At 41.4% G+C, this 139,370-nt stretch overlaps 9 protein-coding genes across 22 annotated transcripts; 5 read left to right on the plus strand and 4 right to left on the minus strand.

Annotated features, from left to right (window-relative positions):
* Nucleotides 1-2,346: 2,346 nt before the first annotated feature.
* Nucleotides 2,347-8,281, minus strand: LOC139298080 (exocyst complex component 3). Its single transcript, XM_070920916.1, has 11 exons — nt 8,116-8,281; nt 6,150-6,603; nt 5,589-5,706; nt 5,185-5,289; nt 4,988-5,088; nt 4,694-4,795; nt 4,361-4,487; nt 4,120-4,224; nt 3,748-3,903; nt 3,518-3,639; nt 2,347-3,313 (listed from the first exon to the last, which is right to left on the minus strand). Exons 1-11 carry the CDS (start codon nt 8,213-8,215, stop codon nt 3,172-3,174), a joined length of 1,632 nt encoding a protein of 543 aa, XP_070777017.1. The 5' UTR covers nt 8,216-8,281; the 3' UTR covers nt 2,347-3,171.
* A 3,148-nt stretch (nt 8,282-11,429) lies between these two features.
* LOC139298195 (protein FAM216A) lies at nt 11,430-14,485 on the plus strand. Its single transcript, XM_070921106.1, has 7 exons — nt 11,430-11,500; nt 11,634-11,662; nt 12,907-13,043; nt 13,184-13,310; nt 13,574-13,745; nt 13,913-13,992; nt 14,207-14,485. Exons 1-7 carry the CDS (start codon nt 11,430-11,432, stop codon nt 14,314-14,316), a joined length of 726 nt encoding a protein of 241 aa, XP_070777207.1. The 3' UTR covers nt 14,317-14,485.
* A 687-nt stretch (nt 14,486-15,172) lies between these two features.
* On the minus strand, nt 15,173-19,766 carry vps29 (VPS29 retromer complex component). The gene is made up of 4 exons (XM_070920292.1): nt 19,723-19,766; nt 17,101-17,292; nt 16,296-16,531; nt 15,173-15,676 (listed from the first exon to the last, which is right to left on the minus strand). Exons 1-4 carry the CDS (start codon nt 19,723-19,725, stop codon nt 15,559-15,561), a joined length of 549 nt encoding a protein of 182 aa, XP_070776393.1. The 5' UTR covers nt 19,726-19,766; the 3' UTR covers nt 15,173-15,558.
* A 315-nt stretch (nt 19,767-20,081) lies between these two features.
* Nucleotides 20,082-28,038, plus strand: eif5 (eukaryotic translation initiation factor 5). Its single transcript, XM_070920119.1, has 12 exons — nt 20,082-20,120; nt 20,770-20,994; nt 22,377-22,656; nt 22,911-22,992; nt 23,337-23,509; nt 23,712-23,823; nt 23,960-24,090; nt 24,824-24,985; nt 25,200-25,361; nt 25,524-25,688; nt 26,457-26,597; nt 27,607-28,038. Exons 3-12 carry the CDS (start codon nt 22,585-22,587, stop codon nt 27,703-27,705), a joined length of 1,299 nt encoding a protein of 432 aa, XP_070776220.1. The 5' UTR covers nt 20,082-20,120; nt 20,770-20,994; nt 22,377-22,584; the 3' UTR covers nt 27,706-28,038.
* A 2,579-nt stretch (nt 28,039-30,617) lies between these two features.
* On the plus strand, nt 30,618-76,247 carry mark3a (MAP/microtubule affinity-regulating kinase 3a). 12 transcript variants are annotated; one of them, XR_011598475.1, is made up of 19 exons: nt 30,618-31,243; nt 35,728-35,910; nt 37,855-37,908; nt 45,838-45,886; nt 47,732-47,797; nt 50,559-50,629; nt 51,482-51,538; nt 53,974-54,210; nt 54,892-55,032; nt 56,983-57,082; nt 60,007-60,119; nt 60,517-60,664; nt 61,693-61,910; nt 62,207-62,310; nt 65,442-65,714; nt 66,881-66,907; nt 71,432-71,479; nt 73,906-73,950; nt 75,325-75,374. XR_011598475.1 is itself a non-coding variant. In XM_070919727.1 (18 exons), the coding sequence occupies exons 1-18, from the start codon at nt 31,193-31,195 to the stop codon at nt 75,668-75,670; spliced, it is 2,283 nt and encodes a 760-aa protein (XP_070775828.1). In that variant the 5' UTR covers nt 30,618-31,192; the 3' UTR covers nt 75,671-76,247. The 12 variants fall into 12 exon arrangements, 10 of the variants coding, with proteins under 10 accessions (XP_070775828.1, XP_070775829.1, XP_070775830.1 ...); XR_011598476.1 differs by lacking the exon at nt 66,881-66,907; XM_070919727.1 differs by lacking the exon at nt 71,432-71,479 and having other exon boundaries at nt 75,325-76,247.
* A 730-nt stretch (nt 76,248-76,977) lies between these two features.
* On the minus strand, nt 76,978-82,252 carry ckba (creatine kinase, brain a). Of its 2 annotated transcripts, none has more exons than XM_070920994.1 (8): nt 82,230-82,252; nt 79,070-79,257; nt 78,796-78,950; nt 78,583-78,715; nt 78,039-78,210; nt 77,822-77,945; nt 77,553-77,742; nt 76,978-77,342 (listed from the first exon to the last, which is right to left on the minus strand). In XM_070920994.1, exons 1-8 carry the CDS (start codon nt 82,250-82,252, stop codon nt 77,164-77,166), a joined length of 1,164 nt encoding a protein of 387 aa, XP_070777095.1. In that variant the 3' UTR covers nt 76,978-77,163. The 2 variants fall into 2 exon arrangements, with proteins under 2 accessions (XP_070777095.1, XP_070777094.1); XM_070920993.1 differs by lacking the exons at nt 79,070-79,257; nt 82,230-82,252 and adding exons at nt 79,725-79,926; nt 80,341-80,454.
* trmt61a (tRNA methyltransferase 61A) lies at nt 81,522-97,597 on the plus strand. The gene is made up of 4 exons (XM_070920995.1): nt 81,522-81,655; nt 82,768-83,108; nt 90,758-91,024; nt 96,844-97,597. Exons 2-4 carry the CDS (start codon nt 82,778-82,780, stop codon nt 97,143-97,145), a joined length of 900 nt encoding a protein of 299 aa, XP_070777096.1. The 5' UTR covers nt 81,522-81,655; nt 82,768-82,777; the 3' UTR covers nt 97,146-97,597.
* Nucleotides 97,598-123,538: 25,941 nt separating this feature from the next.
* Nucleotides 123,539-130,683, minus strand: bag5 (BCL2 associated athanogene 5). 2 transcript variants are annotated; one of them, XM_070920985.1, is made up of 3 exons: nt 130,661-130,683; nt 125,153-126,049; nt 123,539-124,079 (listed from the first exon to the last, which is right to left on the minus strand). In XM_070920985.1, exons 1-3 carry the CDS (start codon nt 130,681-130,683, stop codon nt 123,539-123,541), a joined length of 1,461 nt encoding a protein of 486 aa, XP_070777086.1. The 2 variants fall into 2 exon arrangements, with proteins under 2 accessions (XP_070777086.1, XP_070777085.1); XM_070920984.1 differs by lacking the exon at nt 130,661-130,683 and adding an exon at nt 130,161-130,204.
* A 1,069-nt stretch (nt 130,684-131,752) lies between these two features.
* On the plus strand, nt 131,753-138,097 carry coa8 (cytochrome c oxidase assembly factor 8). The gene is made up of 5 exons (XM_070920716.1): nt 131,753-132,038; nt 134,549-134,746; nt 136,537-136,600; nt 136,827-136,917; nt 137,947-138,097. The coding sequence occupies exons 1-5, from the start codon at nt 131,874-131,876 to the stop codon at nt 138,065-138,067; spliced, it is 639 nt and encodes a 212-aa protein (XP_070776817.1). The 5' UTR covers nt 131,753-131,873; the 3' UTR covers nt 138,068-138,097.
* The last annotated feature ends 1,273 nt before the right edge of the window (nt 138,098-139,370 follow it).

Here is a 139,370-nt window from a genome sequence, read left to right on the forward strand (position 1 = left end):
CACATGGAGGTCAGAGATCAGGGATTGTAATGAATCCGATTCTGCGTTGACACTTTCCCATCAGGGGAGTATTAAAACCACTGATCCTCCTATTCAAAGACTCAACAACATCACAAGCAGCCAAATCCTGAACAATCCCAGGAAATCATTGACCCTCTCATGTGGAAATAGAGGCCGTACTCGCTGAGCCGAGGCGTTTTCCAGTTTATTATTCCTGAGTTATTGCTGTTCCTCAAAGCAGGGGAAGGATATGAGTCTGCACAGGGTGCCGCTGCACGTTACTGTCAGCGTGTAGTGTTTTGTTTATAGTCTGTCTGTGTTTACTGGTGTAAGAGGAAGGATGTGCTCAGGAAGACGAGGATCACAGCTACAAGTTTTCTTTGGAAAGTGGAACGGAGTGAAGGAAGATACGCTCATTAAAGCCTTTGGCGGGAAACTGTACTGGGAATATTCAGGCTGACCAGTAACTGGAAGCTGCTTAAGAGGAAATCCACAGTGCTTTCCTGCCGTGAGCTACTGGTTCAAAGATGGCAGCCAAGGTGTCTCTGAGCAAACCCCTGAATCACCGGGTTTATCAGCCTGTGATTCAGCGGTTTGCTAGTATTATTATCAGTGTTGAGTCTTTACTAGATTGTGAAAAGCTGAAATTAAATAAAAGCGTTTTTTTTTTCTCAACAATTATTTGCCATGTTAGTGGTACGGCTCTACGGTTGTCAGTCTGTCTGTCAGTCGGTCCACCACTTTGGTCCAGACTGAAATATCTCAACAGCTACTGGTTTTTCTGTTGTACAGACATTCATGTTCCCAAGACGATGAATCCTACTGACTTTGGTGATCCCCTGACTTTTAAGCTCCACCATGTGGTTGACATTCGTGGTTTAGAGTGAAACATCTCAAAAAACTATTGGATTAATAGCCATGAAATGTGATTCACACACATATGTCGCCCTTCAGAGGTAATTTGAATAGTTTCGGTGTTCCCTTGACTTTGACTCACACGCCAAATTTTTAATTTGTCCAAATCTCTGGTTTATGACCAGAAGAAGACTAATAACATTCTCATCGGCCTGTGCTAATTAGCCATGTTAGCATAACATAATACCTGCTTAAAAAATCAGCATGTTAGTGTTGTTATTGTTAGCATGCTGACATTAGCATTTAGCTGAAGGAACTACTGTACAACTACAGCCTCACAGAGCTGCTAGCATGGCTGTAGACTCTTGTTCACTATAACTTCTAATGATTTCCCAAATATTGTTTGTACTGCTTAATATCTGGTTCCGTTACGTTCCGTTGTCTTTTACAGCACTGCATGTTTATGTATTTTGCTCATGAACTCATGATTTTGGCTTGTGACCCCTAAAAACAAAGCCAAGTGTACTTGTGGGTCCTCTTTGCAGGTTATATGGCCTTTGTGTGGTCATGAGTTGTGAGCAGTTTATTATTATTTTTAGGCCAGAAGGAGTAAAAGTATCCAGTATTTCATCAGACAAAAACACAAATTTGAGAAAAAAAATAATTTCGTGTAACATAATTCCTATTCCTATTCCTTTAATCATCTTGTGGCCCCTCACATTTATCTTGGGACCCATCGAGAGGCCTCATCCCCCAGATTGAGAACCACTGTTCTGGGATCTGTTTTGTGTCGAGGGAGCCAGTCAGTGGGGTCAGTGTTGCGGAGCATTTCTCATCAAGTCCCATTTTGGTAAAGTGACATTAGTCTCCATCTAGTGGTGGTACAATGAAGCCAAAATCAGATGTTTGAATCATGCTGAAGTTTATTTATTACATTGCTAGAAGAAAAAGAAAAGTGCTTTTTGTGTCCCTGCAACCCAATCTATAATATATATGCATAATGACATAATCACCATAGAAGAATACAGTATATAACATTAAGAAAATACAAAAACATTGAGGCAGAAAAATCGACGATCTACTGGGATTAAAGAGGGAATTAAAACCAGTGAACCAACACAGTACACAAACAGTACCCTCTGTAGTTTCAGTGGAATGCATCATTGAAAAATTTAGCATGTAGAATGATTTTTCACCCCGATCGCATTTATCGATCTCAGATGAGAAGACATATAAATCATAAAGTTCACAGCACAACTCCTGAAGAAGCTAAAAAGTTTCAAGTTTGAACAGAATCTGTAGTTCAAGTATAATTCAGACGTGTTTAAGTAAGTAAAACAGAAGAAACTTTTGCTGCTTTTGACAGTAAAGTTTGATATTATATGTTTGTTTGTAGGCCAGTGAATACTGGTATGTATTAATATAAAAAATTAAATTAATAAACTTAATAAATAATACAAAATAATCATAATCAATACAGACAGTGCGTCATTATGAGTGCAGTTATGAGTGTATTTTTTTTACTTTTTTTGTACCTACAGTACACAAAGCAAAAGAAGGTACGTACTCTAAAAGTAAACAAAAAACTGAGGATTTGAAACAAAAGAAAAGAGAAGTTTTGTAACTGTATAACAGAACAAAGAAGAGGACCTTTCCCTTTAATTCAACCCCTTAACATAGTTTGTTCTTGTCTTTTGATTGTCAGAGCTTAACAAAAAACATCTTGCCTTTTATGAAGTTCAGCTAAAATATCACATACAGGTCTTTTGCACTAAACCAAATATTACCGTTAACGGTGTGCAATCACCCTGACACATCATCTAATATTCTCTAAACTATAATCTGCCTAAATATTTAAAAACGTACATACGTAAAAAACTTTAACAACCTATAAAACCAAAGTATATTTTGTTTTTTTTTTACATACATTTTTCTGGTTTTAAAGCTGAAGAGACAAAAAAAGAACCCTACCGATGCATAGATTAGCATATTAGCAATCCCGCCGCTTTGTGAAGCGTGTTGATCTTTGTCATTTTACAAAGTTTCTGTTTGCTTAAAAATTAGAAATTTTGGCAAACAATATGAAACAAAATCCAGTTAACCTTTTCTGAAATGAGAACAACACTAACTTATAAACCCCTCTGTAACGTGTCTCTTTAGCTACATCTCTGCCTTTAGATCAGACTGAAGAAGCGACATCAGTAACGGAGTTTTAACAGGATTCAGATGATCTGAACAGTGTCTCAAACGTTTTGGACAATCAGCTCTGTCCTCTTTGCTTGTTGCCGTTGATCCTTCGTAGATCAGCTCCAGGCTTCAACAGCAGGGAAGACAGGAGTACCAGGAAACAGGTCTGGGTCTGGGTTGGTCCCCCGGGAGGGCGTCCAGGACCTCCCTGACCTGCCATCCAGAAAGACCCTTCCATTGCAGAAGGGCAGGCAGGAGCTCCAGGTCCACACTGCAGTTAAGGACAAGACACCAGGAAGAGTTAGTAAGAAGCAGTTCCTCTAATTCCTCTGGTTTAAAAGAACAGATTTTAAGTCTTTGGGTGTTTCTGATTACAGGGCAGTCCTTCTAAACATACACAGACAGCCAAAACAAAACAGCTGGAAAACTGGACTACTGGACACAGATGTGCCTAAGAAACATCAGAATGATTTACCTCCATGTGAGACTTTCCTTCTGCATGCCTGCAACTACGACCTTCACCGCCTCTGTGTCTCTGCACTCCAGCAGCTCTGTGGTTTTCAGCAGCATGTGGTTCCACTTTTGGACATCAGGGGCCTGATACAACACGACACATACAGGTCAGGAATTACGTTGAGGACAGATTTTGAAGACATAAGACAAGCGGTCTGTTTCCAACGAGTAACACCAGAATGTGGATCTCACCAGGTCTGAGATGGCGTACTGAAGTATGTCAGCATCTTCGGCGACTGTTTGCCCGACGTCAGCACTCCAGCGCTTCCTCAGACTGCTCTGGCTGCTTCGGACAAGATGTTTGAGGTAAATGTGAACGATGAGCTCGTATGCTTCATCCATCACTCTCTGAGAGACACAAAGACACAAAGACACAGACACCGTTTGGTTTTTGTCCAGAAGAACAACAACAGCACCCAAAGCAACACAAAAATATCTAGACACAAACATCTGGAAGAAAAGGCTGCGATGAGTACTTAAATATAGATACATCAAAAAGAAATCGTGGAAAAGGACTTTCCCCCTTTACTGTAGGAAATGTTAAAGCTCAGACTTCTAACGTACCTTTTGTATATCCTGACACCACCGCAGCTTTGGGAAATGCTCCTTTACTGTGTTGATCAGGGAGAATTGCTTGTTCCCCCTTTTGAAGTAACTCTTGAGGCAGCTCTGTGAGACAGAGATTATGATTTAACAAAACATTAAAACTTGTTATTTTGAAATGTGTAACTTTCGTGCTCAATAGAAATATATGCATAAACGTCAGAAAGAAAACAGTATATTTGTTATTAAGTTGAACAGCTACCTCTGCAATGTCAGCGACAATCTCCTTCAGAAGTTTCAAAGTAAAAGCCTCCATGTTTACAAGCGTCTCCACAGTTTGCTGGTGAAGGGATCTTGTGATGTCGTTACCTTTGGTCTGGATATACTGCCTGAGAGGAAACATCATCGTATTTATTTTCTCACAGTACTTTGCCTTTTAGCTATGTACTGTACATCCTGTGGTGATTCGTATGTTTTAACTGCATTCATACATACATTGGCTGTTTGTTTTTATTAATATGGCTTAAGGAATAGTAACAGGTTTTAGTTCATATTTGATTAGTTCTATAAGAGAGAAAAGTGCTCAAATACTCACTTGAGTTCTTTACAAGTTTTCAAAGTCTTGAAGAAGTGTATCGTTTCTGGTTTGTCCATTTTGGCTTTTTTTCCAAGAACCTCAGTCTGCTCAGCGGCGTACCTACAAACCAAAGACAAAGCAACATACTGAGTTTAATTGGTGATCTTCATGTTCATTTCATTACAAGGGCAAAATCAAGGTCTCAGATCTTCATGATGAAATTTCGAAATAATCGTTGTGTTTTTATGTAGAGTCTGGTTGGAAATCTGTGTAGATAGATAATTCATCCCTGAGGTGGACGCGGACACTCACCTCTGCAGAAACCTCAGCAGCTCTTGGAAACAAACCTCCCGGACGAGATCAGACAGTTTTGAGCTTATTTTCTGTGCTTCTTTCGGCATGGCCTCAATGCACTTAAAGAGAAACAAAAAAAATAAACAATATTATTATAAATTATTATACAACAAGTATAAGATAAAGACAAATAAATTAAGAAAAGTACTAAGTACCTGAATAATGTCCACATAAAGTCTCATGCAAGCTTCCTCATGATCACAACTTTCTTGGCTTCTCTCGATCTGCAGGATTTTCTCCAAGAACCCTCTGACTTCTTTCTGTGGACAAAAAGAGACACAGAAATACCTCAGAAGCATATATGGTTTTCCTCAGAGCAGTAACCTGGACTCAGCTGACAGGTGTTTCTATTATATTGTCCACCCCATTTATGTCAGTGGCTATTTAGGCTTGGTTTTTAGGTCTGTTTTGTAGTTACTGCAATTTTTTTTTTCAGGCAAATAGTTATCAATAATCCCTTCTGGTAAACCCGGACTAATTCTGACTAATTCTCTCTTGCATGAAATACTGATTCCTGAAGCATAAACAGCCCTAACAATGTAAGATTTAATATTCTTACCTGCACACTTTGAAGCAGTTTGTCCTTTGCTTTTCTTGTCCATTCTGTCAACAGCAGGAGGTCGGCATTTTTTATGGGATCTGTTTCTTGAAGTTCAGGGTGACCAAGCAGCTCCTGACTGGGAAAGTACCACAAATACCAACATCAGAAGCGAGCAGCAGCATGTTTCACTCCTGTGTCTAATGGCTGACTATTCAAAAATAATAACAGTTATTCAGAATACAAAAGGACGATTGTAAAAATGTAAGAATGTTTACATGCATATGTTTAGATGTAGATAAATATGAAGCTACAGCCAGCAGGTGATTAGCTTAGCTTAGCACAAAGACTGGAAACAGGGGGAAACAGCTAGCCTGGCTCTGTCCAATAATAACAAAATACCTCACATCTACCAGCACCTCTAAAGCTCTCTAATTAAAACGTTATATCTTGTTTGTTTAATCCAAAAGTCCAAAACAACAATTGACAACACTTCCTTAACTTCCTGGAGTCAGCCAAGACATAGTAAACACAATCCAACATAATAGGATGTTATGTTATTACAAACGCAGAGATAGATACCTCAGATATGTATGTAGGACCCAATTCATCAGCACAAAGGAATTCTGGGAGGAGCTGATGTTCTGGAGTAGATCGTCGAGGTGATCAAATGTCTGACGATGGTAGCAATCAATCAGATCTCCCATCAACCCTCGAGCTGTCAACAGGGGATCCAGCTTCACAAGCTCTTTGTGCACAGTTTCCTGCACGTTTGACAGGTGCTCCTGAAGGTTCTGGTCCAGATCTGCCGGTGGCTTTGGGAAGTGCTGGGCCACAGATCTTTGTATCAGGTTCTGTGACTTGAACTCAGGCCGCATTGAGCAACAAGATCCATCCTCAGAGGTGTTGGCATCGGGGAGAAGACCTAGAAGTTCAGCTAGTTCCTGTGTGATCTCTTCTTCAGTCTGTTCCTTGTGGGTGTTGTAGCGGTTCTGAGCCGAGGGGTTGTTGTACCCGGTATATGCCTGGTCGTAACCTACGAAAAAAAGTTATATTTTAAGTTTAGTTTTCAGTTCACTCAATCCTTATGAGTGTTAAATAGCAATAGCAATAATGTTTTATTTTCTAATTGGTCTTGTCCACATCACCAAGCAGTTTTTATGACAGAATTTCTAGCCATGCTAACGGGATGCCTCTGTGGATGGTAAATAAATAAATAAAGCATCACAGTAATCATGTTGTTACTGTTTTAGTTGTTCAGGTTTTTTTGACTTTGTTTTCTCTCTTTCCTCTTGTGTTTTGACCATTTTAGCATGCTAACTTTAGCTTTTAGCTCAAAGTACCACTGTGCCTAAGTACAGCCTCACAGAGCTGCTAGCATGGCTCGACTCTTATTATAGTCTTTCTCTTCTAATTCTTATAATAAAGCATCACAGTAATCATGTTGTTACTGTTTTAGTTGTTCAGGTTTTTTTGACTTTGTTTTCTCTCTTTCCTCTTGTGTTTTAACCATTTTAGCATGCTAACTTTAGCTTTTAGCTCAAAGTACCACTGTGCCTAAGTACAGCCTCACAGAGCTGCTAGCATGGCTCGACTCTTATTATAGTCTTTCTCTTCTAATTCTTATAATAAAGCATCACAGTAATCATGTTGTTACTGTTTTAGTTGTTCAGGTTTTTTTGACTTTGTTTTCTCTCTTTCCTCTTGTGTTTTGACCATTTTAGCATGCTAACTTTAGCTTTTAGCTCAAAGTACTGCTGTGCCTAATAGGAGCTCTATGTTGCCCAAAACAAGCAAAGGGTTAGCACACACAGCATAAATAGGCATTTCTATTTCATATTTACCACTCTTGACTTTTACCGTACTTGTTCTCTTTTCTCTGACTTTGCACCACAACACCAAGGCAAGTTGCTTGTATGTGAAAACCTACTCTGGTTCATCGGGTTCTTGGCTGTCAAGCGTGGTTTTACGCTCAGTTGTTGTGTCAAAGCAGACTAACAGGTTTGTTTTATGGAAGGACGAGGGAATCAAATCAAATCAAATGACACGAACAAGCTACACGACTGGCACACGCTGGAAGAAAAGTGACGACCTGCGTCAGCCTGCTGTCACACATTCACATTCCTCAGGTTGTTTGTTTAGGAACACAGGACTCTCCATCATGCATGATATTAACACCAGAGGCCGTGCCACTGTTTGATCTAGTCTGAACTGGTCTGAACTGGACTGCAGTATCACAGTTTTCCTAATATTACTCCAATAGTTTGAACAATCCAGTGTTGTTTTTATGGCTTTTGTTATTAACTCAGTTTTCAAAGGTCCTGCACTGAACATTTCACACACACATGAGAAAATAGGTTTTACAATTATATCTAACCAACTTGGATTGATTGTGTTAAAATAAAGATTTAAACTAACAAGACAGACGATAGTAGGTGAGGATAACACTGATAGTCCAAATAAAAAATAGCTCACTAGTACATATAAACCACGCAAATAAAGCCCACTGATAATAACAATAATAATAATAATAACAGCAGGCACTCACCATCTTGTATGTCGTTGTTGTTGCTCTCTATTAAACATCTCTTGCTGCCGTTCCTCTGAGGTTTACCTCTTCCTCCAAAAGGCCACTTTTTGTTCATCATTCTTAGTTTGAATGGGTTCACACAGATTGTGGTTTCACTCTGAAGTAGTGCACGCTCCTACTGAGGGCTATTTATGTGAGAGTCAGCAGCTCTGTGATCCCTTATGAATAGCAGGCAAAGGGTTTTCCCATAACATCATCAACAGCACTGTACTTTCGTTTTCCTTTAGAAGTCCGGCTGGTAAAGTGAAAGCTGTTGCATCATGTTGAGAAGAGCCACAGTAACAACACAATTATTAAAACTACAACTGCTACCACTACTATGGCTTATAATAATAATAATAATAATATAATGAATGATGGCTGCCGCAGTGTCAGAGTGCTGGTATTGTGCATGCTGGCTCACTGTTACTGGCCGTTCTCTGACACCAGTGGATGCAGCTGGTTGTTCCTTGATCCTGCCTTGTGACAGGCTACATCATTAGCATCTTTTAAATCTCTTCTTAAAACCTTCCTTTGTAGGAAAGCGTTTGTGAATATTAAATACATGATTCTGTGTTCCTACTCTTGCCATTTTACAGTTTTAACTTGATTTTATTCCTCAGTGTTTTATGCTGTTTGATGCTTCTGTTGTTTTTATTGTGTTTGGTTTTTATCTGCTGGTTTTTTCTGCAACCAAGAAAAGTGCTATACAAATAAAGTGTATTATCATTATTATTATTATTATTATTATTATTATTACTGGGACACTTGCACAGAACAGAGCCATCGTTAATGTTATTAGTAACACCTGTGATTAAGGAAAGCAATAGCTGCCTGGAATCTAAAGATCTTTCATTTCTGCCACAGTCTTGCGTCTCACACGTGTCTCAGGGAACAGTTTCTATTTTCAATACAGTTGTCTATACAGGCTACTTAACGGCTCGAGTTTCCCTCCTACTTTACACAGTTGTGAGCGTGAGTCCATTTGCTTCCATTTGACTCTCACAATTAAAGTGATCACGTATTCTCTGAGCTGACCAGTGCTGCGCCTGAAGGCATCCTGACGGAGGACTGAAGCTGCTGCTGTCCTGCTGCTTTCGTTATGAGGTCACTGCAGGCAGAGTGTCAGATTCTGTTATGAGCTTTTTCCTTTGCCATTACAGTAAGGGCACCTTAATGCTGTTCTAATCAATACTTTTATATTAACCTGACTTTGTAGTCCCACTCAGCTCTACGTAGCATTTTAGCATCTTTCAGTTTATTGTTTTTCTTTTACAACCACAGCTTTACTGTTACTCTCATCAGCGTTGTTATCGGCTGTTTTCAACAAACAAGCTGTAAACCCACTTCACGCTACCTGCTCAGCACCAAACAGGCACAGTTAGAGGCTCGCTGGTGAACATAATGGAGCAATTAGCAGCTAGAAAACCTTGGTGGAGACCAAAACACAGCTAAAAGGGGAGCTGAATAGCAATTCTCTGTTTCAAACAAAACAATCCAGAGATTACAACAAGGGCAAAAAGATCAGATCATATAACTCCAGTCCTCCAAAACCTTCGTTGGTTACCTGTTTTGTTTTGTTTTTTGTCAGAATATAGTTCAAAATCTTCCTTTTGGTTTACAAAGCACTTGCTGGTCTGGCTCCACAGCACATCTCAGACATGCTCTCAGTTTACAATCCCAGCAGATCTCTACGGTCACAAGGTGGAAATCTCCTCCATGTTCCTGGAGCAAGTATAATATATCAGTGCTGTGTTTACATCTTGTTGTGTTGCCCACAAGGGAAGAAAAATAAATGTTAAATACAATAAATGTTTCATCATTCTTTGTTTGCTGGTACAAGGAGGAAACACGCAGGTAAGTGAGCGGGCGTGATTGTTTACCTACGCCTTCAGGCATCTGTCTAATATTAGATATGCACAGAACAGGCGTGCCATGGTTCTCAGTCATAAGTGGAAAGTTGTTTGCAAGTGGAAAAACCTTCAGTTGTGTGTGTAAAATACTTTCGCTGTTGTGAAAATGTCACAACGTTTAATATCCAAAACAAATTCAAATGTGAAACGTATATATTGACAGTTTGGTGTTTCATTGAACATGAGTCCGTCTCCACGACTGAGTAACATTTGATTTGTTTAGATCATTTACTGCATCATCAATCATGTCGACCATGTTCCTTGACGTATATCATGTTGATTTCTTTACAGTGTATGCTGGATTCATCTCAGTGCACAGTGTGTGGGGTTTGTCTGGGTGTGTCCGATGCTGAAAAGAAAATTCCCCTTCATGGAAAGAATTCTGGGAAAGAAAGCCATTAGGAATTCATTGGGGATATTCCCACACCCTCCACACGGAGAGCACGGGGGTTATCCATTATCCAACTGTTCGTGTAGAAGAGCTGGATGTTCCTTTAAATCCCAAAAGACACAGTGAATTAGAAAGAAGTTAAATAAGTGTGATTGTTCGAACATCAGAGGGTGAAGCTGAAATGCCACTTCACCACCGGCTGGTGAGTTCAAATGAGCTTTTATGTGGTTGCAGTGGTATTTTGTTTCTTTCCCCCCACGTGTTTTACAGGAGCCTTGAATGTAATCCAGATCAGAGTCCAGTTTCAACAGAGCTTTTTGTTTGAATATCGCTGTTGTATATCTCTAATCAGGAGCTGAGTGATGAAGAGATATAAAACACAAGATGAAGATATCGATATGTAGAAATCATATTATAAAAATCTAAATACTATAGATGCAGATGAATATAGCAAGTTGTGACATAAGAATATGATAATAACAAGACTAACGAGTTTACAGCCATGCTAGCATGTACTCAGGTGCAGTGGTTCTTTGAGCTAAATGCTAACATGCTCACAATGGTGAATAAGCACAGCTGGGGCCGATGGTAATGTCATTGGATTTGCAAGTATTTGATCATAAATTAAAGTAAATAAATGAATAAAAATGTACCTGACAAAACATTTATTCATTCTTTCATTTTTCATACCTGCACTTTCCTGTTTGGGGATAAAGGCATAAAAGTCTTATTGACTGTTTCATCCAGGACATTTTCCTGCTCACTTTAACTTCAAATGTTTGTTATTTTCCCCTGTTTGTTTCAGCTAGCTGGAGCTTTGTGGGAAAGGACACACCCACTGGCCTTTAAGGTCCTTAGAAAGACACCCTCCTTGCTTTAATTATCTGGACTGACCTCAGTGTGCACGGATATGTCTTAAACAGGAGCTAAGCTGGCTGCTGCTGCTCGTCCAGAGGACACTCGACTGTGTCTTTGTGCGGCTTCCCAACATGAAAAAACAGGTGACATTTGCAGAAAGTCGGACGGTCCACAGGCTCCATCAGATTGAGGCTTTGCCAAGGTAAATTAATGATTTAATAATAGTTTGAGGATAATAGCACCTGTAATGAAATCCAGTTAATTCACATATGTCAGTATTATATATTTCTAACCAGTGAGTTTGCGATGATGCTGATGAAACCTTTATGTTGCAGGGGTACTGGGATGAATGAATCAAACATGGGTAAGTTTAAATCCTATAAAAATACAGGTTGTATTAAAAATAAACAGGTCAGCATTAAAGAAAGTGCAAGCAGAAATAAGAGGAAACACAAATAACGACCTCTGAGTCACCTCTTTATTCAGCATATTGAATCCACCATATTCTGACTATTTCACCATCTTCCCTTGGGTCAAATTTCAGATTTGATCTTCTTGTTAAATAAACAAAACATGTCTAGTATCCTGTCTGCTTTGAAACCCAATAGGCAGGGTTTTTATTGGGGACACTGCAGTGTGAGGAGAGACGTGGAAACCAGGTGAAATCCTAGACCTGAACCTGACCTGGGTCACGCCTGATCGGTTACACTCGTGCTGTTTTCTAATTAGAAGCAGTTTAACTAAGCTCACATACAAGCCTTCGGTTTTGGCTCACGTGTACAAAAATACACAAAACACTTGGACAGCTTTAAAAGCCTAATATCACCTCTTTCTTTCAAAAGAAATGAAATAAAAAAAGGTTTGGTACAGAGTTGACATACTGAGCCCAAACTGACTGAATGACAATTGATAGGTTTACACTCAAAAAAGTCTCAGCGAGACAACAAGGCACTCAAAGCAACAACAGTACAATGTTAGTACTTGTTTTTAAGAGTAAACTGGAGTTAGCTGGGAATTAATTATACAGCAGCTATTACAGGATGGGAAAGTACCATTTAGCTCTCAGACATACATGTATAGATACATACATCATGTTATCTAGCTAACATGTTAGCTAGCTAGCAAGCTCTGATTTCTTTTCAGTGGACGTTTAAGTCACATGCGTCATGTCCAACGTCATTTATTCATGATGTCTGTTTCTGTTGGACTATTGGACAGATTTTTTATTGCAGAAATTAAAAATATAAAAACCCACGGCTGGAAACATGCATACTGTCATACATAAAGGTCCCAGTATGCTTCAAACAAACTGCTTGTTGGACTGTCAGATATTGGTGGTATTTGACCATTTTTGTAACTTTCTCAAACAGACAATTACGCCCATTTTATGCAGCAAACAGCCAGTGTGATGTGTGAGAGTAGGCAGGGTTTGAATTGTTCTCTCCCTTTTAATTCTTCACTCAACTACCTCTGTCACTGTTAGTGGACAAACAAGTGAAACATCATGAATGCCAACATACTGAGACCTTCAGTTCCTGATATCCTGCCTCTCAGCAAACACACTCAACCGGTCACTGAGGCACAAATCTGTTTTCTCTCTGGTAACAGCATTAAAAGATGCAAGCGCAACCTTCAGTAATGGTTTGAAAATCAACAGACCACCAGCTGCAAGATGTGAGCCACAAGTCCGACACGAAACGGCCGTACAAATCCCCAAAACCATGACCGCAGCCCCGTTTCTGAAGGTAAAAACTGCAAGTTCAACTACCTTTGACTTCATGTTAGAACTTCTACAACTGATGTAAGTAACAGTAATACACAGTAAATGGATCAGTGTCTGGGTGTGAATCCCAGCAGTGAAACCTGACCTCTGTCTGCCTCTCAGCACACAGCGCTAACACCAGCTCAGAAGGAGTATCTGTACACCATTGCAGCTTCCTACAGCACCGCACACGTGCGTAACCTCATCACCCAACACTACATGAACGTGCTGCACAGGTGTATACGAGCAGGTGAGAAAAGAACAAACAGACGAGGTGTGTCCAAGCCTCGTTTAGCCTTTCTGACAGCTTGACCTATAAAGCAATACGTGGGCTAACAAGTATACCTCTCAGATTATGTTTTACCATATAAACCAGAAGGCGTCCTATAATTCTGTAGTACTGGTTCCCACTATAAAACTGTAGTCTATTAAAATGACTATAGACTATAAACCTTGACTAACCCTAAATAAACAAAAGTGTTAACACCATGTTTATCGTGACTCTGTTCGTAGGCTACAACCCTGAAAGAGACGACGTTGTTGTGACTCCTGTTTCCTCACCGGGGACTGACGAGAGCGATAAACATAAAGTTCCTTCTAGGGCAAAACACAAGGAGAAGATGAACACTAGTGCAAGGAATCCTGGGAAATCCTTTCTTCCAAAACTCCCAAACAGGCAAGCCAGGTGGGGCACGCATCTTCAACAGATGTTTACGCACAAAAACATGATTTAAAGGAGATTATGAAGACGTATTTTCAAGGCGATTACACAATCACAAATTAAATGTTGAATGTGCCATGAAAAGTACTTGTGAGCACATGTAACACTCCACTGTTTCATTAACATCACAGGCTTTCCACCTCATCAGTATCACAACAAAGAACGATGAAGAAAAGTACAACAACATCACCCACACTGAGAAGAAAAAGACGTAAGTCTGCGAAATGTTACTCATTGTTACGCTTCAAACGTGGTAATTTAAATTTTGTAGACAAGCTTCTGTAAAATCTGTTTATAATACCTTGTATATCTATCTTATTGTACCAGACATTTTAGGGCGCATCTAATCGAATAGATATAATTCGTTTATGGATATAAAACCATTCATAAGTCACGTCCAGCTGGTTACATGTTTTTGTTTCCAGGAGCCAGGATCAAGCTGTTGGAGGAGGAGGAAGAGGAGGAGGAAGGACTGGATGACTCTCTGAGTGAATGTTTGAGTTCACTCTCGACAGGAGAATGGGATGATTTATGACTTTTCTATTGAAAGTTTGAGTTTGTCACAATAACATTTTGTGTTGTTATAACCTGATAAAAATGGTGAGCTTCAGCTGAGGCCAACAAACCTCTTGGCTACGGTCATGGACAAATCACTTGTGAAATTAAAATACAGAAAACAGAGCAAACACGCATTTTGGTAAGACTTCAGCTTTAAATGTGTTTAGTTGATTGCTCAGTTTGCAGTGTTTTTGTTGTTAAACCTGCACCGGGTCATTCTGTAGTTTGGTGCCCCCCAGTGGCAGCAAGAGGTCTTTTCTCTTCATTTCCAGGAAGTCACGTGTTCAGAGAGTATTAGTGAAGGATTTACTCAGGTATTGTACTTAAGTACAATTCTGGGGTATTTGTACTTTATTTGAGTATTTCCATTTTCTGCTACTTTATACTTAGTGTACTTTTTACTCCATTAATTTACCATTATTGTCAATTTCATCTCTACATGAAGGTCTAAATGTTCCTTCAAATACTTCTGTACAATGCCAGCAATATAATTATGGTGGGGGAATACCATATGCCTTACTTAAAAAAAATGTTTGTCATATCCAAGAATAATGCCTCTAAAGTAAAGCAGAATCTGTGTGTAATTGTATAGTTAAAACCCCAAATTGAGATTTTCCTCAATGGTAACTAAGGTTTCTATTGTATCTATTGTACACTTTAAAAAGATAACTATTAAAATACAATATTTGGAGTAACTGTTCCTTCTCTACTACTTCAATTACAGTATTACCCATTACATGCATGCATTTCATATTGTGCTACATCAATGGTTTACACCCTCAAATAAGCACAAGTTTTATTATTTTCAGTATTAACTAAGACAAAACAACTGATGGAGTGAAATTAGATCTTTATTGTGGGGAAGGAATTCATGAAAAAAAGCCGACTACATGAAGCTAAAGGCCTTTTGGTTACGTGTACGGGACATGACGAGGGCGAAAGTAACAAAAAAAAAAAGAGAAAATGGCACCAAATATTTCTTTTGATAACAAATACATGTGACATTATTGCATTCTCTACAGTTACCAAATGACAGCTTGGATACAAGCAAATGCTGATGACATATAAACAATATAATACATAGGTCTTTTAGAGTTAAGTTATTGAACAGTTTGCTACAGCATTAACATTGTGGTGACTGCAGGGGAGCTGCTGCCCCCTGGTGGAAAGGAATGAAACGATACACTGAGCCACTGAAACCAACTCATCTCCTCCTCCTCTAAGATTTCTTGTACTCGATTCTCTCCACCTTGACGTCGTCGCCGATCAGCTGATAAACGTATGTCACCACTGTAGACGCCTGGATGTCCATTAATACAAAAGAGGGGATGATGTTGCTGTAAGGAGAGAAGACAGATGTGTTTTAGGTCGGCTGCTGGTAATTACAGTCAGTCTGGTTCTACTGTTACACCTGTTGTACTGTATGTCACACTGGAGAAGATCATCAGCGTCTCTTTCCAGAAAACATATTCATTTGATAGAAAGTAGTTTCCAAAAAACGCTGCTGTTGAATTTGTTAAATGTCATTTTTTAATGCTATGAGAAGCATTAATGAAACCTCCATTGTATTGGAGCTAACTGAGGGAAATCTGTGACTTGTGATACTGGGCTGTATATAAATAAATAAATTGACTATTGGGGTCGAGGCAGAAGTCTCAGAAACAGTTACGTCACAACCTCAGCACATAAAACCAAAATTACCTGCATGGATGGATGCGATTAGAGTGTTTTTGTAGTAATTTTGGTAAACTGACCCTTTAAAGTAGGCAGTTATTTTGGAGGCTGCATTTAAACTAGCATATAAGCAATTTATGTGATTAAAATATGTTTATATTGTTGCTATCCTATCTAGACACATAATAAAAATCACCTTGAACAAGACCTGTAATCACACTATTTGTCCCCATTTCCAGCCTTTGTGGTTACAGTGGGAGGTGGGTTTCGTCACTCTCCTACCTTTCCAGTGCGCTGTAGGCTCCTGTTGCCGAGCCAGGGTTGATGTAGAACTTGTTTTCATTCTCAAATGCCTCGAACTTGTGTGTGTGCCCGGAGATGAGGATGTCGACATCCAGCTGTCTCTGGAGCAGCGCCAGGCTGGCCATGTCGCCCCACGGGATCACCTGGTGGCCGTGGATGAGACCGATCTTAAACTGGCCCACTGTCACCACCTTCTGCTCTGGGTAGTTCAGGTTCTGGGAGGGGACGAGAGGGAACAATGAGGTTCGTGCACTGTTGTTTTCATTTGAAAGTGCTATTGTTGTTATAATACACTTGTACTTAGTGATCTACTACTGAAAACGGATGTGCATGGTTTTAACCAGACAAAACCTAAACACCGTATAAAAAGATGTCAGTTCTTCAGTGTGACTTTTTCTAAAAATTGTGAAGCTGGCAGGTAAAACTCAATTTGCAAGAAGGGAGCAATTACAGTCTCATTACACTGCAATTAGTCTTCAGTACTGGCAAGAGATCCATTTTCTTCCTCCTTGCAATTAAATATTCAGGCACAGAGATTCACAGAGTTCATAACCTCTTCCTGGAAATTCTGTAAAATAAAAAGTCTGCTGGTCTCCAACACGTTGTTAAGTGTACACGTGCTGAAATCTCAATTTTGCACCCACACTGACAGCCCAATTAATTTCATTAAATGAATGAATCCACTACCTTGATTAAAGAAACTGGGTAATGAACATGGCAGTGTTTAGAGGTTGCTAAGCAAGGCTCTAGATTATTTTATTGTTGTCTACAGACACACACAGACCTCGTCGAAGTCGCCTCGGACTATGTGGACGTCTCCAGCGAGGGTCTTCAGGTAGTCATAGCTCTCCTTGGTGCAGAGGTTGCCTGTGCAGAGAATGTGCTGGATCTTCCCCGGGACCAACAGCTTCTTGAATTTGGCGGGCAGGGTGTTGCACCGGTGGGGGATGTGCAGGTCACCTAACACCAGGACCAACTGACAGTATCGCACAGACACACACAGACAGGTTGGTCACCCACCAATGAGCCTCAGGAGAGTTCAGGCTCTGTCTCGTAGCATCTGAACAGTGAAAAGGGAAGTGGTCCGAGGACAGAGCCCTGTGGGATGCCGCAGGTCAGGATGTGATCACTGTGCTCCTCTGTTAGTTATTATTAAATTGTCTTGTACCTTGTTTAAAACCACCAAAATAATAATATAAAAATAAAAACAGTCTCATGTTATTGCACCCGAACAACAACTTAATCCAGATTAATTCAGTACTGTGTATAAACAGGCGTAATTCATAAAGATCAAACTTGTAGATACGCAATGTTTGTGAGTAAGAAGCTGAGTATATTAAGTGTCTGAATCCAAACTGGGTTGTAAATGTTCCTTCTTACATAATCTAAAAAAACAGCCCATGGCAGAAAAATATGGATTGAATCAACATAGCTGGATTTCAGACACTCAATAGCAGATGTAGAACATTTAGAGCGAGATAATGATGTTTTCACACAACACAAGTCGTCAATAAGAATCAAACACCAACAAACTTGAAGGTTCATACTAAACATGAAACCCATAAACAACCTTATAACTGCACTGGCCAGCAGAGAGATGCTGTAAATGTTAATGTTATATGAAGTTATAAGAATACTTTGGTGAGAAATAAACCAACATGTCAGGGTTCTATCTTATATCAGTTTAGATGATAAAACAGTGCATACAGCTGGTGAATCTTGAGACAAACCAGGATCTGTGACTGATGATTGTCAAAAAATTGGTAAGTTTTTAAGTAGTTTGAGTGACTCAATTTATAGTAAATGCATCAAACGTTTTTTCACTCTAAATACCAAACAGTAAACTTGGTCCAGATTGGATTTCCTCACCAAAGAATCTCTCAAATTTGTCCAATCACTTCTGAAGTGGAAAGCCTCCATTCACAAGTTTTTTTTTCCTGTTTTGAAATAAATGAGTCACTACTAAGGATTCCCAAAAAAGGGATCACTTTAATTTGTGAAATATCTTCAGAAATGCGACCTTAAAGCCTACCTGAATCATAGTGGATTTCTATACAGGTTCTTGAAATCTAATATGGGAGTTTAAGGTTTCATACTCTGACTTATTTCTATTTTGATTGATGAGTAATAAATAATTTCTTGTTTAGGGCAACAGCCGAGAGAAGGTGTAATTAAAGCATCATAGCCTGCCGGGCACCAGATGCCTGCACTGCAATTGCTGAATTAGCAGCAGAAACAGCAGCCCTCCACAGCTGTGCAATACCAGTCCCATGTTAGTGTGCCAGGCAGAAGAGCGAGCAGAAAACAGGGATCCAACAAAGAGCGAGGGCACTTACCCGGTGACCAGCCTGGTTGATTGGAGACAGGCAAGGAGGGGTGGGAGGAGGAGAGTGGGTGAGATAGTGAGGAAGGCAGGATGTGTAGGGAGAGAATGACAAGAGGCATGATCAAAGATTGGGGAAAAAATACAAAAAGATAAAAAAAAAAAAAAAGACAAGAAAGAATTGGGACAAGAAGGGAAAACTGAAATTAGAAATTAAAAAGTGAATGGATTAAGTAGACAGATATTAATCATTCAAAAACAAATAAGAAAAGTTAAATAACAATGTGGTTGAATCAGTTGTTAATGGTTGATGGTTAGTGATGATGATGAAGCAAATATACAGTTTTTGCCTAACTGAGTGTGAGCAAAGGCAAAATCACGTGGTGAAGCAAATTAAAGTGCAGACTGGAAGTTACATAGATTCAAACTGCACCTAAATTTGTTTTTACAAATGTCTGGCACCAAACTACTGAACAACCTATGACAATTCCAGATAGGAAAAAGGACAGACAAATGAATGAATAGCCTAATGAATAACGTGTAGCTTCAGTGTTAATGTAAAAACTGTTTAGTCAAACTAGTTTGCTTACCTCAGAAATCATTTACAGGTAAAGTTCGGGTTAGTAACTGGCTGCTAAACACCATTATTGCTGCACGGGAAATGTCTCATAAGATAAAGTAGCTGTTAGCCTGTTAGCCAAGCTAGCTAACTGGTTGGCCAACAAGAAAAAGTGAAAAATGTCGTGATGTCGATTAAACAGACAACAAGAATGGTTGATGTACAAACATGAGAAACCGAAAGACCAAGATGCAAATGAAAAAAAGCGACTTTAGGGGTGCTTGCGGCTTGTTGTATTGAATTTTGGGGGACTAAACTGGTCAGCTGTCATGTGATCGTTGATCCGTCTCGGAATGAAGCTTCACTAAAAAAACCTGATATTTAGACAGTGTGGACGCGCTGAAACCATGATGTCGCTCTCCTGACGTCGACAACTAGTCTAAGACAACACCATGCAAGCAAAGTGCTCGAAACGCGAGCTGCAAATGTGGGAAATTGTGGCCTTTTCGCCATTTCAGACTCACCATCTTCTATTTTGCTTGTTCTGCTAGTCAAGTTGAGGAAGCGCCTACGCACGTACAGCGTCAAGCCGCCAGCCAATGAGAAGAGAGAATGCTAACGTATGCGTCAAACTAGAAATAATACTTCCTTTTGTCCTTTCAAAATAAAATAAGTGAAAAAGTAATCTGTTCTGAAAGATAGATTACATAGCTATCGATTCTGAAAAAAATTGCAAACGGGCTACATAAACCCCCCATATTTTATATATAAAGAGAAGCATGTACCACAAAAAACGAAGAAAGCGGACGTTTAATTTAAAGTGACGCTACCACCGGAAGTTATTCACTTTGTTGTATCCGTTAGCTTGGCATTCGTCAGTAAAAACGACGTGAGTAGCAGTATTTCGCAGAACATTCGAGAGGTAAGGGGCGAAATAATTTCATCACATTTTCCTCTGCTCATCCTGGCGTGGATTTCACATCGATGGTCGTAATTCCACATAGAAAATTTAGCTAGCTATCCAGCGCTAAGAATACTACTTAATCACAATATCTTCACCCAACCGCGTCGACAGCGCTTGGCTAGTAACCGCGTTAGCTGCGGGACGTCAATTGGCATCGCTGTAGCATCTGGGCTCTGACTATTTCCTGGAGTTCTAACGTTATGAGAGACTGTGTATGTAACGGAGAAGACTAACGGTGAAGCTGTTCTGAGATATAAATTGTTCTCGTATTACCTTGATGATAACCACACTTTTATGAACGTATATTCCACGTGATTTGTCATAATTTGGGGGGATTTTTGGCGATGAAACACGTGTAACGTTAACTTTAGCCAGTTAGCTGGCTGTCGTTACACGGTCACAGAGTTACATAACGTTAAAACTACTTGACATTACGGAACGTTTGAGAGTTTTCCTGGCTTTAAATTCTTACATCAGCTAATTACATTGTATGTGACGGATGAGCCACACACCCAATAAACGACAACGGCTGTCACACCTGATGATGCTAACGTTAGCGTTTTAGTCCGCAGTTTGTATGTATAACAATACGCTTCTTCTCCCAAAGGTCCCTCAAACCCCGAGGACGTTCCAGATAACCCTCTTCTGTCTCTGAGCCTGGCACCTGCACTGTTTGGACGCTTTAGGGTGTTTAACTGTGCATCTTTGAGAGCCAAAAAATCATTAAGAACCCTGCTGCAATCGATACAACACCAGCACCAGCTATCGACCACCGTTCACTGCGGCTCTTGGACGATCAGCGTTGTGTTTATGTCTTTGTTTTGCGAAAACGGTAAGTCGTAAGAACAGTTTATGAACTATTTTAAATGTTTGACGAGATGTATGATATGTGGTGATATTTTCTCGAAACCAGTAAGGCTGTAGTCAGCGTTATTGTGCAATATGTCATGTTTTCTGTGCCACTGTATCAAAATGGCGTCTCCCAGTCCCCTCACTCGTGTGCAGTGACTGTATGACGCACTCTGCACCAAGCAGCCAGCTAAGCTAACTTAGCCTCCTTCTGAAATATGCTCGACCCCCTCTGAAACACCTCAGCTGTGGACATCTCTGTGTCTCTGACAAACCACTTGTGAGTCATTTCATGTCTAATCACACTGACATGGCTGAGAAAATAAGTACTGCAGACCGGGTAGTTGGTATTAAAGCCGTCAGCAGGGGGAGAGTTGTTTGGCAGCTGCTAGGCCTCCTGTTTTTGACCTAATAACAAGAGAAGGCCTTATGTGACTAAAGCCAGAGGCCCTCATGTAAGACAAAGGGCTTTAACAAAACAATTTGTGTACCTATATGGCCACAAAAGCATCTAGTTTAGTGGCTGGGTTTTATTTCTCTATCGTGCCTGCTCACTGTTGGATCACATGGATATTTGCTGGATTAGATTTTGTCAGCAGTATTTTCTGAATGCAGAATGCCCTTTCGTATTTGTAATCTATCTGGGAATGCAGGTGTTTATGCTCAAGCTTGTTTAAGTTGAATAATATTTGTATATGGGACTCAGCAATACCCTTCAGCTACCTCTGTCTCTGGACTCCCTGTTGTCACAACTCAGTCTGGGTAAATGGTGGGGTGAATCATTATGCACCACAGGAATCTGTTTTATGTTCTTGTTGACTGTGGCACAAACCACAATTACAACTTAAATTACATGATTAGGGTTGCAACTACCAATTATTTTCAATGATTAATCTGCCTATTTACTCAATTGGTTTGTTTATAAACTGCTGGATAACAAAAATAATTGACATCTTCGGATTGCTTGTTTTTCGACCCAACAAACCCAAATTATTTAGTTTGCTTTCAAACTAAAATAAAACAGTCATCAAATATTTACACTTTGAACCAGAATAGAAGCTGAAACCAGTTGTTTAAAACATCTACTTACAATATATATTTACTTAATTCTGATAATCTATTTGAGGTTTCTCCTTGAATGCTGGCACTAGAATTATCAAGTTTAATACAACTGCATATCTACACGTGGTAATGGGAAAACACCACTTTGCATTCAGTGCAAGGTATACAATTTTAAAGGAAGGTGACTAAAACATTTAATTATGTTCTCTAGTCAGTCAAGCTGGCTAGAACACATATGAAGTTACTGTAAAATAACTTCATCATATTAAATATTGATTGATGTTTGTCCCTCTCGTCTTTCAGAGCTGTTGCGCAGCCGTTGGAACCTGTGTGGTGGAAATCTAGCCTTCAAGCAAGGAGCTTGCGGCCACAGCGGCACAGCGTTTTTCATGTCAGAGACCGAGCACGCTTGCAGTCGTTTATGTCATCCCCTCTTTTCCAGACAGAAGATCCCGAAAAATCCCCAACCAAGATCCTTTTATCTTACTGATAGTGCTAACATCCAGCCAAAATGTCTGTCAACGTCAACCGCAGCGTGTCAGACCAGTTCTATCGCTACAAGATGCCCCGTCTGATTGCCAAGGTAACAGCTCGCTGTCACAGGTCTTAAAGTTTGTATGTTTGAGTTGTCGTAAATGTTTCAAAGGTTATTACAGAAGTGGAGAGAGCGCCAGCTTCATCGTGTAGCCAAATTAAAGTTGCCAGAGATAACATTTAGATAAGAAATTCTTTCCTTCTGGAGAAAGAACTGTTTCTAACTGATGTTTTTTCGCTCATATTTTGGACTGTGGTGTTAATGGTCTGTTTTCTTTATGTCTTTATCTTTACCTCCTCCAGGTTGAAGGCAAAGGGAATGGAATCAAGACGGTCATTGTCAACATGGTTGATGTTGCAAAGGCACTGAACAGGCCTCCAACATGTAAGTAGCACCATGGGGGGGGGATTCTAGGAAAGTGTATAATCTTGAGCTTGACAAACTCCAGATTATCCAAAATGTATACTGAGTTCGTGGAGTCCGGATTCCGAAGTGTACGGAGTAGGAAACAGGATTTTTGGAGGCAAAAATTCAACCGCTTTCAACAATCGGTGATTTTATGTGATGGGATCATGTGGAAAGCAAATAAAGATTTTCCAAGACCTAAAAAAAATGGCATGTTTAAATCGATAGTTACTGTGGTGTTTTTAGAACAGGCTAACCAGGGAACTGTCTGTCTTTTTGTTTTTCGTTGTGACATCTGGTGTCATTTCTGATCTTCTCCGCAGACCCGACCAAGTTTTTTGGTTGTGAACTCGGTGCTCAGACCCAGTTTGATACCAAAAACGACCGTTACATCGTCAACGGATCCCACGAGGCGAACAAGTTGCAGGACATGCTTGATGGGTTCATCAGAAAATTTGTGCTGTGTCCCGAGTGTGACAACCCTGAAACTGATCTGGTAACTATTACACAGCATCTGTAACGCAGATCCAGGGAAGGTTAAGAAGCAAATATGATCATTGACTCATGAGATCAATTATTACTTTATTGTTTGGTCTCTTTTTTTTTTTTTTTTCAAAAATGACAAATGACTAAGCAGAGATTTCCTCTTATTGGTTTATTTGCTTAATTGTCTAAGATTTTATTTGTTTTTCTTACAGCATGTCAATCCCAAGAAACAAACCATTGGCAATTCCTGTAAGGCCTGTGGATACCGCGGCATGCTTGACACCAGACACAAACTCTGCACGTTCATCCTCAAAAACCCACCAGGTGACATTTTGCCCTTTCTAGTAGTTACATTGTGACACGACGGCAGCACAGTTGATGGTGCAGCTCCCTCTTGGGTTGAACATAATGAGAACTTGCACTCAGATTTCATAACTGTTTTTGCTTCTCCCAATAATAGAGAGCACTGATAGTGGATCTGCATCTGTAAAGAAAGAGAAGGAGAAGAAGAACCGCAAGAAGGACAAGGAGAACGGCTCTGGCAGCGGAGAGGCAGGAAACCACGACAACTTCGACGCTCCTCAGGCTGTGGTGGGTTTCCTCCCTTCGTCAGGTGTCCTATTGGGACTTTTGACCAAACGGGGACTAGTCTGGGATCAGGCCACTAGGGTCTCTTTAGGAGCTACATTTCCTCTGGCGTGAGAGTCGGACAGTTGCATGGCCAAATGTGGGAGTTTGTCAACAGCAAACACAGCCTGATAACGGTCACACACCCACCACTGTGTTATTTGCTCACTGCTGGACCTTTTGAGATAGGAAACTGTCTTGTGGCCGCTGAGTTGAGACTGTGTACGTAGTCACTACTAAAACAAAGGTCGCAAAGTCTAAAATCACTCTCTATCACACAGTCTGGTGTTTGATTCTTATTTAGTCTGTGAGCTTTATCCGCTTGTTGATATTTTTGTCTACAGAATAGTTTTTGCTGTTTTTAAAGCTTGTTGTCCAAGATGATGGCACATGCTTACTCAGTAAGGTACAACAACTTTCCTTCAAATGGATTTTCTACTAAAACTATGTCTTACTGTTTCTTCGAACACGGAACTCAACAGCAGTTGCTTTAAGTGATTAGGATGCTAACTGCTGTGTCCAGAGGTCATTTTGAGTCGACTTGAGCCCAAAACCTTTAAACAGCAGGTTCAGTCTGACTTACATTTATGAATAATCAGTTGGATATATTTTAACGTTACAGAAGCTTTTTTGTATTTACTGTAAGAACCTGCAGTAAAAACATTAAGCATTTTTCTACCTTTCTACTGGTCGTCAGGATGGAGATGACGATGATGAGGACTGGGCAGAGGAGACGACAGAGGAGGCGCAGAGGCGGCGAATGGAGGAGATCAGCGACCACGCCAAGGTCCTCACGCTCAGCGAGGACCTGGAGAAACCCCTGGAGGAGAGGGTCAACCTGTTCTACAACTTTGTGAAAGTGAGTTCCCAGACGGTGGATTCTTAATAAGACTTAACATCCAGTTTTTGCCTCTTCTCCATGTCACTAACCAACAAATGTTTGATATTTTTACCTGATGAGTAACACTGCTACTGGCTTTATTTATTTAATACTATTAGCTTGTAGGTATCAGTTATTCACAGGAACATGCTGACTTGCTCCACCCTCTAACTTTATTGCTCTCAATTTCCAGCAAAAGAAGGAGAGTGGAACCATCGACGGAGCTGATAAGGAGATCTTGGCGGAGGCGGAGCGTCTGGATGTGAAGGCCATGGGCCCCCTCATCCTCAGCGAGCTGCTCTTCAACGAGAACATCCGCGACCAGATCAAGAAGTACAAGCGCCACTTCCTGCGAGTGAGTTGAATGATTCATGACTGTAGTCGTCATTGGTCTATTTTTAGGCCCAGATGTGATGAAAACTGAAACGTCACGGGTAACTGACACCGTTGTACTCTTCATGACGTCAGTGAGTGTTGGGTGTTTTGTCTCATGACTGTCTTCTGATTTCACCCTCAGTTCTGCCACAACAACAAGAAGGCCCAGAAGTATCTGTTGGGAGGTTTCGAGTGTGTCGTGAAGCTGCATCAGGTCCAGCTGCTGGCTCGTGTTCCCATCATCCTCAAAGACCTGTACGACGCAGACCTGCTGGAGGAAGATGTCATATTCGCCTGGGCAGAGAAGGTGGGTGTGGGGGTGTGTGGATATCTATACATTCAACTTTTATACAACATTCAAAGTGCTCTTTGACCCAGACAATAGAAAAAACGTATTATTTTGGCCAGAAAATCAAGAAGAACTTGTAGCAGCGTTAATGCAAAGACCTTTTTTCCCTTGTCGAGCCTCAACACTCGTGCCAGTTATGAGCATCAACTGATATAAGCTTTAAAAAGCAACGTTAGCATCAGTTATGTATTAGTTTTAGTGCTGATTTTGGCTCCTCTGAGTGTCACTTAATACAGCTGTTAAATTCAGGTTTAACTTTCGTTTGCTTTTGCTCTTATTACTGAACCATGGACATGACCAGTTTGATTAAATCAGTTCTGCACATTTTATTACTGAAATTCACATTGTTATCAACCACCGTATGTGGAGAAAATATCAAATATTGACACTGGCTTCCAAAAAACATCCTAAAATAAAAATGAGCGTTAACTTGTCCCTTTTTTTTTAAATAACTGCTTCTTGTCACATTATTATATAATTCCCTGTGAAAACAATGGACAGTGGGCGCTAATGTTACTTGGAGCTCTTCCTGTAATGAAGTAATAGAGCTGTTGATAGAAGTGCAGGCGATAAATGGACTCTTTAAATCTCCTCCACTAATAATGTGGATTAAATGTGTCACAAGCAGAAGTGTTTGGATTAACATTTAATTTACTGTGCAGCACTAAACTGGATTGTCTTTGTATTTAATCAGAAACCAGACTGAGTTTGTTTTTCATCCTCCAGGTTTCTAAGAAGTACGTCTCTAAGGAACTTGCCAAAGAGATCCATGCCAAGGCTGCTCCTTTTGTCAAATGGCTGAAGGAGGCAGAGGAGGAGAGCGAAGGCAGCGAAGAAGAAAAGGAGGAAGACGATGAGAACGTAGAGGTAATGGTTTTTAGTTTTTATCCTATGTTAAATCTAAACGATTGTATTTAGAAAACATTGAGACAAATGTGTCAGTAGCTGCAGTCAAACCCACTCATCAGAACATTCCCATTTTAATTTGATTTAAGTCAAACATTTTGTTTATATACAACTATCAAAACTTCCCCCAAACTGCTGCACACCACCACAAAAGAAGAGTTTGGAACATTTAGTGTAAAGTAGAAAAGTGTGCAGATGTTTTTATATTTTATATATTATGAAAAGAAACATAACTGCAAACACAAACGTTCACTTTAGTTGAAGTTATGATAGTTTAAAGTGTTCTGCTGACTTTTACTCTGACGTTACTCCTTTCAGAGTTCTGCTCTAAAATAAAACCTTAACTTTTTATTATAAAAGTGATTGTTGTTTGAGCTTCTCTGTGCCGAGTTTGACTCCAGAAGGCTGTTTTCACATCATCTGCTGACGAGGGAAAGTTTCTGAGTTTGGTGATTTTGTGACATCACAACTAGTTTGAAGCCAATCACGTTCCAGTATGTAAATTACACAAGTGTGACGAGGAAACTTGAACTCTGCAGTTCACAAACACTAAGAATCGACTTTTCAATGAAGGAGACATCTTTTAAACTTTAGAAATGAACAATATTTGCTTATTCATACATTCTGTTTTTTCAATGAGAAGGAGTGAGAATTTACTTTTTCAGACATAAATTATTAGTCAAAGCAGAGTATTGGTCATGTCTAGAGGGGAGCTTCAAAGACTTATTTGATTAATTAATTTTTAATTTTGTACCAACTGAAATGTGAAAACTAACAAGTACTGTCATACACAACATATATTATTTATTTGTGTTTTTATTCTTCAGGCAAAGTTTTCTCACAGCTTTATAATAATTATTATTATTATTATTATTCTTGAAATGTGAACTTGGAAGCTGCGGCCTCAGCCTCTGGACAGTGTGGATAATATTGAAAGTCTTTATTCATCACTGGTGTCCTCTGTCCTCAGGTGGTGTACTCCTCCTCCGCCCGCGAGCTCAAAGTGGAGACTGTGAAACCAGACACGCCTGAAAAAGAAGAGGACGACATTGACATTGATGCGATCTGAGAGACTCGATGATGATGATGCTTTTCTTGTGTTGTGGCTTTGACTCACGATGCCCTGTACGATCTAAATGGCTGGCCTTTCCCTCCTTTACTTGCCCCCCCCCCCTCCCCAAACCCACCACCACCCTCCTCTGCTTTGTGGCATGACTTAACATAGCGCTTTACTTGCTGCACATTAACTCTGTAACTTTGAAATGTATTCAGTTGATGAAATGAAGTCGCTTTGGGGATTTTAATCATGGGTGTTTGGGGATCATTTTGACTGCACTTTTTTTTTTTTTGGTCCCTGTATTTTTCCAGTCAATAAAGAATGAATGTTTTGCTATCCACCACACTTGATTGTTTGTCTGATGGTCACTGTTATCTCTGTCCTGACATGGAAGTGATTTGTGTTTCTGTAGAGACGAGCAGCTTTAACGTCCACGTTTTATGGATGAAGAAGCTGCACGTCAGGGGCAACAGCTTGATTATCTAAGACGTAATGTCGAGGGGCGGCTTCCAAATCTAAAGCTGAAATAAATAGGTGACAGTTTTGATAATTGTCATTTGAAAGCAAAAAATGTCTTCTCAAATGTGAAGATTTGCTAGTTGTTGTTTTTTTTGTCTTTAACAGTAAACTGAATATTTTGGGGTTTGTTGGACAAAAGTTAACGTCAGGTTTTTGTCAAGGTTTTCTGACATTTTATAAACGTAGCGACTCATCAGTAAGGAAAATAATCTGCGGCTGTATTCCAAATATGTAGGAATTTAAGGACTATTTAAACACCCAGTTGTATTTTGTTCACTTTAACAGAGACACAAACTTTCCCTTCTATAAAAAAAGCACAGTTCAATTAGTTATTGAAGACAGGATTCACATAAATATACTGTGAAATTAATTTGTCCACAAATCATGGCCTCATATTAAACCATCTCTTAAAAGTTTTCACATCAACCAACTAAATTTTCGGTAGCAAATCTCAATAAAAAAAGCTGGATTTTAAAATAAATTCTAATATTTCATATCAAAAAGAGGTAGAAATGATAAATATCAGGTCAGAGAGGAAACTGCGAATCATGGAAAATTGTTCAGAAATGCCATTTATTAACCCAAAAAAAGACATAAAAGGTTAACTCAAACAGGAGTTATGACGTGGAAACAATAGCTCTGAGATTAAATATTTAAAGAAAATTGGGATTATAAGTAGTTTTTCTGTGAATGTGGACTTTAATCTTCATCTTTATGGGGTTGCATGGATATAAAAACACTTCATAAACCGTCTCATTCCTGCAAAGTGCCATTGACAGAATGAAAGGAGGGTTTTTGTCTTGTTATCCTGTTTCCTCCATTTAATCTGAATTTGTTTAAATCCGTAAAACCATTTTCCTTTGAAGCCTTTGAATTCCCACAGAGACGTTTCCTCCTGACTGATGACAGTCCTCTCTGTACTTTTTGGTCCAATGGGATTGAGGTCAGCCGGTTTCCTCACTTCCTCCACCCGTTCAGCTGGACACACTGATGCTGCGTTCACGTGCTGTCGGAAATATAAAGATCAACGCTTCAACACAACAAACCTCACAGTCTGACAGTAGGTATTGTGCATATTTGGAGCTGTAATAGTACATCAACTTAAGTGGTTACTATTTTAATTTACTATATAATAATTTAAGACAACGCAGCTCCACCCAGCTATTGGCATTTTTGACCAGCCATTGAAAAATTGCAACATTCCACATTTAATATATTAATTTAACTGTTTTTATTATATATCCTGTGACTTTTATCCACCTATCAATCATATAAAGCGATCCTCATGTCATTAAACTATATCCAGGCATGTAACAGGACATCTGGCAGTGATCAGGTTTGAATCCTGGACCACTTTTGGTATCTTATTTACGTTACTGTGACTTTAGCACTAAGTAAGTAAGTCAACTTCAAAACTAGACTGATGTAGATAATATCATATTTTGAGATGTTGAACTCTGATAAATAACAGCTTCTGCAACATTTGGGATGTGACTTTTGTTTACTTAATTAACCATGTTTTAAATCAAACTGTTGATTTGTTTATCAGTTACCAATTATCATCAAATCTGCATATTACTTATTATTATTCAATTTTCTCACGTTTATCGTTGGATTTCATCTTAAATACATCGAGTCCAATCTGTTCCCAACACCCCCTCAAAAACAAACAAAAAACACAGATAAATCAAATAAAAATGACGGCAATAAATAAAGTGTTTTTTCTCTTATTTGTTGATCAGTTGATTACCGAGTTGGAGAAATGGGTCTCACTAGTTCAGTGTATATTAACTTCTCTCTAATAAATAAAGACAACAAACTACTCTGGAGTTCTTACATAAAACAGCCACCAGTTGTCAAAGAGTCATTTTATATGATGATGTTTTAAGTTAATTGATTGTGATTAGAGCTGCAATGATTAAATTATTAGTTGACTGACAGAAAGCAAAAAAAAAACCCAAAACAAAACATTCTCTGGCTGCAACTTCTCTGATGTGACGATTTGCTGCCATTCTCTGTTTGACGTGATTGTCACTTATTGTTACTTGACGAACTACATTAGTGATAGAAACAGAATGATATAATTCTTTATAATAATATAACACTGTGAAGAAGCCATTCTGCGTAATGAGTACTTTTACTTTTTGATACTTTAAGTACATTTTGCTATACTTTTACATAAGCAAAAAATTCAATTCAGGACTTGAGTATTTATAGACTATAGTATTTGTATAAGTAATGTATCTGAGTACTTCTTCCACCACTGTAGAACATTATTTGATGATAATGAAAATAACAGTTGATTCTGCTCATGATAAATCCCTGACGTCGGAGCCTGGGAGGGGTCCGTGAAGGCAGCTTAATCCAGCCCAGCCGCTGAGTAGCCATTTTGGTCCCACCTAAAACAGACAGACCAGCTTCACTTTGGGCCGTCGGAGATGGAAGAAACCGAGTCGACGGCGAGTATTTCAGCCACCGAAACCGTTTGAATCCCTCCAAGAAACATCGACTGGTGACACTCGACGCCATGGCTTGTTTTTAAACACACTTGTTTTTTTTGTGGGGGGAAAAAAAAAAAGCCTGGGGCGATTTTTTTGGAAGTGGCGACCGACAGCGCCTTAACGTTGAGTTTAGTTATCTTCACTGACTCGAACCCAAACGGACAGACGGTCAGTGATTTGTCTCGCCTGTCGAGTTGAACACAGGCCATAAGCGGGTATGTACGCGCCATGTAAACACTGAACATAAGATTATTATGCGCTTTAGTGAGGGTTTTTTTTCCGGTCCCTAACAGTTCAGGTGCTCTGCTCTAACACGTCCGGTCGGGTTTGAAAATTGTCACGATCCATGCTGAGACCGATTCCCCGGAGAGAGCTGCAAAGCGAAGCAACAATCTCAGTTTTTCGGCTGTCGGACTGAAGAAGGTGTCGGTGGATTTTGGACATCAGACGGCGGCTGGTGGAAGAAGGACGAATAAAAGATGTCAACAAAAACTCCTTTGCCTACGGTCAACGAGAAGGTGACGGAAAGTGTAAGTATAAAGGGTTGTTTGTTGGGTTATTTTACTCGCTGCACTTTGGTTCAATGCTGTGAAAATCGCTTCTAGAAGGAGGTGGATGTTTTATTGAAATTGTGGCTGATTAATGGCGTTTTTGTTGCACTATTGGACTGGATGATATCTAATTGTTGAGGTTACACTTTGTTGGTAAATCGTAAACAGGCATATCCTCTACGTCAAGTACGCCCTTTTTAATTTTATTCAATGTCTATTTTGGGATTTATTTACAAGTAAACTATTTTTTTTGTTTTGTCGGCGAGTGATACGCTTTGATTGGCGTGTTCTGTATGTAATTAGGATGTAGTCAGGATATTTAGGCCCAACCAAGAACAAAACTACAGTACTTTGCTTGCTGGTTCTGGCAGGCAACAGTAGTTTCTGTCCAGGCACGCTATTGGCTTTCCCAGCTGTCAGTCAAGGGTTTCAGCCGTTCAGCTTCCAAATATGGGCTTCATTAGTCCCGCCTCCTCGTGACTAACAGAATATCCTGTCTGAAAGAACGTCGTCAAGCTAGTGACAATGTAATAATTATAGCTTCCGGTAAAGATTTCCAAAATTAAACTAACCTCTAACGTGTGATACATGCATCATAAAATCTGAGTAATCATTGAATAATGTATCTGTTGTTATTATTTTCTAGCTTTTAACGTGCAGAAATCAAAAATGTATAAAATATAAATTTGCCAAAGCCTAAAGCGATGACGTAAAATTCATGACTTTTTCAGGCAACAGCTAAAAACAAACACATCTGTCAGGGCGTTCACTTTAGATTAGTTTTGAATCTATCAAAAAATGTTTTCCATTAATTTCATTAGGCCTGCAACTGTTATTTTCATTATCGAGTAATCTATCTATTATTTAGAAATGTCAGAAAATAGTGAAAAATGCTGGTTAAAGTTTTTTTTCCCCCAACAAATAAGCCATAACATTGAAGATATTATAATAACAATGATGTGAACTACAGGAAAACAGAAAATCACATTTGAGAAGCTGGAACTAATTGATTGATTTACCGAAGTTAGTGTTCATTCATTTTTTCCAAGCGGAACCACCAAACCTCATGAAAATCATGCGTCACATTTTTCTACGATGAGTTGACTATTAAAATTGTTGCAGATGAATTTGCTTGACTACGTTAGGGTTGCAATGAGTATTTGTAACAAATCAAATTGAATTAGCCATTTAGCCTCTAAGATAGAATAGTGGTAAATGCACAGTACAAGTTTCCAGAATCCAAGATGATGTTTTTTTCCCGACTGATAGTCCAAAGACTTCATCTTATAAGTTAATATTCCACTTTATCCATCTCCATTTTTTGTATGGTAGGGATACCATACATCCCGCCTGTGTAACTGCAGCCACGTAACGTCCACATGTGATATCAGGATCTCATGACTCATCACGGCAGCAGCAGAGAGTCAGCTGGAGATAAGACTTATCCTGCACAAACACAGCACTGAGGGGGATAAGATGTGGTGAAACTTTATTGATCCCTGTAGGGGAAATTAGGACATTTCAGTTGCTGCAAATGCAAAGATTCAGTAGCCAGAAAAAGCCTGCTTGACGCCAGTAGAAGCAATAATGAAAATGGAACAAATAACTATTAAGTCATTAGTTGATCAAAAGAACCGGCAACTGTTTTGGTAAACAATCATTTTCCATGAAAAAATACCAAATATTTGATGGTTCAGGTTCTCCAATGTAAGAATTAGCTTCTTTTCTTGGTCTTATATTCTCATGTGTATTTAAATGACATTACATACTTGTGCTCTAGGATATTGTGATGGCTGTTTTTCATGTTTTATATAGATTAATCAGGATTATAATTAACAGTTTAATTGATGATAAAAAACATCGGTAGTTGCAGCTTTAAATATAATCGAAAATGAAGAATTAAAGGAGAATGTTGACATACTTTCAGTTTTACATTGTATGGGAGCAAAATAGTAATTCAAAACTAGATGACATCTCCTCATCAGTCTGAAAGCAGCTGACTAAATGCTTTTAATCTGAAAGGAGAAGGTCTGGTTTCCGGTGGGTCTGCCTGCAACGTGCTCGCCTGAGATCAGTGCTCCTGCTGTCTCCCTCTCTGTGGTTATCTGGGCTCTGAGTTGGGAAAATCTGGTGTTGTGGGAATCTCTATGGGCATCATCAGCGGGGCACAGTGTGTTTTCCTGTTGAAACATGACGGGCTCCCAGGCAGCCAGGAGACACCGCAGCCTTGTGAGTAACCACCGAAAAGGAAAGGACCAAATTAAATGGGGAGATTTTTTTTTCTCTTACAGGAAGTTGTTAGCTGGAGAAATGGAAATGGTGGTTTTTAAAAAAAAAAATATAGGTTCTTTTGTGTCCTTTCTGATTAGCAGATGATATTGTGGAAGGGGAAAAACCAGTGTGTTCCCACAGGCGTCTTTTTTTGCTTTGCAGTGTGCCTGTGGTATTCAACAGTGACCTTATCCTAGTTGATGGTATTTTTATCTCCACTGCTATCACTGTAGAAGTCCTAAAATATTCCTTTTAAAGTGTGTGCTGCCTAGTAGAGAGTTTAAAGTGACCTTATTGTGGTTTATGGTGTTTTATATCTCCTGTGGTGTCTCTAAAATAAATCATTTAGAGGGTTTTAACGTCTGTGGTGTAAATTAAGTTTATTGTGACCTAGCCCTAATGGTAACAATACTGTAACAGAAGATAAAGAAACTTAATTTTAGCTGTAATATCTGCACAATATCTTTTTATATAATTAATTATATGACAACTATAAATCTTTTGGATTGGTGCACTGTGGACTGAAAAACAAAGGACAGATAATGTTCCCTGCTTATCAAATTTGACCTCTGTTCTGGCTTTATGTGAAAACTCAGCCTGAAAGTCTACACTCTTGTTGTTAATTTCCTTTTTTTTTATCATTTCATTGTCTCCAGGGTGAATGGGGTCAGTTAGGTTTGGGGAGGGGAGGGGATGGGTAGAGCCGGGTGGGGCGCTGGGCACCGCCACAGCTAATGAGGCATCGGTCGAACAGTCGATACTGAGGCCGCACCGAGTATCTGTCAGATTTTTTTTACTTGTTGGGACACAGGGGGGTGCTTTTGAACACAGCACCCAAAAAAAAAATCAATCCCTCCATCGGTGGTGCTGTCAGAAAATCATGACACCAGACTCAGACTTCATCTTTGATTGCACATTAAAGATGCGATCCAGAATGCATTTAGTTTTCTGAATGTGCAGAGTGTCCTTGAAGTATCCGGAGGAGTTAAGTTTCTGTTATCTGAGTATCTTCCGTTTACACATTTTTACAGCCTCAAACAACACAAACAGACAGATCCGTCAAAGCTGAGAAGGGCCATCAGCTCTGTTCAAATCCCAGTCAGACTTAATGAGGGTGAAAAAGATGATGTATCTGTGTTTCCTACCCACGTTTCACCCAACAAATGCCAGATATTTGATCCTCCTACTAGCTAAACGGATCACAAGACGAGACGCATCAAGATGTGAGTGGTTTACCAACTGCTCAACCATTTTCTCGGGGTAGCCTAAATCCTGTTAAAGCAGAACAGTCGTTTAACCAGACTGCTGTTATGGATTGACCCTTTAACTTTTCAGTTCCCTGTTTGAAACCTTTATTTGTTGCTTTGTGCTCTGGTGTACATCCTGTTTTCAGAAAGTCTGCACACCACAGGATATGACATTGACTGTTGCTGCCAGCCAAATAATGTTAAATTGAATTTTGTAGTATTTGACAAGTTCATTTTTATGTCACCTTTCAAACATGGAGGCACTTAAACGTGTTTTACATTAGCTCGGGTTGTTTGTGTCACCTGCTGTTCTGGCAGCTAACCAGATGTCCTCAAGTTGATTACAGATTTCTGCTCTTCAACTTGGTCACATTTTTTCAGTTCAGTTTCAGTTACTTGTGCGTGAACGTGACCTTCTTTTATTATGAGGGAGCCAATGACTGGACAAGTCTTTTCAGTGCATTCTGAGTGGGACAATTGAAGCTGATTTCAATCAAAAATCAACTGCTAATCTGTTTGTCTTCATTAGGATTTCAGTTCATACAAATGTAACCTGTGTAACTGAATAAAGATTATTAGAAATGATCACCCTTTTGAAATTGATGTCAAAAAGTACAAAAGAAATTGTAAAATTAGAAAGGGGGCAAAAAGTGCCCTCTGTCCTATCTTCCTCTAGTTATGAGAGTTTGCCGTTTGGTTGATGAAATGGTGAGACTGCCTGGAAAATACAGAGTTTATCAGCCATCTGTGGCTGCTGGAAGAAAAGCTGACTTTCCTTGTCTGGATGCAGAACTATAAATATCAGTCTTTTCTTCCCCGCAGAGTCTAAGTGGATACGTCACAGTGGGTCAACATGAGTCACCGCTGATACACGTAGATGTTTCACACTATGTACGATTCAACAACCAGCACTAAAAAGACTGCAATTATGTGTCTTGTCCACAGCACACGTCTCACAGTAATGGCCGCCAGGAGATCAGCGCCCGCTCGGGTCGGACCGGCGTGCGATCCCGCAGCTCCGATGAGCCGCAGCAGCCCCACGTCGGCAACTACAGGCTGCTCAAAACCATCGGCAAGGGCAACTTCGCCAAGGTCAAACTGGCCCGACACATCCTCACCGGCAGAGAGGTGAGACACAGACGCTGGCTGCTTTTATAGAGCGAAGTCCAGGTTTTCAACTGACATCCTTATTGGGTGAAACGACTACATCAGGTTAAATTTGTGTTTCATCATTATGGATTAATAAACCACGAATTTGAACAGCAGAAATATGGTAACGAATATTCTTGAGACAAAATAGGTAAATTAAAATGTACTTGATGCAGACATGAGATGTGCGTAATCTTAGAGGACTTGTAGGATGAAAAGATAAAAATTTACTCTTTAAATTAAAAATGAAACAAATTAAATTCAGTAAATAATAAAACTTAACTTATATATATATATATTAAAACCCCATTTTCTTCTGTAACAAATGCATATACAGAAGTAGCCATAGTAGAAAAGTAAAGTCAAAACAAATGCAGGATTAATACGATTAAATGACACTTACAGTACATGTAGCTTTGTGTCAGAACCAACAGTGAGATTTACAGATATTTTACACCAGAATTGATTAAATTAGACCACGTCCCCTCAAAGATCCCCCCCAGACATGTATTGAAATATATATATATATGTTTGCTTGTTACACAATAATATGTGTCTGATATGTTTTTTTTCTGCAAAAAAAGTGTAAATTCCACATTAAAATCCTCAAAAAAGCTTTCTGCCGGACGCATGATGTCTCCTACTTCACTGTTAAGTCCATTTTCAGTGTTTGTGCACTGGCGGCTTTAAGTTTCTGCATCACACTTGTATAAGTTAAATATTGGATCAGGATTGGCTCCCACACTATTTGTGATGTCTCAAATCCTGCTCGTAGGCCCGCCCCTTAAAATCAGAGTTTCAGTGCGCGCAGAGAGACTTTACATGCGGCACATGCATCGTCCTGCACCGTGAAGCTCAAACATCTGACTGTAGGAACAAGAAGAGAAACATCTTCCTGAGTGGAGGGAGACTTTTTAAGTAAATAATTTAGAGCACCTTTAGTTAAACCTCGTCCCGCTACACTAGCGCCACGAAAACTGTTCATTGAAAGCAAAAACGACTGAATTTTCTATCAGCGTTCCAGCTCCTTTAAGACGAGGTGAAGTCCGTCTCACTGCAGGTTTCACACATGGCTCCCTCTGAGCTCATGTCTGTGCTTTTGGCGGGGAACGACTCTGCTGGGCTGACATGCAGTTTTTATTACAAGCCAAGACGTCTCTGGTACCAACCGAAATGTGAAGTGAGAAAACTGTCAAGAACCAAAAGCTGGCATCAAGTTTCCAGTCAGATTCATAGTCTTGTTTTCTTATTATTTAAGCAGACGGTTCCTTATTTCATTCAGAAATTTGCCAATTTTTGAGTTTAATCAGTTCTTCTACAGCTGCTTGTGTTCGTACAGCATTTAACATTTAAGAACTTCTTGTCTTAAATAAAATAAAGGATTTTTATAGAAATAAAAACTTGCTTTTGATCTCTGAAAGTTTGGGCAGTATTGGAGCTAGTATCCGGTACATTTCAAACCCAGCCCTACCAGCTCTACATACTGACAGAGTCATCGCTCTAAACCTTGTTGGCAGTAATGGATGTTTTTCGGGGAGAGCCGTTGCCGCTGAGCATTTGATTTGTTCATAATTGATGAAGTGAAAGAGCAAGCTTCTTCGTAACACAGCGTACAACATTTAAGGAAGCGATGGTGCTCTTTTCCCCTCGATCCCCTCCTGATTCTGTTGTTAATTATTCGGCAGTTGCCATATTTCTTTCTCGAGGAGGAAGTTGAAACGGTCTTATTGCTCTCAGATTGGCTCTTAAGTCTTTAAATGATGATTTACCTAAAGATAAGAGATGCGTTCAATGTCAGTTTGCTTTTCTGTGTGGTTTTCTTTTTGCTTTTTGATTCCACTTCCTCTTTTTCACACTTCTCCTCTGCTGTTACGTCCCATTTAGCTCAGTTTTGATGCTGTTTTTTTTCTTCTCTCTCCACAGGTGGCAATTAAGATAATAGACAAGACGCAGCTGAACCCAAACAGCCTTCAGAAGGTAATTTGCCCCCCCCCCCTCCCTTTTCTCTCCTCTGTTATACTCTCGCGCTGTGGCAGAGTTCGTTTACAAATTCATGAAGCACAACAGATTGAGTATTAATTGTGTAAATGGGAAGCAGGGCATGCTGGGACTGAGCATGTGTTCTCCATATAGAGTTAAGAGCTTTTATTATTTTAGTAGGATGCATTTGCAGTGGAGGAGGTGATTCAGCTCTGCATCGACTGCTCCACTTAGGTTTTAAATGAAAACGTTGGACTGTAAAGCTTGTTTAAGTCTGGCCTAAGGCCTAAAAAGAAGATTGTATTTGTTTTAGTTTTGGGTTCAATCATTTCCATTCAATTCAGTAAAAAAGGAGCGTTTTAGACTTAAGATTTAGATTTAGATTTGTCCCATTCTGAACATTTATTAGCCTAAAAAACGTGAAACTAAATGTGATCAACCTTTTTCCAGTTCATGCTGCTTGGTTGTCATGCAACTGGGAGTGACAGTTTTGTTTTCCTTGTTAAATCAACCAATTCAGGAAGCGGGTTTGCTTTTAAAATGCAAATTTCAGACGCCGAGAGTCAATGCTCCTTTTGCTGCTCAGTGAGAAGCAGTTTCACTTTACAGTTTGAAGTCAGTGAGTTGAGAAAGACTGTGTCCCTTTTTTTTTCTTCTTTTTTGTTGTACTCTCATTAGCTGTGTGTGTGTGTGTGTGTGTGTGTGTGTGTGTGTGTGTGTGTGTGTGTGTGTGTGTGTGTGTGTGTGTGTGTGTGTGTGTGTGTGTGATCTGCTGTACATTTTGGCTCTGTCTCTCGGCCTGGAAGTGGTCTCTGGAAAGTCAAAGTGATATCGACTCGGCTGCTGCAGCTCCGGAGGCTTTTTTGCTCATCAGACGGGAGAAGAGGGGACGGGCAGAGGGTGGCGGCGGCGGCGGCGGCTGGTGGTGGTGGTGGTGGTGGTGGTGGTGGTGGTAGTGATGATGATGTTCAGCCGGCCCTCGTCCCTCCCTCGTCCCTCTCAGCGATCGGCTAGTGGTTTTCCATCAGTTTTTCCAAAGCTCCATTGATTCTGGCCTTTGTATCTCAGAGGCCCGGGCCCTTTGGCGTTGGCTGTGACACTACGCTGACAGAAAAACACTGAGTCATGACGCCGCTGTTCACGGACACACAAAGCGCCAGGCTTTTGTCGGCAATCCTTGTTGTTTTTAGGTTACTGCTTTGTCACAGCCGAGGAAAAAAAAACACTCTTTGAGGAATTTGTCAGGTTGTTTTTGCTGCTGTTCACCAGGGATTTAGATTTCTTTTAATGTTTATTTTAAGGAATCGGAACAAACTTGAAAAAAAGAGACTTTTTAGTACTTTTTCATAAATGACACATTCAATGTTCTCGTCCTTGTCTCGTGTTTCTATTTATATGCCGACTTTCTGTGTTTTTTCTTTTTTGGTTGATATGTTGGATATTCAGAGTTGAAGGAAATCCTGACATGGATCAGATTTGTGGCTTATTTTAAGGGTGTGTATCTTTTTAATAAGTGAGTCTAGCTCTAATCTTGCGGGTTTCATATCTCGCTCATGTTAAAGGATTAGTTTGGCTTTTTGGGAAATACAACAAAGTCAATACCACTATCACGTCTGTATGGTAACTATGAAGCTAACGCCAACAGCTGATTAGCTTAGCTTAGCATAAAGACTGGAAACAGCTAGTCTGGCTCTGTTCACAGCCTCACGATGACGAGACTCTAGGAGGTCACTAGGCACATAAGTGTTATTACACTAAGCTAACCGGCTGCTGGCTGTAGCTTCATATTGAACGGACAGATGTGTGAGTGGTATCGATCTTCTCGTCTAACTCTCGGCGAGAAAGCGAATAAGCATATTTCTCAAACTGTTGAACTATGGCGTTATAATCGGCCACAAATCTAATCCATGTCAGGACTTCCTTTAACCTCCTGTAATCACCAACAACTGTTAATAACTGTATAAATGCATCAATTCACGAAAGCACGAAATGTGTTGAAAATGCTGAAAATACTCCCCAGCAGATTCTGTAGTTACTCCCTTTCAAGTAACATTTGCAGAAAACTACAGTTTCCCAGCTGTTTTAGGAAATGACTGAGCCTTAGAATTGAAACCATATATTTGTGACCTGTTTTCAAAGATTTCCGTCTTCAGTAGGAACCAATGGGGTTCGAGCTGAGAGCCACAGACAGACTGGCGAAGTACTGAGAGACACATTGTTGGCTTTGGACTTTTTTTTTTTAAATGAGATTTGTTGGCATTAAGAAAAATGTAGAAAAATGCTAAGGCTAATCCTACATTTACACTTACTGTAAGTATTTTAGTTGACTGAACGTCATCAGGCAGCTCAGGTCTGAGTATCCAACGTTCAGGGTGGGATGAGATTTTGGGGGCTTGGATCCCGTGTTTATTGTACTCGACTCTCTTCTTTCCTCTGAGCTGGTGCTGCTGTAACAGCCAACCTGCATCAGAGCCGGCACCGCTGCGTCCTGACCTCTTATGTAACTGGAGGAATTGGCGAGAGGCTGATAGCGGGGGATATCGTCTCTGAAGCCTAAATGTTTATTTTCAGCCTCTGTTCTTAATAGTTTGGAGGAGCTGAGTCGACATTCACATCTGTCACCGGCTCCTGGCCCTCTTCTGTCTCTGTCCCGACTCGACCTGCCGAGGGTCTTGTTGTCGTCCGGGTCAAAGTTCACGGAGGGAGTGTGACACTTGGAAGTCCTGATTAAATGCAAACAACGCCTGTCAAGAGTCTGGGACAACCCCCTGCTTCCTGTGCTGAGGTTTTGCTTTTCATGAAGTGGTTGTGGAGCAGTTATTAAAGCCTCACACGTCATTTATAGCACCATTTCTGGAGGCAGGGGCTATAAAAAAAAATCATCTAACAGGACAAAAGTATATCTGTGACGAGCTTTTCTAAATCTTTTTTTTAAAGATAAAAGGAAAATATTTGCAGCCTGTAAGCCTCTGACATGAATAGGCCTCCCTATTACTATTCAATTATATATTCTGATTTAGATCATATTTTGTACAGTACGACTGCTTTAGGGCGCAATCATCTTCGATATTGATCTAACGATTATCCCTTTGATTAATCGATCAAGAAAACACTGAAAAATGCCTGTCGCAACTTCCCAGAGCACAAGGGGACCTGTTGTGTCCGACCAACAGTTAATCTGTTGATAATATCTTTCCAAATAAAGTCCAAATATATTAAATTGACAATGATATGAGACAGCAAAGGAGCCCCTCACATCTCTCACATTTGAGAAGCTGGAACCAGAGAGTAACAAACAGACGTGACTCCATGTTAAGACTAAAAGTTTGTCATTGTGTTCAGGTCTGCAGGCGGATCACCTGGAGGCATGTCATCATTCGTGGCCTCGTAACTTCAAAGGGTTGCGACAAACCAGTTTTCTGTAAAATGTCCTAAACTTGTTGAGATTGGAGCAGAGAGTTTATTCCCTCCAGGTTGATTTGTTTGTCCAAATGGGAACAATAACATCTGAGGGACCAAATAACTGCACTGAGAGGCAGTGTCTCTCTCTCTCTCTCTTTCTCTCTCTTGCTTAGAAAGCTGAGCTTAACAAAATGCACTCTGGGTAAACTGCACTCTAGATGTTATTTTTTCTTCTCTTAACTGAAATAAACACCGGGGCACAGACATCCATCGTTCTCAGCTGATGTTGCAGAGGCTGTAATCCGATTTTTGTTGTGACTCACCTCAAATCTCTGACCTGGTGGGATGAAAGTTAACCAAAAACATGCAGTAAATGATCTAATTGTGAGCTCAGGGGATTTTGTTTACAGGCCTCAGATCAGTTGTAATTGAGGCAGCGTTGACTTTAACAGGGAAATGCAGCAAGGGAAGGTTTTCCACCAAGGTTGGGAGCCAACCGTAGGTGTGATTTCACCCTCAAACTGTGTGTCATCTGGCCTGAAGGTGCTTTGTATTGATCACAAGACGGATTGCGTCACTGGGACAGCTGTGCATCACCGCGGTGGTATGACTGGATCACCAGCAGGTTTACGTCCTCGACCTAATGGTTGTATTATGTGGTGAATCATCTCAGTCTCTCGTGTTTTTCCACTAATTCTGTTTACTGCATAACATACCTGCGAAAGTATTCCCATATACTCGTTGGTTTGTTGTTTTTCAACCTACCCAGGTGTCAAAAGGCTTGTCTCTGCTGTGCAGGACAGTGCAGACTGTCTCAAAGTCACTGAGGTTTCTAAAAAGAAAACTATTAGTATGCTTGTCTCGCACTGACATCCCAACTACCCTGAATATTTGCTGATTACTAGAGAGAGAACCAGTGACTGTGAACAAAGGTCCTCTTCCTTGAGCTGCAGTGTTTCCACTGTCCCTCAGAAAACCAGCTCAGATTTATTCGTCTGTACTTTGTGAGAGCCCAGGAGAGTATTTTCGGTGTAATGATGGGCAGAGCGGGATCACAGGCAGAGAGTAATGACAGTGAAGAGACCTCAGGCTTACTTAGAGCTCCTCTTCTTCCCCTCCTCCTCCTCGTCAGCAGCCAGACTCCAGTCCTGGCTCAGTTTGTTAACATGGCTTCCAAAGCGGTCGACTCCATCCTGAAGGCCCCGCGGACTGGAGTTCATAATTAACCCTTCAGTTGTCTCTGGACTGGGGGAGAAATGAGATTTATTATCTCAGTCCCTCCCACAGCTGGCGTTCACTGCGGGATCTGGATGTTTTAAATTACTATTTTGAAGTCATATGATTTGAAGTGGTACTTATTATCTTTATCTATTTCATAATTTTGTGTTTTAAGCTGCTTTGGAAAGAAAGAAAGAATCATCGAAAGTATTAATTATCTCATGACTATAACAGATCGGATTTAGTTTCATTTATTATTATAAAAGAAATTCAATTTCTGATTCTGCACAACGTTAAAGTATAAAATGTCCATCACAAGTTCTCATCGCCCGAGTAACGTCTTCACATTGCTTATTTTGTCAGATCACCTGTTTAAAAAAAACAACTAAAAATGTCAATATCCATGAAACACAGAAAAGCAAGCGAATCCTTCATTTGATTTCATGAGAAGAAGGGACATAAAATAATTGAGGGTTAGTAAGTCTGTAATGTTCAACATGTTCCAGGAGTTATTCTGTCATTTTATATGTTATAAGGTTTTGTGGTAAACTTATTTCTGCCTCGTCGGCTTCCCAGATAATAAGTTTGAAAATCTTCCATTTAGCTCTGGATGCTTTATTTGAAGTATTTTTGCCTTTATTTTGATAGTGGACAGTAGAGACAGGAAATGAGAGAGAAGGGATGACATGCAACAAAAGACCCCTGGCGGACTCTAAGGACTTTAGCCCTGCGTGTAAAAACGCAGCCCCCTCATTCATTTCAATAAAACCGCTCCGTCGGGGGCGCCAACGGAGGGGGCTCCGCCAAAATAAACACTCGTCCTGCAAAAGACTTGAGCGTGGCTCAACGTTTGAGTCATCCAGCAAGGCGTGTTTATGTATTTGGTAGAATGATTTCTGCCATCGTAACTTTCCATAGCAGTAAAAACCTTCCTCATAATATTACAGTCAGTGTTTTAATCAAACTCATGGATCTGTTACTCAAACTGGACTTGCTGGATCATATCTCTTTGTCTCACTGGTACCTGAAAGGACTCGCCCCCCCCCCCCCCCCACCCCAACACACCCCCTTGTTTTCAGTCTGACCGTCTACTAACTGGTGATGCTGTGAGAACATGGCCAGTGTCCTAAACGTCGGGGCCGTCAGGACGCCTCAGCTTTGGGATCATGAGTGTGTAAATGTTTTAGTAACCAAAGAACAGAAATGCATATACGTCTTCTGTGACGTCATAAAACATCTGCACGTCCGGGGAGAACCAGACGTGGTCCACAGTGCAGAGGGGTTAGTGTGCAACATGAGAGACATGTAACAGCGGCAACAACACGTATCCCTCCACCTTTTTACAGCATTGTGTGACCGTGTGTGTGTGTTCAAGCAGCTCGACGTGCAGCCTCGTACTGAATGTGAAAACGTCACCCGCTGTTTGTCACCATCTGTTTGCCTCTCAGGCACCAGCAGTCCGGGGTTCAGGACAGAAGGCTTTATCGGGGCGTCTCGGCGGTCCTGCGGGTTTGAGGCGCCGTGGGTTTGAATCTGTCAGTGAACCTTTTTGTTGTCTGTTGCTCAGACTCCCCGCTCGCTTTACTGCCGTCGTTTATTTTGCTCCCCGCCGAGAGAACAGATTAAAGCTCAGAGATAAAAGAGAAAACTGCACAAATAAGCAAGGATTCATTATCTCAACAAGACATATCCGTCAAAAGTAAAGCTATAAAAGGAGCTGAAACGATTTCTCAATTCGGTGATTCTTTGTTAAGCATTTGGAGATTATAGCTGTGCTTTTGACTGAAAATCAGCAACATTAAGACATAATTTTTAACTCTGATTATGAAGTGCATGCGTCGTTATTTTTTTGGCATTTTATCGACTAAAAAGTGCTCCTTTTTACCTCGTCACAAAAGTAATCAATACATTTAACGGCAGAACAGTTTGGTATCAGAAGGATAAATGAGCAAATAGCACAAATAAACAAGGGTTTACTGTCTCAACAAGATGATTCAGCTGCATGATCTGTCAAGGATGAAGCTATAAAAAGATCTTACATAGTGCTGCTGAAACGATTTTGGTGGTTGACGCTTTAAAAATGGGAGGATCTGCATGATCGTCTTTGTTTTATATCCTTATTAATGGAACAGTGGGATTATTTTCCAAACAAATGAATCCATTTCAAGGCAACATTTTGAGCTCGGATGACTTAAACCTGGGCTTTAATAAGTGCTGTGGATTTACATGTTCTGCTGCGGAAGGTGTTTGTGTGTCAGAATGTGTTTCCTTGCGATTTGTTCGTCAGTAAGCCAACTGTGGCTACTCCCCACCTCATGAAAGATTGAGGCCTCTTTATATTTTTATGGAAGGGAGGAGAGCGAGGTGTAGTTAACGGGGGATCAATAATACATAGCACTCAGATCTTTTTAATGCCTCGTACAGCGGAAGACTAAAAAGCACTTCTGGCCGTTACAAATCTGCTGGTCTGGTCACTCTGAATGCTGATGGGGAGGAGAGCGTGTGTTGACAGAGTGTCTTGTTATTAGTGCAGAGGGGGGAGATGTGACGGTGCATGTTTAACTTCATTCAGACTTCCTTCTCGACCCCGCCGGGAGGGTGGGGTGGGGGGTGGACGCTGTGTGAGCGTCTCTCAGGCTGGTTTAAACCGACGCTGTGCTGCAGGAGATCCTGTTGTCGTGACGATGTCCCGGCGGCGACAAAATGATCACATTTCCATGACAAATGTGTTGATGTAGGCACAACACAAAGACCAGTGTTTGGGTTTCTGAACTCATGATCTCCTGTTATGAACTGTCCTAGAATAAGAACAGCAGTGTTGATGGGGGAAGCTGATTGTTGTTTCCACATCATCAGGAATGTGATATTTGTCTCCTGATTGTGAACTGCCATTTAGAAATAAAAAATAAAAATAATAAAGAAATGAATGTAACCTGTGTGCACAAATCTGGAAATCCATTTAAAGTTAAACATTAATTATTGCTTTGCGACATGGAAATGATAAATGTATGTAAATGTCACTGTTTCATAATGTCTCTCCCTCCTTTTCTTTAGTTTTATGATCTATTTTGTCATTTAGAAAAGGGACAGTTTGACACTAAGTCCACTGAGACTTTTGTCTTGCAGCTCTTGTCTGTCAAGTTTGTCTGTTTTTAAAGTCAGTGTAGTTGTTGCATGGCTGTCCTCGTATGAGCTCATCACAGCAAAAGTAGTCCTATTAACTATCTTGACATGTCAAAGTATTGAATCTTGAATCTTGACACCCACAGAGGGAACTATAAACATGTCTTTTCTCTTTTGTTGCAGCTCTTCAGAGAAGTTAGAATAATGAAGATCTTGAATCATCCCAATATAGGTAAGTGGATCTTACACACAAACACATTTTAAACACTCTTCACATGAGTTTTAAGATTGAAATATGATACAATATGAAGAATATTATGGATTATCTAGTATACATGTGCAGTGTATCTGTTGTAAAAGTGAAGATTTGATTCCTCAATCATTTACATTTCAGACTGATCAGGTCGGGGTTTTGTGTCTGACACTTGACATGCAGGGCTCTGACCTTTTGACCTTTCTGTTACTGCACAGTCGCATTACCCAGCGACATGCCGCCAGCCTGTATTTCATCATCTTGTTTATGAGTTAAAAGCACTGTTTGTTCCTTTTTATTGTGGTTTGGTTCACAGAGAAGTCACAGGAGGTTACTGAGTAGATGGAGTGATCTTTGAAATCAAATTGGGAAATCTAAAAGTGTCTCTCAATATGGCAGCTATCTAAAATACGAGGAAACACTGTGACCTATGCCAAAAAGGCTGTTTAGATTTTATAACATGGATTTTTAATTTTAATGATGTTTGATAAATCATCTGGGACATTTTATTGTCTCATTAGCCGGTACGTGACAGATGCGAGTAAAACCGGAGGGCCATTCTTTCCGCTTTGGTTTGGGATCAGAAAATGAAGCGGTTTTGATCAATAAACAAGAGAGCACGCTGCCTGGAGCAGTAGAAACTTTGGCATCACACAGCCAGCTGCAAGAGGAAATGCCAACAAACACCAAACCACTGCTGCAACAAGAAGCCAATATCATGAGAGCCTCAGCTGCAGGAGGCTCGAGCATGAGACGTTCAGGGTCGCAGGTTAACTGACGATTCTTTTTATTACCATGTTTGGAACATGAAATGTAAACATAAGGCACAAGACTTCGAGAAGGCATGAAGGTTATTAATGCCACAAAAGACTACAACAAAAATATTAATATGATAAATAATAGTAATAATAAAATGTATATAGCATATTTCATAGGAACAAATCCTGCAATGTAGTTCACAAAAGACACAAGAAATAGAAACACTAAAAACATAGAAATGATTTTATGTTTGAGAAAAAGACCATAAAAGAGATTAAACACAAATATTAACAGTAAATAAATAAACGTTAATACTGTGGGTGCTGGGGCCTTTTGTTGCACGTCGTACCCTCTCCTCTTATTTCCTGTTTTTCCTCAAATGGTTAATTAATTATCCAAATAGTTGCAGATTATTTTTCTATTAATCGACTAATTGATTAATGGTCTAGTGGTGTTTAAGGACCAACATGCCTCTAAAAAGTCAGATCAAATCCTCATTTACCTCATGAACTCATTTGTGTAGTATAACCACACACACACACACACACACACACACACACAGCGTGCACATCAGACAAGCCTGCCATGGTGTGTTTGGATTTGGAGACGGGATTCCCCGCTAATTACTTTTAATTTCCTTTCCCCACGCTCCATGATTTCCTCTGCAGAAATGTGATTATAATTACCAGGGTGGTAGTAAGCGCTCACCAGCCCGAACACTCTCCATCTCGCTCTCATTGTCTTCCATCCCACCTGCTCTATATTTAGCCGCGCAGCCCTCAGCCGCTCATCACACACTCTTTTATATCTTCGAGCTGAACACGCTGCAGTAAAAAGAAACTGCTTTTGGACTGAACAGTAAATATTGAGTGCTGCTAAGCTCGGCTCGATGCTGTGTTACATGGTCACGACACACACACACGGAGATCCACGTGATCCACGTATTTTTGCCGTTTGTGTCCATGAATTCATGACTGTCCCTGTCTGAACCCCCCCCCCGTCTTTAGACATAATTGAATTTCATAATTTCCTCTCTGTCTTTTTCTCCCTCTCTCCCTCCTTTAGTCAAGCTTTTTGAAGTGATTGAGACGGAGAGGACGCTCTACCTGGTGATGGAGTACGCCAGTGGAGGTGAGACAGAAATAAAATTATTAACATTTTGTTGCTGTAAACTGGACACCACGTACCTGCGACATGTCGAGCCTGTCTGACTGAGAATGCAGCCTCTTTAGGTGAATGAAAATGCATTTTAGGCATTAATACACATTTTAAATGGTTTCTTGAGCCCAAAAAGGAACCTGTCGTCACCGCACTGAAGTACAAACACAGGTAGACTTTAAAGCTTTTGTCGATAAAAAGTGAAAAACCTTTGCAACCGTATCTCAACGGCAGCTGTACAGAAGACCAGATATAGTCTGTAGAAATCTGCACAACGTGTGCTGCTCCCAAGGTCCCGAGTATGATTTATTAACACCAAATGTGATAAATGTGTGCATTAATAATTCATACACATTGGGAGCAGCATATAGTCTGCAGACTCTACTTCCACCTGAAAGGACAAACGTAGAAGAACGTGAAAACGGCTTGGCGAACACATCGTGATGTACACGAAGCATGTGACGGAAACGCCCAGTGATGGAGCGAAGAGGAGACTTAACAATCCTCGAATTAATGCATGAAACAAACATAAATGCCATTTTTCCATCATGTTTACCACATGAGCCACAAACTGCTTATCTCCTAAGATTCACATGACAGCAGTGGATGGAAACATGCATTAATTCACATTTTCTGTAGCTACATTTGGATGGAAAGTTGACGACTGTCTTCGTTACCTATAATTAGTGTGAAATTATAGTTATTTTCTGGAAAACTGAAGAAATTATTGGGAAATTATGTACAGACCCATAAAGTAAAGATTAAGCATATATAGTTTTTGAGAATATTTGAAAATTTAAAGTTCCTCGCTGGAGGTTGGAACGGGAGTAGATGGTTTCATATATCAGCAAGTCAGAGCAGGAAAGACATGACAATCATGGATTCTGCACGTCTGAAACCAAAACGACAAGCTGTGGTGACGTCGGTCATATCGGCATGTATATTTTCATTAATTTAATGTGTTCAGCATCACACAGATATGAACACGCTTCTTCCACTTAGTGAAACATGTAGTTCCTCCTCCTCTGTAGCCCCACACACCTGCTCGTGACTGAATCTCTGTTTTAGAGTCTGTGAAAGGTAAGTTAGCATCACAGACTTTGTTTTGCAGCAAATGACGAAGAATAAGGAGGGGTGCTCGTTAACAAACGCAAACGTTAGAAAAACATGGCTTTCAGTGGTGGACTAACATGTAGGAAGACAAACAAACACTTTGACTTTATTCGGTAACTGACAATTCAACATTATCATCTCACTTGCAGTTCCCTGCCCATGTTTATTCTGTTACTACAAAACAGAAAGAAAGGCAAAGAAACCTTTTTAACGTTTTATCCAAATGTGAGAGCTCCAGCATCTTCACACCAATGAGTTTACTTTTTTGAGTTTTCGTGTGTCGAAAACTTTTAAATTTCTCGTCTAATGCAGCATCGCACATACTCGGGACCCGAAAGGCACATCTTGCCATTGATTTCTTGGAAAGGTCATGTTGGGACTGCTGAGCCAAGCGGAGACGACAAATTGTGAAGAGGAGCAAATCGCATTACCACTGAGATGGGGACTCTGATCATAGGCCAATTGCATTAGATCTTAATGAAGTAAATCTAATATTTCTCTCAGTTTGGGATTGATTTTCTTGGAATTCAAGCAGAATCTCAAGGCGACCCCTCATTCTGTCGGCAGCACAGCAGATTGCTGTCTAGTCAGCGGATGGTAGGAAGTGTTCTTACCGACCTGTAAGCGGGGGGGCGAGGGGGACAACGTCAGGCAAATAGAAACACAATTTATTCCGTCTTCCGTCCAATAAAGTCAATACAAAACGTGTACAATCAAAGCTCATGCAGAGTTCCCGGTTCTGCCCCTGGTGGCCGGAGGCTGCATTGCAGTTTCGCGGCATCTTTTGATTTGACATGTTGTGTATTGATTGAATGCTAATGCTAATACAGCTTCACAGAGCTGCTAGCATGGCTGTAGACTCTTAGTCTTGTTGGTACTTAACAACCTCCTGACATTGTTTTTCCTTACTACTTTCCAGTTTTGCCCCCTAGTCTCGTCCCCATGTACAGCACACGGTGTGCTCTTTAGCTCCGACATGCGAAGGGATAACTGGCACATTCTGTCTTTAGTAGTTGAGTCAGAGAGCGGCGATGAATCGTTGCTTTTCTAGAGCTTTGAAGTATAGAAACATACACTCTGACCGCCTCTGCAGGTCAGCGCAGAGAGAGTGGGAGGGTTTCGAGGATTCGGGAAAAGTGGGGGAGGTGTTTTTGTTGCAGGTTTTGTTGCTTGTTATTTTGTTTAGTTCCTCTTTTCGCCTCAGTATGGACACACACACACACACCAGCCACTCGACTTCAATTACCACACGAGCGAGCGTTGTCACGTTTTGGCTGGAGGAGTGGGCCGAGGGAAGGGTCTGCTGCTGGAGCTCGGCAGCAGCTTTGTGCCTCCAGGAGAGGCTCAGTGAGGAGGAAGCGGCACCGCGCTCTCCTCAATATGGTCAAGAAACACCCTCAAACCATGCACATGGGTGATGGTGAACAGCTGCGTAGAAAAGTTCATCTTGAAGTTATTTTTATCTGCTTATTTTATAAGTTGTGACTCACTTTTTGTCTCTCTCCGCCTTCTTTGTATCTGTCTTTTCCGTATTCTCTGACTTCTCATTCACTGCTCTTTCTCAATCTTTAATGCTCTGTCATTCTCTAATTCTCTCTCTCTCTGTGTCTCTCTTTTGCAGGAGAGGTCTTTGACTACCTGGTTGCACATGGAAGAATGAAGGAAAAAGAGGCCAGGGCTAAATTTAGACAGGTACCCAGCTTTCTCCCCCTGCAGTGTTCTGGTTTCACACCTCTGCTCCCGGCTCTGCCTCAGACAGGTCGCTGTCCTCTGTCCTGCTTCTGCAACAGCAACGTCTAAAGACTGATGAGAAGTGTCCAAACCTGCCTCTCCCCTCATCACTTACCTCTCAGTGACTGTCACACACAGTCCAAAGTCATTGAAATTAGTTTAAAGATGAAAAATAGCCAAACGCTAAACTAAAATGTGTTTAAAGGAAGGTTTAGAACTTCTAGACACACCAAAATTACACATTTCTGTTGCTGGAAAATACTGCATGTACTCACTGTGATGTTGTTACTGTTAGCAAAGCAACCGCATGTCAGTGAGGCATAAAGACGTGTGTTGAAATGAGAAAAAAAGTAAACGTTTATTGCATTTTCTTCTAATGTGGTCAAAACCTTTCGGTTGTTCAGGCTCTTAGTGAAAGAGTTTCTACACAGAGCAGGAAAGTGTGGCTGGTTAGTTTTACAGTCATGAGAACGTGACATGAAACTTAACACCTCGCCCAATTTCATTTGGAGCTGAAGACGCAAAACAATGACAATAAAATAAAAGTGAGATCTAGTGAATGTAGGAACCCTGTGTGTCCTGCTACTGTACTGGACTGTTAGCGCCGGCTGTGAGACAGATACATGTACAATAATAGGAAACCTGTTCTCTCTCACCCTCCTGGTGTCTTCACCCACACCTTCATTTTGTTTTATCTTTCCTGTCAGTGTCGACCACATCTCCTCCTCCTCCTCAGCCACATCCTTTTCGCAGTCTGAGAGCAGAACACCAGACATTTAACTAAACTCTGCTCGTCTTTTCCTCCTCGTACAGATTGTATCGGCGGTGCAGTACTGCCACCAGAAGCACATTGTTCACAGAGACCTGAAGGTGAGTTCAGAGAAGCCACACTGGTTGGCAGCACAAAGTGATCTTTTTCTGCACCGACAGTAGCTTCAATCGACAAGAAGCCAATGCAGCCACGTGATGGGTTGTTCAAAAGAGCATCCGATGCTGCAGTTATCATCAGCAACATCCGTGTTTTCTCTGGAATTCAGGCTTTTTGGGAAATGTAGGCAATTACCAAATTACCTCAGTTTTGAGTCAGAACAATACAGTTATTAAGAGACATTTATTTGGGATCTTGTTAATATTATACATTTTTGGCTGCTCAGATTTGGTTATTAAAATATTTTAAAGACATTTTCAATTAAGCAATAAACCTAAATAAATCAAAAATATCCTAAAATGTGAGCAGCAGTATGTGAAATATAAATAAGAAGCATCAGTGAAAACACTTGAATTAAGTAATTGGTTAGTCCATCAATGAAAATGACTTGTCAACTATTTACAGTTTCTTATTTAATTTAATTTAATTTTATAATTCCTTTCCGCTTGTCTGATTAAATTTATATCCTTTGTTTCTTCTTTTTTTAAAAACGTTGTATATATTTGGATAAGTGTGTACGTTTTTTTACGATAGAATAAAACCAAACCAAGTAATCTTGGTTTAAAGTAAAAATAACCTCCGTCTTTAATCATGACGTAAGTGATGGTCTAAAACTAAATGCATTTCATTTTCCATTTTTATTAACTCTCTTTAACTGACCTAGTTTCCCCATCGCTCACCTAAACGTCTAGTTTGTACACAGATGCTGATATGTGATAAGCCGATAAACATCTCTGCCGATTTATCAGTTTAGCTTTGAGCGTCACAGATTGATATCTGTGAGTATTTGCGCTTTATGTCTGATATTTTCTGCACGTTTTAATTCCTGTTCCCAGCTGCAGAAAACTTGACATCATAAGATGGTTATTTGCATTAAAGATTAAGACATTTTAGGTCGTACTCATGTTCATCAGCAGTCCTATGAAGAGTTTAAATTAGCAAAGTGTCTCCACCTTTTGAGGCTAATTACCTCTGACTCATTTTGGATAGAAAGGTCACAGAGAAGAAGCTGACTCCTGTGTTGCGTGGTTTATGACTCTCATCTCCCATATTCCCACTGACGACTCCAACACAGCATGTGTAATTCCAAAAACACTGCGTATGCTGCTAATGAGCCTCTTCTCTGATTTTCTCCTCAGCCGTACTACCACCTTAAAACCTCATTACGCCACGTTCGCTCTGTAAACGCACAAGTACTGCTCACGTGTTCTGCACCACATCACGCGTCGTAGTGTAAATGGACCGCCTCCATTTCGCAGCCGTGACACGCTTCACTTCTCAGAGTATAAATATTGATGCTTCTGTATTTTTATCTCAGTGGGAGTCACTCTGCTAAGAGAAGCCCGTGTATCTGTCTGCACGTCTAAACCGTTTCCTCTGTAGAGCTTCATGAATGATCCATGAGGAGGGAGATGTGAGAGCAGTCTCTTCTTCCTGCTTCGTGTGTGCAGTAGATAGACTTGCATATATATATATATATATACTGTATGTGTTCGTCCCTATAATGAGGGCAGCTGACTGTCCGTATGTCACAGGTGTTATTGTGGACACGTATATGAGGAACACAGTTAATATTTAACCACCAAATGAACCACAGTCCCTCAGGCTTGTAGCCACTTTGCTCTTTCGAGTCATTTGTGACTCTCACGGCTTCGTCAGTGTCACCCGCTGACATTAAATGTTTGTTTTGCTGTTGATAATGGTCAGCCACGATGCCCCTAGTCGTCGCTTACGCCCTCGTGCAGCTGAAAGCCTCTCAGGTTGCGGTTCAGTCCTTCTGCTCAGAGGAAGATTTCTCCTTTCTCTTTGCTTCAGCTTCCTAATTAGTCTTTGGCCTACAGCTGCATGTGAGCTCCGAGCAGATGTTTGAGCTGAAGTCTTCGCCTACGTTTGGACATTCACAAGATGGAGATGTTAACCGTTTTTATTACATCGCTCCATGGATATGGACACATTAGAGCAGAAACAATCAATTATCAAACAATTATCAAAACTATTGCTGATACATTTTCTCTTCTTTAGATCCAGCTTTTCAAATGGGAAGATTTGCTGCTATTCTGTAGTATTTTGAAAGCTATTTAACTTAAACCCATTGTTAACTATATTAAGACAGCTTTCCTTCTCCAGATATCCTGATAATCTTCATTAATAACTTATGTCACTAATTCCTCAGATTCAACCCTAACACTGCTAATCTTCAGTTTCAACCCCAGCACTGTGGGTGAAACTGAATTAATGATACTTAAAAGTAGCTGTGAGGAAGACGCTTTGAATGTCCATCAGTTAAAGACTGAATGAGCTCGTTTACAGTTTATTAACTGGATAGATTTAATGGCGTTAAAAAGGATCCTAACCCTTGACCTTCATCTGTCTGTAGGCTGAGAACCTGCTCCTCGACGCAGACATGAACATCAAGATCGCAGATTTTGGCTTCAGTAATGAGTTCACTATGGGCAACAAGCTGGACACGTTCTGCGGATCTCCGCCGTACGCAGCGCCGGAGCTTTTCCAGGGGAAGAAGTACGACGGGCCGGAGGTGGACGTCTGGAGTCTGGGGGTCATTCTGTACACGCTGGTCAGTGGCTCGCTGCCCTTCGATGGACAGAACCTCAAGGTAGGTGCTGACGTCTCGATGTTACAGTTGTCATTTTATAATTTGTCCTGATCTGATGTTATATACAAATCTGAGTCGAGAACAGGTTTAACGTTAAAAGCTGCAGACATTTTCCCTTTCCACTCGAATCATGGAGACATGTACGAAGACCTGAGGTCATAAATGGGGCTAGTGTTACCTGTGATGGTAGTCGAGTTCATCAAGTTTTATTGTATTTCAGAAAAAAAAAATTATTAGGATGCAGAAATAATAACATAACAGTCAGATCTTTCTGTTCTGTATTGAACCCTCATTTTGATTGAATACTTGAAGACTCAAGACATTGTACACTACGTATAGATGTCTTTAGAGGTAATAAACAGAAAGTAAACTTAAAGACACTCTTTAAGCACCTCTAAATATTTAAGTATTTAGATGTGAAAGCAGGTTAGAGCCACTTTAAGCTGCTTCTTTGAGTTTTTTTGTGCCAGGCGATGATGGTTAGATATGATATGATATGACAACGTATTAACAACCATATTAGAACCTACTGTCTGCATTGGGGCCTCACACTTCTTCCACCATGAAATTGCCATCCATATTTTGAGTCTTTCAGATGTTCAGTAGTACAAAAATGCGACACAATGTGCACGTTGAAGTGTTTTGCTGTAACTTCCTGGTCGTCCTCCTCCGTCTCTGCAGGAGCTGCGGGAGCGTGTGCTCAGAGGGAAGTACCGCATCCCTTTCTACATGTCCACAGACTGCGAGAACCTCCTCAAACGCTTCCTGGTGCTCAACCCGGCCAAGCGGGGTACTCTCGAGGTGAGGGAGGACGCAGAAAATGTAAATATACCTCTCAATTCTTAACACACTCCCCCAGCACGTCTGCACCATCGGAGAATGTCATCTATCCTCCACCTCCCCCCTCCCCCCTCCGCCCCGCCCCGCATCATCTTCTCTGACGCCCACGGTGTCCTGTTTTCTGTGTGCGCCCGGCCCACACTCTCCTCCTTCTTTCTGATGTTGTAACCATGAATAATGTATCGTCATTCTTGTGTTTGTACCAAAACTGTCTTTCTTGTTCACTGCGTCTGTGCGTCGAGGGTGAGTCGAGGGTGAGTCGAGGGTAACTCGCGGTGTTCGGGGCAGCGCGTAAAACCAGCTCAGTCGAGTCTAAGCCATTATTCATATAATAGAAAGTACAGTTAACGGGGGTTTTATTCATGACTGAGACCAGAGTGGATTGAATCTCATGTCGAGGCCAAAACCAAAATAAGCAATTAATGAAATCACATTTTAAATGTTTTTTCAATTTCAACAAAGAGGGAGATGAAGTGTTCGGACAATTAACACAGTATGTTTCACTTTTTTACTCGAAAGTATTATTAACAAAATATACTAACGGTTTCAAAATAAAAGCTCCCATTTTGTCAGTGCTAATATTATATTATTGGGTCATTATTACTGATGCATTATAATGTGAGCAGCATGTTAAAGTTGTATTTGGTAAATGTGGACGTCATTTTAACTGATGTACGTCGCTGTGTATCTAAATCTAAAGCAGCACGTCATTATTTCAGAAGCTAACATGTTTTTGTTTGTAAAATCTGAAAAGTAAAGAGCAAAAAGTACAATATTTCCCTCTGAAAAGTAGTAAAGTAGAAGAAATCTTTGTTATAAAGTCAAGTCAGCATACGTTAGTGGCAGAGATCAAGACAAGACCAAATGGAGCAAAGTCCAAGATGTCGTGTTACTGCTGTCGTCACGGTGATAGTACAGCCACAAAGTCTATTAAAGCAGAATTTCTGACACCACTGAAGTGCACGGAGAAGGGAAGAGGGAAAAGGTCATGTTGTGTCAAAATGTCCTGAAAGATAAAAGTTAAACATTTTGAACTGAAAAAATCATTATTTTCCCTTTTTCCACAATTCATAATCTGATAATACTGGAAATATTTAGACGTTTCATCTCACTCGGAGCATCTGCTCGGATTAAAATAGTCGTGTTTGATGTAAGAGGCGGAGAGGACGGAGAGAGAGAGTTGTTCCACAGATCAGTCAGAGTGCTGATCCACATTGTCAGAAAAGTGTTAATGCTCATGTTTTCGCTGTAATCACGCAGCCCGACCTGACACCCAGCAGTATATCATCAACATATAAAACGTACATTTCTTTTGAAGAGTATTTTTGGCACGTGAGCTCTAAACTGGATCGTGTTTAAAGGCAGTCTTGTGTTTTTCGTAAATGGGCCATTTAATTAAAGAGCTGGTTTCCATCTTTCGGTTTTATTGCGTCTTGTTTTGCGTCGAGCTGAATGTAAGTGAATTAAACTAGATGTTGTTGGCTCGACTCTGAGGGGTCACGTGTGTTGGCCTCAGATGCCACACGATTGCCCTGGATTATGGCAGAAGGTCCGGTTACATCAGAGAATGATCAGTGATAATTAGTTTGGCTCGGCCCTCAGAGCAATTGATCAGCTGCAAATTAAAAAATAAAGGTGCAAACAAATGAGATGCAGCACAGTGCAACATGGACGTTACTGTGAAAGGACAGAATGATAACCTTGGTTTAATGGTGATATCGCACGCAATATCTGCCTTTTCTTTAAAGCGCAGCCGTTTCTTTAAGCACTTTGTTTCTTGCAATACAAATAAAGAAGTACTTCACTGAACCCTGAAAACATTAATACATATGAACTTTGAATATTTGTTCATGTAAAACATTTATATTTGCCAATATGTCTTTATTGTAGTTTTGTAACTCTAAAATATAAATATCGTTTGCTCTTTTGCAGCAAATCATGAAGGATCGATGGATCAATGCAGGATTTGAAGAGGACGAGCTCAAGCCTTACACTGAACCAGAGCTGGACATCACGGATCAGAAGAGAATAGGTAAAAAAAAACAACCCAAAAACACTGACTGATGCTGAGGTTGCCACTAAAGTTTGTTTGGTCGTTTTAGTTTATATCACGGGCCTGTTGTGTAATCAGAAAAATGTGTCTCCTTTCCTTTTTATTACAGTAAAAACTCTGGTGAGAAAATGTGTGAGGCGTTAAACATTAGCGGGGTCGCAGCTCCAACAACAGTCGGTCTCATTATTTCAGTGCCGAAGAGCCTTAAAAGAAAAGATGAAACGTGACGATGAATAAATAAACACAAGCGGCGCTGCTGCATGCAAAGGGAGAGGACGAGAGAGTGAAGACGGAGCGAGAGAAGCCGCCCCATCGTGCCCTGGATGAAAGCTCTTACATAACAGCAGCTGAGGTTCACGCTCATGTGTCGGTGCAAACTCGCAGTCACCCAGTCAGTGCAGGAAACAAGAAACAGGAAAAAGAAAGCTTTATCTTGCTGAGGGATCCCTGAATCCTAAATAATGCATGTAAAACTTTACATAAACCCTCAAGAGAAGAACAGTGTGTCTGAGCAGAGCTGCCGTCTTACGCAGCAAAACGCTTTAAACTCCAGATGGGAGGGATATGAACAATACCTGGAAAAACAGATGAGACGGGCCCCGTGTTACGTAAACGTGTTGGTCTCACGTCTGAACAAACCTCCAATTCACTTTTACGTAAAAGTCGACAGCAATCTTACAAAATCGGACCTGGTGACAGATTAAATACAGGTCTCATCAAGAGCACTGTAATAAATTAATCAATTATCTTGTTATGCACAAAGACGATACGATCAGTTTATTAAACCAGGAAACACTGATTAGAGATTAGAGCTGAAAAGTGCTGAAAACATGCAAACTGTTTTTTCTTTTATTACTAAATCTAATCAACATCTGATGGTAGAAATAATAGAATAATATCTGTTATTTGCTTTGAAGATGAGCCCTTCTGTCTCTAAAGTTCCAGCAGGGGAGCAGCAGGGTGAAAGTGAGAAAGAAGAGAAGGGAGAGAGTGTTGAGATGGATGAAGAAAGATTGCCATCACAGATTCTGCCTAGTTACAGAGGCAGAGCTAGCTCCTCATCCTCGCTCTCTCTTCCTGTGCTGCAACTGATGTTTGAGGCAGTTTTACATGAAGCTGCAGGTCCTTCACGAAGTCGGACTCGTCGTTTAGTTTAGACAGATGGTTTTTTTTTAAATCACAGCCTGGGTGTGTTGGTTTTTTTTATTATTATTATTAGCTTAGTTACATTTGACACATCTGCCAGGGTGGATTACTCCATGTTGGCGTGTAAAGATTTAATTCAACCAAATTAGAAGATGTCAGTCAGTCAAAACCTGCAAAGGAGAGCTGTTAACCCACCGAAAATAATGGCATTAGTACGGCTTTCAGTGGAGGGTTTCAGTGTGACGTGATGATCAGAACGCTGCCTGAGAGGCTTTTCCACCCTGACAGCATGAAAATCCGGTCGGACAGGATGAGTCATCCTCATTTGTTGGGTTTTTCCTATTTTGAAAACAGTAAACGTATTGAATTTTTGCTCAAAAGCTGTCAGCAGCAGCAGCAGCAGCAGCAATCTGAACCAGCACTTTTGGCTGCTTGAAGCAGATACTTTACACAATATTCGAATAAGAAATAAGAAATCCTTCTTGTGATCGATGGGTTCAGGGTGACGGCGACCTTCACGTAATGTTAGTAGGCAAGACAAGTTAGCATTAACTACGCTAACCGTGGACAGGAAATGTGCAAGAGACTAGATATCAATCAAAAGCCAGAGATGATGTCTTTTACCACTTCCAAGACAGACTGTATGTAAAGAGACGTCTTCACCGAGCGAACGGGACGACTTGGCGTAGTGAAGTGATTTCATCCCGGAGAGCAGCGTGAAGCACGGAGCGCTCGCTCTGCAGCTACTTCTGGGGGCCGAAATCTCCCCAGAAACACACTGACTGACAAAAGAAAATGCTCGACTTGAAGAATCTCCGACTGATGATTCGTGCCCTAATCGGAGCACTTCACAGGTCGCGATGAAGCCCGTGACTCATCTTAACACCTTCTGCTTGGAAAGGCAGTCCCGTGTCTGAAGATGTAATCTGCTTTGATTAGAAAACGTTCTCCAACATGTTTCAGATAGAAGAGCCTATTAAAAATGAATAGGCTGCGTAGTGTTGATGAAAGGATAAAAGCCTTCGTGTGATGCATGTTGGGGGCGACACGCGGATAAATGTTTAAAGCGGATCGGGCTGCAGCTGGAAACATCGCTGCGCTCCACCTGGCGGCTCACGCTCTCTCTCCAATCAGCATCTTTCTGCTCCTGATTGATGGAGGCAGAACTACTCACCTGAATCATTTCACAAACGTGATCCCAGTTAACCGTTCATGCAGTGCCACCACTGCAAAACGCCAGACTGAGGATTTTACATGCAGAATTAATGATCTGCCGTATGCTGTTATTGATGTTTCTTCTATCTATTTTATTGCTGCATATGCAATGTTATAAAACGTGCGGTCTAAATCTGCTCTATGTGAATAACTGAGGCCCGAGAAAAGCAGCAGGGATAATTTGGAATTATTTAATTTTTGCTTGATTTGTTAACTTAATCAGGAAGTCTCCTTTGAGATCAAGATCTCTAAAATAAACTGTAACGATCATCAAAACCGTTGCCTATTAATGTCTTTTCTCGAACGACTAATTGATTAACAGAGTAATTGTTTCAGCTCCACATTACACAGATTTTCAACAGTGAACTCCATCATTTTGTTCTTATCTTTAAGTAATTATCTATAACGAAACATGTTCTTTAGATGTGATCAGGTTGTAGTTTCTCTGTCACAAAGCGCATGCGTGTCTATAAACTTTGCTTTGTTAAAGTGTCGGTTGTAATATTTCTAAATGAGCCATGTCTGTGTTGTGCTCTGTGCAGATGTGATGGTGGGGATGGGCTACAACCTGGAAGAGATCCAGGACTCTCTGGCCAAGATGAAGTATGACGAGATCACAGCCACCTACCTGCTGCTGGGCAGGAAGGCCTCTGAGGTAGCAGCATCAATCTGTTATCATTACAGTAGTTAAACTAGTCTTTACCGCCAGTCAACAGAGAGGAGAGGGGATGATAGACTGGATGTGAAGTAACTGGATCCCCATGTGGATTACCAGAGCTGAGGACAGTTTCATTTGGGTAGAAAGTCTTCAGCCTCTTAAGTAATAGAGATGAGATGTTTTCCACGGTTGCAGCCCCATATTATAAATCAGGGTAAGAAAGGTGTGTTTGTACACAAAACTGCTTTAAGTTTTAGGCTCCTATTGACTAAATGAGTTAGAAATCCCACTCTGTAAGATTGTCAGCATGAATGTAGAATTTTACCATCTCAGTAGTCTGAAGGTGGGGCATGTACCTGCATGTTTTGACTCGATCTGTCGGTTCGTCCCCCAGCTGGAGCCCAGCGAGTCGGCCTCCAGCAGCAACCTGTCTCTGGCCAAACCGAGACCCAACAGCGAGCTCAACGGCCAGTCGCCCTCCCACCTCAAAGTCCAGAGGAGCGTCTCCTCCAACCACAAACAGAGGCGTTACAGTGAACAAGGTGAGGAGGACGCAACGTCAGATGTCTCTTTGTGTTCTAATCACATTTGAAAACAAAATATCTTTTACATATAAAAAGCTGTGAATGTTACTTTTCACTTCACGGTTTTCAGCAGTCTGTTTGTGTAACGACACAGTTGAGTCGATTGAGCCCACAGCCTAAACTCTGTCGTGCCTTTCTCTCCTGGTAAAGGTCGGTTTCTGTCAGTAGCTTGTTGTCAGCCTGATAAAAGCAGTTAAATCAAAGCAGTCACATGGTGGAGGCACTTTAACCTTTAGCTTATTTGCACAGCTCAGTGCTGTCCGCTGTGATATAATGCTTTGTCAATAACCTCAGTTTGAACGGCTTCCTCTCTGTTGGATCTGCAGCTTAAATAGCTTCACTGAGAACCCTCTAACACAGCGATTCACAAGCATTGTTCACCGGGCTTTGTATATTTTATCCTGACACATGTAGGGCTGCAACAATCATCAATTAAGCTGCAGATTATTTTCTCGATTTAAATGATTGTTTGGGAAACATTGACGGGCATTTTTCACTATTTTCTGACATCTTAGAGACAAAAGTTCAAGTTGATGAGTTGAAATTGCCTGTTTCTCTTAAAAACAAAGAGATTCAGTTTAAGTCTGAGAAAACCAGCAAATATTCACATTTAAGATGCTGGAACCAGTGAATTTTAATCGATTAATCTGAATAATGAACTCAGTACATCAGCTCAGCCACAGATCTATTTTAGGGGAAAATATGACCCCAGGCTCATTATTTTGCGTTAAGATGTAGACGAGGCGGATATTTCTTTTCAACTATGAGCTAAACCACCCTACTTTCTATAAGAATACCTTGATGTGCTGATTATTATGCGCTCAGTCACTTTGAGTTGGTGTCAGAATTGTTCTTTTTCCACATGTAGGTCGTCTCATTGTAGATAAAAACTCTTGAATTTAAAAAAAAAAGGCTGTTCAGTACTTTTGCCAGAGGTACAAACAGCATCTTTGAGTCATCTGTCTTTCTTGTTTTTCTCCGTTTAGTCGGTCAGAACGTCCCTCCAGGGATGGCTCATCCAAAGAGGAGTCAGACCACCACAGCGGAGAACAGCACGAAGGAAGAAGGCGGAGTCCAACTCCGTAAGCCCAGCACCCCGGGGAGCCGCGGGGCTCCACCCTCCAGCCCTCTGCTGGGCAACGCCAACAACCCCAACAAGGCCGACATCCCTGACCGCAGGAAAGGAGCCACCACCGCCCCGAGCGTGAGCTGCTTTATCAGTTACACACAACACAAATGCAGCAGCATAAAAATACTCTTATCTGCTACATCCTGGTGGGAAACTTCTTCTCTGTCAACCTGAATTCTTTCTAGCAGAGCTGAAATACACCCACCGAAAACAAGCATGTTACGAGCAACACCGGCGAGGATCAATTCTGTCTTCCCAGAAATTATTTCCATCCCAACCCTCATTATATCAGTATTACTAATCCAAAAAGCAGATGTGTTGCTTGAAACCGACTATAATGTGACGTGTGATGTCCTCTCTCCGCTCTGCAGAATAACACTGCGTCGGCAGGTATGACCAGGAGGAACACGTACGTCTGCAGTGACAGGAACAACACAGACCGCCTCTCCGTCATTCCCAACGGGAAGGAGAACAGGTGAGAGAGGATGTCTTTGACCTGGTTTCATTACAAAAACGTAAAAGCTGCGTCAGCACAGAGAGAGTTTGGGTCTGAGCTTCATCAGTAAAGAACAGTGGACACACGAAGTCTAAACGCTTTTACTCCGTGGTTGAAGAGCAGTTTTTAATGAGATTATTGAGCCTATAGATTTGTGTGGAACCTGTCGTTTCTTTTTACTTCACCACCAGTCAGAAAATCCAGACAGGATCCCAAGAAAAGATTTCCTTTGTTTCATTCCCTTATTTTCTTTCTTTCTATTCCTTCTTTCTTTCTTGTATTTACTTTCCCTTTTTCTCATCATCTTTATTTTTCATTTCTGCCTGTGTGTGTTTGTGGTTCGGGGGGCTGTTTTTTCATTGTGGCATGACCAGCATGACTGAGATGGCTTGTGCCACTAGCCCCTCCTCTGCCTTTGCGGCCGCTGCGTTCGGTGCCTCGTCCAGTTCGGTGCGGCTGAGGTATCAAACCGTCGGCCCTTTGTACGTTTGCCAGGCAGGCTGGGCCACGCTGCCCCACTCCTACTACGCTCTGGACTACTGCTCGCCCAAGTAAGACGGCAGGGCCTCCAAACCCCCCTGTCTGTCCCCTCTCATGTCTCAGCCCCTGTTTGGCCCCTCGCTAACCCACACATCCAGCCAGCTTCACACTCTGTAACCCCTCAACTAAACCATGGACGCCATTTCCTGCAAAGAACCGTAAGGAAAGCGTGCGTCCAACTTGTTTAATGTTGTCAGTGTCTGAAATTCACGCTCATCAGCAACAAGCAGGTACAAGAAAAGACTTCTGTCATGTTATTTAGGGATGCAGTGATCTGTTTAAACCACCGCTGTCCTCTGTGCGTCCACACAGCAGGTAAAAGAAAGGGCTTCACTGGGCTTCAGTACATGCTTGACCTGTGCATGGCCCTGTTCTTTCCCTACAAACCCAAACTAACCTACTAAACAGCGTAGCTCCTCTGGACGGTTCTTAAAACCCGTTGGTGAAAGTTTGTCGTGATTGAGCTGTAAAGTTAGTCCTCGTTGTGAACCGTTGAGCTTAAACACGCCTTTCGTCCGTGCAATGTTTCAAAACGACCTCCTGACGAAAACTGAGGAAAATGTTGAACTCTAATTTCAATAAATCAGTAAATCTTTGATAATGTTAGCAAACTGTGACTTACAACAGTAAGGTCAGTATTGGCGCTGATACTGATCCAGCAGATTAAATTGATGCGTCCCCAAAACCACTTCCTGGTTCGTATTTCATTTAGATTTTGGGCAAACACGAGCCATCAGTAATTTTCCTTTTTAAATACAGAATCGGGTTTTGCTTCCATTTGATTTTCTTCGTGGCAGAGTAGACGGTGGTCAACAGAAGAACATTTTAAATGAAAGGTGTGGAGCTATCACTGTTTACTGTTTACCTGCATGTGGAACATGGTGGGTGTTGGTTTCAGACACTGATAAAAGTGGAGGCACAAGTAGAGAAAAATATGTATCCTCACACTGAAATCAAGCTGCCACGCTTTGATGAACGAGGTCTTAAACTCTGTGTGTGATAATATTTTTCCTTGTTTGCATCATCCCTCTGCTCAACCATAAACTGGACGACATCTTGTCTCCGCTGCAGACATCTGCAATAACAAACTCTCACAGCTCTGCTCCTGATCTCTCCTCCATCCTCTGCTGTGAACTTTGACCCCTGATCTTCTCCGTCTGGATCCCTCACCTGTCGGCGTCCGACACGATGGCCGAGCTCCACCGCTCACCGGCTCCCCTGCTGTCCCCTCAGACCATCGTCTGTTTCTGTTTAGACTCTTAACTGACACCAGGGACACACCTCACTCTCCTCATTGTACACGTTAGGAGCTTGATGTTCAGGGCGGGAAATTAACATCAGCTGGTACATTTTAGTTACAGCTGTTAAATCTGTCTTTGTCTCTAAAATTGACTTCGGCTGGTGAATTCATGCACAAAAACTCCCCTTAAAGATGTTTCGGTCCTGTTACATCAGCTACAGCCTGTTTCCACCGGAGGAACTTTTTTCCAGGAACCATTTTAGCAGAGCCAGGGTCCAAGGTAGAGTCCCCCTGTCGTAGTATCTGGCCCCCAAAAGTCCCTGGTCTGGGACTCGTACTTTCCGATGGCACAGAAACTATTATAGCAGAGTTTGAAGTCAACATCACAGATCGGTCAAACTGCTACAACTTTTTTACATCTGTTCATCCACACAGTAAATAAAACAAATATTAATATTAGGACACATTGTGGACATTTCTTGTACTGTTTATTGACAGTAACTGACCAATAACTAGTGATGGAGAGAAAAAGAAAGAGAAACAAAATTTAGAGTTACACACTAAAGCTGGAATAAATAACCATTTTCTACTTTTGAGACACACAAAGTAGTTGACATCCATTCAAATATCGGAGCCGAGCAACGGTAATTAGACCAAACAGCACTGCCGTCATTTTCTCATCTGATTCTTCAGATGTGGTGGAAGTGCAAACAGGAATGTGCATTTTGTGCCTATTTTGTGGAGAAGGGGCATAAGAGTGAAGTACAGTTACAAGTTATTTGTTGAGTTTTTTTTCTCCTAAACTTAACCAGCCGTTAACCAGACGCAGGTGTAAAAACACTAAACTTCAGTGTCTGAATCCACCAGCTAATGCGATTGGATGATTCACATTTTATTATTTAATTTCCTGCCCTGTTGACATCTAACATGCAAGATTCATTTATTTCAAAACCCATAGCAATATTAGAAATCCATGCAGGCGTAACAAACTCTCGGCCATTTTAAAGATAAGGAGGGAAATGGAACAAAACTGCAAGATGTTTTTTTTTTTTTTTCCATTGCAGTCGTCTGCTTGTGTACCAAACTGTACAGCAGCAGTGACCTTTGACCTTCACTGTAAACAACTAAGCAGGTTTGATCCGTTTTATTTTGGAGAGAAACATCAGAATCTGTCTATGAAACATGAGTCGTCTAAAAGACAGTAAACCAAATATCACGTACAGGTACAGCGAAGAACACGTCTGCAGTGGAAAAACTGTCAACCTGCTCGTTTTTGGTTTTTATTTTAAACTCTGTGATGTTAACGGTTTCCACTCTTCTCCCACCTCAGCAGTGTCGCCGTGTCGCCCGGCAGCCAGAGGAACCCGGTGGCGTCGATCCACAGCATCGCCAACGCCACCACGCCCGACCGACTGCGCTTCCCCCGAGGCACCGCCAGCCGCAGCACCTTCCACGGGGGCCAGCTGAGAGACCGCCGCACGGCCACGTACAACGGGCCGCCGGCCTCGCCCACCCTCTCCCACGATGCCACCCCTCTCTCTCAGACCCGCAGCCGTGGAACCAGCAACCTTTTCTCCAAACTCACCTCCAAACTCACCCGCAGGTAGGAGAGGAAACGCCTCGCGTCAGAGTAAAACACCAAGGGTTGGGGTTTAGCTGTCTTTCGGTCCAGTCTTTCTAAAACGATCACTTACGTGCACCTTTTTCACTACTTCTGAGTTATTCATGTAAATGTTGAGATAGACTCCAGCCCTGCTGCGTACAGTGTAATCTGCTGTGACTCTGTTCGAATTAGAAGCCAATCAACACAGTGCCTTGTAGAGTTAGGATGATAAATTACATGCTGGGGGAACACTTCACTGTCCTGTACGATGTGATTTATTCTTAAGTCTAAATTGTTTATCTGTCGCTGCCTGGATCCCTGCCACAGAGAACTGAAGCCGCTCTGAATGAGCCACAATTTGACCTCCTTTTTTAATGAAATTCGTGATATTGTTAATAGGCACAGCAGATCATTTCAGCCAATTTTAGTCCTGTGATTCATCAAAGGTGTTAGCTGATCATTTTCTTGAATAATAGTCTGGAAGTAGATATTTTCTTACAGAGTTTAAACTTCAAAGATTAGAATATAAAATGGTGAATTCTCACCTTCAGTGAGTTTTCTTTGGTCTAAATCTGGAAACATTTTTGGGCTGTTTAGGTTCACAATGTCGTATCACGAACGAACTCCAGTCAAAACATTCAACTATTTTGATAAGTAAATTGAATATATTTTGATGCTTTTGTACTTTTATTTAAAGAAGATTTCAAACTTTCACTGAGTATTACAGAGTACCTTTAACAGAGTATTTCTACACTGAGGTATTTCTACTTTTGCTGAAGTAAAAAATTTGAGACATTGCGATTAGCATTTTTAGTTGATCAACATTTTGTCCCGATGTTTACTCAGTTAACCAAGAAAATAATCAGCTGACAATGAAGATGATGAGCTTAATTTAATAAAACAAGACACATCACACATGTAAAGTGGCAGCCAGGCCGGCGACATCACTCCTGCAATGACTGACCTAAAATGAGGAATTGAAATCATTTGATAATGAAAAAAATGAATCTTCCCCTTCAATGTTGATGATTCCAATCACCCCATTTTTGTTCACTCATTCAGATTCCTCATACTCCCCTCCCTCCCTCCCTCCCTCCCTCCCCCCACCTCCTCCTCTCACTCCTCCTTCACCATTTTCACTGTTTCTTTGTCTGATTCTGTTGTAGAAACATGTCATTCAGGTTTACCAAAAGGTAGGACTCTTGTACTGCCTTTCACTCTGTGCCAAATATAACGAAAACAATCTCACTGAAAAACTTCCTCTGAGGCTCGTGGAGACGTGTGGGGCTGCTGGCACTGAACTAACACACCGCTTAGCAGAAGAAAAAACTCTCTCTGGGTACATTTACACGCACACAGTTTATAATCAGATTAATGTGGTGACAAGATTTTACACTTGTAACCCAAGTTATGTGATGTCAGAAGAGCTAGTTTTGTTGTTGAAGGATGAATGTGACCTCTCTCATGTCTGTCTGGTAAATATGAGGCTGGAGCCAGCAGCTGGTTAGCTTAGCTTAGCTTATCATAAAGGAAAAAGGGAAATGGCTAGCCTGACTCTGTCCAAAAGTAACAAAATCAGGCATTTATTAACATGCGATATCTCATTTGTTTGTCACTTCAGTTCATGTGGGGATTAATTTGCCGTTTTATGTCTGGTTATGGGAAGTGCTGGAGTGCGTTACAGCAATGTGTGATAACTGATAATTAGTGTTAGGGATTACAGTTTGAATTCCAGTACATTGCAGTTTCTAATCCCAGTAACGCTCCATTACTTCCACATTTTGCGGGGTCGACTTGTTCACTGTTTTGATCTGTTTGTGGTGCTGTTGAATTGTATTGTTATACTGACAGGTGTTTCTATTATTTTGTCCACCCCATTTTATAGCAACAAGTAAAGGCTAAATAACAGAAACATCTCTCTGTGTCACGCAGTACAGTTGCAGGATTGTTCTATTTGTGCTGCTATGTGGATTTTCTTACCTTTGGACAGAGCCAGGCTAGCAGTTTCCCTCTATTTCCACTCTTTATGCTAAGCTAAGCTAACCGGCTGCTGGCTGTATCTTCATATTCACTGAACAAATATGAGAGTGGTATCAACCGACTTATCTTACTCAAGAAACTGAATAAGTGTACTTTTACTTTCTGGAAGAAGACGACATTATAAATCTAAATGACCATTTTATCAGATGGAGTTCTGCATTAATCAGGTTTGAACTGGTGCTTCTGTGTGTGTAACTGTACCCAGTGTGGCTGTGGTTGGTCTGAGTGGATAAAGGCTGATTGGGGGAGCAGACCAGGGCTCCTTGAACAATCAGTCGATTAACCAACAGCAACAACAAAGCAGCTTGCCACTAATCAATTGCCAATGCATGCATGGGGTCGCTTCTTACAGCTGCCATTGATTGTGGTTTGTTTTCTCACCACAAGGATTGTTGTTAACGACTGAACTCTCTCTGCTGTTGAAACATTTTAGACAGTGCCTTAAACATTATTCTGCTGCATTTACACACAAAATCAGGTTTTTATTTTTAACTCTCTCTGGCTCGGATGTGATTTATCGTGGCTGTCAGAACAGAAGAAATCACCAAGGATGAGATTTTCTTCCTGTTTTCAGACAGAGGAGGAAACGTCGGGGCCAAAAAGAGCTAAAAACGAACAGATTTGTGTTTGTTTTTTTTGTAAATACAGCCTTTGTCTAGATTGTCGTGTTTGCGTAGAAGACTTTGGTTGATCTCTGAGTGGCGTTAAGTGTTTCATTAGGCTTTGCATTGCATATACTTACAGCTATAGGAACTTTCGTTAATATCGTCAATATCTTTTTTGAAAGGCCTGTTGGTCAATTCTTTTGTCCTTGTACTTCCTGTTTTGTGTTTTTGGATCGGTTGGTGTTCCTGAACCAGATTTCTGGGCTTCGGTGAATCATTTTAAGAAGACTTGTGTTGAAGCTCACACTGGTCTCAAAGTCATCACGGTCCTTCATTATGTGGTCTGTAGATCACCAGAGATAACTAACTTTACCAAACAACATCATCTGTTTTTTAAATACTTTGTGCCAACTATCACATTTACTCCCAGTGGACACAGAAACCGTAATATAAATGACCACAAATACAAAACGTAAAGATCATAACCAACCTTTCAAAACAAATGACCTGATCTTTCATCTTAACTCCTCAAAGCTAAAAGTGTTGAAACTCTTAAAGCTCTTCCACTTCTTAATGTTTATGGATAACTACTTTCATCCCAAAGTAAATCTGCAGCTTAAAAGACATTTTTTTCAAGTCTATCTTGGTACAATACTCACATCAATGTGTAATTAATGTGACTATTATTATTTTCTTTTTGTTTATAAAATGTCTGAAAATAGAAGGATAGATGTCCGTTATCATCATGTAATTGTTGTAGCTTTAGTGTCTTCAAAAGTTACAATATTGGATTTTTCAATATAACAAAGTTTCCACCTTTTTACTGTCTCTGCTGCGGCTCAGGAAGGAAAAACAAAATCTGAAAGATGCTCGATTGATTTGTTCAATTCAGACTGCTGAAGCCTCATTTTATCTTCAGCTGAAGTTGAGAAGTTATTTTTTTCACACACAACAAGAGCTGTTGATTTTGGCCTCCATCACTCTCTGAATTACTTTAAGGACTGTCTTTAGGAAGAGACCAAGTACAGCAAACAATAATCCGTTCAATGTGTTGTACGACTACAGACTTGAAGAAATGTGAACAAAGTTTGATTGATTCAAAATAGTTCTTTGAAATCAAACAATCCAGTGGACTCTTGAGTTCAGAGTTGCCCTATAAAGAGATCCAGAACAGAGAAGTCTCAAAATCTCTCCATTTCAAATATTTATCACATATATACTTGTGGTTTCCTGTCGGCTCAGTTTCAGTTAATTTCTCCCATCAATGGGGGGGGTCAGGGTTAGGAGAGGAGGCCGTGAAACTGATCTGACATCAGGCCAGGACACCAAAAATAACCCGTCAGGAGCTGAATTGACTCCTAACAGTGAGTGATTTGGATATCTGTGGTCAAACTGCAGCAGCCACAGTTATAATCATCCGCTGGAGGAGCTTCATGGCCCTCGCAGGGTGCTGTCTCAGCTCAGCAGTGCCCTCTGGTGGACAATCTTCTTCCTCTTCCTCTTCATCATCCAGAGCCTCGAGTCGGTGAACTCTGGTCTCATCTGTCATAACCTCACTTTTATCACATCACCTCACTTTTTGTGTTTGTTCTCATTTCTGTGGAGACTTGATGTAGTAAAAGGTCATCAGACGAGCCACAAATCCAACTGAACACGTCATTAAATAATATTGATAGGTACATTTAATTTAATTTACTTTGCTTGTTTTATTTTCAACTCCTTCATTTTACTATGAACTCTGCCGCAAGCAACCACTGTTATTGAAAAATGTCCATCACAGGGGACATCCTCGTCCAAGCAGTCCAAAAACCCAAAGATATTCAGTTTACAGCCATCTGAGGCAGCGAATCGTCACTTTAAAGAAACTGGAACCAGAGAACGTTCAGAGTTTTAGCTTGAAGAATTACCTTAAACGATCATAATTATTGTTGATTATTTGATTTCAGCTCGACTCCGTCCACGACGTGTGACGGTGAAGAAGAAATATTCGATTTACTTCATCACCTGATGTTTGGGTAAAGAGGAAAGAAAATGAAAAGCTTTTTGCAGTTTTAGCCATGCTAGCTTTGAACTGAAATATCTAACTAAAAAATATCTATGCGGTGGATTGTCATGATCCCCAGAGGAGGAATCCAACTGACTTGGATGATCCTGAGATTTTATTCATGTTCCCCAGAGGATGAATTGTAAAAAGAAAATTATTGGACAAATTAAAATTTTGACCTTTTTGATTTGAATATCTAATGACATCAGCCTTAGCTGTACTTTCCTTTTGTGCTAATTAGCATACGTTAGCATGTTAAACTAAGGTGGTAAACAATTATACCTGCTAAACATCAGCATGTTAGCATTGTCATTGTGAGCTTGTTAGCATTTAGCTCAAAGCACTGCAGTGAAGCAGCGCAGCCTCACAGAGCTGCTAGCTTGGCTGCGGACTCATAGTCTTGTTTACCTGACTGGAGCTTCATATTTCTTTTTTTTCTCCATTTTAAGTATTTAACTAACAATATTATTAATGATTCAGTTATATTTCCGACTCGTCTGATGACCTTTTACTACATTTCGTCAGTTTCGACCCTCCGTACATTTCTGCTGAAATAAATCCTCATCACATCTTTGGACTTAACCAACGGGTTTTTGTCATTTTCCTCCTCCTCAGGACGTTTTTAGGTTCAGTCACCTCCCTCCTCCTCCTCCTCCTCTCCTCACAGTTTGTGTGTTTTTGTCTTCCTAACCTTCCTGTGTCCTTTAACCTTGACCTCTTGCTGCTCTTCCTCTCCGCCTAGGGTCAGTATTGACCCGGCCAAACGGCAGACGGCCAAAACAGGGCCTGCCATCCCTTCTACCCAGGGAGGAAAGCCCCTTAGTAAGTCTTCTGCCCTCCAGTCTCTATCAGCCTGTCCTTCCTGCCTTCCTTCCTTCTCATCATCCTTCCATGTTTTTTTAATCTCCTTTTTTGGCCTGTCCTCATGTCATACATTTTTGATATTCTTTCCCTCTCTTTCTTTCTTTCTTTGTCATGTGTCCGTTGAGACAATCGCCGTTTTTTCAGATTCCCGTTTTTTCTTTCAGATTCAGGAGCGGAAGATATAGAGAGTTGTAGGAAGATGAAGATCTAGAGTAAGGGGCTGTTTCAATCCCTCAATCTCTCCTCTGAGACTAAAGTCTTGAGTGTCAGTTATGTGGAGGGACTCACCCCACCCCCCACCTCCCACCCCTCACCCCCTCCCTCCCTCACCCCCCCCGTCGGTCTTGTGATTTTCACAGCCTCTCTGACCGACCCAGGACCTGCTGTCAGTCCTGTCTGTTCACTTGTCCTCCTGTTGTCGAGTCTCTTGAGCTGTCAGGGAGTCTGGACTCACTTCCTCCTCCACCCGTCCTGTTTTTCTGTTCTCCAGGCTGCAGTGCATGCTGGGAGCCTGACACCACAAACCCGTCCTGTCAGAGGAGCAGGGAGCTTACTGCTTGTTTTGCTTTCAGTCTAATCTTCTGTTGTATTACTGAGACATTGTCCTTGTGTTCGTAGTGATTCATGTGAAGAGCAGACTTCCTCTAAAAAGAAACACAGCTGGTCTGCGTTGGCTTTGCCGTCTTATTATTATTAATTATTATTTTCTGGATGCTTGACTAAGAGCAATATGGACAGAATCCCCTCACAGGTTATATATTATATATTGTGATATTGATATATGTCAAAAATGAAAAATGAAATCGGACAGAAAAGTGTGTTTTTGTCTAATCGAGCAAATTAACCCGACAAATCAAAGTACTTTATCACGCTGATGCATAAATCATGTAGATATTCAATAATGCCATCAGGCAGTCTTGATTATTAATGACCCACAGTGGCCTAATTAAAGGGAAAGCTACCATGTTATAAACAATATGGTCAAATCTCTGTCTGGGATGTGTATTATAATATATAGTGCGTTGCCCGAGACATGTTGGCTAGCAGGTAACATATTTCACCCTGATGGTTGATGCAGCCGCTCTTCAGGAATCAAACAAGGCTTTCCGAGAACTCCTAAAGCTTAACTTGTATATGTATAAATATAAATATATATATATATAACATATATATATGTAGGGACAATAGTTTTGATTTTAAACCATCGCAGTTTCTTGTAGTTGTGTCGCACAGTTGCTCTTGTTTTGATCAGCGAGGTTGTAGATGCCTTCATAAATAATGGACAACTGTGATTGGAAGGCATAAATCTGACTGACAGGTTCGGTCACGATCGCGTTCTCGTGGCTGACAAGTTCCTGGTCGCCTGCCGAGTTGTCGAGCTCGACGCCGCTTCGGTCACGGGGGAAACGAATCGTTGTCGGGGAACATTTCGTTTTATTTTTTAGAGCCGATCTGCATCAACCCAGAGAAAGTTGCAAACTGTGTCTGTGTTCGCGTGCATGTGTCCTAGATTTGTTTGTGGACGTAGCTTTCCCTGAGCGTTAACATTAAGTCACTTTGAATAACTTGATTTAATGAAGCGGCTCCTTCAGATCAACATCGAGACCAGAGAACAAAGACACAGTCAGAAACCATGACGCCAGTTTAACAAATATAAAGTCAATACAAACATCAGATAATGAAGCTTTAAAACGGTGCTCAGTGATGATTCAATAATATTGACTTTCAACGAAATTATATAAAGCTGATATGATCAAATTAACACTAAAAATATTTTGATTAAAATCATTTCATGATTCGGCCTTTGAATCTTACCAGCCTGACATTTACTAGCCTAATCTGGAGCTTTTAATCACATCTCATGGTCGTCCTTCCTTCTGGATAGAGCTCATAATTTAGTTTTCTTTAAACTGAGGTTAGTAAGATTAAATAGATTAGTTTCCAAAGTCAGTAATGAACGTATGCACAATCAATTAGAATAATTATATTCATGAGATAAAAGTTGTGTATTAAGTTTATTTTTAACCGTATCACCTCTTCCTACTTTAAAACCACCAAAAAGGGAATAAAAGGATCCGGCTATTTTCAGTTCCGATATAGATTTGAATACGTTATTTGAGGAAGAAAGTAAAAGGAAGTAGAAAATAAATGCACCCTCACCTCCCTCCCTTCAGACAGTTTCTACCTACATGTCACCTGTCGGCTGCCGCTGATGGTTTTATTCTGATGTTTTGGGTCGACACACTCGCACTACTTCATGAGACGCATTTCCGTCCTGCTTTGTGTTAAAAGGTTGTTTTTCTTCCTGTCTGCTTTAAACTGTTGGTTTCAGTTCGGGGTCACAGTCTGAACATTCATCACTGGGGGGTTTTATTGTTTTTTTTTTTTCTCATGATTCTTCACTGGAAGTAAAATCTTCCATTTCTTTGTGTGTTTTTTTGTGTGTGTTATTTTTCGGTGGTGGCTCTCGTCGTCGTCGTCGTCTCACGTCGGTGTCACTCTCCTTCTTATCACACGTCACATGTTCTCTTTTTATTTTTTAATTCACTGGATCTGATCTGAAGTTATTTCTGTCGAGCACAATCCACATCTTTTTTTTTTTTTCTTCCTCCCTGTCTGATCTTCTCGTGCGCCTCAGAGTCTCAACCGAGTTTGAGAGAAACGGGAGACTTGAGGGCTCAAGGTGAGGTTACCTTCCCGCCCCCCTTTTAAACGTAGGCTTCAGTTTGTCCTGGTCTGCAGTCTCAAACCCTCTCTGCTTTGTCCCTCCTGGGATGTTTGAATGTGTTTAGAAACCCGTGTCTTGTTTTTGAGCTTTGCCTTTTCAGTGTTTTGGCTTGTGTTTATTTTACTTTCATGTTTGCATGGCACTGTACTCGTGTGCTGCTCTGTTAGCATGGCATATTCATATTCTTCTCAACCTGAAAAATGCTCTTAATACCCCCCAAAAAAGCTGCCATTAATACAGCATGGATGTGTCCAGCCCCAGTTTACATTACAATCACAGTCACAGAGTTTTATCAGAAAATAAATATTTAAAAACACATTTTCAGAATCATCAGACTCATTTAACCATCTGGATAAACAAATATTCCGTCCACTGCTCGGTGAATAAGATTTTTAACCAGGTTCACAAGTTTGGACTCTATTTCCTGTCCTTTCGGTTTATTTTAAAGGACAAGAACGTAGAATTTCTGTTTTGATTTTGGTAAAACATTAAACATGGATGGATTTTGGCTGAGGACTCTAAAATCTTTAAAATAATATATAGTAACATCAATATAGACAGATTTTACTTGATAATTAGTGGTTTCATTTTAGATCATGTCGTACAAACAAAAGGACATGTGACATTTCTATGAAACTGGTTAAAACTCTTCAACCAGATGGTTAAAAGAGTCTTTGAGGATTCTGGAAATAGTTTCAGGAAAGTGATTAAATGTTGTTAAACGACCTTCTTCTTGCTCAGCTTTGTGACTTGGATGTAATGATGAAACATGAGAGGCTTAAACTGGGGCTGGAAAGTGTCCCGGTGGAAACAAACACCAGCCGCAAGCTAAATGTTGTTTAAAGGAAAAGTCGGACATTTTGGGAAAGTAAAACTTAAACTCGTCAGATAAAACAAACAAGATATAACGTGTTAGTTGGTAGCTGGGTTTTTGTTAGCTTTAGATGGAGCCAGGCTAGAAGTTTCCTCCTGTTTCCAGTCTTTGTGCTAAGCTAAGCTAACCGGCTGCTGGCTGTAGCTTCATATTTACTGTACAGACTTGAGCGTGTTATCTCTCTGCAAGAAAGCGAATAAAACTCCAAAATGTCAAACTATTCCTTTTTAAATCATGACCGGCTGGTAGGTTTGTAGGTTTGTCTATTCTATCAGCCGCTTTGACTGATAAACACTTAAGATTTAGTCTACCAAAGACTGAAAAGCTGATTTTTATTTTGTGAAACAGTCAAAGTGGCTGTTGAATCTTTAAATCCACCTTGTGATTAAAACAAAAAAGAAGCGGCAAATCAAATCTGCGATATTAAACTCTGTGTTTTTATTCTCTCCCGACAGTCGCCATGTACCTGGGGATCAAAAAGGGGAAAATAAAGACAGTAAACCCCGCTCCCTCAGATTCACTTGGAGTATGAGGACCACCAGCTCCATGGAGCCTTGTGATATCATGCGGGAGATTCGCAAGGTGCTCGATGCCAACAACTGCGACTACGAACAGCAAGAGAGTTTCCTGCTTCTTTGCGTCCACGGGGACGGGCGAGCCGAAAACCTGGTCCAGTGGGAGATGGAGGTTTGCAAGCTGCCCCGTCTCTCCCTCAACGGCGTCAGGTTCAAACGGATATCCGGATCATCCATCGCTTTCAAAAACATTGCTTCCAAAGTTGCCAACGAGTTAAAGCTATGAACAAAAGGGTTTAAAAGTATACATATATATATCTAGAAGTATTTAAGCTGTACAATCATCCAAGTAGCAGTTTCCAAATGTCTCCTTTTTTTAAACAAAATACAGAGTATGTATTGAATATTATAATGTATAGATTAAGGCTTTTGGCAATAATCACTGAATTACCTACTAATATCTCAGTCTATTCTGGCCACACGGGGTCGACATTAACGAGTTGAATATGATTTGTCATGCTGTGAATGTGGACAAAAAAAACATTTCTAGTCTTATTTATTTCTTGTTTTTTTTTCTCTCCTGGAAAAAGAAAAAATTACGTAGCGTTTTTTTGTTTTCAGTGTAAATAATGTATCTTACTTTCAAGACGGCTTCACTGCAATACTCATTTTGTTGGTTTTTTTTGTTTTCTTTTGTATTTCGTTAAAAAGTAGAGATGATGGGGAGTCCATGTAAACGCCCACATGGTTAAGGGTCACTCATGTCTCAATTAAAGTGTCTGTCAACTTGAACGTCCCGTCTCACGCTGATCATTTGTATCTGGACACAGTCGAGATGAAAATATAAAAATGTTTGCTTCCTGCGTCAGTGTGGAGTTTCATTCCAGCGTTTTAAATGTGAAACTTTTGGGAAAGGATTGAAACAGACTTACTGATTATATTTTAAGATACTGAACAGATATGGATTTGTTCTTGTATTGTCTTTTATGCCTCAGGGTCTAAGCGTTGAGGTTAAAACTGGCTGGAAGAGAGTTTAGACAGACGCCCAGTTGTAACCTGGATACATGTCTTCAGGACTGCCAACACCAGGCTTACTGTCCCTTAATTGTAGCTACTTTAAGCTTCTTCAGATATTTATAATTGCGACACTCGGATTAACGAACGTATTAAAGTGACTTCTGTCTCAGTCAAGCTGCAGAAACACTGGATCCTACATCTCCCATGATGCAACTCAATAGCATCATTAGCCTGAAGACACTGCACCATTGTATCTTGATCTCTTAAAGACATCCATGATGTAAACTGTTAACCAGACATTTGTACTCATGCTGCATTCAGGGACTCCTGTTTGTCTCAGGTTGTAGTGAAACAGTTTTGAATGCAGTCTACACCAGAGTGAAACCTTGTGATGGTGGGGTTTAAACCAGAGGAGCAGAAGTTCTGCAGGTGTAGCGTGTCAGCATGCGTTGATGTCAGAATCTGTTTTGTGGAGTTTCCACAACAGAAGTACATTTACAACCAATAGATGCAGGTTGTATTAGACTGAATGTCGTAACACAGTTTAACACATCATAAACAATCTGACAGCAGAGATCAGAGGTTCAACTTGACATTTATTTCAGATCCATCCTCACCGTACAGGAGCCGTTTCGTCTTAAATACATAAACCAATCCAAACTGATACAGAGTGCATTTCAGGACAGAGTCAAACATTCATTCAGACTGAGGGGAGGAAGGGTACTGGGAGAGGGAAAAGGAGGTGGGGGTGCCGGGATGTTTTTACTTCTGGGCGGGCATAATGTCGTCGATGGACTGGCCTTTCTCCAGCCTCTTCTCCATCTCCACCAGAAGCTTGACGCCATCGACCACCATCTGCACCAGCGCCACCTCAGAGAAACCCAGTCTGTCAGCGTTGGAGATGTCAAACACTCCGCCCACAGCGGCCGTGTCCACACCACCTGATGGAAACAAGGCAGAGCACAAAACTTAAGTTTGGCATCGTCGTAGTCTAGATGAACATGCGGCCAACATTTTAGGGCAAAAGATGAATTTAAATCTAAAAATCAAAAACACTAAACCAAATACAGAAATAAAGTCACAGGCCTCAGATGCTGACACTTTGCAGTCTGTAGCAATGGAAACTAGGATGAAGAGCGACGTTTACATACCAGTTCCACGTTTCTGGAGCCTCAGCCTCTTGAGAACCTCCTCAAACTTGGCATGTTTGCTCATGTTGGGCAGCTTCACGTGCACGCCTGCGCGCAGGCCGGTGCCGAGGTTAGATGGGCAGGTGAGGACGTAGCCCAGGTGCTCATTCCACATGAATGCATGGTTTCTCTCCTTGAACAGGGTCTCAATCTAAAACACAGAGGAACCAGGTTAATAGGGTCCTTGAACAGGTCATACAAGTCCAACTCACTACAGATAAATAACCAACCTTGGTGAGTCCGGTACAGAAGCGATTGAACACTTCCTTCATGTTGCCGCCTTTCTGCATGGAGATCACACGCAGGTGGTCCTCCTCGTTCACCCACACCAGGAATGTCTTGTTGTCATTGTGCCTTTAGACAGAAGACAAGATTACAATTCTTTAGTTTCCTTCAAATTGAAAACACACTGTTGGCTGACAACCTGCAGTGAAGGTAAAGTCTCACCAGATGCCCCTGGCGTCGGGCCAGTCGCGGGCCATCCCTGAGGCCAGCAGCAGAGGAGACACTGGCTTGTCAAACAGGAAGTGGTCATCGATGAGCTGCTGCTGCTCAGCATCAGTCATGTTCTTCAGGGCGTAGTATTTCCCCTTCAGGTCTCCGGTCAGGGAGTCCAGAGCTGCAGGGAGCAAGAAAGAATTTGAAGACCATAGATCTCAATGTCAAAACAGAATTACAGGCAGCATTGTTGGATCCTCGTCCTGTGAAGGACTGGCTTCAGAGCCAATTCAAGTTGACCTTTACTTTAGTGTACTGCACTATAATCTGTTGTTCCTCCTGCTACCACTAGAGGCCACCCACTGCTACACAACTGAGCCCATCCTGACTTCACTGGTTCAGGCCACAGCCTTCTTTAATGCCGTTTACAAATGTCTCCATCCGTGTGCGTAGCACTTAGTACAGATGTGACTCAGCATGGACACAAGCAAAGTGCCTGCATTGTCAGTAATAATGAACTTCCTGCACTTCCAGGCTCAAGTGGCCCCTTTACCTTCGATGGAGAGGTTCTCCACAGCCCGCCTCTCTCCTCGGCTGCAGTGAGGTGGCAGACAGAAGCCGCGGATGCTGCGTCCTGTTCGGACACGGGAGCTCAGAACGTAGTTGGGGTCGAGGTCGTCACCACCCTTAGGAGGACACGCATGTTAGTTTCTGTTCAGGTCTACCATTACACTCAGCCATGTTGACTGGCAGAAGGCTGCGGTACCTTCAGGTTGGCTTGGTTGAGGTCGGTCTTGTGCTTGTCTGTGGGTTTGTATCCTCCATGTCTGTCCTCAATCACGGGGTCCAGCAGCTCTTTGAAGACCTCATACGTCTCCTCGTCTCCAGCGACGCAGCCCACAGTCATAATGAAGGGGTGGCCTGCACACAAAGTCAACAGGGTCACAGGAGACAGTGGACAGAAGGACAGACAAACCAGCATCCTCACTAAATCAATGTGCTGAGTGTCATCAGGTCTCAGGATGAGACAGTAACTGTACCAGGATTATCAACCCCTGTCTGAATGACACCATCTATGGTGAAGCCGTTGGGTGTAGCCCGCTCTCTCAGCTTCTTGTACATGTCCAGGGTTAAGAACTTGGCCATGTGGTTGTTGTGCTGACTGAGATCTGGGAACTCGTCCTCAGCTGACAGCCTCTTCAGTGTCAGCTTGGCCATGCCCTCAGAACTAAACAGAAAGAGAGTCTACAGGGTCAGGCAAAGCCACCTGCCATCCTTCAGTGACCAGGTTTATCAGAATACTCTTCTGAAGGTTTAAATAGAGCCACACTGTTCAGCTGATAAATGAGTCTTCACTGCAAACTGACATCATAAAGCAGTGACAGCAGCAGAGGATTATCAGCTGCTGCCCTGCATTCATTATGTAACCCTGTAATCTTTACCATTTTCTATCAGGCTTTGCGACATGGCTCTGTAATGGAGGCCCATTTAGAGAAGATGACAGTTTCTAACTGACTCGGCTCTCCATACGTCTCTAAATGTTGGTCATAGTTTATCCCCTTGGCAAGGTCACAGTGCAAAAAGCTGTTAGTTCCCTCGCAGGAACGTGAAGCACAGAGCGCCGCCGCGGCCATTAACCGCGGTCGATCAGGCAGAACAGATGGCGGTTTCGCGAAAAGCCGCTTGGGTTTTTACCTGGGTTATCAATCCCAGTCTGAATGACATCATCCAGAGTAAATCCACTGGGTGTCTGTTTGCTCCTCAGCTTCTCGTACATAGCAGGAGTCAGGACCTTTGCCATATGATTGTTGTGTTTGCTGAGGTCCGGGTACTCCTGCTCCGAAGCGTATTTCATCTTCAGCTGGTTGTGCGTGTTACCGAAAGGCATGGCTGATCCCTGGGCGGAGGATGGAGGGAAGACACGGTGAAAAGCAGCGAAACAAACCGAATGCAGAGTGTGGACAGTCAGCATCGAGTCTACAGCTCATACCGAGAGTATTATGGATGTTACATTATAGCTCAAGTGACTAAACAACCGCAGATAGACGATGAACTGCGGGGAACCAAGTGACCCCAACGCGTTAAAACAGGTGCAGAAATGTGCAGCAGATACATTGTGAGAAATGTTATGCATCGTATCGCTTTATATTGTTTTATTAGACCACAGCTGACATGAGTCCTTGTAGTGAAAAGCGGACATATTCATAAGGCCAAGATAATCTGTCTCTGCCGCCCAGCTGTCTCTGAATAGTTCAAAACCAGATAGTCTGCGCGTGACGGCGTTTTGAGTCAAATGAAAACACCTTCCTACCTGTTGTTGTCGGATTTGTGGACTACTACTACTACCAGGGGTGGAGACAAAGATCCCTATTTTTCCAGCCGAGGAGCTCACAAAGCACCAGCAGCGTCCCAGCAGCTCTCCGGTCAGACGGATGACTTGAGATCGTGATTTATAGTAGACCGTCTCTCCTCCCATTGGTCAGTATTTGTAGTCCATTCATTCAATTGGACGCGCTGATTTGTGAAGTGGGGACTCCTGCTACATACACAGATTACACTACTGATTCAACTTTTTGTCCAATAAATTGCAATTTGTGGATAAAATGATCCAATCCAACAATTTATTTTCATAAGATCTCTCAGCAGTTAGTTTACCGTTAAATTCAGTGGAACTGGAGTTGCGTTCAAGTGACCCCATGTAAATCTGTGAATCTGAAAACAACTAATCAAACTAAATTTGATCAGTAGTGGTGGAAAGTAACGAAGTAACATTGCACGTTTACATTTAGTTTTGAGGTACTTTAGTTGAGTATTCCCACATAATGCTACTGTATACTTCTCTTGCCTTTCAGGGGTAAACGTTATTCTTCTTATTCTGCTGCGTCTATTTGACAGCTATTGTTACTAGTTACATTTCAGATCCCAAATTTACAAACAAAACATGAGATCATCTTATAAAATGTTTGTTATAAACTGCCTATAATATTACCAGTTAGGATTAGCACCACCTTGACTAACAACAGTAAAATGCTACTTACACATGAAAGCATCAGTGATAATAATCCAGAATTATAATACATAACTAATACTTCCGCACTTTTACTTAAATGAAGGTGTAAATACATGGCTTTTACTTTTACGGTCTGGTAGTGTACCTTTCACTAAAAAAAGGATCTGAATGCTTCTTCTGCCACTGTTGAACATACTGGTGATGAGAATTACGGGTTATTGTTTTAACTTGGTGTACTCTTCCTTTACAAAGGCACCCTTTAGCTCATATTTTTTGGGGGGGGGGGACTCCGTGCATCTTCACTCTGTGCTCACATGTAACTATAAAAATGTGCGGGTCTGTGGGCGACAGGCAGATTTACAGATCATCTGACCGGCCTCTTTGAGTCCACTTTGCCGGCGACGGGAGTTTACAGATTCGTGCAGCCGCTCAGCATCCGGTCGTGTCCACTCAACTTCCTCTGAAAACAACACCACGTGTGTGGGGAATGAATGGGTAGCTGTCAGTGCTGCTGTCCACATACACGTTCAACGGCGATAAAAAGCTGAATTTGTCCGTTTTCCGACCATCGCTTGTGTCTAAACTCAGCCGCCACAGAAGGCCACTTCTGCAGGAGGTAGGTCGAGAGTCGCCAACGGTTCTCTCGCGTGCCAAGCGCAACGGTTACGGCTAACGTTAGCATGTTAGCTAGTTAGCAAGTCGAACCAGCGTTACCCAAAATTCAGTCGCACTCGTTAGTAAGTGTTGCTTACAGACATTTTTACACTGTGACTTTCCTGTATGTTTGAGGTTGCGTTCAAGTCAACAGTTAGCTAGCTGACAAACGTTAACAGTCTAACAGCTAACGGCTAACGTTAGCGGCAGTTAGGGTGAAACCATCGCTAAGTTAGCTAGTTAACGTTACAGAAAACCCTCTTCAGGTGTTGTGTCGACCCCTGTTTCTCCATTAACTTGTGTTTCCCTTTACTTTAATCTGAGGCTAAACTTTAACTTTAACCCCAAACCAAACAGTTAGCTATAGCTAACGTTTGCGACGCCTAACCGAAACCTAGCTCGGCCCAAGTCCTAACCCCAACCACGGGGGACAACGATACGGGAAACGGACATCGACACAAAACCAGAATTTCTCCAAGAAACATCAGAAATGTAACATCAGCTGAACGTCGATAACATCCATTCATGTCACTCACAGCTTCTCTATGTTGTCCGACATGTTTTCTCTCGTTAAACAGCAACACGACACAACGCAGCCTCTCTCTTTCTGACGAGATGTTAGCTGTTAAATGAAATGACCGTTGTTGTTCTTCAGTTCAGAAAGATGCTGTTTCTTTTCAAAAAATAACGTTTTGTGCGCGTGGCACAGAATGGCTGGGGAGCGGTTACCATGGCAACGAGGTTCCCCTCCTGCCAGCATCCAGGAGCAGTTTGTTAGGGATGCACTCGGAGAAAAGGGGGATGCCTATTTATTCAAACTATTGTTTTATCACTAAGAAATGAACAGTGCTCATGATACATTTTGAAATGAGGAAGTTACCAAGCCTGAAATAGTTCAATGAATCATTTAATAATCGTACCCAGAGCATGAAAGTACATTTAAATGTCGTATTGCCGGTAGGTAAGGATGTCTGTGGAGGTATAATGTGGAGGAGATTGTACGGGCCTATTTTAAGCATACTATTTGTTGATAAATTGTTAATTTTGAGTTGATCTCCTACCTCCCTGTTACAGAGTGCTCACCATGAGTTTTGTGGAGTACTCAGACTTCATTCAGGATGGGGACGTTGCCATCATCTACCTGGGCCATGAGTCCATGATGCCAGTCAAGGTGCAGCAGGGCGTCCAAACGCAGACGCGCTATGGGGTCATTCGCCACTCCACAGACCTGATTGGTCAGCGTTATGGGTCGAAGGTCACCTGCAGCAAAGGCGGGTGGGTCCACGTGCTTCACCCCACGCCTGAGCTGTGGACCGTCACCCTTCCGCACCGCACACAGATCCTCTACACCACCGACATCGCCACCATCACCATGATGCTGGAGCTGAAGCCCGGGTCCATCGTCTGCGAGTCAGGTGAGGGCTCAGATCCAAGACAGATGTATTACTAAAGCTGTTTAAAAGGGTTGTCACGGTGTATTTTTACACAACAATGAAAGCCACACATGTACAGATTAAATTGACAGAAAAATATCACATAGTTTGGTTACAAGAGAACCTGGCGTGAATGGCTTAAACACACAACTTTATTGGATTATTGTTTTTAATGCGTTTATTCGTGAACAAACAAGAATTTTGATGCTTCACAGAATGGTCTCTATAAGGAATGAATTTGGGGATGAGGTAGTCCACTGCAACTGCTAAAAATGTTTGGTTTCAGAGAACAAGATAGTTAATGAGCCGTCATTGGCGGGATATCAAAAAGCCACAAACATGTCTCTTGTGCATTCAAACATCCTCAGTGGGATCCATTATATCCTGGAAGTTCCTGTTAGGTCCTGTGTGAATAAAACATTTTGCTGGAATGACGGAGCCAGACACAAACAATGGTAAACAGCAGAATGAAAGAAAATATGATACAGAAATCTAGTATCATTTTTTAAAGACACAATAGGATTCACAATTATACAAAAGTGTGTTTTAATGGATTAGATGAAGCTTCAAGGTTGAATTTTGAGTATTTTTGGCCTCATTTCAGTACGGTTGAAGCTGCACGTTGCATGTTGGTGGCTGTTAATGGCAACAAGAGGAAACTGTCTGGACAACAAAGCACAGCATGTTTACATGCATCAGCTCCATACCAAAGGAAATCAGCACAACAAGAGGGCAGAAAAATATCTTTAGAGCTAAGCATTTCAGCTAAGCCATAGGCTACACCCAAGCTAACGTGCACCTCCTTAAAATGGTGCATGCTTTTGTCTTCTCTTGAATGTTTGTGATGCTGGTGGACATTGTTTAACACTGAACATTAAGCCAGTTGAAGAAAAGCTTAATAGCAACACACATTTAGTGATAAAGCCTCTGCTCGCTGCGATCACTGCTCTCTAAACAACAGAAATATAATTGAAGCGCGATATGTCCGTCTAGTGGTGCTATCATTGGGAGATCTTTTGCTGTATTGCAGCCTGTATTTTATTATCTGGTAAGGCCTCAAATCTTTATTACTGCAGCTTGAAGAAGTGCCTGATTTGAATCCTCCTGTTCACACCTTCGAGTCTGATGTTTTGTTCCACAGAGCCTCAGCTGTTGACATTGAACATCATGTGATAGCCACAGATGTGCTCAAGAAAATTATGTAACACAGTATTTGTTGACATTGTCACTTTTTGTCTTCCCTCTGATCCCCCCCGCCCCCCGGTTCTTGCCCTGATCAGCTCCATTCTCCATTTTAATTTGTTTAATTGCAATGGCTCGGAGTGTGTTGGTGTGTTTTCGGCTCTCTGTTGCAGTTTCTTCCAGTCGAAGGGCAGTGAGGGGGGATGGTAGAGGATGTTAATGTGTGTGTGGTGCAGTGCTTCATCATGTTTTACTGCTGGCAGCCCTGCGCATGTCGCTTTATTGATTTTACTTTTTCGGGGTCTCTGGGGATGATGAATGAGTCCAGTAGGAAATCTGCTTAGTCAGCACTCACACTGGCAGTATGGAGAGGGCTGCACTATCTGCATTGGCATCAAATTGGCCTTTATTTTCTTTATATTAAACACTGTGCATCCACATACACGCATTAAGATAAAACCATCTCTCTGGAAGTCTTATCACATTTAAATTCAGATGAATAATATCAGATTAAAAGCCTGCTTTATTAAATTACTTCTGGAATGCAGCATTTTATTAGCCGCACATAACAACACTTGAGTGTTGTTATGTGTCGACGAGGTGCTAATCGGCGTTTCTACGACACAGTGGTGACTCATAATGTTCAGGATGATAGTCTACAACCGGTACGTGCTGTCCTGTGGAGGGGAGACTTTTTGTCAGTGAGCTGTATAAACATGAAGCGATTAGAGGCGATAATGTTGTCGGCTGTTTTTACCCGGCCAACATGCCAAGTCCTCTGAAGGAGCATTCGGTCAAATAGAGGAGTGACCTTGGAGGTAGCCTGCTCCGGGTGGCCATGCGTCTGAAGCTAACAACTTACCATATGTGTTGTTTCTTTTCCAGGTATCAGCGCTTCACATCAAGCAGGTTCCAATGCCTGTATACTCAGCAAATACTCTCTTTCCCAAGGGCTTTTGAGTCAGAGTATTTGGGCTGGACAAAAATATCAAGTTCAATTGGACAGGGGTCACACAGGTGGTACAGAAGTACAAATCCTAGCCCCCCAACAAAGGGCAGTACTTCTGCGGTGCTGTAGGTGGGAAGCTAGTGAGGGATCATGTATTGTTTTAGATACAGACCCATTTAATTTGTGCAAACATGCAAAATGTTATTTAATCTCAAGTATGCTTTCAAGACTTGTCTGTGAATATTAACCTGGAAAATGTAAATGGAAAGCTTTATCTGACAATGCTAATGTGGACAGAAATAGTTTGACATTTGACACTTTTACAGATGTGAAGCTTTTTATTGATTTAAACTTACAATGAATTTACTGAAAAACGCCAATATATTGGATCATATTTTTCACCCACTGCTGATACGCTGGAGGGAAAATTGTCTGTAAAACCTTTTTTTAGAACATTTTTCTTCCAACCCTGAAGGAATTTCATTAATATGGTTTCATCGGAGAGTTAATGTATCTCGTAACGGCCTAATTACCGTTTTACACGTTTCAACATTGATAAGAATGAACTTCTGTGATACATACACTAGATTCATGTGATTCTTGGCGGGTAGAAAATTGCAATTGGCAGCTTTAATATAGAAGTATGTGTATGACTTTCTGTATCATCAGCCTTCATAGCAGCAAACAGTCACTCCCAAGACTCTCAACAGTCACCTGCAGTCGGCCTTTGAGCTGCTCCACTACAACATTTAGGGGTTGAGTGCTTAAATGACGGGAGGACTTTAATCAGAATCAGAATTACTCTCTGACTTTGGCTTTCTAAATTGCCTGCAGGGAAATTAGGTTCTTTGACCTCTGGCCTGGTTTTGCTTCTCATCCAGGCAACCACCATGTTGTATTTGATAGTAAATGGAGAACAGAAAGCAGGGATGACCTACAGTTCAGGCCATCAGTACCCTCCCCCCACCTCGTTTTGATCTTCTTGTATCGTGGTTTCCTGTCGTTCTGTCGCTGCCCGCTGACTTGACGTCGTGTTCTGTGAGCAGAGTAGAAACGTTGATATGAGTCACGGGGTGCCTTGACCATTTGCATCAAAGCAAAGCTCTCATTAAATGGCAATTCATCATCATTTGTGTAATACTCTGCTCTTCAGTGCACCTACGACAAACTGTAGAAAGACAGCACAGAGATTTCAGTGTGTTTCTATCTGTAATAAAGAGCTGGTGGTTAACGTGGCCCTAAAACCAGCTCCACATCTTTTAGCTGACTAGGTCTAAAGGGTCAAACAAAGTTCAATTTCTTCTTTATGAAACCCTGAAGTACACATGGTCGGATACTACTTCTTTAACCCATGCAGAAAGCGCAAAGCAGACAATACTGATACTAATACAATGCTAGATTTTCAAGGGATAGCAATGTGGTCAGATGGTCCACCACTTTGGACAGACGGAAATATCTCAATAACTATTGGATGGATCACCATGAAATTGGTTACTAACATTCATTGTCCCCAGATGACGAATCCTAATAACTTTGATGACCCTCTGACTTTTCCTCTAGTGCCACCATCAGGTCAAAGTTTGGCTTATCCAGTGAAATAGCTCCACAGCTACTGGGTGGATTTTGTACATACATTCATGGTCCCCAGATGAAGTATCCTCATGACTGAGGTGTTATTCTAGTGACATGTCTTGACAATTTATCGATGGATTTTCATGAAATTTTGTTCATACATATTTGTTCCCCTCAAGATCCCCCGACTTTTCATCTATTACTACTGTTTAGTGCTAATAAGCAAATGTTAGCATGCTAACATGAAATGGTTAATGGATAAGATTGTGAGCATGTTAACATGTTGACGTTGAAGCTCAAAGCACCACTCTGTCTTTAGTACACCCTCACACCCTCTATAATAACTGAAGCGTAAATAAACCTCTAATATGCACATTGTCAGGATCTGTATGCACGATGCAAGAAATGTCAAATGCTCAAAAACAGCACTGAGTCAGAAATGACTCAACAGCTGCTCAGACTGTCAAAACCTGACATTTTTAACTTGGGAAAGACAGTTTTCTCTGTGCTTTTGTTGCTGTGTGGAGCGTTTCGTGCTTCATCATCGCTTAACGTTTTTGTTCTTGACACTTCTTGAATGTACAAAGTCCCTTTTCATGATACTTCTGCAAGTTTAAAACGGATTCCACACAGCTGGCATGATGATGACTTCAGGCAACTGTTGTTATCATGTGTTCCTCCTTCTCTCGTAACTTAGGTTTTTATCTGTTTTTGACTTGTGTCGAACAAATGACCAACGCTGAGAAATGTGTCGGTGCATCTCGAACATGAAGTAAACTGATAAGCAGTCGTGATTTGGCAGAAAGACTTTAGGACTGACTGTCTCATGTCACAATGTAATAATTTGTCTCCAGTTACAGACTCACTCACAACACCAGATCCCTTTTTATCCAATTTGTCCGTTCCCAGATTCGACCATTTGTGTGGAAAATGCATGTCCTTTGATGCCTCAGTGGCTGAATAAAAATGCCAATTTTAGAACAAAGTTTCAAGATTTGTGCTCTATAATCACATTTCATTTTGTATTTACGCATTTCCGACGTGGCGGTCTGGTGGACTTGGCTGCGTTCCATTCTGTACATCAGGGCAACCAGGATGGAAACTGAACCCGTTAGCACCCTGGCACGAAGCCCGAGGTCCAGAGTCGGTTCTGTGCTGATTGATCGTCTGTTTATGCGGATCGAGTTCAGTTCAACCATCACTCAGACAGAACTTGGCTGGAGCCGCACAGCCGCTTCCTCTCAACAGTAAACTTTACAGATGAGGATCGATGTGATTACTACAGCAGTGTTACAGTGTGAGGCTGTAGTTTGTGGTTTAGTTGTTTTGGATTTTATGGCCATTCACATGCAGATGAAATGCTATAAAATTTTGCACAATTGACTTTCTGGTTCCAGCTTCTCAGCTGTGAAGATTTGCTTCTTTTTCTTGGTTTTCTTTTATAGTAAACTGAATATCTTTGGGGTTTTTGAAAGTTGATCAGAGATGTTGTCAGTTGCAGCCTTATATACACACATTATATACATATTAGTCTACCATTGCACAATGCATGCACAAGATCTACTGTAGTTTACGTCAAATAGAGTAGTATGACATATCAAAAATAAATAACTTTTCTCAAAATATTTTATGTCCCAAATTTGGTGAAGATTAAAGATTGCAAAAGCAATATTTTTGTAGGTGGAAGTGGCCTGTACTCAACATCAGCTACACAGCTACAGATCAGTTTGTTTCTGCTCTGACTTTCCACCAGATTTCATTGAAATCTGTCATGTAGTTTCGGAGGAATCCATCTTACTAAAAGATGGGACGGAAAACATCCTCGAAGGAGATAATAATGCAATCCAATACAACCAATCAACTCTGGTATTGATTAGATTGTAAACCAAACAGACCTCCAAAGAAAATATTAAAAAAACACAACCTCAGAAATGACCACAGAACTTTTGTATTGGCTTTCATTTGATCGTACACGGTTTATATATTTATCGTCACTGAATGTATAATAACAAGCCTTCACCCATATGATAAAAAAGATGTCTTTATCACTAATGATGTAATCCAAGCAAGAGAGATATCTGAGAGTGATTCGCTCTCTCTGCTGCTGTGGTTTTGTATGGGACAACCTTTTTATCTGCTTCTTTACGTCACATTTGTGTATTCTCATTCCTACGTTTTACTACATTCATCCACATTTTCACATTTACTGTAGTCTCCGGTCACACACCATCCGGCCCAGCAGTGTGAGGTTTTAGCAAGTCAAAGTGCTGCTGTGGGGTAAACATTGCCCTCTTTGTCGCGCCGCACAAACAAAGGCGGCGGTGACGTAATGTCAGGAGAAGAAGAAGAAGAGGGGGGGTGGGCGGAGGATGGGATCTGCTGGCTTCTAGCTGTGTTCTCGAGGCTCCATCCCCTCCTCCTCAACTGCAAGTCACATGACCGGTGTTATTTTTCTTCTCGTAAAATCACAAACGCTCGCATCACTCTTTTGCAGACTGCACATTAGCGGGCATTAAGGACCAACCGGGGCACTGCAGGGCAAAGACGGCCCACTCAGAAATGTAGCATCCACTTATCAGCCAGAGTGGAGAGAAAACCAGTGTGAAAATGTGGGTGTGTTGTTGTTGTAACAGCTGTGAGCTCTTTGTGTAGTCTGTCTCAGATAGCCTTTTAACGTAATTTCTGAGACATAACAAGACGTGAGTTTGAGTTTTTTTTGGAGATTACGTGGCTTTATGTTCACATGTCGAGTAGAATCGGACTTTTTCTTCATCTGATAGTGATGTCAGCAAAATCTGTGTGTCCATGTTCGTGACGTCCATAACAGATCTCGAAATCATCCGCTGGTGCTTCATGCTCATAGCTACCATTCAGTGGATGGTGTTAGTATTATATAGCAACTCAAGGTCATAAGTAATTTTGTTTTTGGACATTTCTGGACTGGTCTTTTTAAATACACTCTCAAATGTATTTAGTGCAGTTATTGATTACCCTCCATATTCAGAGTGGCACCATCATAAATAAACGCTGGCTGCAGGATGTAACGGCACACCTTTAAACACGAACAACTAAAGGACAACACTGGAGGCTCAAAACCAGAGGGTTTTATAAGATTTGGCAATCTTTTCTGTCATATTTCTAAATAGAACAAAATAACATGTACAATGTATTTTGTCTTTTCCACTTTCTTTTCTGTCTTTTCTCTTATTTCCATGTGATATTATTGGGTATTTATGGGACGGTAGGCAGTTGTTGTTTGTTTATCATAGTTATAATCGCTTGCTGTTTTGTTTTTTTTCCAAGAAAACTACAAAAATGTTTGCATACTAAGTAATTTTGAGTAATATGCAGCTTTGTCTTTTATGTAGACCTTTAAGATTTAGATGAAATGAGATATATAAAATCCTTTAGGGCTGCAACGATTATTTTAATTAGCGAATACTCTGATTATTTTCTCGACACGCAAACATTTTAAAGCTCAATTAAGCATACGGCCAAACCTACAGAGAACTGGTGCCCAATTCTCCAGGTCTGCATAGCTTTCTATCCTCTTAGCCAATTGTTTTGGTCAAATCAAGTGGATATTGTCTTTTTGGTATGAAATCCCTCTCCGTGTTTCCCTATTGAGCTGCAGTGGAGATTTGTGCAACTCAGATGGACTTCAGGTAAACTTTGGAACACATTTTTCCCTGAAATGGAGACCTGGGTATTTATAACAAACAGGAGGAATGATTACAGCATGTTCATATGAGCACCTGACTGTCGTTTTAGTCAAGCCTGAAACAGCGATACTGAGCTACATTAGCTTGTTAATTAATACAAATTGTGACTTTCAGTGTGTCTTCATCAAACTGTTCATCACTGGGTCCTTTGATAGATTTAAGGTGTCCCAGTCCCTGCTGTTCTAATCCTCCCTGTGGTTCTGTAGGGACGGGTAGCGGTTCCCTCTCCCACGCCATCCTACGTACCATCGCGCCCACGGGTCACCTGCACACGGTGGAGTTCCACCAGCAGCGGGCGGAGAAGGCGGCGGAGGAGTTCCAGGAGCACCGCGTGGGTCATCTGGTCACCGTCAGGAACCAGGACGTGTGCAAGGACGGGTTCGGAGTGACCGGGGTGGCAGACGCCGTCTTCCTGGACATCCCCAGCCCCTGGGAGGCAGTGGGACACGTCAAGGCCGCTATGAAGAAACAAGGTAGGACACCACTGTGTGTGGAAGCAACTGGTGAAGTAAGAACTCCCAGATTACATAATTACTTCAAAATATATCAAAAAGAGTTTTAAATGTTATAAATAGCTGAATAACTCCGCTTAATGGCACCCGTGTGAATCGAGTAGATCTGAAGGATGGAGTCTGGGGGTCTGAGCTGGGTAACTTTCCACCAGACTCCATTGAAATCTGTCAAGTAGTTTCAGAGAAATCTGACTTATTTAAAGACTAGATTGGATTGCATTACATCGTACATGGTTAATATTTTTATTGTCACTGAATGTATATCAACATAAAGTCCAGTTCCTTCACCCATATGATAAAAAAGTTGTCTTTATCTCTAATGATGTAATTCAAGCACAGGGTTTATCTGAGAGTTGTCCGCTCTCTCTGCTGCTGTGGTTTTGTTTGGAGCAGCTCGTCGCCTTTTCACACATTTCGCTGCTTTGAATGAAACGTATGGCATCTGTGTGATTCGTGTAGATCCAGATTCGAGACCCTGTTTCTGTTTCACTGAGCTGCAGTAACGTTAGCTTGTCCAAAGTGAGCTAACTGCGTTCACCCTCATCCATTTACCATTGGTACTGTAGTATATTAGTACCCACCAAACCAATTAATCGATTAATGAGAAAATATTCCACAGGTTCATTAAAGAGGACTGAGGTACGGATCATCTACATGTTTGAATTCAGCACATGACCGCCAGTATTCTTACTTTAAACTGTCTAATTAAGACCAAAGTGTGATCTTTTACAACACGTCTCCCACTTTAGGCTCAACTAGCATTAAGTTTAAGCTCACCGACAGGGAAACATTAATGACTGGAGGTCACTGAAGCACAAACTCCTGCTGAGTAAGTAATATGTGTGTATATATATATATATATGTGTGTGGCATGGCCTCAGAGGAACATTCACCATCACCTGATGTTGACTTTTCTGTGACTCGTCCAGCAGGAACGTGACTCTAACTGAGCACATTTTAAAATACCAGCCAGTGAATTTATCCCCCCCGGCCGTGTCGCCTCCCTCTGCACTCCCAGGACGACCATCGATCCTCGTCACACAACTCTTATTAACTTTGCCCTTGTGTGTCTGTGACAACCAGGACCAGCAGCATGTCTGGGCAGGTTGGCAGTTCACTGAGGTGGTCAGTGTTTAGAAGAAAAGTCAAGGTTTATGTGACATAAGTGGAGCACATAGCAACCGGCCCTCCCTCACTACCCCCCTCAGGTATTTGCAGGTATTTGAGGGACCAATCGCACCAAGTACGTATGAGTGTTCACTTCACTAGATAAGATACGATGAGATACAACGAGCCTACATTGGTCCCCAGACGGGAAATTCAGGTGTTGCAGCAGCATAAGAACAGAAATAAGTACAGATAAATAGAGAAAGGTAAAAAAAAAAAAACATCTACTATTGCAGCACACACCAGAATAATGTATATAACGAAGTAATTACACATAGTCTGTATTGATATGGGAATATGATGCAATACATTGTGTAATAAAACAGTATAATATATTAACATAATACAGTATAATATTGTATATAAAGCGTTTTCTTGCTCCATTCTGGTCCCATTCGAACAGTTCCTCCTCCCCTTTCTTTTTTCTCTCCCGATACCAAGCACCTCACTGTGTGGAACTCATTGGAATCATTTTCTATGTGTTAACAATAAGACGAAACTTAAGAAGAAAGCGTATTTAATATTGGATCAGTGGCATCACGGCTGATTACAGATCCAGTATGGATCGAATGTGTTTTAGTGTTTGAAAGAAGGAAACGGCCTCATTATGACATGCTGCCACCACAAACACTGAAATCTTTTCACTCAAATCAGTTTATCCAGTGAACTGACGGACTCGTCGCGGTTAAGGTGCACAGGCTCAGTGGATTATGAGTCTGAAAGCCTGAGTAGATGCTCGTATTCCTGGCGCACTTAAATGCAGCATGATTTTTAAAAAGCCCCAATATGAAGAGGAATGCAGGAGGAGCGAGGATGCTGCTCCCCCTCTCTCCTCCTCTCTGAATCCCTTTTATGGTGCCACTGCTATGTATTCCTTCCATGAGCTGTTGACTCTCACATGCACACAGATACAGATAAATAGAGTGCAGCCATTGTGGAAGCAGTCCCATGACCATACAGGGTGATGGTGCAGGGAGAGAGCTGGCGAATGTGGCTCCGTAAGGAAAGGCTTGATTGACTTCCCACTGCTCAGACTGGATGTTTTCTCCAGAGAGCCGGAGCCAGGCCGAGCACCACTGCCCCAAAACGCTTCAACCTGAAGTCCAAATAGAGAGAAAAGTTAACAGAATTCACCAGGGGAGGGTCTGAGGGTCACATGATAGGAAGCTAGCTGTTTTTATTAAAGTGGCTGCTGGAGTGAAAAGTGAGTGTTGTACCAGACAAGTTGACAGGAGGAAAGACGTATCACCCACAGCCAAAATTCATCACCTTCCAGGTCTTTTCTCAGGCTCCAGATGAAGTTGCTGAGAACTGCTTTACTGCAGACTGTAAAACAAGGGCTGCTGAAATATTTCCCCCTTTTTTTTTTCTTCTCCAAGTTGTAATTCTTCTAATGTTTTGGCCTGAGGCCCGGCCCTGTGTTCAGCTGGTCTCTGAGAAGGACCCCGGATCCTGACAGACCTAACTCCCTCCCCCCTTCTGCTCGCTCAAAGAATTAATAGTCTTACTATGCAAGTGTAAAGCAAACATGTCCCAGGAACACAAACACTCAAGAACCCGATAAGGAATCATAGTTTCACACATGTATAGATCCTAGTTGTGGACGTACGGTTGGTATTCGAGGCTATTAATAATAGCTTGAGACGCCCTTGTATAATCATCAACTCAACCGCTCCCTGTGTGTTCGTCCTGGTTGCTAGGAGACCATTGTATTGTGTTTATGGCCGTCTCGAGGGAGAGCGCTGGTCCTGTTAGCCGAAGGAACGACTGCTATCTGAGGCATCCCGAAGTCTCCTGTAATGTTTATCAGACACAATGGACTCTCTGCAGACGTGTTCCTTATTTCAGTGGGTAACTCAGCAGTGTGTGTTCATTACATGTTGAAGGTTGAATCGCAGACACATGTTGTCTCCCATCATGCATCAGTGTGTGTCCCATTATTACTGCAGAGAGCAGATTATTCCCCTCTGAAAATGAGAAGTGAGATTAAATGGGCAGATTGCAGCACAGATGTGTTCTGTGACCCTCAATAGGTGAAAAACAAAAAACAAAAAGTATTTGTGGCTAGTCGAAGGTAGAAAAGGAGGATTTCAGCTACATTTGAGAGCTAATGGAGTTTACTGTTGTATGTGGTGCACTGGAATACAAAGTGGGACTTCATTAGGGGCTACTTTGAAGTCTGGAGTGCTCCTGAAAGGTTAATAAATGCTTTTGAAATCATGCATAAACTAAGATGGTGATCATGATAAACATCAACATGTTATCTTTGTAAGTATGTTAGCATGCTGATGTTAGCATTTAACTCATAGCACCACTGTGCCTAAGTACACTCTCGCAGAGCTGCTAGCATGGCTAGCTGTAGACAGGCCCACAACTTTACTGTTTTTGTTCGCTCCCGTAGCGTCGATTTCAGCAGGCAGCTGTTTTCAGAGGAAATAAAAGCTCTAAAAAGTCACTGTACACCACCTGCTCAGCAGCCAACAGCAGACAGACCATAGACTGTGTAACAGAAGTGGTCGTAGCCCCTGTGAAGTCACACGTTTGGTTTGTGGACTACCGTTTTGAAGCCATCTTGATTTTTTGGAACCAGAAGTGACCATATTTGGACCAGAGGGTGGAGCTGGGGATCTGAGAACCTGAGGACACTATGCACACCTGCCTGTACCAGCTCCCTGACTGCACCTGGCTCCTGGCTACGCCGTGCGAAGTAGCTGCTAACAAAGTTAGCTTGTGAATACTGGAAAAAGTGAACAGCTGACTCCTGAAGTGTCTTTTAGTACAAACGCCTCTACCCTGATTGACAGGTCGCCGTGGTAGTGACTCGTCAATCACATACCCTGCTTTATTTTACTTTAATAACCATAATTTACTAAATGAACATCATGCTGTGCTGAAGAAGACTTAAAACTAGCGACTGAGACCATAAACTCATTAGGAACGTGTTTTACTGAAGTAATAAATCAAGTGAGAAGTTGGGTCATTTTCTCATAGACTTCTATACAATCTGACTTATTTTTGCAACCAGTGGAGACTCCCCCTGCTGGCCGTTAGAAAGAATGCAGGTTTAAGGCATTTCCACATTGTCTTCAGTTAAAATGGCCCATTGAAATTAAATCAAAAAGTTGGTAAGAGTTGCACCATTTTCACACCTCAACACTTGAATAACATGTCTAACTGTAAAGACGAGACAATTCCTTTTCTTTATTCCTTGACTCTTTTTTTTTAAATGATCTCTCAGCAGTTTAGATTTAGAGTAAAAACAAAATATAGAAGCTCAGTTTGTTTCGTTAACCCTGAACGCCTCCCCTCCCCAGCTGTAACGGTCAGAGTCACATTCTTCACTCTTCAGGTCAGCCGGTGAAAGTTGTCTTGGCTCGGCGCTCCGGCCTCCCGCTGCGATCACCGCAGGGTTTCATTTAGAGACGGGAGGCCGGAGCCGGTAGGTGATCTCTGTTTATTAGAGTACTGGCTCATCCCATGATGATCCACCATCTCCAGCCTGGAGCCCAACAGTTCACAGGCCTGCTTTGTTAAGGAAAATATATGCTTAGAGAGTGCTTTTGGGTGTAAGAAAAACAAATTATTAATAGTAGTAGTATCATGGGTTTCCCTGGAGTGAGTCATATTAAGTTTATGAATCTGGTTCAGATTATTTGGATGTTTATTTAAGCATAATTCTTTCAGGCGACACACAGAGATAACAATGAAAATACGCGCCCTCTACACTCCTTTTTGAGATGATTTGATTTGATCATTTGCCCCAAAGTGCCATCATGTGTGTCTCGGCCATGATAACTGTACAAGTAGGGTAAATTATGTCATATTTCTTATCAATAAACCTTCTGTTTAATCTCACAAACAGTCCCTTCTTCTGTTCACACGACGCTGAACTCCTCGCTGTGAGGATCTGCAGGGATCTTGTTGTGCTCTGTTAGCGCCTTCCTGTTGCTATATGTGTTCCTGTGCTTCATATCTTAATGTAGATGCTGCACTCAGATCATCCCAGTGTTTGTGGAGAACAGCCAGAAGTTATTGATTCTGATTGTTGTACATTTTGACAGCCTGAGATTTTAAGGTAAATATGGTTAGCATCCCCCTCCACATGTTTATCCTCAGATGTGGACATTTTTTAGCAGGCTGGAGGAATCAGCATGCTGGGTTACACCAGCTGGCATATGAGCCTCGGCTGAAATTGAAATTCCAAGTTGCCTGTATAACAGTTGTTTTCAGTTAAGATCTTTATTGTCCCACAAGAGGAAATTCTTGGGAGCATTAAAAAAACATGAACCATAAACACAGTAGAAGATATTAAAAGTGCAGTGCTGTGTTCACTATTCAGAATAAAACAAAGCAACAAAAGCTGCAACACGAAGCGAACCAAGAGGCAGTTTATAATGTATTAGCATTAAGGGCACTTGTTGCACATGGGATGAATGAAAACTCAAACCTTTTGCACCTGTTTTTGAATGGGGGTATCTTTGACCCCCATCTCTGGTTTTCAACACCCTTTCGGTGCTTTCAGGAGAGACATTTCAGACATTTGGCACTAGAGGAAAAGTCAGAGGATCACCAAAGTCAGTATCAACAACAACGGTTCTGTCTTTTCTCTCCAGGAGGTCGGGTGTCTTCGTTCTCTCCGTGTATAGAGCAGGTCCAGAGGACGTGCGAGGCTCTGAAGGATCAGGGCTTCGAGGAGATCAGCACCGTGGAGGTCCTGCTGAGAGTCCATGACGTGCGCACCGTCTCCCTGCCGCTGCCCGACTTCGGTCCCGACACCTCTGCTCAGACTCAGCCCGACACCGCTGAGAGAACGCCTCCAAACCAGGCCTCCATCACCATGAAGACCACCACCCCGCCCAGAGAAATACCAGGTCACACAGGGTACCTCACCTTCGCTACCAAACCCAGAACCTAAAGCTCAGAGTGATTTTTTTTTTTATTTTATTTTCACCAGCAGTATGAAGGAGGAGGTTTATAATCTGCACTCTTTACCTCGCTCCAGTGTATTTCCCATGTACGTTAATAAGACTGTGATAATCCAGCAGGGGTACCAGGTCCCTCCAGGTCCCGGTTGGCACTGCAGCACCAAGAGGATTTACACTCTTGTGTTACATAATTTTGAGCTCCTGTCTCTTGGCACTGGTTTGTTGCTTGCATCAAGCAAAAGTGAAAATCCAGTCAACAGTCATTTCATTTGAGAAGAATCTACTTTAAAGCTTTTGGGATCCTAACTGATAAGATGCCTCCCCTTTTATCAAAATCACTTTTAATCAACGCTTTCTTTTGTTTGGGGGGAAGAAATCATTTTATTTTTCCCTTTTTTTGCATTTTTGTATCCAAGTAAATACAATAAAAGTGTGAAAAGATGCTTATTTTTCTTTGTTATGTTGCATCAACAGAAAGCAGAAAGTCCTCTAAACGATGAATTAAACTCTTACAAGCCTTTTCCGGAGCTTTCATGCTCAGTTGTCATGGAGATCCGATCCAAACTCAAAGTCCACTTACCTGCTTTTGCCTTTGTTTTTTTTAAAGAAGTCCAAAAAAGTGAAAAGGATGAAATCACAACAGCTACTGAGGTTTCACGTCAAAGTCAAGTTGGGTTGTACATATTAGACAAAAAAGATATAAGATGTTAATTAGTGAGCTTGAGAGGTGCTGAGAGCCCGGCTAGCAGTTTCCCCCTGTTTCCAGTCTTTATGCTAAGCTAAGCTAACTGGCTGCTGGCTGTAGCTTCATATGAAAGTGGTATCTTATCTTCTCATGCTCTCAACTTGTGGCAAGAAAACTAATAAGCAAATTCCTCAAAATGTCAAACTATTCCTTTAAATGAAAGCCTTCTTTTCCTTCTTTTTCCTTTTTATTTAACCGGGTTAAAGTTCAAAATGTCTTTTTCGAGGCAGACTTGGCCAAGACAGGAGCACAGAAACAATGTTTAACAATAAAAACAGTCGATATAAAATGACAAACAGCATCCAAAATGTTGCTATTTTCAAGTCTTTGCAGCACATTAAAACATGTTTATTTGTATTTACATGTTTAACTTGCGCCTCCCTGCAGTTAACTTCCCTCTGCTGAGGCTCAGCACCAAAAAAGGCAGAAGAAACGTCTGCAGTTAAACTGAGAAGACACAGAGGAGCTTCTTCCTCTTCCTCCTCCAAGACTTCCACACAGTCACGGCCACCTTTCGTAACCAGCAGTCAGCTGAGCTTCCCCATTCCCCTCTCTGAGAGGAGAGATCCGGAAGCTCCGGAAAATCATTACTGCTGTATTTAACGTGGACTCTGGGTGTTCTCGTTCATCTTTCTTTTTCCAAAGCTTAACTGGAAGACGTTTTTTTAATGTTTGAAGTTGGAGAAACACACGTTTGATCTGATCAGACCTGTATACTTCAGTGTTTTAACACCTGACGGCTGCTGCTGTTACAAGTCAAAGCCTCCTGCTGCATGTGGAGGTTGTTGGTGTGCACCGGGGGACGTTGCAGGCTGGTTAACGGTATAATCCCGGGCTTACAGTGGGTTATAAAAAGCTCTCTGGTTGTTCTAGTATGCTGTGTTGGACAGGTTGTTGCGTCTGAGTGTGTTTGACTGAATGGCAACAGCCAGTTTTCCACTTCTGGACCGGGCCAAAGACCAGCTCCAAACACAGCCTGAGATTCTGTTTTTATAATCAATATATCAGAAAAAAGGCACAAAATCAAGTAGAAATGTTGTAAAAGAGGGAAGATAACTGATGACAAATAAAGCCCCGGCTTCGTCCTGCCAAACAGTGGAAACAGGGAAGTCGTTGAATTGGAGAAATGACTGTTTGGGTGTCTTGAGTCTTCTGGTTTGTATTCAGCGGGGAGTGTGTTGGCGGAGGAAGTGAGTAACGCTCCCCGTCGAGGAGGTGGGTGTTGCTGTGATTGAACCTGATGTCTTCAGATTAATCTTCTTGTTGTTAAGAAAAGGAAAATGTTAACCAGCTGTGAATCTTACCATTCAGTTTGTACAAATAAGTGATGTGTGATGTGAAAGAAGTCGCTCACAGTGACGAACACACAGAATTATCACCCAAATCTGCAGCTCCGCTCAGCTCTATGGAGCATTTTAGCGTCTTCCAGCTCATTCTTTTGGTTTTTACGTCCGACAACTTTACCGTTTTGGTTCTCGTCTGCCTCGTTTTCATTGAAAAACTCAAAAACTCAATGTACACTACCTGCTCAGCATCAAACGACAGCATTCACGATTTCATTTACCAGCTTAAGAGCCAGATATTTCCCTCAGGAGCTGTTGGAGAGCTAAGAGAGTGAATATTAGATATCATAATGTTTCCGCGTACTGTTTGCTAATATTTCAACTTTATAAGGTGATAATATGTCAATGTTTTGTTTACAGCTTGTTTTTCTGCCCCCAAGTGGCCAAAAAAATCAATTAACGCTGCTTTAAGTCAGTGCAGTCGCTAAATAACTTCTGTTTATGTGTTTGAAAAGAATGATAGATGTCTAAATCTCTGATTGATGAGTCTTTTCCAGAGAAATAGCAACTGATTAATGAAATATTTAGAGATGGTAAAAATACCGAACTGAGACGTCAACACCTGTGTGGGATGCATTTGAACACTTGTCCACACTGCGCTTCACCGGGAGGCTGGCGAGAATGTTATTTAACTATCCATTTGATAAATACCCGCTTCTCTGGTCGGCTTCCAGCAAACTGAGTCGTGTAATTGAGTGAAAGCTGGAATAATGTCGAAGCACTCAGCGAATCGTCCCACCCGCGGGCCAGAAGCACCAGCAGCAGCTCCGGAGGGTCTAATCTGCCCGTCCGAGGCCGGGAATAGCTTCTCTGAGCTGCTGGAAATCCTGCCGCTTAATCAGCTTGTCTTCTGCCCTCCTGAGCTGATACTCGGCAAACATTCAGGCCCGAAACAGCCAGAGAGCGAGGAGAGCGTGCACGAGACGGGACGGCACGCGACGAGATCGCAGCGAGGCGAGAGGGCGTGTCGGCCCGCCGCGGTGCTGCTTAATGAGGACAGAAACTGGACACGAGCAGATTAAAATAGTTGTTAATTGTTGGTAACTGAGCTCATGGTTCACAGAGACGTTAATACAAAATTTTATACTCGCATCTTTCAGTTAAAACTTGTTTCTAATTGAATTAAAGGAGATAAGTCGATTTAAAGGGGAAAATGCATCAAAATAGGACACAAGAAGTCAGAGTCATTGTTTTTAAGACTAAAATAGATGCAGGGTTTTTTGGTTGTTAAGCTAATGGTTCACAGAGAGGAGGCGGCATTTACTGGTGGAAAGATTTAGCGTTCATTTAAATAGTTGCTAATTGAATTAAATGGTGTCTGAGTGGTTCGCAGGGAGATGAAATGCATCAAAATAAGACACAAGAAGTCTCAGATCTCGTTCAGAGTTTTGGTTATGAACTGCTGAAATGTCTTTAGTTGTGGAAACTCGCTCTCCTCTAAAATAAGCAACGCTTTGTTGCTGCAGTTCTGCTTTTGCTTGACAGTGTGTGATCGCCAGAGGACCGAACAATCACAGGTTTCTGCAGAGCTGTAGGTTTCTTTTAACCCTTTATTCTAATCCTGGTGGGACTAAAAGAGAAGCAGGAGAAAAGTAGCGATGATGAGATTAGAGGCTGAAAAGAGTAAAGCTTTGTTGCTGCTCGTTGGTTCAAATGAACCTCTTACACAAGTCGCGGTGTTGCAGGCTGTCAAAATGGCCGCAGAATTGATTTATTTAGATCAATAAGAGTTTTTATCAAAGTCAGAGTGAACCAGAAGGTTCTGACCATTGGTGTTTTATGTCCTCAGTCACAACAATGTCATCAGGAGATCATTTATTGATTCTCTCTTCTTCTGAGGTCAGAGGTCAGCAGAGCTGCCGGGGATCATCACTCAAGGACACTTTAGCAGAAGGGTTGATGTGCACACAGCAAGTCCAGTCCAGTGAAGGCCGGAGTGATGGGAGAGCAGATCTATAGACTTGAGAACTGGAAATACGCTTTATTTATTTATTTATTTATTTATTAAATTTGAGGAACAAGAGCTGTCCTTTACACGTGTGATGAAAGCGTCACAGTAAGAAGTAATGAAAGAAATTAAGTTAATTAGTTACAAAAGAATATAATCGTAGAAACAATAAAAACATAACTTGTGACTTTTATCGCTCACTATCAGTGTGTAAAGGCTGTGCGTCCAGCTTCCTGTCTGACTGCACCTTCAAAATAAAAACGAGAACATCATGTTAGACTGACTGAAAATGAATTATGTCATGATGTCTGTTCAGGAGAATATAAAGCTGCCCAGAAACCCCTGCAGATGATGATCCAGCGAGGCCATGAAAATAGAAACATGCTGTTCACCTTTTCACTCCAGGACCCTCCAGTAATAAAAATAAAATGTGTGACCCAGTTTCTCTCACAGCGACGGTCAGCGAGGGACAAATGTTTCCATCCCGCAGAGCTGTGAAAGCCACAGGCCTCCTCTGTCGTCTAAATACTGTATGAAGTATTGATGAGAAGCGCGTTTGAATCAGTTCCAGCTGCTTCTTAAATTACAATCGATCAGTTCTGGGATGGAAAGCCGATGCAGGCTCGTTGTGCCAGAGAAACACAACAGAGGCCGCTGTGTTTTATAATTCCAAAACCAATCTGAAGGAAATTGTGAGGATGAAACTGCAAGATTGCTTGTGTATGTACACGAATAATTAATTTACTTTCCATGTTGGAAAGCTGCCATCAATAAGGCTGAATGATTGTTTTTGTCTTTCTGTTCCAATGAATTGATTAATGTTCTAATCTACAAAATAATAAGGAAGAAATTAGTGAAACATGTCCAAGGTGACGATTTCAAATGTCTCGTTTTGTCAATCCAACGGTTAAAAAAAAAATCCAAATATATTCAGTTTTCCGATGATATAAAACAGAAAAGCAGCAACTGTTTTTAGCCTCATAAGTATCAGACTGAAATCTCTCAACGACTGTGAAATGGATTGCCATGAAATATTTGACAGACGTTCATGTTCCCCAGAGGAGCTCCTGACTTTTCCTCTAGCGCCACCATGAGGTTGACATTTGTGGTTTTAAGTTGAATATCTCAACAACTATTGGACAGATTGCCACGAAATCCTGTGCACACATTCATGTTCCCTTCAGGATGAATCGTAGCGACTCATCTAGCGCCACCCTCAGGTCAAAAATCTGCTTGAAAGTGTCCCATCAGCCTCAGCCGCACTTGGTAATTAGCAAATGTTAGCATGCTAACAAGCTAAAGTACAACGGTGAATATGGTAAACATTATAACTGATAAACACCAGCATGTTAGCATTGCCACTGTGTGCATGTTAGCATGCTGATGTTAGCATTTAGCTCTAAGTAGAGCCTCACAGAGCTGTAGACTCTTGATTCCTTGATTATCAAAACTGTTGTGTTTTTTTTTTTTGTCAATCAGTTAATCAATTTGTATTGTTTGTGCATTATTGAACAGTTACTGTATCTTCAAAATGGCGGATCACAAAGTGTATTGTTTCCAGCACATCAGGGTCAGAAGTGTGATGGATGTCGAGATCTCCAGATGTAAGTTTGGTTTACAGGATTTATGTCCGTCACACGTGATAAAATACAATAAATCGGGCAAAACATTAAAGAAAATTAGGTAGAAAATGGTTTGATAATGTAAATAACAAACTGACTGTTTCACTGTTTTCAACCATCCACTGAGCTTTGAGACGGTTATTGTTACCCTGGGAACCAGACTCATTAAAACACCCCACTCTCGTCTTGTTGGGACCCTCCACCAACATTCCTGTGACACAGTTTGGATTTCAGCCAATCGTCTTCATCACTGAGGTGGGGGGTCGCCCTCAAAGTGGGACAACAATGAGAGCAGGGCCGCTCCCCCCTGCTCGTCTTCATTTAATGGGAGAGCTGGTTGGCAGGAGTCCACCACTGAAAAGGGGCACTCAGCTGTGGGAACACTGGGGACCATTATGGGTCTGGGAAAAGAGGAGGTTGTTGTGTGTGTTTGAGGAGAGTTTGCTAAAGAGGAACGAACTCGAAAAACCTCGAAAAGACACAGTGACACATTTAAAAACAGGCTCCGATATGTCCAGAGTCCAGTTGTAGAAAATCAATAAGAAAACATCCAAAACAAATAACACATGCCCGTCTCTCTCGTGTCTCTCAGAGGTGTTGGTAACCAGCAGTTTCCAGTCTTTATGCTAAGCTAAGCTAACTAGCTGCTGGCTGTAGCTTTATATTAATCACACATATTAATCTTATTTAACTCTCTGAGGGAAAAAAGGCACATTTCCCAAAATGTTGAACCTTTCCTTTAATGTTCACAAACCTGTGATGTTTATTGGTTGAACTGCTTTATTTCTTCATGCTGGTGAAGGTGGAGCTCATTTTTTATTATTTTATACACTGCTGGGTAGCTTAATCTATAATAATATATCATTACTTATTAGTTGATTATATTTTGTATTAATAATCTGAATCTGCTGAAAGATAAATGGAGTGGAGTGAAAAGGAGAGGATCCCTCTGAGATGTAGTGGAGTAGAAGTATAAAGTAGCATAAAATGGAAATACTCCAAGTACCTCAAAGTTGTACTTAAGTACAGAACTCGAGTGACTGCACCACTGGAGGCTACATGTAGTGCTGTGTGCTTTGTGTTACGTGAAATAAAGGAAACAAATGAAGGTAAAAAAGTTGAAACTGGATTTCCGAGAGGTTGCGACGACTTCCTCGAAACCACAGAGGAAGTTAAAAAAGAAGAAGACCAGTCATGTCAGAAATGTCCAGAAGCTCCCAACAGAGTTAGACATTTGTCTTTCATGGACATGTGAACTGTTGTAGGATTAAGATGCATAGAAATAGAAATAGAAAGATATAAATCAGCTGTGAGAAGCGTCTGCAGACAGACAGGAAGTGTCCTCGCCTGCCGATGAGTGTGCGGCTCTGTACTGTAAGTCTTTGTGTCTCTGGCTGCCTTGCGGTCGATGTGCGTTATCAGCGGTGATTTCTCAGAGGTCAGAGGCGAGGCTTTGTTCTGCCTCGCTCTGACGTCACCGAGCCGTCAGCTGAGTCTTTGTTACAGTTTGTGCAGCTCTGAAAATGGATCCTGTGTTCTGCTCAGACCGCAGAGAGGATCCACAGTAAACCTGATGATGAATGGCCAAGATTTTAATATACACTCATCCTCGCATGTACCTCTGCTGCAGGAATCTCATGGAGTACTCTAGTACTCTAATTAAAACACAAATTTGTGGTACTTCTACTTTACTTGAGTCTTTTCTTTTCATGCCTCTTCACACGTCTACAGTATCTCAGAGGAAATATTGTACTACTACATGTACCTGATAACTTTAGTCACTCGTTACTTTATATATACAGAAGAGCTTATAAGATATGATGGGAACATCTGTAAGGTATTCAACACCTTTAGATGAGTTCAGAGTTTCTTCAACATATGAAGAAATATAAAGGATATCACAGCGTTTGGAGGATTTGGGATTCACTAAATAATGAAATAGTGAGGAGACAAAATGAAGCAGCGTTTCTACAAAAACCTCACTGGCTCTTCAAAGTTTAGGTTGTGGACACGTCTCAGGTCCCTGGTGAAATGTCCCAATGATGTAAATCCCCCTATGTGCTGAAAACATGATGTCATTTTATAATCCACACAGTCACCTCTATTACCTCTGAGTCTGACTGTTAAAAAGAGGGAAGATAACAGCCTGCGTTCATGCAGCATATCTGCTCTTATATGTACTCAGTGTGTCTGCAGGCACAGAACAGGCTTCACATTTACACTTTGTTCAGATAAGATACTGACGGCCGCAGTACTTTTCCTACAGCTCCTACATGTACTTACAGTCCGTTAGCTCACTGACAAAATGGACCTCTTCGTGTGTGTTACACAAATCACATAAAATGCCACAGTGAGTGTTAAGAACAACAAATGTAAAAGTGTTTCCGGTCACATCGCTGCTGAGTTTATTATTCTCACGGCCAGCAACTCCAGTTTGTTCATGTTCATGTCAGATCCTAGAAACTTACAAAGTCACTACAACTACAAGATTACTACAAAAACACGTCTGTTGAGTGAAGTTTTTGTTCTGCTTTTTTTGCAGTTAATTCAGTTGTTTGGTTGAGCTTTTGGTCCCAGTTTCCTTTAATCAGATGTAGAAATACCTCATTGGATTGAGTTGATTTTGCACAGTTTATCAAGTTCGTATCGGCCTGAATGCAAAGAGAACTATAGTTCATTCACAACAGTTTGAGCTCTGGAGTCCCAGTTTATTACACAAAAGCAACCAAAGGATGTGACGGTCAGACAGACGACGTTAGCTGAAGCTAGCTAAGACTCTGCTAGTTAGCGCTCAGACGGATTTCCCTCCTCAGGAAGTTAAGGGTCAATATAAATATAATAATATAATATAAAGTAGACCCACTGATGCACTCCAGAGTTTTCCCTCCCGTTGAACAGGTGTGGGTCATTCTACACTAGCATTTTTATCATTTTGAGTTTCAGCGTTTTAGCTTTAGCTGCTGTTTTAGCAGACGTCAGCACTAAGTGGCTTCAGGAACTCAGGTCATGGTGATGGTTTACATATACAGCACATTTCAACATGTCGCACAACATGTTCAATTTGACTAAATGGAAGTTTATCAGGACAATAAAGACCTTGTCACGGTGTCGTTACAGACTTTCTGATTGGCTGCTGGTGATGTCACATGTGTAAATGCTTGTCATTGAGGAAGTTAGAAGTCATAAAAAGGGCGATATGAGACAAGGACCCGGTGACCTGCATGTTGGCTCAGTGCCGGCCTAATCGCTGCCTGCAGGGCTGAACACACTGACAGTCACAGGCTGGACTGAGAGACTTCAACCTTGTGATAACAAAACGGGACGACGACGACGACGACGACGACACAGTTTTAAAGGGCTCAGAATGACTGAACATGAAGCTTTATGAAAACACTACTCACATGCTGACCCCTGAAAGCTTTAAATTAATATTTCTACAGAAAAAACTCTCACCTTGGAAACTTCCTGTTTCTTTTATTTTGCAAGCTTACTGGTCTGGTTGCTTAAATACACCTTAAATCTGCATTAATGGATTTTTTTTTTTGGACTCTTGGGGGGCAGCACGACAAGCTGTAAACATCTTAAATATTACCACCTGTTTGTGTCCAGCTGATGGATTTAAGACCGATATTCACACAGGTTTTAGCTCCATTTTGGTCTCTACCAACTCAAATATCTGGTAGCTAGTAAAATACCATGCCTGCAGAAAGAAAGACATTTTAAACTGTCACAGCAGCATGAAGTGTTTTTGTTCTACCTTTTAGATTAACGTAATAATGTTGCCACAGAGAAGATTTTATGATTGGTAGACTGACAATAGCATTGCTAAACTAAGCATTTTTGCAGAGGAGGATCTTCAGAGGGAATTTGAGACGGCGGAGCGTGATGAAAAGGTGTTTTTCTAAGAAAAGGTGGTGTCAAGAGTCCAGAAGCCTTCCTGATTTATAATGCGTGAAATATGGAAAAAAAACAACTGGAGTTAGAACATGAAAAAAACAAAACACATTTCATTCTTCGTGGCTCTAATTTGATCCAAACGGTGAGGAACAACACTGAATCTGATTTACTGCAGCTGAGCCAACAGTTAGAGCCAGATCTATATTTTCCATGTCTCTGTATGAGTCACTGTGTCATGGGATGCAGCGAGCGGCATCCAGAGCATTGTGGAAACATGGGGACGAGTGTGCGCTGACTGATGAACTGCATTCAGAGACAGCTGACATCTGGCCAACAATAGAAGCTAAACAAGAAGAATTTCAGTGCTATAGGAGATCTCTTAGCCAGCTGGAAGAAATGACACCTACGCTTACAGAAACAGTTAACAGTTGGTGCATTTTGAAATATTAAAGGCAGCCTTAAACATTACGTGTCACTTTTACAGAGCAGGAATATCTCTGAAATGTCTGCCTTTTAATTGCCTTTTAAAAGAAAAAGCAGTTTGAAGGAAAAGTTTGACAGGTCGTGTATACAGAGTTCTGAAAATGTCAAACTGTTCCTTTAAGTTTAGCAGGACCATCATGCATTGGTTTGAACTGGTCTTTAAAGGGGTTTAATAGGGCCATATTTTGTTGAATATTCCCAGTCTACTTCAATTTCATGTCACTTTAAATTAAATCCTGTGAGCTTTTAAAGACTCTTTGGTTGCAACGTTTCTAGTCCAGAAAGTGAACCTTGATCTACTCTGCAGCAGCAGCTAAAATACTAAAATACGTTCTAATAATATGATATGATATCTAATAATATAATATGTACAAGAAAAAAACTTTGGAAATAAAGTTACAAACTTATTTAACATCAGGACTCTGCAGCTATGCTAGCGGCTCTGTGAGGCTGTACTGTGCTTGGAGCTAAATGCTAACGTCAACATGCTAATATGGGAAATTGGGTCATTAAAGTATAAAAATAATGGAATGAAATGAACAAGAAGAGTGTACAGCCATGCTGACCTGAGGGTGCAGGTGTACGATGCTTTAAGCTAATTGCTAACATGCTCACGATGATAATATTAACATGCTGATGTTTAACATGTATGTTTACCATGTTCACCATCTTAGTTTAGCTCTTTAGCATGCTAACACAATTAGCACAAAACACAAAGTACAGCTGAGGTTGATGGGAATGTCATCAGTTTTGCAGTTGGTCATGAACCAACTTAACAAATTAAAGTTTTGATCACCAAAGTTATTACAGTATGTGTGTGTAAGTCAGCAGTGGCTCAGAGGTGCAGCCTTTCCATCTGTATGTATGCTTTGCAATGAGGAGAAGGTGTGTCACATTCCTGGTGGTTCTGCGAGCTGCAGAGTCATTCGTCGTCAGCAGGAGGGCAGGCGTGATGTCGCGGGCTGCACTTTGGCCAAAGAGGCAACACAGCAGCAATGCCAGGAAGCAGCTCCACGCGGCTCGATTATGAATCAATACTTACCAGGTTAATAGCTGGAGCTTTTTGTGAGTGAAAAGTTGGTACGCTGGACTTCTTCCAAGCTCTCCATATCTGTCTATAACAGAATCTGTCAGCCACTGCACATTGAGAACTGATCCTGAATCCTCCGGTCCGGAAAAACAGACAGTTTCCCACATTTACACCTGCCCCTAATTACCCCATTAGCCCCACAGTATATTTACCTGTGCTGTAACTGTGCCTTCCCCTCTGGATTTGTTTGCCTGCTTGAGCTGCCTTCTTCTTTCCTAATGTAATCCTTTCTTTTGACCATACTGTTAAGCTATTACACGATTATTGTTTTAATAATTGTTATACTATTAAAGCTTTAATTCAACCTGCTTTGCCAGTTTTGTTGTGACCAATGTGACAAAAATCTGAGAGATGTAATTAAACATTTCAATCATGAGACCTTCGTCAGACTTTACACCTCGACTGATGACAGAAACATCATATTAAAGTGTCTTTGATGGTGCAGAACCTCTGCAGGAATTTGTCCCATTTTTCTGTGGAGCTGTAAACATGGTTTTTATTGCTTTTTTAGGTCAGCTGATACATTTTCCAGACAATCATTAGCCCAAATGAGGATGTACTTCATTCGGTCTTGTTTCACTTCCTTAGTGGTTTTGCAACCTTAACCCGACTTACAACCTTTTTCTCCCTTTCAGGATTCCCAAACTCCCTGTTCAGACTCACTGTAATTATAGCACCAGTGTAATTAGAAAAGGTTAATTTTCCATTCTCCCTCTCGTCTCTCTTCTTCCTTTTTGCTCCAGTGAAACATTTGTGTCACAGGTTTGAGAAGCTCAGGAACAAACTGCACAGATTCCCACAGGGTGGGGGGTGGAGGAGAAGGGAACAACAGCTTCCCCCTGTCCCCAAAATCCCAATCACAGCACACGTCTTGTTCAAGGTGAGAAAGACCTGGACGTGGCACGATGATCGGCTGCCCCCTGCAGCTCAGACGGAGGTGTGCCAGCCTCGCGTCATTCTGTACACTACTTTGTATCCTGAAATAGAGACGTCAGCTCTAAGTGGACTGTTTTCCTTTCTCAGCTCTCCATCGCAGCAAATGGCACTTTACATTAGACTTCATGGATCTGAATAATATATGGCATTCAAACTCTCACCCATTCAGGCTTCAGCGAAGGCACTCATGCTATTCCTGTGCATCTGTACATGCCAGCATACATAGAAAGTACAAGAGGCATTTTTTCCACATAAGAGCCAACAATGCTCTGCAGGAGGGAAATTACATGTGTATTTGTTGTGGTGAAGGATAAATAGCCACATCTGTTTTTATTGCTGAAAAATCTGACTTTAATACCCACAGCGGCTTCTTAAACTGGCTTTTATGACACTTAATACGCTCCCTTTCTGCAGATCACAAATCACGTTAGGTAACTCCCTCGCTGTATGTGCACTTTGCCTCTTCCTCGGATTGCACTCTGGGCTCAGAGTGAACTGCAGATGTAAAACGTGGGAGTGGAGACACGCAATAATATCCGTGGGCCAAACAGAGGGCAGCTGCAGCGGAGGAGTGAGTAATTCCTGCTGTTGCCGTGGCAACCGGCCAAATATGGCACCGTCCCCATCACTGTCAGGTACTGGTGTTACAGCCACAAAGATAAAACCAGGGATCCAGCAGGGTACACATCAGATAGCTAGATTTTGTGCCAATGTTTAATGTCATATAAATAAACTTTAATGCCACATTTAGCCGATATGTTTATTCTAGGAGCATTTAAAGCACTAAAAGTCTCTCTTCAAATGAATATTAATGAACTTATGTCAATGTTAATCAAACTCAAGGATGAATTAATTACAACTTTAAATTGAGAATTGAAAATATCAGGCCCCAAAACTGACAAAAGGTAGTAAAAGTTATCAGAGTCAAGAATACAACTGATTACATCAATAACTAATACTGGTATTAGACCAGAATCTGACTTTTTGAGCAGTGCACTCCACAGCTAGCATTAGCCAAAGCTAATTCAACCAAATATTTTTGGCCTGTTTCCTGTGATTAAAACATTATTTTGATGCTCTAACATATTTAAGTTTATTATACTCAGTTTATTGTTAGCAGAAGCTAAATCATAATGGAGAAAAAAGTAACACAGATAAACTAGTCATGCTAAAAGCTAACTAGCGCAGCTTAGATTTATTTTAAATGGTCCAAACATAGATTACAGTATTTCGTTTAATCTGACAATGACAATATTCATCCTAAAAACAGCATTAAATTAAGGTTTTACAACATTTATGGTAGCTGCACACTTTTTCTCAACTTCACTCATCCTGTCTTTACTGCTGTCTTTGTAGGTCAGTATTATTTAGCTTAGCTACCTCCCCAGCTCACACTAACAAACTTAACTAGCTAACATAACTCAGAAGATTTTTGTTTGGTTTGTTTGACATTATGAGAAAGGAGACATTAAATCACTCACATCTATAAAATGCCCAAAATAACACAATAAAGTAAGAAACTCATTTCCAGTCTGGTCCTAGTGTCTGTGAATTTCACTTTAGCTTGCTAACTTTGTTAGTGTTAGCTTGCTGGCTAAAATATTTTAGCTACCGATTGAACAGTTCAATGAAAATGAAATTAGAGGGAACATGTGTGGCACAAGGGCAAGACATGCAAAGAAAACTGAAGCTCGCCTGTTTTTATTTGTCTTTAATCCCCTAAAATATATTTTGTCCTTTCTAAACTAGGTAACTCTTGGCCTGGACTGAATGAGGTTATGTAAATTCGGTCTCAACTGGAGCATGATGTCCTTTCTCCAAATGTCTCACATCCTCAGGCTGTCAGGTCAGAGCAACCTAAAAGATAGTGAAGTCGGTTTGTTACTGGAGGGTTGCCCATTTGAATCCCTTGTCCAGTTGAGGAAAAATCTGGCAGGAAAGTAAAGATAGTATAAGATAGAGTCTTCCTTCACTTACAATCAATGAGGAGGTTCCCATGACTACAGCAGCTAAATGATGCACGCCACTGATGTATCACATGACATATGCACACAAAGTTTTATTCAAATCCCATTTAAACGCCGAATTTCTCACAAGAGCCGACCGGAGCAACAAAATGAATCTCCAGCTGTCGTCCTGAACTGTCGAGCCGAGTGTTTATCTGTCGATGCTTCCAGCAAAATTAGTCACAATAACCACATTTACAGCAGGCAGATGGACCTCGGACCAGAGCCAATATCTCCAGTCGGGTGAAGAGACGCTGGGACGCTTCCCAGTAATCCCCAGTCCTCCTCTGACCCCCATCAGTGGACGACTGCACCGTCAAAAAACCCTCAAACACAAAGATTCTCTAACATGATTTGAATGTTTTACGTTCTTTCGTGTGTGAAATTACTTGGTTAGGATTTTGAACATTCGTTCAAGTTCACAAAAAAGGTTGAAATGTTGACATTGTTGAGACAATGTAAGAAGACAAAAGGCAAAAACAATTAAAAAAGAAAGAAAAAAGAAAGGATTCAAAGACGCTAATAGTGCAATAAAGACAAAACTAATGCTAAGAGTCTACTACCATGCTAGCTGCTAGCTGTGAGGTACAGTGCTTAGAGCTAAATGCTAATATTAGCATGCCGACATGCTCACAATGACAATGCTAACATGGTGATGTCTTTTAGTTTCGCGCGTTACCATGTTAACGTTTGCAAATTAGCACTAAACTCAAAGTAAAGCTGATGCTGATGGGAGTGTCAGTAGTTTATCAGGAATTTGGACTGCAACTAATGATCACTGTCATCATCGACTCATGGATCAATTATTTGTTCAGTTGAACTTTTAGTTTACAAAATTCCCAACACATGCTCAGAGTCTTCAAAAGGCTAATTTTGTCCGACCTACAGTCCAAAACCCCAAATATATTCCATTAACAATGAGTCATTACAATTCATCCTCTGGGACACACTTACATACATACATGTTATTCTAACCCAAACCAAGAACCAGGTCTTAACATTAGAATCAGTTGTTTATGTAGTGGGGACCAGCTGTTTGTCCTCAGAAGGGAGGAAAGTCCCCACAGTTTGACTGTGTGCAGAGATGTTTTTCTCCACAATGTCATGAATACAACTACATCCACACACACACACACACACACACACACTGAACTATCCCATTATGTTCAATTAGAAAAAGAGCTGATCAAAATCCTCCTTATCACAGCACAACAGGACGCCTGCTCTTCATAATCAGGTGTCTTTCAACTGCTTATTTCTTTTTCAGGATTATGATTTTTCCCTAATTTGCTCTTCGTGGAGGAACTGTTGCCTAATTAAATCAATAAATGAGCATTTAATCTTTTTTGTTGTGAAGATAAAGCGTCCTCAGGGCTCACAGAGTGAATTCACAGGCAGCTGCTGGGGATGTAGAGAGAAACATGAATCTTAGTCTTAATTAAGGAATCTGATGAATGAAGGTGAATTTTACATTTAAAAAGATAAGACGACAGCGTTTGAATAACACTGAGCAGGCAGATCGGGTGCTAACAAGTTCACACATACATGCATGTAACTGCGTGCGCCTGAGTGCACGAATCAGCCACCGCTGATTATTCAACAATGTTCGATGGAAATCAATCTTGTGTCACCGATAACATGCTTGAGTTTCACCAGCGTGGACACACACACGAGAGGTAAATCCAAATCAATGTCAAACCCACCGAATCAATTTTCAGACTGCTGCTGCTCCTTGTATCCTCCACACAGGTCAAACAGATTATAACCCTTTTTATTTTAACCCCCTCAGCCCTGCAGTTATAGCAGCTTTGCGCTAATCGATGCAGGCTTTTCTCACCCAGTAAAGAGGCTCTGGGAATATTACATAACGCTGCTCTGTTTCTGCACCGCTGCAGAGCTGACAGCGCCAGGGACCCTGCTGCATACTGCATGACATAACCCTCCACACATCTGACTACACACTGTCCTCCCTTCATCTCTGTATGCCCCCCCCCCCACCCCCCCGGGCTTCTCTTTCTGCAGCTCTCTGCCTCCCTTGCTGTTCAAAGTCATTCTTATTCTGTGAGACTATTTTTACACAGAACAAGCAGACATACACTCAGCTTATTCATAGCAATTTAGTTTTCATCTTCAGGCTCTGCGCCACATTCTCGCACTCCTCACAGTCCCATGCTTCTTGTGACTAATCCGTCTCTTGGTCCTGGTCCATTCTGGATGTTATGTTCCTCATGACATAACCCTCACCGCACAGGCAACACGCTGCCCCCCCCCCTTTATCTCTGCATGTTTATCCCTCCATGTCCTCCTCCTGATTCTCTTTAGCACTGGACGCCCGAGTCTCTCTCAGGTCAAAACAAGGTTATGTTGTGACATAAAACAGCCAAATATAAATGAAGTGTTGTGGTGTCTGATGCTGATCTGTCTTGGTTTAATGCTGGCTTGCTCAAAGTCAAAAACTATCTCATTTTGCCTGGTTTACTTTTATCTGTAGAAGACTTAACGTTAACAGAAAGCTATAGCTAAAGCTAATTGGTGGCTAATGTTAGCTACCTTTAGATAGATATTTCTGTGTAATATTATGATATATATATATATAATGTGACATTTCTCAACTGCCATTAGATGACACTTTTGTGCATACATGCATGATACTGATAAAGAGCTGATAGATTAGTTGATTAATTGATTAGTTTGTTGACAGAATATTTATCTGCAACTATTTGGATAATCGTCTAATTGTTCCAGTAAAAATGCCAAACATTCACTGGACCTTTGGCTCAACAAAACAAGACATTTTACTACTTTCTTTTTCTGATTTAATAGACAAAACAATTAACCCATTACTTAAAATAATTGTCAGATTAATCATTGATGAAACTAATTGTTAGTTGCAGCCATCATTGATGTATGTTCATGTCTTGTCATATGTTTCCGGAGAACTACAATTACTATAAACTACATTTCCCATGCACGTGCCTGACCCAGCACAGGTGTGCTCTGTTAGGATTATACGAGTTTCCATCGGGTCAAACATTTAGAGAGACATTAGAAGCCGTCCAATAAGGTAATGTTCAATTATTAGTGCAAAACAAGCCTCTTACCAATGTTGTACTTTATGACTTATTATCGGTATTTTCATGTTAACATTAAAGAGTCTGTATTTTAACATAATAATGGAGTCAACTGTACAAGAGATTAGGTTAATAAATATGATGTATTGATATGATATAGAATAGTGGTTGTCAGAGATTTAAGGGGTGAAATTTATAATAATTATAATAATAATAATAATTAAATAATACAGGACACGGTGAGGTATCAGTGAGTTGGATTATTGAATCTATTTGTATTTAAGAAACTCTTCAGTCTCTTCAGCTCAGAGCTTTCTGGAATCACGGCCTTCATATCATGTGCAGCATTGAATCGGGCCCCTGCTTTCTAAAAGTTTCATTAAAGCCCCCTGCAAGGCATCACAGCCTGGATGGTATTGACGTTGCCGTGGTGATCCAGTGAAATGTTCTGAGTGTTTATCACCTCCGTGTCACAGCTTGGCTGTCATCAACACTGTGTGTGTGACTGGAGCCTCGCCCAGAGCAGACCTGAACCCCCCCCCCCCACCCCCACCCCCACCCCCACCCCCACCCACTGCCCGCAGAGCCGAGCATGTGGCGCCCTCTGGTGGCTGCATGTGAAACGGGGATGTCCCGTGTAAATGCTGATCCCTGATGAGACATTTCTTTCTTCTTTCTCTACAGGAAGGTCAGAGGTCACGTGTTGAGAGCTGGCAGCGATCCAGGAGGTGTGTCTTCTCCTTTCCTGCTGATCTGTCCCCCGGACAATCTTCCCCATCTTATCTTTTCCCAAACTATTGCTACTTTAGGCAAATATATACTTACTTTACAGCCAAAACTACTTGCTACAATCTACACACATTATCCTACAGGTTAGAATATATACATGATGCCAAGATTAATTGTTGACGAGAATATTTATATGTTTTAATGAACAATAATAAAGACATCCGGCCTATTAATTATTGTAATCCAGCTGCTGATGTCACTGTGAAGTATATTTTGGGCAGAGCAGCTCGTCTGCGGTTGTTATGTGTCTTCTTGAGAGGGAACCTGTAATTTTCCTGAATCAACGCTGCAACCAAGGAGATAATGAAGAAGCTTATTTTGTTCCCTAGAACACACTGACGGCGGGTGCGTATGACTCCAGTCACTTCTGGCTGCTCTTCCACTGCTTGGACATCTTCATCGTCCTCATCATCGTTGTGGTGGGTTGAGGAGGTCGAAGCAGCTGTCGGTTTGGGCGTGACCACCTTGAGAGGTATGTCTTTGTGGAGCCTCCAAACTGTGAAACCCCACATTTTAGGGTCTGTAGCAAGGCAGTCTCCGCAGTTCCAGGTCATCGTGACTGTCTTCTTCACAAACTTTATTTCAGTTGGAGATCAGCCATCCCGAGTTTCGTGCTCTCAGATACGTCCAGCCCGGCTTCCTCGACAAGTTAAAGGTGTGAGTCTCGGCATACTCTCTATATGCATGCTAGATTTATTTGCGTCGGCTTTAAAACATCAAAAAAATTAGTCTGAATTCTCAATTAATTTTGAGGGCGTGAAAAAAATAGTTTTGCAGTTGTTATGTTTACATTTTTGGATATTTTATAGTCCTATCCATTGGTTCCAGCAATGTAAGCCTGTCTTTAAGTACTATTAAGCAGATTAAACCCCACTTACTACGTATCCCTCCAGCAAGTAGTTTGGCAACTGCATCAAAGAAACCAATGTGGCATCTGGCAGAAATTCTCTAAAAAGAAAAGACTTCCGTTTCACTGAATCTCAGCGACTGTGAATGAAAAACAACAGCTAAATCCACAAAATGTAAATGCACCTGACCTCAGGGGGCCTCAGTCTGCTCAGTGTGTTAGTGCTGGTGATGGAGGGCGGACGTGAGCTTCAGCTGAGAGACACTCTGCTCACAAAGTGAAAGGTCACCTGATCCCACACATGGAGAGTCTCTCCGTGGAGGCGGCCTGGCGGTCAGGGACTCGAAAACGTGACCGCGGTCTTGTCCCGGTCCAGTTTTCTCCCTGGTGTTATCATCACTGGGAAAACCCCCCCAAACCTCTGAGCTGCATCCCATCACCAGCAGGGAGACTGTGTGCGTTCAAGACAACTGGACCTGTATCAGCAGCTCGGAGGAACAGTAGAATAACTGTGACTTTTACCTCAAACCTGGTTGGAAGACCTGAAACAAGGTCTTTGATTTGTTTTATGAGATCTACAACAAGAGAGTGACAGTTCCCATCCAGTCCTGTGTTGTTCATCTTTGCCACTTCCATCACAACGCGTCCCTTTTACTTGACATACTGGTTCATTTCAGTTGATTATTATCGTTTCTTCTGAATTAAGTGCGCAGATCTAAGAGATCTTCCTCGACTGTGTGCCGCTGGTTTAAAACCAGATGATTATTTATCACTAGTGGAGCAAAAAATGTAAATAAATGGCCAGAGGATGGATTTATTGCCTAAATCAAAAGAGGTTTTCCTCTGTATGGTGGCAATTTTATGACATCTTTTATCAGTCTGTACTTACAGCATGTATTCCAGTGTTAGCATTGTCAAGCATTAGATTGTATATGACAGAGGCTGTCGTACGTTGTATAAATTGGAAAGCTGCCAACCAAAGCAAGTGTAATATTCACTCTATTATACAGGGTTATAAATACATATATAATCTCTAGCTGCTAGATGCTCCACTATGTTTGATCCATTGTTGGTATAAAAACACCGGATAAACAGCTTTAAGTAAAAGTAGCAACACCATGTAAAAGTACTTATCATGCAGGCAGGATAGCCCTTATATTAGTATTGATTATTATTGGTGATTAAATCATGTGTAAGCAGCATTTAAATATTTCTGCTGGTAAATATTTAGCCAATTGCAGCTACTTGGCATTTAGTTTTGGATGCTAGTATGCTAACATTTTAGCATGTTTGTATGCTAACCTCGTCTGTCACTTTCTCTGCAGTATATTTGTATGGCTGTGTGGCTCTTCTGGAACTTTCTATTGTATCACCTGATCTTCCTCAGCACATGACGTCTGGTCAGTTGTCATGGACCTGTAAAACTTTTTTTGGGCAGATTGACAGTTAAACAATCTCAGAGGTTGTAGATAAAATCTTTGGGCAGATATTTACAGAACTGTCGTGTAACTGTAAGATCACGGGTTTGACTCCGGCAGCAAACACGCGTCCTGTCAAAGTGCACTTGTGCGAGAGACACCTGCTCTGGATGAGAGCGTGAGATGAAATTTTAATGCCCGTCTACAGCAGGGAGTGAGTTTGTGGTGCGTGAAATGTCTTTTCTCCAGCCTCCCTTGGCGAAACTGTATGTTTTCTTAAAATAACCCTGAGTAGGCATTTTAAAAGTTTGCAGAGCTTGTGATCGCCTTTAAAGACATTTTCCAGGTCCTGAGCAGCCAAACTCAGGAATAAAAAAAAACACATTAGCATAACACTGATCAAGACACGCTGTCTTTATTTTGCGGTGGGAATACAAATTCAAAACAACCATCCATGGAGCATTCACACAGCTTATTTTTTTTTCCAGTCTCAGTGTGCTTTTTGTACAAGCGCGTCTCGGAGGAAAAACAGCGAAAGCCTGTCACAATCAATGCATTTAAAAAGGCGACTTAAAAACATGTTTGGAAAAAGAAAAAGAAAAGCAATACCTTTTCAGTCACAGAACACATTCCTGTCATTTGCAGAAAGAAAGGCAAAGCAGTAACAAACAGTGACTAAGTAACATAAAAAAGTGCGCTTAAATAAAATAACTTTTTCTAAAAACTCAATAAGGAAGATCTTTTCCCTCTTGGTGGATTTCTACCATCATAAATGTCCGGCCTCTCCGTCCTTTTTGCTTTCTCACATCACATCTAATCGACCTTTGTCTTGTGTTGTGCGTTCAGCTGCTGCATCGAGCGACGTTGCTCCAGCTGTGAGTTCAAGTTCAAAAGTAGCGGAGGAGTTTATATAACTTACTTGTTGGTTACGACGTACATTTAAGATATGATTTAACAGAGTAGTTTGACAATATGGGAAAGACGACGGATACAACTCTCGTGTACGTCAGCAGCCAGCTAACTTCGCTTAGTGCAAAGACTGGAGACAGCTAGCCTGCTTTGTCCAAAGGAAACAAAAAGATTCTCACATGGTTTTTCCTAATGCAACAACTTCTTTAGTGAAATTTTAGTGAATGAAACCTCTTTAGGATAAGAAAAGGAAAATATTCTTACATGATGCCCAATGTTTTGATAAAGATTGTTAAGCTGTAGTTGAAGTAAAGATGTTGAAAACGAACCAAGTGTTGAGTTTTATGTGAAACTAGTTAAAACGCAGCAGTTAGAGTTGACTTTAGACTCAAACTTAGTTCAGCTGGTGCAACTGGCTGCTGATCTTTAAACAGTAACTTCGCAACAAGCTCAAAAGCATTAAAAAGTTGTGTGTTTGTTGCACTTGAAACCACACCCAGCGTAAGTTACGGCTTCAGTAAGAAAAAAGGTTTTCAGCTGAATACTGATTCCTTCAGTTTGTGAGATTTGTACAACCCTCCACCTTCAGCAACATATTGTCTCAGGAAATGTAAGGTTCAAGTCACAATTACCAAAACCGTTCTGTTGCCATCTCAAGTCCGAATAAAGTATTACTTCCAAATGATCTCTCCTTACCGAAATCAACTTTGGTACTATGAGATACAAAGACAAAACATTCCTCAATGACTACATTCAATCAAGGGCAGGAAAATGAAATCGTCTAAATCTGCACTTCAGATTTGGTGTTCAATGTAAATGCATTGTGCCATAAAAGAGCCGCCTTTCAATACCCACTGGATCTTGACTAATGGACTCCAGAGACAACAGGTTCAGACACTCCAGACGACCCCGAGCTGCTTTTAGCGGTCCAGCTGTTTGTTGGGGAACACAGAACGTCTGGGTGGAGAGGACTGTGAGGACAGACACGAGGGACTGCACAACCAAATCATTTTATGTTGGCGTTACAGGTTTGAATACTGGTTCAGATTTATCAAACCCAAACATCCTTTTATTTACTCATCAGCTGTAAAACCTATTCACTGGAACAAGTGACAGAAAACAGACTGATGTCCTCTTCTTTTTAAAAATGTCTCTGAAGCTTCGTGTTAAAAGTTTTAAGGACAAGGCGGGTAAATGTTTCTTATTGTCAATAAATCCCATAAAAAGACTAAAACCAACAGTGAATGTATCAACTAACAAGTATTGTGTGCGTATCAGAGCCTGATAAATCTTCACTGTTAACTATTAAAACAATGAGCGCACACAGTGTCACCATGAACACACACACACCTCCTGCCGCACCAAATGAGGATCAATCCGCCGCTGAAAATAGTCCCCAACAAATGCACTATTTCCTCCTGTTGGAGTAACGTTTGAAAACTACACTGAGCCGCTGCTGAAAGTGAATATTCGTTTCCTGTTTTTAAAGATTTGCGTTGGTTTGTCGAGAGACACATTCTTGGTTTCCGTCTTTTCATGGGAAAACAAAAATAAGAGGCAAGAATATCCTCTGAAATGTTGCTCTGTGACCTTTCATAAACCTGACTTATGTACAAACCAGTCTGTCATTTGACAAACTTTCACACTCATGCAAGGACATACTAGTCGACGTAGAAATAAGTTAGCTTACTTTTGGACCTATAAAATCCATCGTCCTTTCTTGCGTAAGCACGTACGGCCACAAAAATGCATCAATATACTGTTATCAAGTCCAACTCTTATTATTCCAGAAGTGAAAGTGGTTTGTAAATCTACTTGGGACCAGAGTCCATACACATATACAGCACAGAATAAGAGGAGCGGTGGTGATATTTGGGACTCTTTGAAGGGTTACTCGCTGCATCTCGCTGCCATAGATTCTAATAAAAACCTTCACTTCAGCAAAACATTTAGAAAATGGTGCTTTACCTCACTGCCATCCTCCTCTTTATGTTTGATCCACAGAATATAAATTTGTAGGGTTGCCAGAACGCCCACTCATGGAGGCGCCACTAATACTGACTAAAAAAACAAAATTAGGGACACTATGACAAGACAGAAAAAGATCCGAGTAACATTTCTTCATATAGTGTAAAACTTTTGATAAATTATTCAAATGAATGTTTAAAAAGGAAGCAATGTACAGGAATGCAGTGAACTGCGAGGACTAAATCTACATCTTTATATATTACTGCATACAAAAAAGAGCACGTGAACTTAAGGTGTGTCCGGGTCGGTTTGGTCTGAGAGAGCATAAGGTTCGCTGTGAGAAAGCATCCGTTGCAACAACAGCCAGGCAGGCCGACGATGTTTAATGAACACTGTTTAATCTTATCTAAAACCCAGGAGGCCGAGCTGCAGGCTACGTGCCAGAAAATGCTTCCAACAGCAGCTTAATGCACATAAAAAGGGTCCGTGGGAGTTCACTGGAACGTGTTTTTTGTTGCAGGGAAACTATCGAGACATTTGACCCTTTAGTTTGCGTTTCACACTTCGAGCAACCAGCATCGACGAGTCAGAGGAAAACCATTCCCACAGAGCCGAAAGAACAGGGACAGTCAGCTGATGAAATCGGCCGAGAAATGTTAGCGACCGTCAGCTGTCAACCACCAATCAGATGAGACCCAAAGCTTCTTCTCTCCCTGCTGAGGCATCTTTAAATCATGAGCAAGTGGGATTAAAGCCAAACAAATCTCCCACTCCTTGACAAAACAATCTCACCTCGAGGTCCATTTAGTAACTGTTTACTAAAGATTTTAAACTTTCCGCTGCTAAATGGCTAAATTTAAGTAACTGATATATTAAACTTCTTCTTGAAATTGTCAGAATTCCCATCATTAAAGCTGCATTAACTAATTTTTGGCCACTTGGGGGCAGTGCAGGGGGTTTAATCAGAGCTTGTTTTTACTGGTGAAAGCAGTGAGAGTGAACCAAAACGATGAGCTGAAAGATGAGGCACGAAATGAGGCGTGATTGTTTTGTCAGCGTCTAGAATATGCTTCGAAATTAACGTCTTGAAAAACCGTCTCTCCAACAAGAGTTTATTCATTTTCAGAGGGTCAGCAGGCAGCTGTGGAGTAATTTAATCGGCTAATTATTCTGTTTTGTCAGTTGGATTTCGGCTATTGTTGCTAAATTGCTTTGAGAGCAAAAGATCGGCCCCGTCAGTGCGGCTGTTAGCAGTGTGAAAGCACAATGTGACTCATTTTATTGCCTGCTGCGAGGAGCGCTGTCAGTCTGTGGACCCGCAAACGGCTGACCAGAACACCACCACCTTTAGTCCTCATCAGGGAATGAATACTGATTTTTAAAAAAGCCTCAATTTCTGACAAGCTAGTGCAAATTCCTGGTGGCGATAACGGCCAAGGTGCTCTGCATAAACACATTCGGTGCTTCAGCGTTGATACATATCGAAATGAGCAGCTGCTTGCTCCTTATTCCGTCGCTGCACTACAAGGCTGCGTTTACACAAACCGGTTCAAAGGGAAGGGTGAAAATAAAGGCACAGAGATTTGGACTTCTCTCCCAGTCCTCTCCCTCCCTCCCACCGTCTCGAGCGGCAGCTTCGAGAAGTTTCTAGAAGGATCTGTCGACTGCGATCAGCATCAATACTCTCTACCGCACAGGACCCGACTGTCGGCCCTGCGAGCTTCAGCCTTGATGTGTCAATCCAGTGGATATCACCGCCTCAACCTGCCTTCCTCTTCGTCTTCCTCTCCCCAGGGACCTCTCACAGTCGCACTCCTCCCTCAGTAGAAAGCAGTGGGTAGAAACAAAAAAAACCTAAAGCAGCAGCAACAGCAAAATTTTTTGCGTCCTCTCCCTCCATCTCTGAATTCAAACCTGATCCATTTATAGCCGAGCGCCATCACACAAAGTCACAACAAACATTTGAAGCACATTACAGACTAACAGCTACACAAGCAGCGAGGGGAAAGGTACTTTTATCTTCTCAAAACATCCTGTTTATAGCTGGCAGGCCGCCTCACTAGATAACATCTCCACACAGGTTTTTTTAGTTTGCTGCCGACTTCACGGATGCTTCTGTATCTCAGCCGTGACGAGGCCCGCCTTTTCTTTCTCCCGTCATTCGACCGGTTGCCCACGACAGCTGTGGCTTGCAGGGTTTTTGGGGAGTTTGCCACAGTCGTGTGGTTCGGAGCGCTTACCAGAGACACGGACCAAATGCTGAGGGGATAAACGGGGTCACGCAGGAGTGCAGAGTGACCTTACATCAATGATGCAAACTCCCACTGTTCTCCCTCTAATTACATCTCTGTTTAAACACAGATGGCCTGGCTTCGGTACCAGCTTGATGTTTGTGGAAACGCCTCACCTCTGCCTCTAATGTTTCACCTCTGATGCTGCTTCTAAAATCCGGCCCCCCCCCCCCAAAAAAAAAAAAACTTTCTCAATTGTGTAAAAGCACATTTTCACTGCAGATTACTTTAATTTCCCATTTGACATTTGTTCACGCCATCTGCTTTGCCAAATTTGATTTCAATACAAACTGCAGCAAAAGGAAAATGCTGTTAATTTGACTTTTTTTAAATAGATTTTTTTGAACATTTCAATGCCCAAAATCAGCACAGTACCAACAGGTACCACAAACTGGACCGAGCCCCCGTACTCTCACAGTAGCAGTGCACAGTGACTCTCCCTAATTAGGTCACAGTATTTAACACATACATTGGCTGTCTCCATTTGCAGCTGACAGTCAGATTAATCAGGCCAGATGGGGAAGCCACTGCTGAGCGATCCATCACGCTCAGGTCAGTTATCAATATCAAGCGCAGTCTGGAGGATACGACCACTACAACAGGCATTATTTAGTGCTTTGGCAGCAGGCTTCAACAACCACGACAACAGACAACAACACACACACACACACACACACACACACACACACACACACACACGGGAGAGTTAAAAAGAAATTCTTCAAAAAGCACGGGAAAAAAAAAATTTCAAAGTGTGTTTCACAAAAGGAGTTCTGTGTTGTTGACTTCTCAGCGGGGTCGGCCACAACTACCACGAAGAGACAAAAGAGAAGCGCTGCTGCAGTGCATTCTGGGGATTTGAGTCAATATTTACAGCCCATGAAATGATAATGTACTAGTTTTTTTTTTTTTTTTAATTTACACACATTATCAGCTCCCTTCGTTCCTGCAGCGACGTCCCATCCGGTGTCCCCACCTAGCAACACGGCTACCGCGCAGTGATCCATGTTTTTTACTGCATCAATACTCCCACTCGTCCGTCTTCATGTCAAGGTAGTTGAGAATGTTCTGGGCAAACTTCACCGCCTGCTTCCGCGCCATCTTGGTCGTCTCGTCACCCTGCGGGTCCACGGCGTCCAGCGCCAGCAGCTGTTTGGTCAGCAGCTCCTCCAGCATCATGTAGCTCTTGTCGGCCCGCTTGCCATCGAAGCCCAGCACCTGGGCCTGGAGGTCCGACAGGCTCCCCAGGACCAGCCACACGGCCCGGTGCGACGGGTGCTCACTGGGGCCCGTCTGACGGCACACCAGGGCCTCGCGGAGGTCCAGGAAGGTGATGATGGCTTGGACCTCCACGACGGCGCGGCGGCGGGCCTCTCTGATGCACGGGTTCTTGGCCGTGTCCACTTGGTCCAGGTGAGTGAGGAGGCTCTGCAGCTCGGCTTTGGGCCTGAAGCTCAGATCCCCCATCACGCAGTGCCGCAGGACGCCCTCTCGCAGGTGGGAGACGTGAGCTCGCACCGCCTCGATCTCACGGATGGAGTTGTTGTGCGCCAAGTCGTACCTGAAGAGACCAACACTGAATCACTGCTCTGAAAACTCCTGGACTTCAACCATTTCATTTATTATCAAAATATTAATAAAAATATTAATATATCAAGATGTTCAAGGTCATGAACTGTGTTCCAGTGTTACGAAATGCAAGAGATCAAATTCTTTACTATAACTACAACTCATTTTATAGTTTTTTTATGACAATAATGCAGCAGGAGAGAAAATAGAGAATCACAATTAATACCACTAAAATAATTATAAACTATATATAATTATGACTATATACTAGTCATTATAAATCTATGGTATGCTCAGGGGTCACCATAACCACACATTTATTTTAGGTTGGCATCTTATATAACTTATATATACTAACAAAAATGCGTTCCATTGTATTTTAGGCAGCTATATCTTTTATTTTGGCTGCTCTGTCAGTGGTGAGCAAATAAACATTAATTGCTGAGACGTCATCCTCTCTGAAAAAGCATAAAGACATTTTCTATTTAATTAAGATGTGTTTATTTTCAGCGCCTACTGTATCAAACAACCTTTTTATATTGTAACTAGACAGCACGAAGAACAACATGTGAATGAGTGGTACTTGAATCAGCGCTCGAGTCTACGAGTGTTCTACATAATGAAGCACTCGGTAGGCGTTTTATTGCTATCAGCGGTTCTCTGGTGATGTGAGTCGAATTCACTCCTGACAGTCCTGTATGATTCAAATCAAAACTCAACTACAATCTCCAGCCCCTCCTCCTGTTCACCTCCCAAACCGCTGGTGATGTTACAGCATCATCGGCTCACAGGCACTTTGAAGTATTGAAAATGTTAAAGTGGTACTTCCTGGCGGGAAAGTTGTATATCTGCTGATCCAAAATAAACATCTGCACTCCAGCTGGAACAATTAGTCAACTGACAGAAAATGAATCGACTACTTCTGCTGACCATCGATTCATCGTTTTAAGTCTAAGTACTTCTATGGCAGTAAATTAAACATCTTAGGTTTGAACAAAACTCGATTAATAGAGTATAATCGGCAGATCGATCGATAATGAGCTCCATCCTTTGAGTGATGCCTACCTGCGTGTGTCGTCTCCCTCCCCCTCCAGGTCCAGATGTTTCAGCAGCCCGTTGATCTCCTCCACAACCTGTTTCCGGTAATTTCTGATAGCTGCGTTCCCGGAAACATCCAGAGCGTCCAGCTCCACCTGCATCTCCGTCAGGATTCGTGATAGGTGGGCGCAGCTGTCCCTCCCACTCAGACCCATCAGCAGAGCCACCAGCTGACTGCGCGCCACGCTCACCTTCACCATCACCTGGTTGATGCAGTGTACGGCCTCATGGGTGTCCCCCGACAGCGGCAGGGAGAGGGTCTGCTGCTGCGTGCGCCCTTCGACCACGTCCTGCACGGCACACAGGCGTGTCAGCGCCCGGTAGCGTGCCTTGCGGAGCGGCACCCTCCCCTCGGTCTTGACTTGGGTGAGCCTCAGCACGAGCTCCTGCAGAGCATCCACCAGCTCGTCGTTTATTTCAGCCACCCCGCCGCCACGCTGAGGTGCCACCACGCGTTCGTCCACCAGCTGCCGCGCCTCGTTGCTCAGCTCCTCGATGGCCAGGCGGGATGGATGAGTGCTGTTCTCCTCCAGGTAGCGCAGGAGGCCCTCCACCTCTTGTGCTGCTCTCTTTCGTGCCCCCTGCAGTTCCGGTTTGCCCTCCGTGTCCACCTGGTCCACGTCCAGCAGCAGCCGCGTCAGCTCGCGCTCCAGGCGCTTGTAGTCGCGGTCGTTCTGCAGGCCGCTGAAGGTGCAGACCTGAGGCCCCAGAGACGCCACCTCCTTCTGGACCTCGTACAGCCGCATCATGGCAGGGTGCTGCGGATGATATGGCTGCTGCTGCTGCTCCATTGGATGTTGTTGCTGCTGCTGTGGGCCGCCATGGTCCATCCTCTTCCCACCATCGAAGGGCTTCCCAAACAGGCTGGAAGAGAAAGGCAGCATGAAAGGAAAGTCAGAACAATAAGTAACAATTGAGAGCAGGCAGAAACGGAGCCTCAGCAGAGCTAACATTGTTGTCTACTGGCTAGAATGGCTGGATTACTTCAAAAGCGTCTTTTCAGATACTCACAGCCAGCAGTGCTTGAATAGGACCTCTAACTAACGTCAGGATCCCTGCCAAAGCAACTGGTATAAAGACAAACTCTAAATTAAACCAAACATCTAAATCTCCACCAACTCCACAGGAGTTTACAACAATGTGGTTGGATGTCCGTGCTATATTAGCCCTGCGTGCTACTTAAATAATGTGGCATTTCTGTGTTGGCGTCATGTGGAAACAAAAGTAGGATTTCTGTGAAGATCTGTCCAGTGGGAACGTTACAGTTATAACATACGACCTTTTGATAGAACCACAATGGCTGTTATGTTGCACTGGAGACTGTCGCCCACTTACACTAAAAATATTAGTCAAAAAATCAGCCAAGAATGAAGTTGTTGTATTTCCAAACTGCAGACAATTCTGTCATGCTTAACATGTCAAAAATCTAGCCTGGGGGGCCAAAGAGTCATTAAACATAAAAATAATCCATCCTGACGCTCCACCACTGTGCTGTCACTTCCCAGCTTGCTGCTGGTCTCCAGCAAAGTTACCAGCCTCATCTAACTGGAGCTGCCATGTCAGTGGGAAAACTGGAAAACTGAACCTGCAAAGTACGATTTGTTGCAGGTTCGGTTTGTAAAAGGAGGATTGCTCCGAATTCAAGTTCAACTTCAAGTTTATTTGTCACATTTAAATCACACAGGACACAATCATAGTGAAATGATTATTGCTTGTAGCCGTTTTGTCAGACTGATTTTTGAAGATGATACTGATACAATACTTTTTACATTAGAAACACATTGTAAACAAACATTTGTGATGAAGATCCCTTAAATTAGAATTAGAAGATATATACTAAATGGGACAGTCTCTGGATGACCCCCCTCAAAATTTTGTGGCATTTCTGTGCTGCCAGTTCTTCTTATTGGCTGACATACGTGCTGATACTGATCTATCTGCAATACGTTAACAGTTACCAATATATAAGCCCAGCCGATCAGTCATTCTAGCAACTAAGAGAGTTGCAAAATGCTAAAACAAAGTCTCTACTGACCTCCATAAATTGATTAAAAATCTCTTCTTTTTACTGTTAAGTTTGGTTACAGGAGTAACAGACGTGAAACCTTTAACCAGAAGAGGTTAAGTTGCTCTTTAACCACTGACAATACATGCTTTTGGTTAAATGGTTTAGAGCCACTGACCTCTTAAATTAGCATTGCTTAGCATTAATAAGTATGTGGAGTATTGTGACAAAATGACCCCACATACATACAAAGTGGTCTAAACAGCGCAAAGCCTGTTAGATACTGTAAATACGTCCCTGTGCACGCTCTCAAAATGACTGAATGGTGATTGATTTGTATAAATATCTACAAAACCAGGAAACAGAGGAGACTTTTCTTGACCTTGACCTCTTTAGTTGAGTCTGCTCTTATCTCATATTTGACATAACTCCACATCAATTAAATGACAACCCAGCCGAAGGCAAGAGAAGGAGAAACCCATAATATGTTCGTATGAAATTCTGTCGTTACACTCGTGGATGAAGATGAATGAGGTTAACCTACATTTCTTCTCGACGAGAGGAACACCCACATGACAACCATTCGGAGTAGTGCTGCGTGTTTCTATCAGGCTCGGTGGCTGACACGATGGTGATGGCTCTCTAATCCACATAAAAAAAGGATCCTGCCTGCACATCAAGCTTTAAATACTGAGGAGAAAAGATACACAGCTGACCAACACCCAAAATATGAAGCAGTTGTTCAGTGCATCTCCACACTTGTGCAGGAAGATTCGGTCAAACTGCCTCATAAAGTGAGTCACAGGTGCCTCGAGCTGTGGCATGTGTTACCAATTCACTACTTAGAAAAATGCCATCAGCAAAATGTCATTTCTGAGTCGGATTAATAACATTATCCTTTTGAGCCAAAATGCCAAAACTCTGCTGATTCCAGCTTCTCTAATGTGAAGATTCGCTGCTTTTCTGGTTTGAATCATTGTGACCTGAAAGTCTGTGGACATCTGAAGACGTCACTGAGGACTCTGGGAACTTGTGACATTTTATAGACTTTGAAATTTAACTGATTAACCTAGAATATAAACCTGCAGTTTACTCAATAATGAAATTAAACAGCAGTTGTTGGCCGAGTTCTCGTGGTGTCAGCAGCTTGAGGTGAAGACGCTCTGGTGTCGTTCGCTCCTCCAAGTTCATTATAGTTATTGAGCCACAGTTCATTCTCTGTACTTTACAAGAGGAGGGGGGTGTTAGAGGGACAGTCATTTTGCATCTCCTTGTAGTAGTTTGTAGTTTTTTAGATTTGCATCTCTGTAGTTGTTTTGTGTCTCTTTGTAGACATTTTACACCTCTTTGTAGTTGTGTTATGCGTCTTTGTAGTTGTGTTGCGTCTCTTTATAGTTGTTTTACATCTCTTTGTAGTCATTTTGCATCTCTTTGTAGTTGTGTCTCTTTGTAGTCATTTTTGCTCTCTATTAGCAACATTTTGCAGGTGAAACAGAACTCTCTGGCTCAAAGACAGCTCCTGATCTTCAGTATTTATTTCAGACTGGAGATGAACGGCGGCTGTCTGACGCGTCCAAAGCTTCCTGCTGCCGAAGATCAACATAGACACTCCATATTACACAAAATACTACAGCACACCATACAAGCTATTATGGGAAAGCATCAACAGAAGCCTGAGATGCAGAGAAAGCAGAGCTATTCTGCTGTTTTTAATTGCTTTACTCATTTTATGTTATTTGAATGACGCCTCCGTATGACGTGCAGCTGTAATATGAAGGAAAAAACAACAAACACAGGACATTCCTACTTTTAACTGAGTAACACATTCATAAAGAGACTCTAGTCGAGGGGCCCCCTGACCCCTTGGGTCCCTGGACTTGTGCCTGATCGGCCTGTTCAGTCGTCCATCCATGATCACAATGCAAATCTCTAGTCTACCGAAATGAAGAACAACCTCCAGCATTAACATAAATTCTACTTTGTATTTTTTTTTTTTAAAAACATAGACAAAGAAAAGGAAAGAGCGAGAAGGAAAACTGTTACTGAGGAAATTCTTTCAAACGCCCAGCCTACATCAAAGTGAACTTTTCATATCTACAGGGTGAATGGTAACACACAGGATTAAGATGAGAAACAGATTTTAGTTTTTGCAACAGAACATGGCTCAGGGGAGAGGTTGCATCATGAGACACTGTCATGATCAGTCGAGGTGCCTGAAAGCATGATGTGATTGTTGCATATGAATACTGTAACCCCCAATATGATGTCTTGTTATTCACAGCATCAATAACACTTATTAGAATAGACAGGATTATGTATTAAGTACTTTTATGTAAGAGGGCGACGGGGCTGGGCATTTCCAAAATAGGGGATGAACGCACGCCAAGACAGAGCTTACAAATCTGAGTATTTATTAGGATAATCTCATGCAAAATCCACTCCAGCCTGGCAAAACACCTCATGCCTTAATTTGATCCAAGAGAGACAAGAAAGAGGGGGACTGGCTCCAGGCTGATGTGATGGTCTTACAGCTAAGAATAGGTTTGCTAGTAGGAATCAGTCTTCCCTCCCATGAGTCACACAGCATGAAGGCTAACTGAGCTGGGGGGGTGACATATGCATCCAGCGCCCCTTGCTTAAATCTTCTCCCAAACCGTTCAAGCACCTTCCCCAGGCTGCCTGCACCGGTCCTGCACGGCTTTGCGCATTATGTCACCATAGAAAACCCGGTCTGGCCAGCTGGTTGCGAAGGGATCTGCCTCTGTGACAATATGCACCTTATCACAGCTGTACCAGAACCAGCAAAATACCACACCTCCCAGATCTCACTAAACACCTCGAAGCATCTACAGAAGCTGTCAGCTGTATCCTAACACACGCACACACCCGCAAACACACACACACACACACACACACACACACACACACACACACACACCAGCAGTGTCAACCAGCGTCGTTATTTCTCACCTTTTCAAAACTCCGAACACATTCGCGCACATTTTTACGGATGTCTGTTTCCATCAGCCAAAGCAGGGCGGGTCGTGGAGCAAAGTGGCATCCAAAGCGGATAATCCCAAAATCGGAGAGATTTCGATGGGGGGGGCGACGATGCTCCGGTCAGCTTCAGCACCTACCGACTGACTGACTGACTGCGGTCGGGCTGGTGTCGCCCCTCCCACAGACTATCCGAGGGGTTCCTCCACTGAGTCTCGCTTTTAAAACTACTTAGTTTACAAATAGATACGTTACTGAAGCTTGTGGAGTATTTCAAATAGCCGTTTTAGATCCAAGAAAGCAAAGAAAGCGAGCCCTGTTTTCCCACGTACGCTGCTCTGTGAATGCCATTGTCTGTGTCAGCTAGCTACCGATGATCACCTGACTCTGCCCCACCTTGGCCGAATAACTTCAGCTTTTTTCGGTCTGAATACATTAACACCACGTCGTCACTTTAATAGTTTCACCCTTACCTGCATAGCCAGCGTACAGCCATCTGAACTGTTGCGGAAAGGTGCGCACCTCCTCTGATTAAAGCTAAACATTAGCCTACCTAGCTACCTTCTAGTACTTACTTTCCGGCTCACGCGTAAGAACTAACACGGAGATTCTCTTTGCTCATATGGGTGAAAATAAAACCGTTTTATCGGCGTTTGCTTGACTCGACGAATGAGAGGCGTGAATCCATGTTTAGTTAACGTTTTAAAAAAAATCATATCGAAGTAGCTGAAAATACATTAAAGTGTTATTTTACCGGTAATATAATTAACTAGTTTTAACAAACTGTAAGTTTTGGTCGACCAACATTAAATTCGCCCCATTTTAACGCGTCGTCGTGCCGTTTGTTACATGGCGGGAAGGGCGGTGAAACTGAGCGCCGTACAGTAGTACTGGGTACAACACTGAGGTACTTGTAGCCTACTTACTAAAGTATTTTTTTTTTTTGCTACTTTATACTTTTACTTCACTGCAATTCAGAGAGAAAACTTTTTACTGCTCTCAATTTGTATGCCATCAACGAGCTACTTTATTATTCATTTATTTTGTTATATATTATATTATATGTATTATGTATTCTTCTATAATATACTCATACTATACAATATAATACCTTATATTCTGTGCTATATTGCTGTACTATACTATATTACTACATTTCACCTCACATGATATATCCCATACTATATTATGTTAATATGTTATATTGTTTAATTACATTATATACTATATTTATTTTATACTTATATATCAATACAGACAAACACCACGTATAACTATCATAATATATAATATATATTACTCTGGTGTACATTGTTGTAGTAGACGGTATCATATTACTCTTACATACTGACATACTGTTCTTACTTAAGTCAAATTTTCAATGCAGGACTTTTACTTGTAATAGAGTATTTATACACTGTAGTATTGCTACGTAATACTTCTTGAATGGGAACGTAGCGGAAACCCCGCCCGGCTGGCTCAATCCGGGGCTGTACCGGTGAGTTTTGGAGCCCATTCTTTCAATGTGGGAGTCACGTGACCAAACGGCTGGGTTTGTACACCGAAGGGCACCGACATGAACTCCCGTGAAGCACAGTGTATGCTAACGGTAACATTAGGGTGTCCTGTACTGTAACGGTCACTGGTCTCTCCTTAAAAACAGCAGCGTAGTTTCGGTTAATTAAAATGGCGTCCAAAACAACAACAGCGGCGGCAGCAGCGGGCTGTTTAACATGGAGGATATTCAGTCCTTTTAGCCCCCACGCTCCTCTGCGCCCACACCGCTTATCAGCAGTGAGCAGTCGGCTGTGCGGCTCCAAACAGACGAACCAGCGGGACAAAACACCAAAGGTTCGTGCAGTAAAACATAACATGTGTAACATGAACAGAATCTAACCGCTACAAGTCCAACATCTGACTTACAGGCAGTGTTGTGTTAATCCCCTTTAACGGCATTGACAGCTTGTTTACAGTGAGCATACGTGTGTGTGTGTGTGTGTGTGTGTGTGTGTGTGTGTGTGTTGTCATCTATACATTTTAGTTCACCATTTAGTGATACCACCATGTAAAAATACTCCCTTACAAGTTAACGTCCTGCATTTGAAATCCTACTTAAGTAAAAGTACAGATGTGTTATCAGCATCAGAATAATGCATATGAGATTATTGGATTATAATTGTTGATGCATTCATGTGCAGATCACTTTAATGTTGCAGCTGGTAAAGGTGGAGCTCATTTTAATCAGATTACATACTGCTATCTTGTGAATTGAGCTTTTGACTGTTTATTGTTCAAAATAAGACATTTGATGGCGTCGATTTCAGCTCTGTGAAATTGTGACGTACAGACTAAACATTATTTGATTTATTGAAATAATATTGGAAACACTAACTAGTAACTGTAGCTGTCAAATAGATGTACTTGATGAATAGAATAAAAACACTGTTTTAAAATGAGTGTATATATCAAAGTACTGGCCAGGAAGCAAATATAATCCCACCAGAAGAGATTTACAAGAAAACAGCGTCACAAAGAGGGGCGAGTATGGCTTCTCGTAGCTTTCATGTCTTCCACTCTAAATGAATCGAATCCAGTCAGCAACAAACAAGCCCGTCTCAAGAAACTGAGACGCCCGAAGGTCTTTTAATCTGCATGACTGGACGGTCTGAACCTTCTCCGATGTCAGAGTCATTCAACAGACGATTTACTGTCACAGTGATTCAGCAACGTGCATAAACATATGCAGTAGTTTTCTACCACAGTACTGCAGTAAACGGTGCAGATGTTGCCTCTAAAGTAGCACAAAAATGAAAATACTCAAAGTATAAGTACGGTGCTTAAGTAAATGTACTTAGTTACATTCCACCACTGGTAACATCTGTACTGTACATCTACTTCACCAGTGGTATGTGAGTATAATCAATGACATTATTACAAGTAAAAGTACTCAATACAGAAAAATGTCCCCTGTGACTGTTATACTATTATATATTTATCATTAGATTATTATTACTCATGCATTCATATGAAACATGATTTTACTCCTGTAGTTGACTGAGGTGGAGCTCATTTTGAACTATTTTGTAATTGATTTGTAACTATTTAATTTCATTTATAATAAAACATCATATTTTATAAGCTCTTTTATACGTACACATCTAGTAACTAAAGCTCTCAGATAAATGTAGTGAAGTAAAAAGTGCAGTATTTCCCTGTGAGATGCAATGAAGTAGAAAGTGGCATGAAAAGAAAAGACTCAAGTAAAGTACGAGTACCTCAAATCTACTCTAAATACTTCATTAGAGTACCAACATATTAAAAAACTGTATATTTTCCACAAACATTACCTACCTAACTGATAGCACAGACTGTGTTTTAATGATTGTATTTACAGCTGGCTGTGTTGTCTACAGTGGCTGAAACAGGTGCTTTACAGGTGTATCTACCTGTTTTCTGGTCTCGGAGTCCTGGAACGTGTTCGGTGCCTCGCTGCTCGTCTCATCGTGCAGTCTGGTTAGAAATGATAAGCTGGTTCCTGCATGTCAGCTGATTATTTAAACCACGTGACATCCGTCCTTGTCTTCTTCTGCTGTTTCATCAGATTATTCAAGTTAAATTCGTGGAGTGGCACCCTGCCCTCAGTCCTAATCCTGAACCTGACCTTTACCATGTGCAGTAAAGGAGGCAATGTGAGGATGTGTGTATAATATAATACATAATACTGGATTTTTAAGGAAATACGGCGTTATTGATGTAACGTCTTGCAAACGGCTGCATGTTGTAGTTGCAGATAGTGTCTCCAGTGTGAAGTTTGATAAATTGCGTCGGTTGAAGACTACAAGTCTGAAAATGAACACAAGTCTGTTGTGGAGTTAAAAAGAAGTGGTCTTCCAGACCTCTGTAGCTCGCTGCTCATCTGCTACAGGCTAATGGCTCAACGCTACATTAGCTGCCACTAGCATAACACACTCGAATATCCGACAGAGCTGTTGGCGGTGGAGTTGCTTTGTGGGTAATGTAGGCGCCATGTTTGTTTATCACTCCAGAGTCTGAAAACGTTATAGGTATATATTGCAGTGCTAAATCTGTGGAGTACTCCTTGAAGTTGCAGGGTGTTGAGCTCTCAGGGCCACCGTAGAAAGGCGATGATCATGTCGGGACTTCAGGGCTGGACAGGAGCCTGAAGATGTGGGTGATACATTTCTTTTGCCTAAACCCACCAAACTGTAGATAATGTAGCATCTTGTCAGGATAAATGACCTTTTACAGACCATTTATTCTGCTCGGTAAGTCACCTGTCAATCAGAGTGGGTGGTACAATAAATATTTCTTATATAACTTATCTAAGTTTTTACTTGTAGAGATCTACCTTCAGACCGGTAGCGACCTCCACGCACGACTGGATTGGTCCACCGAACCCTCTGTCCAACCTGCGGCCAATCGTTTACCACGTCCCTGAGAACGAAACAGAGCTGGAGAAACGGCTGCGACACCTGAGGCAGCAGACGGAGGACTGGAACCACGACTTCTGGACCAAGCAGAACATCACCTTCAGCAAGGTTGAAAGCTCCATGTGCTGTTACCTGTCTTTTTTTTTTTTTTTTTAAATCCTACACTAGTGATGGGGAGTTCTTTGAAGTAACCCGGTTCGTGTCACTCACCCGCCGCTAGTGAACTAGTGGTTCTTTGTTTTATTTTGTAATTACAATTCGTTTGTGAGTCTAACATCACTCTCCTAGGCTCACTAACGGGGGGGTCAGAGGGATTCAGGATGCAGAGGCCGGGTGTATACAACGTCGCGTTAACAGAGAAAAACTTAACACACAAGACAAAGAAAAATCACAGACCACATGTGTTGAAAATGAGGAAAAAAGTATCGAACCCCTCACAAAGTTTATTGAAAATACAAAAGTTCGGTCACCCTGAGATCCCAGATTATTTTCAATAAGCTTGACATTGTGTAGAAGTTCAATACTGTCTTTTTAAGAATAATAAAATATATTGCCAAAAGCCACAAAGTTAAAATTATAAATGAATAATCTATAGTAACAGAACCTACCTGGCATGCTGACTGTTTTACAGCTTCAGAGTTAATTTATTTTTGCAGTAGTTGTAGTTGAGATTATTTAGATTTTAAGACAATGTTAGACCTTTTGTATCGTTAAACATGTTTTTATTTTGGCTAAGTGCTAATCATATACATAATAGGAATAGGAAGAAAAATCCCCCCCAAAAAGTTAAATGTAATTGAAATTAAACAAAAGAGAACCGCAACTAACTAAAGTATATTTTAAGTAAGGCTGCAAATAATGATTATTTTCATTATCAATCAATACCTGAATTATATTTTTTAGATGAATCTATTAGTCTATAAAGTGCAGGAAACTTTCCCAGAGCTCAAGGTGATCCGACCAACTGTCCAAAAAATAAAGAACCCAAAATTTTTTTAATTTACAACGTTAATAAAAACAGAAAAGCAGCAACATTTGAGAAGCTGGAACCAGTGACTGTGTTTCTATAAAGACGTTTACTGTCTACATGTTCGGGCTGCAGGGAAATCTCATGTTAACCAGATGAGCTGGAGGGAAGTTTCTGAATCAGCAAACATGATGTGCCTCTGAGTCCCTGACCTCTGACCTCTGACCTCCCAGCAGAGGCAGCGCTTCCATATGTGGATTAGTGTCACATCGTCACTGTCATCGTTCTTGTTTTCACCAGCAGAGAGCAGCATCGCACAACAAAGCTGCTGCTGTCAGGTTCCTGCCACTGACAAGAGATAGCAGTTTATAATATATTGTGTATTGACTTTATATCTTGATTCCCGTATAAATACATATATTGCTTTTCTTTCTTGTTCAAGGAATTATGTTCAAAATCTCACAAGGAATTAAATACCTTTAGTTTGACAGTATTTAATGGAGAAGATATTTCAAAACATATTTTCTGTTACTATATCATTACTGTGTTTTAGGTTGGTGTATTTCTATAAAATGTGTGTTTTTCTGAAGCCTGATGCAGTACTTTGTATAATCGGGGCTCTGTGTCGCTCCACTGGTTCAAGACTGGACTGATGCACTCGTCCTATATGGTCACACCTCGTATCGACTGAGGACTGAGAGAAAGGACAAAAACAATATCGTCTTATGTGTATAAGTAAAGAAAGATAGGTTTTGTTGTTGTGTGCGTATCCATGTTATTTACATTTGAGGACCAGCTCCTTTTGTCTCATTTCAATTGTTTTTGAATTGTTTGATTTTCTGTCTGTTGGTCATCGTGTTGACTGTTGGCTTTTTGTTTGTGTGTCCTGTAAAATATTAAAAATAAAAGCATATTTTTGTGCTCTCTGCAGGAAAAAGATGCTTTCATCCTTTCACAACTGAAGGCAAAAGGCTTGACTGTGCATGATGAGCAAGGTGAGGACCTGTGGCCTCTCTACATGTATGACTCCTGCATGCTGTGCTTCTGCATTGATAGTAAATGTATTGACACTCTATGAGCCAGTCCAGTCTGTCAGAACTTAAACCTGACAAACAGAGACTTTATGTAGCAGCTGGTGATTTACAAAGGAAACGTATCTTAATGAGAGTATTGTTGTCCTCTGTGTGTGTCTCTACCCCCCCCCCCCCCCCCCCCCCCCAGGACGACGGCGGGCCCTGAACAGTGAAGAAATGGCCATGTTTTACAAAAGCTTCCTGGACAGAAACAGAATACGACATGCAAATTATAACAAGTGGGTTGTTTTGCATCTGGGTGTCTCCCACGGGTGGGTGGGTACGTCTCCGGAGCCGTGGGCTTTAACCGACGCTGTTACGCACTGCACCTTGTGTATAGAGAACAACAAACATCGCAGGCTTTGAAGAGCTTTCTGTGAATTAGCATTTTGTTTTTGTGTGGTTTCAAACTCTAGCTTTTGATTGCACGACTGTGTCCGTGTTACTCCTGTTATTGTCTCAGGTTAGAATAAATCAAAGAACAGCATTTACGCCTTTATTCTCTCCAGGTGTTATTGCTTTCTTGGCTCCCTCCATTAAAAATCTTTTGAGCCTCCAGCACAACAAACCTTTATTGCATTTTGCTGTGAAATATCACCGTTTATCTACATTTGTTCCCACTCTTTGCAGTGTTGCTCATCTTGAAGGTTAGCGTTAGATTAGATACTATAAAACGCAATATTAAAAAAAGTGAAATAAGTGCAATATTGTATGACCTCAATCTGAAAGAGGCCACTTTTCCAGAACAGACGCCACAAAGTGCTTCACAATAAAAGGTAAAAGTGAGACATAAAATAGAGACAGTGTTAAAGTAATGCATGAAATAGAGTCTGAACAGGTGGGTCTAAGTGTCCGAAAGAAGAGAGTTTAAGTGTGACACTTCAGAGGCATCACTCTCCTTTAGTTTTTACCCTGGAACAAGGAACAACCAGCAAACCCTGATCAGAGGACCTCAGAAACCTACTGGTTGTCTAGTCGGGCGTGCCGTTTCCTCCTGTTTCCAGTCTTTGTGCTAAGCTAAGCTAACCTGCTGCTTGCTGTAGCTTCATATTTAGCGTACAGACAAGAGAGTGGCATCAGTCTTCTCTTACGTATGATTAAAAAGTGTTCCTATTCTCTTTTCATTCAGTTTTTTTCTGTGTATATTTTAGGCATTGAGCTGAAGTACAACAGTATAAAGACACACTTCACATGATGTCCGTCATCCTGTATCACTGGATTTAACTTGAACACACGTCCTCTAATTCTTCTCTTCTTGTCATGTCCAGTGAATGGTACCGACGTAACTTCACCATCACCGTGCTCATGGCCCGAGTCGCCCTGAAGAACGTGTGGAAGACCGTTACTGACCGACACAGCAGCAAGAAAGACAGCTCCCCCACCACCTGATGAGAAATAAAATATGCACCCGCCCTCCCATCAAGTGTTTGGCTTTGTTTTTTACTGCATTGTTGTGTTTTTCTGTTATCCACACGTCTACTATCACTCATGTCTGATTTTCTGTTCGTCTCCGGCGTTTCTTCTCTTTCTGATGCGTAGTTGATTCGATCAAATCCTCCCTCAGGTACTGAAATATATTTTCACCTCTCAGGCAAAAAGACGAGCTGTTGATTTGATTTATTCAGTGATTTACATCTTTCTTACAATTACATTGATATAACAGTGTGAACTCTTTAAGGAGCTTCTCCTCAGCAGGACATTCACTAGAAACATCAGATAAATGAATGAAATCTATTCGAGCTGTTCACACCTGCCTGCACTTTACTGTAAAACCTACAACGGCTCTGACTGAGATTTCCTACTTTTTATTTGTTATTGGTCAACTTGTTTCTATCAGCTTGTCTACTTTTACTTGATGCACAGAATCACTGATGAATGAGAGATTTTGAGTCAAAGGTGAAGGGGATTTTTTGTGTGTGAAGACAGTGCAGCTGGGGATCGCAGTATTCCCAGGTACTACAGGTACAACAACCCCAAACCTTTGCAGAGGTACATTTTGAATTTTGCTCAAGAGATTATCTTCATATTCATTGAGTTGTGTTGTGTCTCTTTTGTGGCATGTTTCTTCAATGCACCAGAGAAGAGACCCCAAAGTCTCTCCGTCACAGTCTGAAACTTTAACCGCTGATACGTGGAGAGTCGCTTCATTCAAATCACACAAACCAAAACACTTTGTTACTTCTTTTGGTACTTTTCAGAAAAACTGGGGACAGAAACTACAGAGATTAATACTGAAATGTTGGATGATAACAACAGTGGTGCAAAATAATTAAGTATGTTTACTTATGTACTGCATTTAAGTATATTTTTGAGATACCTGTACTTTACTGGAGTATTTCCATCGTCTGTTACTGTGTACTTCTAGTCAACTACATTTCAGAGGGATATATTGTACTTTTTACTCCACTATATGTATCTGACAGCTGTAGTTACTTTACAGATTAACATCAGATCAGCTCAGTAAATGATTCATTGTCTGCAGATGCAAGTGTTATTACGTCAATAAGTCATTCATAAATTGATTTAATTGAATTTTCAGAAATAAGGGGTTAGGTACTCTGGCAAATCAAACGTGCTTATTAATGGCTTATAGCCGAATTCTAATAAATTATTTATTAAAGCATTAATAAAGCGTGAAAACGTATCAACCCTTATGAAGGGTGCCTTATTACCTCTAATGTGTTGAGGTGGC

Source organism: Enoplosus armatus, chromosome 15 (assembly GCF_043641665.1).
Source record: "Enoplosus armatus isolate fEnoArm2 chromosome 15, fEnoArm2.hap1, whole genome shotgun sequence".
NCBI classification, from domain to species: domain Eukaryota; kingdom Metazoa; phylum Chordata; class Actinopteri; order Centrarchiformes; family Enoplosidae; genus Enoplosus; species Enoplosus armatus.

Coding starts and splice junctions, on each gene's coding strand:
- trmt61a (XM_070920995.1), top strand. CDS start 82,778: ATGAGTTTTGTGGAGTACTCAGACTTCATTCAGGATGGGGACGTTGCC. Junction 83,109..90,757: donor GTCCATCGTCTGCGAGTCAG/GTGAGGGCTCAG, acceptor GTGGTTCTGTAG/GGACGGGTAGCGGTTCCCTC. Junction 91,025..96,843: donor GGCCGCTATGAAGAAACAAG/GTAGGACACCAC, acceptor TTTTCTCTCCAG/GAGGTCGGGTGTCTTCGTTC.
- LOC139298195 (XM_070921106.1), top strand. CDS start 11,430: ATGAAAAAACAGGTGACATTTGCAGAAAGTCGGACGGTCCACAGGCTC. Junction 11,501..11,633: donor CAGATTGAGGCTTTGCCAAG/GTAAATTAATGA, acceptor TTTATGTTGCAG/GGGTACTGGGATGAATGAAT. Junction 13,044..13,183: donor CCGCAGCCCCGTTTCTGAAG/GTAAAAACTGCA, acceptor TCTGCCTCTCAG/CACACAGCGCTAACACCAGC.
- vps29 (XM_070920292.1), bottom strand. Junction 16,532..17,100: donor TCCGAGGCGACTTCGACGAG/GTCTGTGTGTGT, acceptor GTCCCCTCCCAG/AACCTGAACTACCCAGAGCA. Junction 15,677..16,295: donor GCCTACAGCGCACTGGAAAG/GTAGGAGAGTGA, acceptor CTCTCCTTACAG/CAACATCATCCCCTCTTTTG.
- ckba (XM_070920994.1), bottom strand. CDS start 82,252: ATGTCGGACAACATAGAGAAGCT. Junction 78,211..78,582: donor GGAGAACCTCTCCATCGAAG/GTAAAGGGGCCA, acceptor TGCTCCCTGCAG/CTCTGGACTCCCTGACCGGA. Junction 77,743..77,821: donor TCTGTACCGGACTCACCAAG/GTTGGTTATTTA, acceptor TCTGTGTTTTAG/ATTGAGACCCTGTTCAAGGA.
- bag5 (XM_070920984.1), bottom strand. CDS start 130,192: ATGTGCGCGAATGTGTTCGGAGTTTTGAAAAG. Junction 126,050..130,160: donor GTGTTCGGAGTTTTGAAAAG/GTGAGAAATAAC, acceptor TTTCTCTTCCAG/CCTGTTTGGGAAGCCCTTCG. Junction 124,080..125,152: donor GAGGGAGACGACACACGCAG/GTAGGCATCACT, acceptor TGGTCTCTTCAG/GTACGACTTGGCGCACAACA.
- mark3a (XM_070919727.1), top strand. CDS start 31,193: ATGTCAACAAAAACTCCTTTGCCTACGGTCAACGAGAAGGTGACGGAA. Junction 51,539..53,973: donor TTGTTCACAGAGACCTGAAG/GTGAGTTCAGAG, acceptor ATCTGTCTGTAG/GCTGAGAACCTGCTCCTCGA. Junction 62,311..65,441: donor CCCAACGGGAAGGAGAACAG/GTGAGAGAGGAT, acceptor CTCCCACCTCAG/CAGTGTCGCCGTGTCGCCCG.
- eif5 (XM_070920119.1), top strand. CDS start 22,585: ATGTCTGTCAACGTCAACCGCAGCGTGTCAGACCAGTTCTATCGCTAC. Junction 23,510..23,711: donor ACAACCCTGAAACTGATCTG/GTAACTATTACA, acceptor TTTTTCTTACAG/CATGTCAATCCCAAGAAACA. Junction 24,091..24,823: donor TCGACGCTCCTCAGGCTGTG/GTGGGTTTCCTC, acceptor ACTGGTCGTCAG/GATGGAGATGACGATGATGA.
- LOC139298080 (XM_070920916.1), bottom strand. CDS start 8,215: ATGATGAACAAAAAGTGGCCTTTTGGAGGAAGAGGTAAACCTCAGAGG. Junction 5,707..6,149: donor GTCCTACATACATATCTGAG/GTATCTATCTCT, acceptor GTACTTTCCCAG/TCAGGAGCTGCTTGGTCACC. Junction 3,314..3,517: donor AAGGAAAGTCTCACATGGAG/GTAAATCATTCT, acceptor CCTTAACTGCAG/TGTGGACCTGGAGCTCCTGC.
- coa8 (XM_070920716.1), top strand. CDS start 131,874: ATGGCGTCCAAAACAACAACAGCGGCGGCAGCAGCGGGCTGTTTAACA. Junction 132,039..134,548: donor AGCGGGACAAAACACCAAAG/GTTCGTGCAGTA, acceptor TTTTACTTGTAG/AGATCTACCTTCAGACCGGT. Junction 136,601..136,826: donor GACTGTGCATGATGAGCAAG/GTGAGGACCTGT, acceptor CCCCCCCCCCAG/GACGACGGCGGGCCCTGAAC.